The 136,571-nt window shown below is 39.5% G+C and overlaps 12 protein-coding genes and 1 pseudogene across 12 annotated transcripts in view; all 13 read right to left on the reverse strand.

The window, feature by feature from the left end:
- Positions 1 to 886, reverse strand: part of LOC145434180 (uncharacterized) — a 2,898-nt gene extending 2,012 nt beyond the window's left edge. The window contains exon 1 of the mRNA XM_080311499.1: positions 1 to 886. This exon is cut by the window's left edge and continues 2,012 nt beyond it. The gene's annotated coding sequence lies outside the window, so the exon portion shown is untranslated.
- Positions 887 to 5,160: 4,274 nt separating this feature from the next.
- LOC145437957 (uncharacterized) lies at positions 5,161 to 8,214 on the reverse strand. The gene has a single exon (XM_080315331.1). It carries the CDS (start codon positions 8,212 to 8,214, stop codon positions 7,009 to 7,011), a length of 1,206 nt encoding a protein of 401 aa, XP_080171457.1. The 3' UTR covers positions 5,161 to 7,008.
- A 6,703-nt stretch (positions 8,215 to 14,917) lies between these two features.
- LOC145434150 (uncharacterized) lies at positions 14,918 to 25,302 on the reverse strand. The gene has a single exon (XM_080311467.1). The coding sequence runs from the start codon at positions 19,197 to 19,199 to the stop codon at positions 17,805 to 17,807; it is 1,395 nt and encodes a 464-aa protein (XP_080167593.1). The 5' UTR covers positions 19,200 to 25,302; the 3' UTR covers positions 14,918 to 17,804.
- Positions 25,303 to 32,186: 6,884 nt separating this feature from the next.
- Positions 32,187 to 71,045, reverse strand: LOC145434049 (uncharacterized). Its single transcript, XM_080311335.1, has 2 exons — positions 65,729 to 71,045; positions 32,187 to 32,510 (listed from the first exon to the last, which is right to left on the reverse strand). Exon 1 carries the CDS (start codon positions 68,708 to 68,710, stop codon positions 67,262 to 67,264), a length of 1,449 nt encoding a protein of 482 aa, XP_080167461.1. The 5' UTR covers positions 68,711 to 71,045; the 3' UTR covers positions 32,187 to 32,510; positions 65,729 to 67,261.
- LOC145434184 (uncharacterized) lies at positions 32,549 to 46,711 on the reverse strand. Its single transcript, XM_080311514.1, has one exon. The coding sequence runs from the start codon at positions 44,455 to 44,457 to the stop codon at positions 43,285 to 43,287; it is 1,173 nt and encodes a 390-aa protein (XP_080167640.1). The 5' UTR covers positions 44,458 to 46,711; the 3' UTR covers positions 32,549 to 43,284.
- On the reverse strand, positions 46,850 to 57,096 carry LOC145434193 (uncharacterized). Its single transcript, XM_080311524.1, has one exon. The coding sequence runs from the start codon at positions 57,094 to 57,096 to the stop codon at positions 55,924 to 55,926; it is 1,173 nt and encodes a 390-aa protein (XP_080167650.1). The 3' UTR covers positions 46,850 to 55,923.
- Positions 59,489 to 64,678, reverse strand: LOC145437968 (uncharacterized). The gene is made up of 2 exons (XM_080315338.1): positions 64,548 to 64,678; positions 59,489 to 62,821 (listed from the first exon to the last, which is right to left on the reverse strand). Exons 1-2 carry the CDS (start codon positions 64,676 to 64,678, stop codon positions 61,681 to 61,683), a joined length of 1,272 nt encoding a protein of 423 aa, XP_080171464.1. The 3' UTR covers positions 59,489 to 61,680.
- A 667-nt stretch (positions 71,046 to 71,712) lies between the features above and the next one.
- LOC145437973 (uncharacterized) lies at positions 71,713 to 78,511 on the reverse strand (annotated as a pseudogene).
- A 205-nt stretch (positions 78,512 to 78,716) lies between these two features.
- On the reverse strand, positions 78,717 to 85,007 carry LOC145434005 (uncharacterized). The gene has a single exon (XM_080311283.1). The coding sequence runs from the start codon at positions 80,885 to 80,887 to the stop codon at positions 79,193 to 79,195; it is 1,695 nt and encodes a 564-aa protein (XP_080167409.1). The 5' UTR covers positions 80,888 to 85,007; the 3' UTR covers positions 78,717 to 79,192.
- Positions 85,008 to 90,529: 5,522 nt separating this feature from the next.
- On the reverse strand, positions 90,530 to 94,804 carry LOC145433996 (uncharacterized). Its single transcript, XM_080311276.1, has one exon. The coding sequence runs from the start codon at positions 94,505 to 94,507 to the stop codon at positions 92,744 to 92,746; it is 1,764 nt and encodes a 587-aa protein (XP_080167402.1). The 5' UTR covers positions 94,508 to 94,804; the 3' UTR covers positions 90,530 to 92,743.
- A 968-nt stretch (positions 94,805 to 95,772) lies between these two features.
- On the reverse strand, positions 95,773 to 99,450 carry LOC145434304 (uncharacterized). Its single transcript, XM_080311671.1, has one exon. It carries the CDS (start codon positions 99,304 to 99,306, stop codon positions 98,377 to 98,379), a length of 930 nt encoding a protein of 309 aa, XP_080167797.1. The 5' UTR covers positions 99,307 to 99,450; the 3' UTR covers positions 95,773 to 98,376.
- Positions 99,451 to 101,547: 2,097 nt separating this feature from the next.
- Positions 101,548 to 105,661, reverse strand: LOC145437992 (uncharacterized). The gene is made up of 2 exons (XM_080315361.1): positions 105,099 to 105,661; positions 101,548 to 104,530 (listed from the first exon to the last, which is right to left on the reverse strand). The coding sequence occupies exons 1-2, from the start codon at positions 105,453 to 105,455 to the stop codon at positions 103,880 to 103,882; spliced, it is 1,008 nt and encodes a 335-aa protein (XP_080171487.1). The 5' UTR covers positions 105,456 to 105,661; the 3' UTR covers positions 101,548 to 103,879.
- An 11,573-nt stretch (positions 105,662 to 117,234) lies between these two features.
- Positions 117,235 to 121,371, reverse strand: LOC145434040 (uncharacterized). The gene has a single exon (XM_080311324.1). It carries the CDS (start codon positions 121,228 to 121,230, stop codon positions 119,710 to 119,712), a length of 1,521 nt encoding a protein of 506 aa, XP_080167450.1. The 5' UTR covers positions 121,231 to 121,371; the 3' UTR covers positions 117,235 to 119,709.
- Positions 121,372 to 136,571: the final 15,200 nt, after the last annotated feature.

Here is a 136,571-nt window from a genome sequence, read left to right on the forward strand (position 1 = left end):
TACAATTACCATGAATCATTTCATTGCAACCTTGTGTATGATTTGCAATAGAAACACATTCATCGCAGAGTCTATGTTCTAAATTTTCCTAGCAATAATGAGTACGTTTAAATATCCCCGCTACGACAGCACAAGTAATGAAATTCGAACCGATGGGTATTTAGTGAATGGTAAATTTGTGAAAGTCGTGGCCGGCATACTTTTCAACATAAAAATATATCATCTAACATGAATTCCATGTGGTGTACTTCTTGATGTACTAATCACAAAGACCTGACTCAAAGGAAACGTGACACGAAGTTGATTGAAATCATATCGGGAATGATAGCTCTTTATTATTGATGTCGAAAGTGTTATATTTCTTCAACTCAAACATTTTTCAATGTATCACTCACAAGATATGAGCCTTGGGTGTGAGTATACTTTTTGGCATGATCTGATCAAGTAAATCGTTGCTGAGTAGAGAATCGTCACTCAAAAATAGAAGGAGTTGGTGTCCCCCCTTAATTATAAACTCCAGACTTCAAGCCAAACAAGGGTAATTTCTGTATATGAATATTAGTTTCTTGTTATGAATTGATTTTCAAAAAATATTTTTGTGGGATTTTCAAACGTCAATGAGATCCACAAGAAGGGTAGCTGCGAGCGGCAGTTGGGAACTACTGGTTTAAACGCTTTTCTGCAGACCTGACATACATAGTTTTTGAATTCAGTATGTGTATTTCCATGTCTTTTCAAGTGCCCAAGCAGGGTAAATGCTTTCGGTAGATCTGACATGCATACTTTCTGACTCCAGTATGTATATTTCCATGTGTTTTCCACACAAACGATTTACCACAGATCTGACAGTCATGGATTTTGACTCCAACGTGAGCAGCAATATGATCTGTTAAAGATGTCTTCCTAGTGAAAGACTTCCGACACATCTCACATTGATACTTTACTTCCGTTTGTGTATCCAGATGTCTTTTCGCGTGACCGATCGGATTATAATCTTTGACAATGACCTTGCATTCATGATTTTCCAAAACAGTGTGGGACAGTAAATGTTTTTCAATGTTGCGATTGTAGTAAAGGCTTTTACAGAGGAAAAATAGCAATAACGGTTCAGTTTGATAAAATACAAAATCCAATCAATACAGGAATAACAATCATATGATAGCTTAATAGGCTACCAGTTTGGTTGGATTTGCTAGGCATCGTAATGATGAATAAGCAGACAATTCGGACAGTTACCAATTTAGAACAGTTGTTCCAGATAGATTATTGATTCTCAAACTGGGATCCGTGGTCCGTTTCAAAAATTCAAATGATCGAGGAAATTTTTTAAAAAGCAATTTTTTAAAAGTGTGTCGAGCGATTCAAGATTCCAATACGTGCAAAATTGGGTACACAGTTTATGATATTGGATATGATATCAACGTCCGCTATCGTTTTTACCATTATGCAAACTCCTTATGGAATTAGACAGATTAGATTTGTCTGATCTAAACTCCTGAACAGTGACGTGCTGTCAAATGAGGCAGGTGAGGTATTGCCTTACCTGTCGTCAGGGTGAGCAAGAGAAAATTGTGAAAACCCTCAATGATAATTGATATTTTTCATCGATATTCATAAATAACTAAATTGTGAACATTGTTTTCACCCAACATCATCAATTTGCATAATTATTATTCAAAAATACATCGCGAAAGGAGAGGCGAGGCACGGGCGGGTCGTGACTCACCTGCGACAATGCAATTCATCATAAACAGCTCGGGATTCATAATAATTGGTCTCAGTCAAATGCTGTCGTCGTACTGATTCCGAAAACCCAAATATTAACAGTCTCATAGCATCAGAACCCCTCAAAATGATCAAGGAATGTGAAATTCGGCTTTATTACAGACGATGCCATACAGCACTTGGACAATCTAAGCACAGTGAAGCGCGCTATCGATTTCGAGAAAACAACAGTCTTGTAGGACTTGTTTAGTAGCGACGGCCAATACGTAATGTGGAGAAAATACATTTCCAACTGATGTATAGCTGATATGTTCTGGCAAAATTGCGAGAGTATGGAAAAAATTTTCATCTCATATTTGGAAATTTCCATACTATACCATACATGTAGTTTCCCCTATTCCATACTGAAATTTCGTTCCATACCATATCAAACCATGACCTAGCTTTATTGAATCTGATTTGTGCAGTGCGAGCCAAATATCACAGGTGCTAATCATACGATGTAATTTGAATGTTACAGCAACAGGAAAAATACTAACATTCTCATCTAGAAACAGATAAGTGAGAAAAAACGACGTATACCAAGAATTTCCGTGGCAGCTATAATGGACGTATGCAAGAGGCTTAGTGACACGAAGATACCAGCCCACCAGCATTTCTACAATCTTAGCCCAGTAATCATACAGCCGGAAAGCTTATCCATAGATATATGCGCTGTGTACTTGTTAAGATTTGATCCTAATATTAAATCATATTGATATGGTGGCAGTTTTGTTCTTATGACAGTGTCATGTTCAAGATAATCATCACCAAACGGAACCGACTCGTTTTTCGCTATTTTTCTGCTCATTCCCAAGTAGTATAAAATTGATGTATCAGCAGGAACAATCAACATTTAAATGCAATACCGTTTTGCAGCATGGCAACACAAAGGTTTCGAAACATTCCATATGTCTGAATGAAATATTTGTCAATCTGACAATTCATTAAATGTAAGGTGTTAACGATGCAAAAATTTCAAGATATGTGATGTATCCTGTGTTCAATAAAATGTGCTTTCAGCTAGAATGGCACTCCAGATATATCCCACAATTTATTGTCACCTCTGGCATGATATTCACACATCTCCTTAAAATACTGGTGAGTAAGTAAACGCTTTCCACGAGTCCAACACTCATATTTTCTGACACCGGTTATGTGCATTTTCATATGGCTTCTAGTGACCAAGCCGGATAAACGCTTTCCTGTAGACCTGACAGTCATAGTTTCTGATTCCAGTATGTATGTTGCCATGTGTTTTCAAGTGATCAAGCCGGCTGAACGCTTTTCCGCATATCTGACATGCATAGCATTTGACTCCGGCATGTGCAATTTCATGTCTTTTCACGTGACCGTGCCGTGTAAATGCTTTTCTGCACGTCTGAAATTCATAGTTTTTTACTCCTGTATGTGTATACTAATGTATTTTCAAGTTATTGAGTTGACTAAAACCTCTTCCACATATCTCACATTCATAGTTCTTGACTCCGGTATGTGTATGTCCATGTCTTTTGAAGTCAACAAGATGGGTAATCGCTTTTCCGCAAATCTGAAATGCATACTTTTTGACGCCAGTATGTGCATTTCCATGTGTTTTCAGGTGGCCGAGCCTCACAAACAAATTTCCACAGATATGACAATCGTGGTTTTTGACTCCAAGGGGAGAAGTATGTGTATATGCATGTATTTTCGAGTGACAATTCAGATTGTCCTCTTTGCCAATGGTCATACATTCATTATTTTTCAAACCAGTGTGAGATAGCGTATGTTTTTTCAGTGTAGCGATTGCAGCAAAGGCTTTTCAGCAGATCTCACATTCAGTATTTCCATCTATAAGGTGGAATCGCAAGTGGGTTTTCAAACCGTCATGACGATGGAAGCTCATTCCACAGAGCCAGCACATCTTCTTCGTCATCTTTCTGGAATTTCTGTATATCACTTTAATTCATCAAGCATCGCGCATGAACCGCTCTCTGTTTGAAAACGAGTACTCAACGATAGCTTGGAATGAGCTATTAAAGAGTACTATAATTCTTGTATTATAGCAACCTTGTCTGAAACACAGAGGATAAATCGCAATATTGAATAAGTTTGATAAATTACAAAATCCAACCAATACATGAATAAAAACATAATAAATATTATTATTTGTTAAGTTGAATTTTTGTAATTGTAATGATCGGTAATCAGATAATTCAGATGAGTAGTTCCATAAAGATGTTACGCCTGTATTTTGGAGATCACAATTAGATTTCAGATACCCTTTCGAAAATTTGCTACAGATAGAACATTTGGGACGTTCAGGTTTCAACTTGATCGTCTGATAGAATCCAGCTCCAAGACACTGAACCGTAAAGTTACTCTGCTTTCAGCGAGTCCATCGAAAGACTGACTATCACATTACAAACAGTTCCGGATCAACTGTGACATTTTCAGCACGGTTCGGCTAGGCGATTGGCGACGGATAACTGGTTCGGAGTAGGGACCTGGTCCCTTTAAACACCAGCACCGATAGCACTAGCCGACACAGGATTGTGTCTGTAGACCAGTAGTTCTTCAACGTTTTCAACCACGACGCAAATCCAAGTGATATTGTCATCTTGCGATCCAAGACTCGCTCATAGAAATGAATACATTTCAAACGCTACTATGCTACATTTTTCACGGGCAAGCTGTACGTAACGGCTTTCTATGAAACATGATTCATCACATTGATCACAATAACTATATTAGTCATTGAAGTCACATAATATTCATCATCCATGGTATTATTTGTGCACAATTTTCTTTATGCGCATATTTAGGGTTTCCAAAATTTTTCTACTCACAAGCTCTTTGCAGCAAATTTTCAAGATTAGGGTCACCTGAACCATTGGTCGCGATCGATTTTACAGAAGCAAGTAGGCCTAAGAGAAAACGACAAGCACCACTGGCAGGTAGAATTATATGATTTTTATCCGGACCTCCATGAATTTTATGTTCTGCCCCCCCATTTACCCATTACGACAGAATGCTAGAGTGGGAAAATGTTGACGCAATATTGATGATTTAACCTCAGCAAGTGACGCGACTCTTTTCCCTTCTCCCTCTTTCCGTCTCTTTCTCTTTCCCAGAACCGAAACACACATGATTAAGAATCTGCGCATTGGCCTCGATGCAAAATTCATATTAAGGTAATTGAACTTCTTTGCTGACAGGAAAAATATTGGTATCCATCCACCTAATGTGCATATGCATATGCATGAGGGTAACTTGGCATTGTTACCGTTTATTTCAACAATCAAACAGGGATCCCCTTCAGGTTGGCTTTGTAAGGATGCTGCATACTGCATACTGGCAGAACACCATATCAGACCATAAGGAGCTGCCAGTTGTAGCGCTAAGATACTCTAGCAATCTGAACGAAACAGAATGTTAAGGAGTGAAAATGTCAATAAGTTGTGTGAAATGGATGGCAGAAACAAGCACATATTTACAAGATAGTTACTACACTGAAACTTATAATGAAATCGAACCTAAAGTACACCGACTGCTAATTATGAGAGAATATGGGAATGGATATGTAGCCTACTTGCAGATTGAAATGTTTGTGCAACGAACATAAGCATTAGCTCATCACACTGTGATACAAAAATTTTAACATCCACATCAAACTGCTTTGTTCTGGTCTGCTCTGTTTTATTGAAGCAGATTGGTGCAGTGCAAACCAGATTTTTCAGTTAGTAAGCATACACTTTCATTTAAATGTGAAGGAGAGGCACTCATATTCACGTAGTGAAACAAGTGAGTATGTAGTGGTAAAAAGACCAAAGACACGTAACCATTAGTTCAATATCATCCCAGAAATTAGGCGTCCCAAAATGGTGCTCCATAGATATATGTGCTACATGATAGTACATATTTCATTGCAATATTAAATCAAATTTATGTGCAGGCAGAGTGAATGGACGATGCCACTGAGTAACGGCATATTTTACTATTGGCTATCCAATGTTACTGTATAACGGTATATTAAAAATTATCATCACGGATATCATCTATTCCTTGCTCCTTCATTTCAAAGTTGTTTTAAATTTGTGTGTCAACAGTAACATCCAGCAGCTAAATGCGGAAACGGTTCTTCAGCTCGAACACACAAACGATTCGAAGCATTTAGTATGAAAGTATGAAACATTTATCTGACAATTTATCAAATACAAAATGTTAACGATGGTTGCTGATTCAAAAAGTCTAGTACATTGGATGCATCTTGTGTTCACGAAAACTCGGTTCTCGCTGTAATGACTTTTCATAGATATCACAGAAACACCGTACTTGCTACCTCTAGCATGAATATACAGTGGACACGATCCATACATGTTCTAAAATTAACACTGGTGAATAGTAAGTAAGCGCATTTCAGCAGATCTGACATGCATAGTTTTTGAGCCCAATATGTATATTTTCATGTATTTCCAAGTTACCAAGCAGGGTAATAGCTTTTTCGTGGACCTGACACTCATAGTCTTTGCCTCCAGTATGTGTATTTCCATAGGTTTTGAAGTCACTAAGCTGGATAAACACTTTTCCGCAGATTTGATATTCATTAGTTTGTGAATCCGGTATGTGCATTATCATGTGCTTTCAAGTCATTGAGCAGGGTAAACGGCTTTCTGCAGATCTGCCATGCATAGTTTTCGACAACAGTATGTGCATTTCCATGTATTTCCAAGTTACCAAGCCATGTAAACGCTTTTCTGTAGATCTGAAATGCATTAGTTTCTGATTCCGGTTTAAGTTACTGAGCCACGTAAACGGTTTTCCGCAGATCTGCCATGCGCAGTTTTTGACTCCGATGTGCGCATTTCCATGTATTTTCAAGTGAAAAAGCCGTTTATACGGTTTTCCGCCGACCTGACACTCATTGTTTTTGACTCCAATATGTTTATTTCGATATGTTTTCAGATCAACAAGCCGGTTAAACGCTTTTCCGCAGCTTTATCCTGCAAATGCTTCGAATCCAGTATGTGTATGTCCGTGTAATTTCAAGTGATCAAGCTGGCTAAACGTTTTCCTGCTGATCTGCAACGCATAGCTATCGACTCCAGTAAGAGTATTTCCATTTCCTATCAAGTTGGCAAGTCTGGTAAACGCTTTTCCATAGACCTGACACTCAGTTTTTGACTCGAGCATGTGTATTTTCATGTGTTTTCAGGTGATGAAGCATGCTAAACGCTTTTCCGCAGATCTGACATGCATAGTTTTTTACTCCATATGTGTATTGCCATGTCTTCTCAAGTTCGAAAGGTGGCTAAATGTTTTTCCGCAGATCTGACATGCATAGTTTTTTACTCTAGTATGTGTATAAACATGTGTTATTAAGCACGAATGCTGGCCAAATTTTTTTCCGCAGATCTGACATGCATATTGTTTGACTCCAGTATGTGTATGGCAATGTGTTTTCAAGTCATGAAGCTGGCTAAACGCTTTTCCGCAGATCTGACATGCATAGTTTTTGACTCCAGTATGTGTATTTTCATGTCTTTTCAAGTCGTGAAGCTGGCTGAATGCTTTCGCGCAGATCTGACATTCATAGTTTTTGACTCTTGTGTGTGTATTTTCATGTTTTTTCAAATCAGAACGCCGGGTAAATGCTTTTCCGCAGATGTGACATTCATAGTTTGTGACTCCGGTATGTGTAATCCCATGTGTTTTCAAGTTACCGATCTGACTAAATGCTTTTCCGCATATCTCACACTCATAGTTTTTGACTCCAGTATGTGTATTTTCATGTCTTTTCAAGCCGTGAAGCATGCTAAACGCTTTTCCGCAGATCTGACATGCATAGTTTTTGACTCCAGTATGTGTATTGCCATGTCTTCTCAAGTTCGAATGCTGGCTAAATGTTTTTCCGCAGATCTGACATGCATAGTTTTTTACCCCAGTATGTGTATTAATATGTGTTTTTAAGCACCAATGCCGGCCAAATTTTTTTCCGCAGATCTGACATGCATATTGTTTGACTCCGGTATGTGTATGGCAATGTGTTTTCAAGTCATGAAGCTGGCTCAACGCTTTTCCGCAGATCCGACATGCATAGTTTTTGACTCCAGTATGTGTATTTTCATGTCTTTTCAAGTCGTGAAGCCGGCTAAATGCTTTTGCGCAGATCTGACATTCATAGTTTTTGACTCCTGTGTGTGTATTCTCATGTTTTTTCAAATCATAACGCCGGGTAAATGCTTTTCCGCAGATGAGACATTCATAGATTGTGACTCCGGTATGTGTAATCCCATGTGATTTCAAGTTACCGATCTGACTAAATGCTTTTCGGCATATCTCACACTCATGGTTTTTGACTCCAGCATGTGTATTTCCATGTTCTTTCAAGCTGCTATGCTGAGTAATTGCTTTTCCACATAATTCACATTCATACTTTTTGATTCCAGTATGTATATCTCCATCACCCATCACTGAAATTCACCATGGAAAAAGAGGTTAATAATTCATTAGCATTCCTTGATGTTGTAGTGGAAAAGACGGGTGCTAATTTTGTTACATCAGTTTACCGTAAGCCTACATTCAGTGGGCAATACATTTCGTGGGATTCTTTCTGTCCAGTAAAACGTAAAGTAAATTTGATAAGAACTCTGGTACACAGGGCTCTGATGATTTGTAGTAAAGTCAAACTTGATTCTGAATTGGAGAACATTCGGTCAATCTTTCAGTCAAATGGTTATCCCGATCATATCATTAAAATGACCATAGATCGTAAACTCAAAGATTTCAGAAAAGTTAAACCGTTTGGACCTAGAAAATGTCCTGTTTATTTGCATCTTCCTTGGATTGGGAAAGTGTCCAACAGGTTTGAAAAACAAATTAAATCGTCAGTGAGCCATTGTTTTTCACAAGTAGAACCTCAGATAATCTTCATGACGAAATCTCTGATGCCTGCAACGCAAAAGGATGTGCTACCTGCGACAAATCAAAGCAACATAATATATGAATACACGTGCCGATGTGAGAGTCGGTATGTAGGTCGCACGTCTCAGCGCTTGCAGCAAAGAATTCGCCAGCATGTCCCACGGCAAATTAGAATAAATAATGTTTCTCCAACTCCTTCATCGCAGTCTGTTGACACACTGCGTGATTATGATCAAGTTACTGCTTGTAATTCGGCTATTGGACAGCATCTCTTATCCCATCCAGAATGTGCTGATCATTACAATGACAGTCAATTTTCTATACTCGCTCGTGGCCGTTCTCTTTTTCATTTAAAGGTCCTGGAATCTACGATCATAAAGCTACGAAAGCCGATTCTCTGTCGCCAGAAGGAACGCCTCTACACTCTTGGAATATTTCATTAATGTTATGTGTTGTGTTTTCGGTTATTTGTAACCGAATATGTACTCGTTAACGTTTGTTTTGTACCGTTACTACCGTATCTAGCCCGTCTACTAGTTGTTTGTTTTTGTTATTATTACGTCATACAGACAAAATAGTTCTTACATTTCGAATTTGATTCACCCCATCACTAACGTTCGCTACTGATGAGAGTTAGTCGAAAAGCTTTTAGCGAATAAATTAACAATATGAAGTTATTGTTTCGCGTTATTCTGAAGTTCTGTACCACAAATCACTTGTTCAAATACTTTCGCAAAAGGTACAGTGACCAACAATTGGAGATCCTTAATAAGTTGGTCAGAACTCGGGGGAAAATTCGAAATCTACGGTATCATGTAGCCTTTCTTAAGGCTTGTATAAAGAAAAGAGTTGTACCAAAGTTTCTGAAGACGAGGATAGAGAAATCGCGTGCTCGCATCAACTCCAGGATTGAGAGTGCATTTTTACATGATGAGATCGAGAACAGCGTAAAAGAGATGAGTACCGTAACTCAACGTTGTGCCAAGCTTAAGCAGCAGGCAGTGCAGTTTTTATCTTATTTTGACCTGATACGGTTTTGTCGTTATATGGCCAAAATTGATGCACGTAAAGAGGATGAGAAGGTACGGCAGAATGAGCGTAACATCAACTTGCTTCTCAAGACACGATACGGTACCAAGGCAGTTGCTGGTAGTAAGGTTATTACCAACTTATCGGACTATGAGCTGAGTGACACAGAAGAGTTGGTACTATCCCTTGGTCTTGATTTTTCTGTGCCACCGACAGAAATCAAGCGTGAGGAAGTCTTTGCTGAATTTGAGGTATTACTTGGACAATTGTCACATCATCACCAGAAATTTGATGATGAAAGCAGAGCTAAGGAACACAGTGAGAAAATTGTGGCCCTTAAAGCCAAACTAAGTAGCTTAGCGCATGGTTTTTGTGGAACTCCAATCGACAGAAGTGATTTCACGATGACGTCCGATTGTTACAGGAGCATCAGATCCCTGAAATCCAATAAGTCAATTCACATAACCAAACCTGATAAAGGATCTGGTGTAGTCATTTTGAATAAGTGTGACTACATTTCTAAAATGGATTCAATTCTCGGCGACAAGTCTAAATTTGAAATCCTTGGCCCTGCGTGTGACAATGACAACACCTCCAAGATAGAAGCTCGTATTCAGCGTCTACTATTGACCCTCAAGAAGGCGGGAAAAATCTCTTCTGCTGAATACGACGACATCAGACCCACTGGCTCTATTCGACCACGTATGTATGGTCTTCCGAAGACCCATAAATCGAATGTACCCTTACGTCCGATACTATCGATGGTTGGATCAGCGTATCACAAAGTCGCGAAGTGGATTGCAAGATATCTTGAGCCGGTGAGTTTGTTCTATGGTGGTAACTGCATTCGTGACTCGTTCACATTTGCTGATACCATTCGTAATGTTGATCTCGATGAGTCCGAAATCTCTATGTGTTCGTTTGATATATCTAGTTTATTCACGAACGTGCCAGTTCAAGAGACTATAGAGATTTGTGCCAATGAGCTCTATGGTGGTGTCCTTCCATCTCCTCCATTCTCAAGGTCTTCTTTTGTTAAATTAATGCGATTGATCACTTGTGATGTCGAATTTAGTTTCAATAACACCATATATACACAGATCGATGGTGTTGCAATGGGATCGCCGCTTGGTCCCATTCTGGCTAACATTTTTGTGGGGTATTACGAAAAACGGTTATTCGAAGATATTGATCGACCATTAATGTATCAAAGATATGTTGATGACACCTTCGCCATATTTGAAAATGAATCCCAGTGTGATTTGTTTCTGAGCAAATTGAATGGTCTTCACCCATCACTGAAATTCACCATGGAAAAAGAGGTTAATAATTCATTAGCATTCCTTGATGTTGTAGTGGAAAAGACGGGTGCTAATTTTGTTACATCAGTTTACCGTAAGCCTACATTCAGTGGGCAATACATTTCGTGGGATTCTTTCTGTCCAGTAAAACGTAAAGTAAATTTGATAAGAACTCTGGTACACAGGGCTCTGATGATTTGTAGTAAAGTCAAACTTGATTCTGAATTGGAGAACATTCGGTCAATCTTTCAGTCAAATGGTTATCCCGATCATATCATTAAAATGACCATAGATCGTAAACTCAAAGATTTCAGAAAAGTTAAACCGTTTGGACCTAGAAAATGTCCTGTTTATTTGCATCTTCCTTGGATTGGGAAAGTGTCCAACAGGTTTGAAAAACAAATTAAATCGTCAGTGAGCCATTGTTTTTCACAAGTAGAACCTCAGATAATCTTCATGACGAAATCTCTGATGCCTGCAACGCAAAAGGATGTGCTACCTGCGACAAATCAAAGCAACATAATATATGAATACACGTGCCGATGTGAGAGTCGGTATGTAGGTCGCACGTCTCAGCGCTTGCAGCAAAGAATTCGCCAGCATGTCCCACGGCAAATTAGAATAAATAATGTTTCTCCAACTCCTTCATCGCAGTCTGTTGACACACTGCGTGATTATGATCAAGTTACTGCTTGTAATTCGGCTATTGGACAGCATCTCTTATCCCATCCAGAATGTGCTGATCATTACAATGACAGTCAATTTTCTATACTCGCTCGTGGCCGTTCTCTTTTTCATTTAAAGGTCCTGGAATCTACGATCATAAAGCTACGAAAGCCGATTCTCTGTCGCCAGAAGGAACGCCTCTACACTCTTGGAATATTTCATTAATGTTATGTGTTGTGTTTTCGGTTATTTGTAACCGAATATGTACTCGTTAACGTTTGTTTTGTACCGTTACTACCGTATCTAGCCCGTCTACTAGTTGTTTGTTTTTGTTATTATTACGTCATACAGACAAAATAGTTCTTACATTTCGAATTTGATTCACCCCATCACTAACGTTCGCTACTGATGAGAGTTAGTCGAAAAGCTTTTAGCGAATAAATTAACAATATGAAGTTATTGTTTCGCGTTATTCTGAAGTTCTGTACCACAAATCACTTGTTCAAATACTTTCGCAAAAGGTACAGTGACCAACAATTGGAGATCCTTAATAAGTTGGTCAGAACTCGGGGGAAAATTCGAAATCTACGGTATCATGTAGCCTTTCTTAAGGCTTGTATAAAGAAAAGAGTTGTACCAAAGTTTCTGAAGACGAGGATAGAGAAATCGCGTGCTCGCATCAACTCCAGGATTGAGAGTGCATTTTTACATGATGAGATCGAGAACAGCGTAAAAGAGATGAGTACCGTAACTCAACGTTGTGCCAAGCTTAAGCAGCAGGCAGTGCAGTTTTTATCTTATTTTGACCTGATACGGTTTTGTCGTTATATGGCCAAAATTGATGCACGTAAAGAGGATGAGAAGGTACGGCAGAATGAGCGTAACATCAACTTGCTTCTCAAGACACGATACGGTACCAAGGCAGTTGCTGGTAGTAAGGTTATTACCAACTTATCGGACTATGAGCTGAGTGACACAGAAGAGTTGGTACTATCCCTTGGTCTTGATTTTTCTGTGCCACCGACAGAAATCAAGCGTGAGGAAGTCTTTGCTGAATTTGAGGTATTACTTGGACAATTGTCACATCATCACCAGAAATTTGATGATGAAAGCAGAGCTAAGGAACACAGTGAGAAAATTGTGGCCCTTAAAGCCAAACTAAGTAGCTTAGCGCATGGTTTTTGTGGAACTCCAATCGACAGAAGTGATTTCACGATGACGTCCGATTGTTACAGGAGCATCAGATCCCTGAAATCCAATAAGTCAATTCACATAACCAAACCTGATAAAGGATCTGGTGTAGTCATTTTGAATAAGTGTGACTACATTTCTAAAATGGATTCAATTCTCGGCGACAAGTCTAAATTTGAAATCCTTGGCCCTGCGTGTGACAATGACAACACCTCCAAGATAGAAGCTCGTATTCAGCGTCTACTATTGACCCTCAAGAAGGCGGGAAAAATCTCTTCTGCTGAATACGACGACATCAGACCCACTGGCTCTATTCGACCACGTATGTATGGTCTTCCGAAGACCCATAAATCGAATGTACCCTTACGTCCGATACTATCGATGGTTGGATCAGCGTATCACAAAGTCGCGAAGTGGATTGCAAGATATCTTGAGCCGGTGAGTTTGTTCTATGGTGGTAACTGCATTCGTGACTCGTTCACATTTGCTGATACCATTCGTAATGTTGATCTCGATGAGTCCGAAATCTCTATGTGTTCGTTTGATATATCTAGTTTATTCACGAACGTGCCAGTTCAAGAGACTATAGAGATTTGTGCCAATGAGCTCTATGGTGGTGTCCTTCCATCTCCTCCATTCTCAAGGTCTTCTTTTGTTAAATTAATGCGATTGATCACTTGTGATGTCGAATTTAGTTTCAATAACACCATATATACACAGATCGATGGTGTTGCAATGGGATCGCCGCTTGGTCCCATTCTGGCTAACATTTTTGTGGGGTATTACGAAAAACGGTTATTCGAAGATATTGATCGACCATTAATGTATCAAAGATATGTTGATGACACCTTCGCCATATTTGAAAATGAATCCCAGTGTGATTTGTTTCTGAGCAAATTGAATGGTCTTCACCCATCACTGAAATTCACCATGGAAAAAGAGGTTAATAATTCATTAGCATTCCTTGATGTTGTAGTGGAAAAGACGGGTGCTAATTTTGTTACATCAGTTTACCGTAAGCCTACATTCAGTGGGCAATACATTTCGTGGGATTCTTTCTGTCCAGTAAAACGTAAAGTAAATTTGATAAGAACTCTGGTACACAGGGCTCTGATGATTTGTAGTAAAGTCAAACTTGATTCTGAATTGGAGAACATTCGGTCAATCTTTCAGTCAAATGGTTATCCCGATCATATCATTAAAATGACCATAGATCGTAAACTCAAAGATTTCAGAAAAGTTAAACCGTTTGGACCTAGAAAATGTCCTGTTTATTTGCATCTTCCTTGGATTGGGAAAGTGTCCAACAGGTTTGAAAAACAAATTAAATCGTCAGTGAGCCATTGTTTTTCACAAGTAGAACCTCAGATAATCTTCATGACGAAATCTCTGATGCCTGCAACGCAAAAGGATGTGCTACCTGCGACAAATCAAAGCAACATAATATATGAATACACGTGCCGATGTGAGAGTCGGTATGTAGGTCGCACGTCTCAGCGCTTGCAGCAAAGAATTCGCCAGCATGTCCCACGGCAAATTAGAATAAATAATGTTTCTCCAACTCCTTCATCGCAGTCTGTTGACACACTGCGTGATTATGATCAAGTTACTGCTTGTAATTCGGCTATTGGACAGCATCTCTTATCCCATCCAGAATGTGCTGATCATTACAATGACAGTCAATTTTCTATACTCGCTCGTGGCCGTTCTCTTTTTCATTTAAAGGTCCTGGAATCTACGATCATAAAGCTACGAAAGCCGATTCTCTGTCGCCAGAAGGAACGCCTCTACACTCTTGGAATATTTCATTAATGTTATGTGTTGTGTTTTCGGTTATTTGTAACCGAATATGTACTCGTTAACGTTTGTTTTGTACCGTTACTACCGTATCTAGCCCGTCTACTAGTTGTTTGTTTTTGTTATTATTACGTCATACAGACAAAATAGTTCTTACATTTCGAATTTGATTCACCCCATCACTAACGTTCGCTACTGATGAGAGTTAGTCGAAAAGCTTTTAGCGAATAAATTAACAATATGAAGTTATTGTTTCGCGTAAAAAACAAAGTACACTGAAATTTTTTTGATATGTGGAAGAGGCTTAATGACACGAAGACACAAGCACATCAATATTTCTACAATATGTCTCGGAATCAAGCAGCCTGTATGGTGATCCAAACATGTGTTCGCTATTTACTTATAAAGATTTGATCACAGTACTTGATCATAGTGATATGGTGCCACAGTGAATGGAGGACTCCATCGAGGAACAGCATATTTTAATATAGGGTGTTTCCGTCTATGGTACTGTATCATGAAAGTGCGCGACCTCTGCACTTATGAAATTGCCAAGACCATGTACCGATATCACCATGGTGAATTCCCTTCTGCTCTTAGCCGCATCTTTACGCCATCTGCCGGTGTCCACTCTCACGGAACCAGATCCGCCACTGCTGGAAATATCTTTATACAGAATTTAGCCGCTAGTGTGTGCCAGAGATCCTTGACTTTTGTTGGTCCAAGGATTTGGAACTCCTTATCAATAGAGCACAGAGGTTTGTCATTTGCATCATTCTGTCGGAATTTTAAGTCTCAACTCATTTCCACATATTGAGACCTGAGAGTATAATCTGGTATTTATTTTGAACTAGTGTTATAGTTTTTTTTGTTTCTACTACCACTGTTTTGCGATTGCGTTTTGTTGTTTATTCTTTTGTTGAAATGTTACTGACCGACAGTTGCATGATATAAATGTTCTAACGTTACGCCTTGACTACAGCTGACTTGAAGACTACACATCTTGATGTGGTCATATCGCTGTGTTTGTCTTTTTTACATATTTGTGTGAACAACCATCGTACGAATAAAGAATCTGTCTGTCTGTCTGTCCCAGATCATTATCACAAGACGAAATAGACTTGCGTTTTCATAGTCCTTTGCTCATTTTAGAGTTGTCCTAAATTTATGTATCAGCAGTAATGCAAACACTGTAATGCAAAAACTATTCTTTAGCTTGACAACAAAAACGATTGGAAGATTTCGAATATAAAAAGCTAACGATGCTATAAGACTAGAAAATTCCGGGATCCCCTTCTGGTTGTCTTTGTAAGGATGCTGCATACTGACAGAACACCATATCAGACCATAAGGAGCTGCCAGTGTTAGCGCTAAGATACTCTAGCAATCTGAACGAAACGGAATGTAATGAGGGAGTGAAAATGTCAATAAGTTGTGTGAAATGGATGGCAGAAACAAGCACATATTTACAAGATAGTTACTACACTGAAACTTATGAAATCGAACCTAATGTACACAGACTGCTGATTACGAGATAATATGGGAATTGATATGTAGCCTACTTGCAGCTTGAAATGTTTGTGCAATGAACATAGCATTAGCTCATCATACTGTGATACAAAAATTTTAACATCCACATCAAACTGCTTTGTTCTGGTCTGCTCTGTTTTATTGAAGCTAATTGGTGCAGTCCAAACCAGATCTTTCAGTTAGTAAGCATACGCTTTCATTTAAATGTGAAGGAGAGGCACTCATATTCTCGTAGTGAAACAAGTGAGTATGTAGTGGTATGAAGACCAAAGGCACGCAACCATTTATTCAATGCCATCCCAGAAATTAGGCATCCAAAAATGGTGCTCCATAGATATATGTGCTACATACTAGTACATATTTCATTGCAATATTAAATCAAATTGATGTGCTGGCAGAGTGAATGGACGATTCCACTGAGTAACGGCATATTTTACTATTGGCTTTCCAATGTTACTGTATTACGGTATATTGAAAATTATCATCACGGATATCATCTATTCCTTGCTCCTTCATTTCAAAGTTGTTATAAATTTGTGTGTCAACAGTAACATCCAGCAGCTAAATGCGGAAACGGTTCTTCAGCTCGAACACACAAACAATTCGAAGGATTTAGTACGAAAGTATGGAACATTTATCTGACAATTTATCAAATACATAATGTTAACGATGGTTGCTGATTCAAAAAGTCTAGTACATTGGGTGCATTTTGTGTTCACGAAAACTCGGTTCTCGCTGCAATGAATTTTCATAGATATCACAGAAACACCGTACTTGCTACCCCTAGCATGAATATATAGTGGATACGATCCATACAAAATCTAAAATTAACACTGGTTAATAGTAAGTAAACACATTTCAGCAGATCTGACATGCATAGTTTTTGAGCCCAAAATGTATATTTTCATGTATTTCCAAGTTACCAAGCAGGGTGATAGCTTTTTCGTGGACCTGACACTCATAGTCTTTGACTCCAGTATGTGTATTTCCATAGATTTTGAAGTCACTAAGCTGGATAAATACTTTTCCGCAGATTTGATATTAATTAGTTTGTGATTCCGGTATGCGCATTCTCATGTGCTTTCAAGTTATTGAGCAGGGTAAACGGCTTTCTGCAGATCTGCCATGCATAGTTTTCGACAACAGTATGTGCATTTCCATGTCTTTTCAAGTTACCAAGCCATGTAACCGCTTTTCTGTAGATCAGTAATTCATTAGTCTCTGATTCCGGTTCAAGTTATTGAACCACGTAAACGGTTTTCCGCAGATCTGCCATGCGTTGTTTTTGACTCCGATGTGCGCATTTCCATGTATTTTCAAGTGAAAAAACCGTTTATACCGTTTTCCGCGACCTGACACTCATTGTTTTTGACTCCAATATGTTTATTTCGATGTGTTTTCAGATGAACAAGCCGGTTAAACGCTTTTCCGCAGCTTTAACCCGCAAATGCTTGGAATCCAGTAGGTGTATGTCCGTGTAATTTCAAGTGATCAAGCTGGCTAAACGCTTTTCTGCGGATCTGCAACGCATGGCTATCAACTCCAGTAAGAGTATTTCCATTTCTTTTCAAGTTGGCAAGTCTGGTAAACGCTTTTCCATAGACCTGACCCTCAGTTTTTGACTCAAGCATGTGTATTTCCATGTGTTTTCAAGTCATGAAGCTGGCTAAACGCTTTTCTGCAGATCTGACATGCATAGTTTTTGACTCCAGTATGTGTATTTTCATGTCTTTTCAAGTCGTGAAGCCGGCTAAATGCTTTTGCGCAGATCTGACATTCATAATTTTTGACTCCAGTATGTGTATGACCATGTCTTTTCAAGTTATCGAGACGATTGAATGCTTTACCACAGATCTGACACTCGTAGTTTTTGACTCCAGTATGTGTATTTCCATGTCTGTTCAAGTCACCAAGATGAGTGAATAGTTTACCACAGATCTGACACGTATAGTCTTTAAATCCGGTATGTGCGTGACCATGTGTTTTCAAGGTGCCAAGCTGACTGAATGATTTTCCACAGATCTGACACTCGTGTTTTTTGACTCCTATATGTACATGATCATGTGTTTTCAAGGAACTTAAATGACTAAATGATTTTCCACAGATCTCACACTTATAGTCTTTGACTCCGGCATGTGCATTCTTGTGTGTTTTCAAGTTACTTGGATGATTGAACGCTTTCCCGCAAATCTGACATTCATAGTTTTTGACTCCAGTATGTGTATTTCCATGTCTGTTCAAGTCACCAAGCTGGGTGAACGATTTACCACAGATCTCACATTTGTAGTCTTTGACTCCGGCATGTGCATTCTTGTGTGTTTTCAAGTTACTTGGATGATTGAACGCTTTCCCGCAAATCTGACATTCATAGTTTTTGACTCCAGTATGTGTATTTCCATGTCTGTTCAAGTCACCAAGCTGGGTGAACGATTTACCACAGATCTGACACTCATAGTCTTTGACTCCGGTATGTGCATTCTCGTGTCTTTTCAAGTTACCTGAATGAATAAACGCTTTCCCGCAAATCTGGCATTCATAGTTTTTGACTCTTGTATGTGTATTTAGATGTATTCTCAAGTCAGCGACAAGAGTAAACGTCATTCCACAGATCTCACACTCATGGTTTCTGAGTCCAGTATGTATCCTTCCTCGTGTTTTCGAGTCATTGAATCGCACAAACGACCTTCCAAAGATCTGGTGCTCATGGTCTCTGATTCCGGCGTGAGTTATAATGTGTTTTGCTGAAAATGTCTTCCCAGCAAAAGACTTCCCACACATCTCACGTTCATAATTTTTTTCTTCAGTGCGTGTGTCTCTATGTCTATTCAAGTTGTCGCTCAGATATTTCAAACCAGTGTGCGATAATACATGTTTTTTCAGTGCATAGATTGCAGCAAAGGATTTTCCGCAGATCTCACATTCGGTATTCCTATCTTCAAGGTGAAATCGCAGGTGAGTTTTCAATCCATCATGACGATAGAAGCTCTTTCCACGTATCGAGCACATCTTCTTAGTCATTCTTCTGGATTATCCGTAAATTACTTCTTCAAGCATCACACCTCAAACATTCCCTGCTCGTAAACGAATATTCAACAATAGCTTGGAATGAGCTATTACATAGTATTTAAATTCTTGTATTGTAGCAACCCAGTCTGTAACACAAAAAATAAATTAGCAATATCGAATCAGTTTCAAAAAGTACAAAATCCAACCAATGCAAGAAAATCAAACATACAGTAAATGTCTACCAGTTTAGTAGAATTTTTAGGCCTTGTAGTGATCGATAAGCCGACAATTCGGACAGTGGCATATTTAAACGAGTCATTCCTGGCCGACAAGATAACATAATGGTGAAGCGTCCGGCTACTTGATCGGTAGGTCGAGGGTTCAATCGACGGCCGGGTTAGACCAAAGAGCTGATTAGTAACAAAGTAATCCATGAATTTCCCGCTTGGCGCACGTGCATTACTGGGATAGCGTGGAGGGGTGATGCAAGACTTAGACAGCCGTACAAGGCTATATATGCAGTTTCCCTGTCCAGCAGTATATGAGCATCAAGTACTCATGGTATGCATATGCACAGACATCACATTCATGGTTTTTCAAACCTGAGTGAGCTGTTCTATGTTCTATGTGCTTCCAATGCAGTCATTGTAGTGAAGGCTTTCCCACAGATATCACATACATCTTTTCTCTCTTCAATGTGGAATTGCAAGCGAGTTTCAATTACGTAATGACCATTGACGCATTTCCCACAGATCCAACAAGTCTTTTTAGGCATTCTTCCAGGTTACATGTAATACACTCCTTCATGCATTACACATCAACAGTTCTTTGCCTAATAACGAATATTGTTCTCTTGCATTACATAGGATATTGCATAGAATCGAACTTGTTATTTTAGTACATCAGTCTAAAATGCAATATCATAACAGAAAAACTGATCAATGATGAATCCGTTTGACGATGAAGAAAATACTATAAATATCAGAACAAAGAACATATGATATATTGATATGCGTCACTTTCAATGAATCCCTCACAAGTTATGAGCCTTTAACAGGTAGAGCGTCAACATGAAACAAGCATACTATGTGAACATGTTATCATCGATATTTGAAGCACAGCAAACTGTTTAACTTGCAAGTCTTAGCAGTGCGACTTCAGCATAAGAGGAGAGGAAAGAAACAAGAGAAGAAAAACCATAAAACACTTGCAAAACGCCCAGTGCAATCATTCTTCGCCCGTCTAATGAATTTAAAATGGCAAATACGGTCAAGCATACCATTGAAACACCGAACTACAGAGATGAAAGACAAATCGAAACACAAGAGGATACCATCACATATAAGAGCCACCGTGACATTAACCGATTGGCGCCGGCTGCAATTTTCGAAAAATTTTACTTCAATTTTCAAAGTCGAAAAACTGTACCTTAATGGGATTGGAACACGTCAAGCAAGGTGTCGTTCGATTCAGAACTTCAGCGCGCATCCGATTGCGCCACTCAAATCATTTCGAGCACTGTGTCTGGCCACTTATATCAAGAGCAAGCCGAGAATTCGTTGATGAGAAACGTATTACATTTACTGTACTCTTTATAAACCTTAACATGGATATCTGGTGACATAGGCTTCTTGTGAATCATATCGGCGAGGAAATCATGATCATGGAGATAGCTCAGTCGATCTAATACGCCCTAATATCGCCATTATCTAATAGATACAATACTGACGGTTTGCACAATAAACACGCGCCAGGCCGCAGAGTGAATGAGTCATCGGCGAGTGAGCGAGTGACGCGCGTGTATTTATTAGGTAGCGTTGCCTTCCAGGGCATTTACAAAGCTTATAGAGCACGTAAATGGGTCACTTTAGTATTGATAAACGGAGATTGTCAAGACCTAACCATAAGGACAAACCACAAACGCATATCTTACTACTACGTAAGGTTTATGACGTTAGTTGGTAGCACTTCATACAGACATGATACACACGTTTGCGGGGAATACACAGCGTGTAGAATTGGTCTTGTTGCGATATATACATCACTATTAGCTGTTAGTCTGATGTAGATATAATCTTATGGACATGTACTCTCCACAGAAACAATCTAAGAATGTCTACTACCGATAAAATTCAGGATATAACACACTATGTTACAGATATTCGTCCCTGCGTTTGACACTAGTGTGGTAGTCTGCAGGAATTCTCTTCACGATTTTTAGAAGCGGCCTTGGGGTGACATAGGAATAACTAATGTTGTTTATTTTGGCCTTGAAGGTGGAGATTGGCTAGATCTATTGAAAGAGACAATCCGTAAATGCCTTTCATTACTACAACGAAAGATATATATCGTCATACGACAGCTCTTTGTATATCCAGATGAACACTTTTGCGTAGGTATATGCGCTGAGTAATATTGTATTTATTCCGAATTATACTTGACTATTAGCCATTATTTAGAATCGTATAGGCAGCAACTATTCACAGACACAATCTATGAAGGTATATCACTATTAGAACTCGATACATATCCCGTTTTGTGACCAGTATTCATCCATCTGCTTGAAGCTGGTACGGTAGGCTGCGAGAATTCTCTTCCCGGTTTTCAAATGCAACCTTGAGCGATGCAGACATAACTAGTATAGTTGTTTTAGCAAGAAAATCAGAAGCTGACAAGCACTATTCATAGAAACAAACTACAACAACTGGCTATGAGGAATAAAACCAAATATACGACAGGGTATATGATGGGTATCGGGAACGCGCGTTTCCACGAAATGATGCGGTCGGCGGATATCTTTGTCACGTGGCCTATCACATAGATTTATAACACCTTATATGTAACTAATATCAGATACGAAGATATGTGTGAACTTGTATGGACACTAGCTTTTCACAGAAAGAAACAACTATGCTCTAAGACGGCTAGAACAAAACATACAGTACGTTATCTGAGAGTGGTCAATGACGCGCGTGTTGCCGAGACAGTGTATTTTGCAACAAATTTATCTACGGTATTTGATATCCGATTTCGACGTCTTAGATATAATATATATCAAATAATATGGTATCAATGAACTGGCACAAACAATATCTATCCGCAGACATGAACAGCAGCGACCTAGCACGATTAGAACGGGATATATAGTGGTTCTAATACAGTACGCTTCCCTCTAACGGCAATGGGTAAAAATACCCACGCCGGCGGGAGACGGTTAAATGTCAAATCACCTGCAATAACGCCAACAGCAAATGACCTGAAATAAACTTATGCACAAACAGTCGGATACCACATACTACCGTAATTTTCCAAATATAGTACGCCCCCATGCATAATACGCACCCCTAAAATAACATGTAAATTCTGGGAAAAAGCCTGTATCCATGTATAGTACGCACCCTGCATTTCAGTACATGTTCCGATTTGGTGTAAGATGTCATTCTGTTTTGCGATGTCACTCTTGAACAATCATTACACAACGATCGCTAATCATTATACAATTAGCGGGATTGTCTTTATACGATAGTAGATAGCATCCAAAGCCTGCGAGGCGGGCGGCGCAATAGTTCAGGCTAGCGACACGACATCTTGAGCACCAGGAGACCTTTTACAGATGCGATTGCTAATCCTTATACAATTAACGGTATTGTCTCTAAACGATAGTAGATAGCAGCCAAAGCCTGCGGGGCCGGCGAAGAGTTAGTTTAGGCCAACGAACCGACATCTTGTGCACGATGCCTATTACAGATGCGATTACGCCTAGGCTAACGGTTATGTCATGCGCAACAAGTCTGTTGGAGATGCGACTGATTACGCAAGCGATTATATCTTGCGCACATGGCCTCTTGTGTCTGTATATTGTATAAATTGCATATGCGATTGTTCGGGCCTGTCGTTGACGCGATGAATTGGCGAGAATTGCCGCGCGCTATTGTCTATCAGTGACCTAATTTCGCTCGCGTATAAACGGCAAACCAACTCAGCAGGAGATCGCGTGCTTTTGCACACGACTCTCGGTAATTGGCAACACGCTTCCCACTAACTACTACGCGAGATGGCTGAAAGTGATGCGCGATTGAAAAAAAGCATGAAGATAGGTGTGATTTCAAGTTTTTTATAGAGGGAAATTTTTTTCCAAGGCTTATTGTACCAATGTACAATATGCACCCCCCTATTTTAGGGCAAAAAATCGTGAAAATTTTGTGGATTATACATGGAAAATTATGGTACATACCATGCTTTAAACAGCAATCTAAATCGTCGACGCACTGGCCTGCAAACAAATCAGCAAGGCACTGTATCAGCAAGGCACTGTTATGCGTCGAATAGGCCAAAGTCAGAGGGTTTGAGGGCACAACGAATTGACAACACGATCCATTACACTGGTCAACACAATTTTTGTTGACTTTGATCAGACAATTGATCTTGACTAACTCTTGGACAGTGAATTAAAAAATAACTTCTGTTTTTCTCTATCACGGTCCAAAAGGAGTCCGCAAAGACAAATAGGTAAAGAACCACTGCCCTAGACGGCTTCGGCGGTCTGGGGTTGTGTCTGGGCTAATGAATTACACATTTTCTGAATTACAACAATACTGCTAGGCAAAATGATAATTGTTCATCGTACGTTTACATACGGGGTGAAATATCACCTTCTAATGAGCAATAAAAATAGCATCGGGAATTTGTGAAGTAGAAAGTTTATAAATTCAGAATTGATGTGCACATTAATAGTACGAAATATGGCAGAAAAACTCGTCGATTTTCAAGCAGCTTTTCTCAAATCACACACTGATAGTTACCTACCACAGATGCTCATTCCCAGGACTCACATTCATTGTTCTTGACTACAGTGCAGTATTGCAAGTGCGCTGCAAAATCTTCTTTAGGAACGAAGAAAATCTCGCATATATCTCACTGATGATTTCCGGATCTATTAGGCACTTTCCTGTGTCTATTCCAGATGTCGCCAACTCAAAAAAGGTCGCAGGCCCCTATTAAAATTTCGTAGTGTTCCCATGAATTCAATATCGATATATAATAGGCTACACAGCTTAGAAACCACGATTTAAAACTTTATGTTACTACAACGCAGTGTTATCTTACATAGGCATTGTGCATATAGTTACCACAATAGAAGTTATGATTTATCAAGGGAATACAAATACAGCAAAAATCATGATAATCAATTTCATTCGGGCCATTGGGCGTCAAGGCCCATTCAGATCAACTGATTTTCCCTCGATGATATGCTGTTGCCAATACTTGCCATCGCTAAAGCCGTTTCGGTTAGTGAGGAATAGTAATGTTGGGCACAGGAAAAAAGTTTATTTTGAAACAAAAACAACAATATGTTGAAACTGTAAACAATTTCAGCATTTCAAAATGCTTTTCATAGCATTCTTCCGAAATCACAAATCAAGTCGTAGGCCGTAGAATATAACCTCGCGGGCCACATTTTGGAGACCTGGTCTATTAAATGTACCCTTGCAATTTAACGTCTTACAGCAGATCTTGCATGCTAAGTCTTTCACAGTTTGACTGCAGTGTGAATATTGATGTGTGATGCGAACTATGCCATTCTGACAACGGACTTCCCACAGATCTCTCAAGCGTATTTTTTTAGGCTCCAATGGTCTTTCAATAGGCCGAGATGAGTAAACGCTTTGCCACAGATCACATGGCCATAATTTTTGAAACCACAGTGTGTTATTAGATGAGTTTTCATTAAAGAGTTCGCAGCGAAAGCTACACTATACATCTCACATTTACAGTTTTCAACTTTGTATTCGTACTCGTACTTGTGTATTCATATTACTTTTTAATTGGCCAATCTGTGTAAACACTTTGCAACAGATCCCACACTTGGAGTTTTTAACTCCGGTGTTTACTAGAATATGATGCTCCATGTTTGTCTTTGAAGCGAAAGACATTCCACATATTTCACATTCATGGTTCTTGAAACCAGTATGGATCATGAGATGTACCTTTGTAGCGAAGGACTTAACACACATCTCAGATTCTCAGTTTTTCACTCCAGTGTATATTCTCATGTCTTTTCAAGTCACTCTTCGCAGTGAACACTTTCTCACAGATCAAACTGTCATAGTTTCTTACTCAAGTATGTCTATTCATATGTCTCTTCAAGTGATGAAGACGACTAAACGCTTTCCCGCAGGCCTCACATCCATAGTTCTTCACTTCAATGTGAATATTATTGTGAGCAGCTAAAGATTGCTTCGTAAGACAGGACTTCCCGCAGATCTCACATGCGTAGTTTCTAGCTCCAAGATGTGCGTTCCAATGGTATTTCAGTATGTCGAGAGAAGTAAACGCTTTGCCACAGATCATACAGTCATAATTTTTTAAATCACTCTGGGTTAATAAATGTGTTTTCAATGAAGAGTTCACAGTAAATGCTTTACCACACACTTCACATTTATAGTTTCTGACTCCGTCATGTGTATTCGTGTGAGTTTTCAATTGGCCAATCAGTGTAAACACTTTGCCACAGATCCCGCACTCATAGTTTTTTACTCCAGTGTGAACTCGAATGTGATGCTCTAAATTCGTCTTTGAAGTTAACGACTTTCCACATATCTCACATTCATGATTTTTGAAACCAGTGTGGATCATCATATGTGTTTTCAATGAATGCTTCTCAGTCAAGGTTTTACCACAGATCTCACAATAATGACTTTTGCTTCCTGTATGTGTATTGTGATGTTTTTTCAAATCACTGATCCGCATACAAGTCTTACCACATATCCAACATTCATAGTTTTTTACCCCAGTATGTATATACATATGCTGTTTCAAGTTGCTGACTCGACTACAGGCACTACCACAGATCTCACATTCACAATTTCTGATTCCACTGTGAATAATCATGTGTTTTGTTAAATATTTCTTTGTAGCGAAAGACTTTCCACACATCTCACATTCATGGTTTCTCACTGCAGTGTGTGTATTCACATGTCTTTTCAAGTCACTGTTCGCACTGAACGCTCTCCCACAGATTTCAGTCATAGTTTCTGACTCCAGTATGTTTATTCACATGTCTCTGTAAGTGATGAAGGCGACTAAACGCTTTTCCACATGCCTCATATCCATAGTTCTTCACTGTACGGTGAATATCGATGTGCTTAGCTAACGATGCCTTTGTAAGACAGGACTTCCCGCATATCTCACATCTGTAGTTTTCGGATCCAATATGTGCGTACCAATGGCTTTTCAATGCGCCAAGAGAAGAAAACGCTTTGCCACAGATCATGCAGTCATAATTTTTGAAACCACCGTGGGTTATTACATGTGTTTTCAATGACGAGTTCGCAGAAAATGCTTTATCACACACCTCACATTTATAATTTTCACCTCCGTCATGTGTATTTGTGTGACGTTTCAAATGGCCAATCTGTGTAAACACTTTGCCACAGATCCCACACTCATAGTTTTTTACTCCGGTATGAACTTGAATATGATGCTCCAAGTTCGTCTTTAAAGCGAAAGATTTTCCACATATTTCACAATCATTGTTTTTGAAACCAGTGTGGATCATCATATGTCTCTTCAATGAACACTTCTCAGTTAAGGTTTTACAACAGATCTCACAACCATGACCTTTGTTTCTTGTATGTGTATTCTGATGATTTTCCAAGTCACCGATCCGTGTACAAGTCTTACCACAGACTCCGATATGCGTCTTCCAATGTCCATGCAATTTGCTGAACCAAGTGAACGCTTTGCCACAGATCTCGCATTCATGATTTTTTCACATCACTGTGGGTCATCAGATGTGCTTCAAACAAAGAAATTGTAGTGAAGGCTTTCTTACACGTCTCACATTCATAGTTTTTACCTTCAATATGTATATTCCCATGACTCTTCAAGTGGCTGATGCTAGTGAATGCTTTGTCACAGATCTCACATGCATATTTCTTGTCTCCAATATGTACACTAGTTACATGTCTTGTCAATGCTGCGTTGTCAGAGAATGATTTTGCACAGATATCACATTCGTGGTTTCTGACTCCAATGTGAATATGCATGTGTCTTGCTAAGTGTGACTTAGTAGATAATGACTTCCCACAGGTCTCACATTCGTGGAATTTGACACTGGTATGTCTGTAAACATGTCTTTTCAAGCCAACAATTGAAGTGAATGCTTTTCCACAGATTTCACATTCGGCTTTTTGTCATTAATGTCGAATCGCAGGTGACTTTTCATTCCACCATAACGATCAAAGATTTGTCCACAGATCGAACATTTGATTTTTCTCATTCTTCCAGCATATGTGGAAATTAATTCTTCAAGCCTCACACCTCAATGGTTCTTTTTTCATCGATTTCCAACACTTGTATGGACAATTGCCGTTCTACTGTGCAGTATTTGAATTGTTATCATAGAATAGCAATCTGCAAAGCAATGTGAGAACAAATAAAATGTTTACCGATCAGTTCGAAAAAAAATCATCATTCCAAAATAATAAAAATGATAATTAATATCATTGTCGTTGAACATATTTCAGCATCGTAATGATCAGTAACCAGATAATTAGGATATTGACCACTACGGATGTTCAACACATATTTTGAACATCGTGAATCCCATTTCTCATATTTGCCTAGGACAGGCGTTGGGAAAATGTATAGATGAATCACACGGCATATCTCGTAATTGTACATTTTGACTCAAGTCAGGTCAAGTCAAGTCACTCGATTTTCGGAGGTGACTCGAATTATTGAAGTAGCCGACAAGGCATTGTAATTTGCAAAATTATTGAAGTACTAATTGAGTCAGCATTCATTCATAACACCGGTCAACACAATTTTTGTTGGCCTTTATCAACACCTTTTTTAGTGACTTTTTGGCGCTGAATTAAAAAATGGCTTTCATTTTTCTCTATCACGTCAAGTTTTTGGGTTAGGCCCTTACCACATTGTCTCAAAAATCCAACATAATAGTACTACTTTTAATATTTTGTGTTTATTGTATAAAACGTTTCAAATCCACAAGCAGCCGAAAGTAAATCAATTGACTTCAAATAAACATTTTCACTGCTTTATTTGGTCTATTTAAACTGATATTGCTTCTGCAGGATAAATAAAGTGCGAGCTTCAGGGTCCAAATTTATGCCAATAATTCATAATTCTGTGGGTTGTCTCATATGATACTGGAGCAATAGTCTGCTAACATGTGAAAGCTCCAATCTACTCTTGTATCGTACCTCTAACCTCTTTAGATATTATAGGACAATTTCTTCTTGCTGACTATGCCAAGGTTTTCCAGTGACTGCGTGATCCACCCATGCCCTGACCTCCTTACAAGATTGATGAATCACTTGATAATACTATTATTAGTTGAATAATTCATATTAATAGATGTTATTACACTTTAAATTCATATTCATAGTTGTTAATACACCTTATTACAAAATTTTCCGATGGCCGAATTCACCAAGTGCCGAGTTCACCAAGTGCCGAGTTTGTCCGGCCGAATTCACCAAGTGCCGAGTTCACTGGCAACCAATTATTTCGATACTTTAGCTTTTTTTAATGTCTCCGGTACGACATAAACATATGGAAGTGGCACATCAGGGTTACATGTGCATCCTCATTATCTGGCCACTAAGAAACACAATATTTCAAAGGTGACAGATATGATCCGATCGTGCTTGTGATATTGCAACAATTTAACCTATCTCTATTATTCACGAAGACTAACTGAGTGTGAAATTTTTACTACACTTAAGAAGTTGCCAATTTGGAGAATGTTTCACATTAGGATCCTTTTTGAGCTACCAACATACATTTGCCATTTACTTGAGTTGTTAATCAGGATTCCTAACTCCTCCAGAAACCAATGGTAACAGTATCATGCCAAAGCCACTATCACAGCAATACACATAGCTACCGAAAGTAGCCCTATGATGAAAACGTCGTTTCTCATGATCGAAAGTGAGATATCTTCCCAATTACCAACCATGCTAGAAGTTCCGAATATTTTTATTTCCAGTCCCAAAGCCTACGTAGGATTATTTAATTTGTGTCGATGGACTACTCTACGTTCTGAATCATCTTCAATTTCAAAATCTTCATCATTCGGCCTGCTATCCCTAATATCATCATCTTGATTCAAATTATGTAGCGTATAGGAGTTTCAAGTTACACCAGATAACCTGAATGGGTACATTTGAATAATAGCTGTTAGTAAACGTAATATTTATTTATTTTTGCCATATCCTGCAGATTCATCAAACATGTGTCTGAAAGATCCTCGGATGATTACATCCTCCAACCAAAAATGGGTGAAAGCATCAGTATAGATCGATACTAGTACTTTAAACTGAGAGACGAGTACCTTCTTAATAATTCAATTAGGCCCTTAGCTATATAACTTACCATAAGATAAAATTGGGGATTTCTATACGGTATGGAAAAGTGATATGGCAAAATTCGCGAAAATTTGCATATTTTCGGCATATGCCATAGCGAAAAAACTTGACGTGATAGAAGGAAACCAGCGGAACTTTTGGAACCAGGAAGCCCAAAGTAGCCTAAATCAAGTCAAATATCAAAGTCAACAATTCTCTGTTCGGAAATGATGCTTTTGAAACCAAGTTGGTTACTGTATCTGTATGTATAGCAATTGCGCTGTTTAACTACTAATTTGCTTCTGAGACAAATACGGTCGAGCATGGCTCATTTTGGAAATCTGTTGGATTATGTCTAGTTAGTGAGATTTGGCGTTATGCCAAAATGTGCTGACCATGGACACACACCAGAGCAGGGGTGTGCAAACTGCGAATCGCGAGCCGCATGCGGCTCGTTCAGCCTTTGATTGCGGTTCTTTATTGATTTCACTTGTGTTTCGCCATTTTGCAAGATAGGTCCAACCTCATTATAAATTGATGCATTCTGTCGCGAATTAACAATGTGCATTTTGTTTTCGTATCGATTCTTTTCTTGTGATTTACCGCAATTTTCCGTCAGAATTTACACACCATTTTAAGGGTGCGTATTATATATACTATATTTGGAAAATTACTGTAAACAAAATTTAGGGGAAGGTGGCACTATGGCTAGAACTTTGCAATTGAACTCTCGAATCGAGTTCACATAAATATTTTACTGACAACAATGTTGCCTGGTCATCAATCAATGATAAATCTGAACTTGCTTATTGCATATTCCTACACTAGTTCATCCCAACGGTCTTTGTGCATGTTTTCCAGTAAAACTATTCGGACTAATCGTATCATGAATTCAAACCAAAGGTCGGCAGAGTCACATGATCAAGTCATATTTCAGCACGTCTCGCTCATTGGCTACAGTGCCCAACACAGTGACCTTGGATGTGTAACAACTATCGCAGGATTTTTGCAATCAATTCAACAAATATTACACATACATATCAACAGATAGCTCTAGGCACCAGGTCGACCCAAACTTATACCCTTCGAGTTCCATACTTTATTAACCCTTGAAGAGGTGAAAATTTGTGTTACAGTAACTGGCAAATGTCAGTGTGCAAGACAGACTCTACGAGGTTGTGCGTCAGCCATCAAGCCGTGGTGCCGCCATTGGACGCTGGTCTTTCAAATGAATACATACACAACAAATTCTACAGTAACCTTCTGGAGACAGATTGCACAAATATTACAACATAAAGACTTACGCCCTGCATTAGACTGGTAATAATAAACATGTTCACATTTATTGAGCCGACTCAATAGTTGACACAGACTGGCAAACGTCTCCGGACTGGCAGTCGAGAACCACTAGTTACAGCAATGCAGTTTCCAGACTGCAAATAAGCATAACGAGTTGGCGCAATGTTTGATGGAGCTATGCACACTTCTCCCGATAGGAAATTCTATATGGCCTGAAACTTTGATAAAATAGGGACATACATTGGTTTTTCTCTACAGCTGCTGAGTTGTTCGAAAAGCAGCCGTCACGAATCAAACAATAAATATCTGGCCTGCTGGGTGAATACACTGACCAAAAGTGATATTCTGTACAGCCTGCAGGTATATCCGAACCTTAGCCAGAAGTGGAAGCTCTTGGTGGTTCAATTATGCATCATGATTATTCAAATTACGATTTACCTCAGTTTGTCTCTTTAGTAAACAGTGTTCACGACTTTGACGTAGCAACTTCATCGGTTCATCAAACAAATAAGGTTATAGAGCACTGTGGTGCAGTGTTGTAGGACTATGAATCACAAGTAATCTGAAGGAAACAAAATCGAATGGAGGATTGAAATTGTTGACAAGATGCAGCAAGTGTATCACATAAATACACACAGAATTTATCAGATATTCAATCGATTTCTAAGCAAAATAGACTAAAAATAATGTGTGCTGAGATTGACTGTTTATCATCACATCATCACAATAGATAGCGATCAATGTTGTGCCTATCATTTGTATCACAAAGCATACGGGGAACCAATTAACATCGGTTTTTTGAAGGATGCTGCATACTGCTGGAAATAGGAGATGCTACTTGCAAAAAAAAGCTGGCAGAACAACATATCACGCTATATGGAGCTTTCTATTTTAGCTCCATGAATTACCATTAATTTGAAAAAATTGAAATCTCAATAAGGAAAGAAAATGTTGACAAAATGCAGGAAGATGATGGCAGAAAAACATATTCACAAAATGGTCACATTACAACTTGAAACAAAATTAAAAACCATATGTGCAGTCTGCTAATTACCAGATAATTTTACAAGGGATAATACATGCACAGCTTCAAATTTAAGTGAAATAAACCATAGTATTAACTCATCACATTGTGATACAACGATTTGAATATCTGCATTAAACTGCAGTGAACCCACCGCAAATTACCACAAACAACTGCTTATAGAAATTAATTCATTCTGTGAGAACCAAATTTCTCAGGTACTTATCATACGCTGTAATTGAAATGTGGAAATTCAGAAAAAAAAACATTTTCAAACAGAAACAATTAGGTGAGAATAACCACGTACAAGGAAAATTTCTGACACTGCGATAACATACATGAGCAACAGGCTTACTGACAAGACACAGCACACCACCATTTCTAAATTCTCAGCCCAGGAATCATGTAGCACATCATGCACAGATTTTACAATTATGGTTTTTCACTCCAGTATGTGTATTTCAATGTCTTTTCAAGTCGCAAAGCCAGGCAAACGCTTTCCCACAGATCTCACATTCGGTATTCCTATATTTAAGGTGGAATTGCAAATGAGTTTTCAATCCGTCATGACAATGGAAGCTCTTTCCACAGATCCAACACATATTGTTTGTCATTCTTCTGGATTATCTGTAAATTACTTCTTCAACTACACACATTAATCTATCTCTGATTGAAAATGAATATTTACCAATAGCTTGTAATAAGCTATTAAATTGTATTATAATTCTTATATTATAGCAACCCAGTCTGAACACACAGAGGATAGATTGCAATAATGAATTATATTTACAATTATAATTACAAAATCCAACAAATACAAGAATACAAGAATTTTTAGGCATTGTAATGATCGGTAATCAGATAATTCAGACGGTAGTTCCATATAGATATTTCGCCTAGATTTTGGAGATCACAATTACATTTCTATTTCCCTTTCGGAAATTTGCTTTGGACAGAACATTTGCTATGTTCAGGTTTCAACTAGACCGTCTGATAGAATTCAACTGCAAGACACTGAACCGTAAAGTTACTCTGCCTTCAGCAAGTCCATCGGATGACTTACTATTACATTCCAAACAGTTCTGGACCAACTGTGACATTATCATCACGGTTCGGCTGGGTGTTTAGGGACGAACATCTGGTTCGGAGTAAGCACCTGGCTCTGGTCACGTTAAACACCAGCACCAATAGCACCAGCCGACAGAGGATTGTGTTTGACAATATCTTGGAGACCAGTTGTTCTTCAACATTTTTCACCACGACCCAAATCTAAGTGGTTTTGCCATTTTGCTTTCCAAGACTTGCTAATAGAAATGAATACATGTCAAATGCTAGCATGCTACACTTTATACTAGCATGTATGAAATATCGAAGGTGCGCACAGCCAGCTGTATGCAACAGAATTCTATGAAACATGTTTCATTACAATACCAATAATAGTCGTTGAAGTCACATGATATCCATCATTCAGGAAACGCTGTCAAAGATCTCACATCCATTCCTGTCGTAAATGTTCTTTCCATCAATCAAGAAATTGCGATAAAGTTATCCCCACAGATCTGAAATTCTGCTTTCTCTCTTGTGAGTTGTTGAGATTTCATTCCGCCGTTACTATTGAAGCTTTTCCACAGATCGAATATATCTTAAACCAGTGTGAGCTGTTCGATGTGTTTTCATCACAAACATTGCAGTGAAGGCTCCCTCACGGATATCACATTCATCTTTTCTCTCATCAATGTGGTATTGCAGGTGAGTTTTGATTTCGCAATGACCATTGATACATTTCCCACAGATCCAACAAGTCTTATTTGACATTCTTCAAGGTTACATGTAACATGCTTCTTCAAGCATTACACATCAACAGTTCTTTTCCCCGTAATGATTATTGTATCTTTATTGCGCAGTGTTGTTATATTATATACATATGTCTGAAAAGCAATATCATCAGAGAAATCTAATCAATGACGCATCAGTTTGATGATGAAAAAAATATAATTAATTCCAGAATTATCAACATATGATATATTGATAGGCATTTTCCCGAATACATGTCAGCATTGTAATGATCTGTAACCGGACACGTAGGTAGTTATGAAGTAATCGACGCATTTTTCGTTGCGTTGCATTTGCAGAGAACGAGCAAATTCTCTTTGCGGGCCGCGACCTGATTTGCAATTTCGTAAGAACGATTGCTAAATCCTTTTGAAATGCTGAAATTGATTTCAGTTTAACCATATTGTTGTTGTTGATCAAAATAAGTTATTCTCCTGTGCAATATTACTATTCCTCACTAGCTGATACGGCTTCGGCGATGGTTGTACCATTCCATGGAGGAAGAATTTGCTGATATGAATGGGCAATGGTCATATTGCCTTGATATGCAATATCCCACCACTGGCAAGACCGACACGCTTAGAAAACAACTTCGGGCTCTCTGAAAGACCAAGCTTTACGAGGAGATCATTTTTCAGCAATTACCGTGTCTAGTTACCCCAATATCGATGTTTTTGTACAGGGGTGACCAATCTGCAACAGTAGAAGGAAAATTATGTGGCCGTCGACACTTACTTCGATAAGAATGTGTTGGCGGCCGTCAATATTCTAATTGAATTTATGAATTGACTCCCTAATTTACGAGGTTTGAATCATATTCATAATTTTCTTCGCGCCCTACGCGATTCAATTCGACTTGATTTTTCATTTAAATATGGTAGGCCTACTGTCCTTTGTAATCTGAGCCCCAGTACAGATACGACCAGCGGAGGAGAATGATGCTCCCATAAAGAACTACCAATTTTTAATAGTGTTCTCTTCCTCACAGGGGAAATAATTTTCTGGTGGGCCCACGGTTGGGCAAATCCTATATTTTTCCGCTATACCGACAATACTGATTGGTTGCCAAAAATAACGGCATGTAACAAAGGGGACTAATAACAATTGGTTCACTCAAATATGCAGCATAGCACTAATAGCTTCCCCAAATTTTCGAAGAACCCCTGCATTAACTTAACCGACGAATTTGATCACCTTGACTGAGAAAGGATAAATATTTGAAAGTAAATAAAAAAATTTTTTGCGCATTGCGTCACTAGAAAACGATTATCTGTGGCTATTCATAGCAAACATACTCACTATTTCGGTGCGCACAGTAAGCCGATATGAATAAATAGAATAGTCCGGAGTTCACAGGCAATGAACATGGATACTGGACAGTATAAAGTGGATAATTGGGCTACAGTTAGTTTATTCCGACTTTGCATTGGAATGCGGCCGTATAGGCTACATAAGTAATCGAAAGGCGGCTGTGACTAGCAAATAGGTTGGCAAAATCTGCTTTAGTTGTTGAAAAGCTTGTTAGGTATCGTGCACAGCTCATAGTTCAACATCGAGTGAAAGTGATGATCATGATTTTTTTGTTGTATTTGTATTTCTTCAATGAAATATCATTTCTTCTTTGATAGGCTAACTATGCCCGTCGCCCATGCTAGAGAGCACATAGAGTTATCAAAACAGGGCTATTAAACTATTTCAATCTCGATAATCAAGTCATGCGGCCCGCGACCCGTTTTGAGTTGGCGACTGGTGCATCAACAGGTAGAGCGTCCACATGAAACAACCAAACTATGTGAACATGTTTTCATGGATTTTTTGCCGGCCAGCAAACTGTTTAACTTGCAAGCTTTCATCAGTGCGATTTCAGCATAAGAGGAAAGAAACAATAGAACGACAACCATAAAATGCGTGCAAAACGCTCAGCACCCTCATTCTGTGGCCGTCTAATGAGATTTAAATGGCAAATACGGTTAAGCACATCAATGAAACACCGATCCAGGGGATGAAATACAAGACGACACTAGCACAAACTTACGCACAAACAGTCGAATACCACGGACATGCGAACTACATACCGCAATATAATCAGCAATCAGCAAACAAATCGGCTTTGCACTGTTATGGCTAGAATAGGACAACGTCAGTTGGTTTGAGGGCACTACGAATTGACAACTAGGTCTATTATCGATACATTTCTAGATGGGGTCCACTGATATTTAAGATTGCAATCACGAGACCATTTGTCAAGCAGACAAAAAGTGCAAAATGTAATGACATAAGGCTAAAATATTGCAGGACCTCGGAAGATTATTTGAAAACCCTAGACCAGACATTCTCTACTGCGGGTCCGCGTTACCTCCAAATTTGCAACATAATTGATAGCCTATATAATTTTTATTTTTTTAAACTAGAAGAAGCACTTCATAACTGCTAAAACTTCGGAACTCGCAAAAGCAGAATTGGTGTCTGAGCTGACATATTCTATGTTGCAAGCTCATTTTAATTGCCAAATCGCCAATAGCCAACTGATACAAACATATTTAACTGACAAGATAGCGTAATGGTTAAGCGTCCGGCTTCTTGATCGGTAGGTCGTGGGTTCGATTCCCGGCCGGGTCAGACCAAAGACCTGATTAGTAACACTGGTATCCATGGCTTCCCTGCTTGGCGCTCATGCATTACTGGGATAACGTGGAGGGGTGGTGCATGACTTAGAAAGTCGTAAAGGCTATATCTGCACTTCCTTGTCCAGCGGCATATGCACATCATGCACTCATGGTATGCATATGCGCAGATCGTGTGTATGTGTATCATGAGTCGGTGTATATTCCGCAAAAATATCAAGGACAAAAATAGACAACGTCCTTTCCTTGCTGTATCGAATGTTTTGTTTGGCTTTTGTAAATAATTCTTTGCAAAAAGACATTTTTTCCGGTGATATACATAACAGCTATTTCAAACATATTATTACATTCGTCACCACCTCTCTTTGTAGAATGGATTTTCGGCACTCGTTCATATCAAATCGAAAGCGCGAATTTCCAAAACACAGCCACGTATCATAAGAATTGCAGCTACATGAGTAACGTTGGAATAATAAAAGTTTTCCCTATTTCTACATAAATAATATGATGTCAGTTTCAAGAAAGGTCATTTTGTTGCTATTTAGCACTAGCCTACAGCTAATATTTTCTCTTGTAGTAGTAGTAGACAGCAGAGTTGGATCAATTACAATTATTTCAGTTCAATTACATTACAATTACAATTACTTTCATGAATGTTTCAATTACATTACAATTACAATTACTTCATGCTAAAAATATCAAATTACAATTACAATTACAATTACTCCTTGCATGCTTCAATTACATTACAATTACAATTACAATTGCTGCTGTTGAACATGTAATTGAATAATCATAAATTCAACCGTGCTCCTTGACAACCGTAGCGTCGTATTTAACAACAATTCAAGCCTAGTTCAGATTGTGTGGTAATAAATGCGTTTATGTGCGTACATAGTATGCTATGTGAGATGTCAGTGTGACGTAATATAAGCGTGTTTTGTATGCTTGGTAATTATGGCTCACGTAATTGGAAATGTAAAATGTTATTTACCTAATTTCCTATGGGTTAGGATTAAGGATAGGGTGCAGTATGTCGTTGAAAAAGTATTATAACATATGCACGTGTTGGATTTGCGTATATAGCAGTGGTCGGGAACCTTTTTTGTCCGAAGAGCCATATTGACCCTATTTTTTCCATCTCAACTCCCAAAGAGCCATACATTCCAATCAACTGTTACGTCACAATTGAAAAGTCGTGACGTCATGGTAGTACTAATGCGAGCTCACTACATGGGATTCCTCGTATGCGCAATAATTTCTCTGTAAAAACTGTTATTTTTTGTTCGAAAATAAAGCTCGAAACGAGAGGTAAGGCACAGACGGGCCAAGTATCACCATTGATAACACAATTCATCGTAAGTAGCATAGAAATTATTATAACTGATATTAATCGAATGTGACTGTCACACTGATTCCGAAAATCTAAATACGTACCGATTTCCCAATTCTCAAAGTATTCGGCGGTAACATAACGTTGCGCTACACGCCTACATTTTATCGCCGGTACTACACAGAGCTACTTACCAATCGAGAACGTGGATAGCTATGACGTTGTTTGTAATTCGAGTTTGTAATTGTCACATCCACAACCGTTCATTTCGCGCCATAGATCAATGAATCAATTAAGTCAATGCGTATTTGAAAACTGCGTATTGAAATGGGCGTCGCCATGTCTGCTATATGCTCTTTGATTAATCAACGTATCGCACAATTCAAGATTTCGAGTCGGGTACATAGAATTCGCGAGTGATATTGGCCGCCGGCGTCACAGTAACTAAAATTTGATGATTTTTAAAATAGGGGGTTTTAGCCCCTAAACCTGAAGAAAACATTGTCTTTGACTCCCAAAAACATGTTTATATTGCCACGAGAATAATTATTCTGGCCGAGATGAAGATTTTCCAACCAGTCGCTGCAATATTGATCAATTCGGTACAAAAATAAGTATTTGGCAAAGAGCCATATCTTATACCCAAAAGAGCCATGTATGGCTCGCCAGCCATAGGTTCCCGACCACTGGTATATAGTATATAATTAAAGAAATAATATTATTTTTATCGAGGGACGTAGGAATTAGGATGAGGAGTGAAAAAAAACCGTGCTTTGTCAGATAAGACGTTATAAAATATCCAGTGGTCTGGTTAGTTAGCCAAACGAAATAACGATGCAGCATCGTGATCTGAAATCGTATTGTAGATTGCCAACCCACGGATAGATGCCCAAGATGTGAGTCACGGATGAATGCACCGACAAACGTACTGCAGAGCCGGCTAAAAGCAGCAAACTTTGTGGTCCTAAAGCTGGCGATCCATGCGTCCAAATTTGATGCATTTGTTCTTTATCGTAAGTTATCGATATACTAATTCCGAAAATACAAAATAAAATCTCGTCAGGGCAATATAACTGCTCCAAAATAGCCGTTTAAGGCCGACTGTTCTGAAAAGTGAGAGCGCTGCAGCAGCATGACAACAAGAATTACCAATTACGCCTAGCGATTGTTCAGAACAATGCCGATTCCCAGACTTTCACGACTATTTTGGGATGGTACCATTGCCTGGAAATATACTTTTATTGCGGAATCAGTGCGACACTAGCTTTCGATTAGGACCATACATATCAAATTTCGACGCTTGGATCGCCAGCTATGGGAATATCAATTCTGCTGCTTTTAGCCGGCTCAACAGTTCGCTTCTCGGCGTATTCAATCGTGAGTCACGTGTTGCGAATACATCCGTTGGTTAGGTTAGTAATCTAAAAATTGTATACAATGGCAGCCTAGGCCAGCATAGCGGTAAAAATAGAAAAAAACTTCGCCCGCAAGGGCGCAGTCAAGGGCTTCCGCGAATGGATCCACCAAATTCCTTGTCGACATTTAAACAGAATGCATTATAAGTCAATTATTTTATATGTGCTTGTCAGGTCTCAATAGCAATTTAATGTAATTGAAATTGTAATTGAGCAAAATTTTTGTCAAATTACAATTACAATTACAATTACACAAAATAAAAAAGCTTCAATTACAATTACATTACAATTACATTGAAAAATGTAATTAATTACATTCAATTACAATTACAAATTACAATTGATCCAACTCTGGTAGACAGTTGTACGATAGAGCTGAATTTGTAATAAAACATGGCGAGGGGTCGGTGACAGTTCGAAGGGGGTATGCAAAGACAAATAGTTCGAGAACCACACTGTCCTAGACGGCTTAGACAGTCTGGGGCTTGTTTCTTGGCTAATGAATTACCGTTATTTTCCATGTACAATCCGCAAAATTTTCAAGATATTTTGTCCCCGATAGCTTTCAGCCATCGTGCCGAGTAATTCGTCATATCTGTGTAACGCGCTACAAATTAGTGAAAAGCGTGTTGTCAATTAACGAGAGTCGTCTGCACAGAACGCAACCTCCTGCTGAGTTGGTTTGACGTTTGCACGCGAGCGAAATTATCGCTAATTCATCGACAGGCCATGTGTGCAAAATATAGTCGCTTGCGTAATCAGTCGCACCTCCAGCAGGCGTGGTGTGCACGACATACCCGTTGTCCGTCGCAATCGCATCTGACCCCGTGCGCAAGATGTCGCGTCACCAGCCTCGCAGGCTTTGATTGCTATCTACTATCGTAGAGAGCAGTGGTTCTCAACCTTTTTCTAGACACGCTCCCTTTTTGATAGTGAAAAATTAGTAGTGAAGGTGAGCAGTATGTGTATCCGCATGTCTTTTCGAGTGACTGATCAGATTATCCTCTTTGGTAATGAGCTTGCATTCATGATTTTTAAAATCAGGGTCAGATAGTATATGTTTTTTCAGTGTAGCGATTGCAGCAATGGCTTTTCCGCAGATCTCACATTCGGTATTTCTATCTACAACGTGGAATCGCAAGTGAGCTTTCAATCCGTCAGGACGATGGAAGCCCTTTTCACACATCGAGCAGATCATCTTCGTCAGTTTTCAGGATTCAGGATGGAAGCTCTTTCCACGGATCCAGCACATCTTCTTTGTCATTCTTCTAGATTATCTGCACATTACTTTACTTCTTCAAGCATATCACAGCAACCGTTCTCAGCTTGAAAACGAGTATTCAACGATAGCTTGGAATGAGCTATAACATAGTATTATAGTTCTTATATTATAGCAACCCAGTCTGAAATACAGAAGAAATTAGCAATAACGAAGCAGATCATGAATAAAAAGATCCAAGAATAACAAACATATGACTTCAACTTGAAAAGAAATTGATACTGATATGCGCAAATTGCTAATGACCAGAGAATATGCTAAAATGGATATCACTGGTCATCACATATTTTGGTGTCAAGAAAGTTTCAATTGATTTAGCGTAATTGCATGTTGCTGAATCGAAAAAGGAATTCCGAATTGGCTCAATTTTTTGAGATATTCTATATTTTATTAAAAAAAAACTGCTAAATATACCGAATTTTGACGAAGGTGAATTTTTTTTTCAACAACTTTGACGAATCTATATCTGTCTTCAAGCATGTGTATACCGTATTCTTCTAGTTCTGAAGCGATATAGTTTAACACGCAATCGGTAACACAGATATCCTTGTAAATGGGAATCATGTTTCACGTGAAGATCAAGCAAAAACTAGGCGATATTAGCAGTAAACAAACACAGCTGACGTCAAAGCACAAGCACTACTTTTTGTAACCCTCGAAGTACATTTAGTAAGGTGTCAAAAAAAAGAACCTTACACAGTTATTGAACTACGATATAGCTTTAAAATGATATATTGATGTCATGTGATAACTGTAGGGAGTACTCGACATTGTAGATATGATTAACAATACAAAGAAACTGCATCTTATCAGAATATTGCTTATACTTTTATCCTACGATCGCCTGATTTACTGTATGATGCTGTACAGTTTGTAGAAAGCTGAGGAAATCACTCATAGCGGTAGAGATATAGAGAACAGAAAACAGAGAACAGAAAATATTGGGTATAGGCTGCAGCTCAATATCTTGTGCAGTCATTGCAGTGAAGGCTTTCCCACAGATATCACATTCATCTTTTCTCTCTTCGTTGTGGAATTGCAGGTGAGTTTCAATTTCGCCAGGACCATTGACGCATTTCCTACAGATCCAACAAGTCTTTTTAGGCATTCTTCCAGGTTACATGTAATACACTCCTTCAAGCATTATACATCAACAGTTCTTTGCCCAATAACGAATATTGTCTTCTTGCATGACATAGTATATTGCATAGTATCGTACTTGTTATTTTAGTACATCAGTCTAAAATGCAATATCATAACAGAAAAATTGATCAATGATGAATCCGTTTGACGATGAATAAAATACAATAAATTCCAGAACCATCAACATATGATATATTGATAGACGTCACTTTCAATGCACCCCTCACAAGTTATGAGCCTTAGTTGCCGAAAACAACTTGACTAAATATTTAAATGGAATGCATAAGATGACAGTATAATTGTACTATTGCCAGATATACCAAAGCTTTAACAGGTAGAGCGTCAACATGAAACAACGATACTATGTGAACATGTTATCATCGATTCTTGAAGCACAGCAAACTGTTTAATCTGCAAGTCTTAGCAGTGCGATCTCAGCATAAGAGGAGAGGAAAAAAACAAGAGAAGAAAAACCATAAAACGCTTGCAAAACGCCCAGTGGAATCATTCTGTGCCCGTCTAATGAAATTAAAATGGCAAATACGGTCAAGCATACCATTGAAACACCGAACTACAGGGATGAAATACAAATCGAAACACAAGACGATACCATCACATATAAGAGCCACCGTGACATTAAAGGTCAAATCCCCTGCAATAACACCAACAGCAAATGACCTAAAATAAACTTATGCACAAACAGTTGAATACCACATACTACATACCATGCTATAAACAGCAATCTAAATCGTCGACACACTGGCCTGCAAACAAATCAGCAAGGCACTGTTATGGGTAGAATAGGCCAAAGTCAGAGGGTTTGAGGGCACAACGAGGGCACAATACAAATACAGCAAAAATCATGATGATCAATTTCATTTGGGCCATTGGATTTTCCCTCGATGATAAGCTGTTGCCAATACTTGCCATCGCTAAAGCCGTTTCGGTTAGTGAGGAATAGTAATGTTGGGCACAGGAAAAAAGTTTATTTTGAAACAAAAACAACAATATGTTGAAACTGTAAACAATTTCAGCATTTCAAAATGCTTTTCTTAGCATTCTTCCGAAATCACAAATCAAGTCGTGGGCCGTAGAATATAACCTGGCGGGCCACATTTTGGAGACCTGGTCTATTAAATGTACCCTTGCAATTAAACGTTTTACCGCAGATCTTGCATGCAAAGTCTTTCACAGTTTGACTGCAGTGTGATTAATCATTATATGATGCTAACTTTGCCATTCTGACAACGGACTTCCCACAGATCTCTCAAGCGTATTTTTTTTTGGCTCCAATGGTCTTTCAGTAGGCCGAGAGGAGTAAACGCTTTGCCACAGTTCACACGGTCATGATTTTTGAAACCACTGTGTGTTATTAGATGAGTTTTCAATGAAGAGTTCGCAGTGAAAGCTACACTATATACCTCACATTTACAGTTTTCAACTCTGTATTCGTACTCGTACTTGTGTATTCGTATTACTTTTAATTGGCTAATCTGTGTAAACACTTTGCAACAGATCCCACACTCAGTTTTTGAGTCCGGTGTTTACTAGAATATGATGCTCTATGTTTGTCTTTGAAGCGAAAGACATTCCACATATTCCACATTCATGGTTCTTGAAACCGGTGTGGATCATGAGATGTACCTTTGTAGCGAAGGACTTAACACACATCTCAGATTCACAGTTTTTCACTCCAGTGTATATTCTCATGTTGTTTCAAGTCACTCTTCGCAGTGAACACTTTCTCACAGATCAAACATTCATAATTTCTTACTCAAGTATGTCTATTCATATGTCTCTTCAAGTGATGAAGCCGACTAAACGCTTTCCCGCAGGCCTCACATCCATAGTTCTTAACTTCAATGTGAATATCAAGGTGGGCAGCTAAAGATTGCTTCGTAAGACCGGACTTCCCGCAGATCTCACATGCGTAGTTTCTAGCTCTAAGATGTGTGTTCCAATGGTTTTTCAACATGTCGACAGAAGTAAACGCTTTGCCACAGATCATACAGTCATAATTTTTGAAATCACTGTGGGTTAAAAAATGTGTTTTCAATGAAGACTTCACAGTAAATGCTTTACCACACACTTCACATTTATAGTTACTGACTCCGTCATGTGTATTCGTGTGAGTTTTCAATTGGCCAATCTCTGTAAACACTTTGCCACAGATCCCGCACTCATAGTTTTTTACTCCAGTGTGAACTCGCATGTGACGCTCTAAATTCGTCCTTGAAGTTAACGACTTACCACATATTTCACATTCATGATTCTTGAAACCAGTGTGGATCATCATGTGTGTCTTTAATGAATGCTTCTCAGTTAAGGTTTTACCACAGATCTCACAATCATGACTTTTGCTTCCTGTATGTGTATTCTGATGTTTTTTCAAGTCACTCATCCTCATAAAAGTCTTACCACATATCCAACATTCATAGTTTTTTATTCCAGTATGTATATACATATGCTGTTTCAAGTTGGTGATCCGACTGAAGGCTGTACCACAGATCTCACATTCGCAACTTCTGATACTGTGAATATGAATGTGTTTTGCCAAATATTGCTTTGTAGCAAAAGACTTTCCACACATGCCACATTCATAGTTTTTCACTGCAGTGTGTGTATTCGCATGTCTCGTCAATGCTGCATTGTCAGAGAATGATTTTGCACAGATATCACATTTGTGGTTTCTGACTCCAATGTGAATATGAATGTGTCTTGCTAAGTGCGGCTTAGTAGCAAATGACTTCCCACAGGTCTCACATTCGTGGAATTCGACACTGGTATGTCTGTAAACATGTCTTTTCAAGCCAACAATTGAAGTGAATGCTTTTCCACAGATTTCACATTCGGCTTTTTTCTCATCAATGTGGAATCGCAGGTGGCTTTTCATTCCACCATAACGATCAAAGATTCGTCCACAGATCGAACATTGGATTTTTCTCATTCTTCCAGCATATGTGGAAATTAATTCTTCAAGCCTCACACCTCAATGGTTCTTTTTTCGTCGATTTCCAACACTTGTATGGACAATGCCGTGCTACTGTGCAGTATTTGAATTGTTATCATAGAATAGCAATCTGCAAAGCAATGTGAGAACAAATAAAATGTTGACCGATCAGTTCGAAAAAAAAAAATCATCATTCCAAAATAATAAAAAGGATAATCAATATCATTGTCGTTGAACATATTTCAGCATCGTAATGATCAGTAACCAGATAATTAGGATATTGACCGCTACGGATGTTCAACACATATTTTGAACATCGTGATTCCCATGTCTCATATTTGCCTAGGACAGGCGTTGGGAACATGCATATCATGGTATGTAATCACATGTCATATCTAGTAATTGTACATTTTGACTCAAGTCACTGGATTTTCTGAGGTGACTCGAATTATTGAAGTAGCCGACAAGGCATTGTAATTTGCAAAATTATTGAAGTACTAATTGAGTCAGCATTCATTCATAACACCGGTCAACACAATTTTTGTTGGCCTTTATCGACACCTTTTTTCCTGACTTTTCGGCGCTGAATTAAAAAATGACCAGTGACCACATTGTCTCAAAAATCCAATATAATAGTACTACTTTTAATATTTTGTGTTTATTGTATAAAACGTTTCAAATCCACAAGCAGCCGAAAGTAAATCAATTGACTTCAAATAAACATTTTCACTGCTTTATTTGGTCGATTTAAACTGATATTGCTTCTGCAGGTCAAATAAAGTGCGAGCTTCAGGGTCCAAATTTATGCCAAAAACTCATATTTCTGTCAATCTGTGGGTTGTCTCGTATGATACTGGAGCAATAGTCTGCTAACATGTGAAAGCTCCAATCTACTCTTGTATCGTACCTCTAACCTCTTTAGATATTATGTTACACTTTCTCCTTGCTGACTATGCCAAGGTTTTCCAGTAAATTATTTCGATACTTTAGCTTTTTTTAATGTCTCCAGTACGACATAAACATATGGAAGTGGACATCAGGGTTACATGTGCATCCTCATTACCTGGCCACTAAGATACACAATATTTCCAAGGTGACAAATATGATCCGATCGTGCTTGTGATATTGCAACAATTCAACCTTTCTTTATTATTCACAAAGACTGAGTGTGAAATTTTCACTACACTTAAGAAGTTGCTAATTTGGAGAATGTTTCACTTTAGGGTCCTTTTTGAGCGACCAACAGACATTTTCCATTTACTCGAGTTGTAAATCAGGATTCCTAACTCCTCCAGCAACCTACGGTAACAGTATCATGCCAAACCCACTATCACAGCTATTCACATAGCTATCGAAAGTAGCCCTACGATGAAAACGTCGTTTCTCATGATCGAAAGTGAGATATCCTCTCAATTATCAACCATGATAAAAGTTCCGAATATTTTGATTTCAAGTCCCAAAGCCTACGTAGGATCATTTAATTTGTGTCGATGGACTTACTTTACGATCTGAATCACCTTCGATTTCAAAATCTTCATCATTAGGCCTGCTATCCCTATGACCTTCATCTTGATTCAAATTATGTAGCGATAGGAGTTTAAAGTTACACCAGATAAGCTGAATGGGGCATTTGAATAATAGCTGTTAGTAAACGTAATATTTATTTATTTTTGCCATATCCTGCAGATTCATCAAACATGTGTCTGAAATATCCTCGGATGATTACGTCCTCCAACCAAAAATGGATGAAAGCATCAGCCTAGATCGATACGAGTACTTTAAACTGAGAGACGAGTACCTTCTTAATAATTCAATTAGGCCCTTAGCTATATAACTTATCATATGATAAAATTGTGGATTTCTATACGGTATGGAAAAGTGATATGGAAAAATTCATGAAAATTTACATATTTTCAGCATATGACATAGCAAAAAATCTTGACGTAATAGAAGGAAACCAGCGGAACATTTGGAACCAGAAGCCAAAATTAGCCTAAATCAAGTGAAAAATCAAAGTCAACAATTCTTTGTTCGGAAATGACGCTTGTGTAACTAAGTTGGTTACAGTATTTTTATTTGTAGCAATTGCACTGTTGAACTACTAATTTGCTTCTGAGACAAATACGGTCGAGCATGGCTCATTTTGGAAATCTGTTGGATTATCTCTAGTCAATGAGATGTGGCGTCATGCCAAAATGTGCTGACCACGGACACACACCATAGCAGGGGTGGGCAAACTGCGAATCGCGTGCCGCATTCGGCTCTTTCAGCCTTTGATTGCGGTTCTTTATTGATTTCACTCGTGTTTCGCCATTTTGCAAATAGGTCTAACCTCATTATAAATTGATGCATTCTGGCGCGAATTAACAATGTGCATTTTGTTTACGTATCGTTTCTTTTCTTGTGATTTACCGTAATTTTCCGTCAGAATTTACACGCCATTTTAAGGGTGCGTATTATACATGGGGGCGCACTATATCCGGAAAATTACGGTACACAAAATTTAGGGGAAGGTGGCACTGTGGCTAGAACTTTGCAATTGAACTCTCGAATCGAGTTCACATAAACATTTTACTCACAACAATGGTGCCTGGTCATCAATCAATGATAAATCTGAACTTGTTTATTGCAAATTCCTACACTAGTTCATCCCAACGGTCCTTGTGCATGTTTTCCAGTAAAACTATTCGGACTGATCTTAACATGAATTCAAACCAAAGGTCGGCAGAGTCACATGATCAAGTCATATTTCAGCACGTCTCGCTCATTGGCTACAGTACCCAACACAGTGACCTTGGATATGTAAGAACTATCGCAGGATTTTTGCAATCAATTCAACAAATATTACACATACATATCAACAGATAGCTCTAGGCACCAGGTCGACAGGATGAACGCTTTTCCCCAGATCTGACACTCATAGTCTTTGAATCCAGTATGTATATTTCCATATGTTTTCAGGTCACCAAGCAGCACAAACAATTTTCCCCAGATCTGACAGCCAAGGTTCTTGACTCCAATGTGAGCAGTATGTGTATCCACACGTCTTTTTGAGTGACCGATCAGATTATACTCTTTGTCAATGACCCAGCATTCATGATTTTTTAAGCCAGTGTGGGATAGCATATGTTTTTGAAACAAAGGCTTTTCCACAGTTCCCACATTCGGTATTTCTATCATCAATGTGGAATCGCAGGTGAGTTTTCAATTCGTCATGACGATGGAAGCTCTTTTCACACATCGAGCAGATCATCTTCGTCAGTTTTCAGGATTATCTATAAATCACGTTATTTCTTCGAGTATCACACATCAACCGCTCTCTGCTTGAAAACAAGTATTTAACGATAGCTTGAAATTCATGAGCTATTACGTAATGGTAGAATTTTTATATTATAGCAACCCTGTCTGAAATACAGAAGAAATTAACAAGAACGATTGTATGATCTATTATTATCAGTTCAGTAGAAGTTTTAGGCATTGTAATGATCGGCAACCAGACAATCCCGATGAGTAGTTCCTAATAGATATTTCGCACTTATTTTCGAGATCACAATTACATTTCAGATTCACTTTCGGTTATTTCTTGCGGATAGATCATTTAGGACGTTCATGTTTCAACAGGATCGTACCATAGATTTCAGCACCTAGACTTGTTAATTTACTAAGACAATTCATCAAATGCAAAATGTTCAACGATGCTTGATGATTCGAAAAGTTCCATGAATGGGCATGTACTAAAAATAAGCTGTAAGTAAAATGTAAAAACAACATGAAAACACTCACATTCTGCTACACAAACAGATAAGTTAATATGGTGGCAGAGTAAATGAACGACTTTTTCGAGAAACAACATATGTCAATGGGTATTTCAGTCATTTCAGGGCTAATTCTAATTTAACAATTTATCACATATAAAATGTTTTATGATGCTTGACAAAACAAACACCTCTTCGATTATACAATCGAATTCGAAGTAACCAAGTCTAAGTTATGGCGAATGTAAATGCCGCTTTTCCTCAATTCACTTGTTCGTAACCTTTAATAGCCAGGATTACCCTTACAATATTGTGAAAGCCATCGAGGGCGGGGGGAGTCATTACACACTCATAACACTCATCCTTTACAGTAAAGAGTGGTTTCGCCATCTTTTGGAAATTTGATGCAAATAGAACATTTGGGACGTTCAGATTTCAACTTGACAGTCTAATAGAATTCAGCTCCATGACATTGAACCGTAAAGTTACTCTTTGACATTCATTCGCTTGTGATTCCGATAAAGTTTGTTCTCATGCGCTTTCAAGTTACTGAGCCTCGTAAACGCTTTTCCGAATATCTGACATGTATAGTTTTCAACTCCGGTATGTGCATTCACATGTCTTTTTTCATGTCACTATGCCGGGTAAACGCTTTTCGACAGACCTGCTACTGGTAATTTTAGACTCCAGTATGAGTATTTCCATGTGTTTTCAAGTGACCAAGCCGGCTAAATACTTTTCCGCAGGTCTGACATGCATATTTTTTGACTCCGGTATGTATATGCCCATGTGTTTTCAAGTACCTGAGCTGACTTAACGCTTTCCCTCATATCTGACATGCATAGTTTTTGACGCCAGTATGTGTATTTCCATGTCTTCTCAAGTCACCAAGCTGGGTAAACGCTTTCCCACAGATCTGACACTCATAGTTTTCAACACCAGCATGCTTATGTCTGTGCCTTTCTAAGTCACTAATACCAGTGACTGCTTTTCCGCAGATCTGACATGTGTAGTGCAATAACGAAGCAGATCATGAATAAAAAGATCCAAGAATAACAAACATATGACTTCAACTTGAAAAGAAATTGATACTGATATGCGCAAATTGCTAATGACCAGAGAATATGCTAAAATGGATATCACTGGTCATCACATATTTTGGTGTCAAGAAAGTTTCAATTGATTTAGCGTAATTGCATGTTGCTGAATCGAAAAATGAATTCCGAATTGGCTCAATTTTTTGAGATATTCTATATTTTATTAAAAAAAAACTGCTAAATATACCGAATTTTGACGAAGGTGAATTTTTTTTTCAACAACTTTGACGAATCTATATCTGTCTTCAAGCATGTGTATACCGTATTCTTCTAGTTCTGAAGCGATATAGTTTAACACGCAATCGGTAACACAGATATCCTTGTAAATGGGAATCATGTTTCACGTGAAGATCAAGCAAAAACTAGGCGATATTAGCAGTAAACAAACACAGCTGACGTCAAAGCACAAGCACTACTTTTTGTAACCCTCGAAGTACATTTAGTAAGGTGTCAAAAAAAAGAACCTTACACAGTTATTGAACTACGATATAGCTTTAAAATGATATATTGATGTCATGTGATAACTGTAGGGAGTACTCGACATTGTAGATATGATTAACAATACAAAGAAACTGCATCTTATCAGAATATTGCTTATACTTTTATCCTACGATCGCCTGATTTACTGTATGATGCTGTACAGTTTGTAGAAAGCTGAGGAAATCACTCATAGCGGTAGAGATATAGAGAACAGAAAACAGAGAACAGAAAATATTGGGTATAGGCTGCAGCTCAATATCTTGTGCTCTCCAAAATGGAGTCTTTTCAATGTCTGCGTTCTGAAATAATGGGATGCTACAATAGCAAATAGACATAGTGGAGTAGCCTATCTGGTCCGCAACTTAAAATGTTTGTGTGATAAAGTATAGCATTAGATCATCGCTGCTCATCACACTGTGATACAAAAATTTAAACATTCACATCCAATTGCTCTGAACAACAGACCAAGCGCAAATTACCATATTATATGTGTTTCTTACCATATTTATAAGTTTCCATACCACGGCAACATTCTACCATACCATATTTGATACTTTTCCCATATTTCCCAAGTTGTCTAACACTTTTCAAATAAATGCTATTTTTGATGCGTGGAAATTTCCGACGTTTATATTCCGATTATTTTGAATGAAATTATCCATTTAAACTGCCCAATGCACCAATTCCGTCGTCAATTTCTTAGTGTCGTATTATGTCGGTGATGCCATAGACTAACCATCGAAGAAGAAACGTAAATTATATACCGGTTTACTTTGAAATCTCAAGGAAAGACCATGACATGAAATAGACTGGAAACCCGCTGCTAGCAGTAATATTGCGATATCATCTACAAAATTAGATTAAACAAAAGTATTGTCTCATTAGAATATATCTTGGAACACAATAACACATCGCTGCAATCATTAGCGGTTTTGCGTCAGCGGATCAAATGTCAGATTCCTTCGCCAATGTGTGGATTATATACTCAGTAGCTACATTAACCAACATTGGGCATCTTTTATCAGAGATAGGCATACTTATTGAAGTTACAATTCATGTTGGAGGCCTGCATAGCATAACGCTGCTGCAAGACAAAGCTACATATTTTGAATTACAATGGTGGTTTTGTAAAATTGTTGGTGTCTGATGATCATCCGGGCAAAGCGCAGGAAATGAGTTCTAAGCTCAACAAATTGATATTATATATTATTATAGATCGCTATCTACAATTGAATAGTATATTCATATTGAAATGAACCCGAATATTTCCGACTGACTATTCAATTGCATATTGAAGTTCTGTACCTCCAAGAAGCTCTTCAGATCGCTATCTCTAATTCATGTGACGCAGTATTTCACCTAGCAGTATACCTGACTATATACTTCAATTGGATATAGATAAAAAAAATACCTATGTATGCTGTTTTAGTCGTCATTGAGTTTCTTAGTCTCAAGATGGGGGTTAACGAGTTAATATTTCCTTTACACATAAGCCTTGAATAAATTTAGGTGAATGTGCAGATCATTTTTCTAGTGATCAGAGCACCAAATTGAGAAGTGGGATTGCGCAACATTTTGAAATCCACATTTAATACTTGCGACCATAAAGAGTCTGGGAACCCTTGCTATAACATGACAGCCGTCGACAAATGGAAAGGAGAATTATTGTCATGGTTCCGGCAAAATTGCGAAAGTATGGAAAAAAATTTCCATGCCATATTTTGAAATTTCCATACTACAACAGGAAAAATACTTGACATTCTCATCTAGAAACAGATAAGCGTAAAAACAATATGCACTGAAAATGGCTGCGGCGACGAAAAATTGACGTGTGAAAGAGTCTTAGTGACACAAAGATACAAGGCCAACTGCATTTCTACAATCCAAGCCCACGAATCGTGCATCATGAAAGGTTATTCATAGATATATGCGCTGTGTAGTTGTACAGATTTGATCGTAATATTATATCATGTTTATATGGTGGCAGAGTGAATGGACGGCTACTTCGAGTACCAGCATAATTTATTATATGGTATTTCTGCTCATATAACTGTATCATGTTCAAGATCATAATTCTAACAAATTGACTTGTGTTTCGCTATTTCTTTGCCTATTTCAAGTAGTCCTACATTTTTGTATCAGCAGTAACATTTACCACCTGAATGTAGGGTCTTTAGCTTTTCAACAGAGGTGTGCGCATTTCCATGTCTTTTAAAGGTGACCAAACCGGGTAAAGGCTTTTTGAAAGATCTGATATGCACGGTTTATTGACTCCCGCATGTCAGGTATGTGTATTTCTATGTCTTTTCCAGTCACCAACCGTTTGAGAACGCTTTTCCACAGATCTGGCCTTCATGTTTTTTGACTCCAATGTGTATATTTCGATGTGTTTTCAAGTCGCTGATTCGCACAAACTATTTTCCACAAATTTGACACTCATTGTTTCCCGTATAGTGGCAGAGTGAATGGAGGACTCCGTTGGGTAACAGCATACTTTGATACGGAGTATTTCTGTTCATATTACTGTATCATGTTCAAGATCATCACTGCGAGGCGAATTAGACTTGTGTTTTTCTATTTCTTTGTTCATTTTGAAGTAGTCCTACATTGTTGTATCAGCAGTAACATTCAAGAAACAAATACAAATCGGTTCTTTAGCTGGATGTGTATTATCGTGTTTTCCCAAGTAACTGAGCTGACAAAACGCTTTTCCACATATCTTACATTCATAGCTTTCAACTCCAGTATGCATATTTTCATGTTTTCAAATCGCTGAGGCGCGCGAACAATTTCCCAGAGGCCTGACACTCATGGTTTTTGACTTAAGTATGTTAATGTCCATGTCTTTTCAAGCCGTGCAAACGCTTTTCTGCAGATCGGACATTCATAGTTTTTGATTCCAGTATGTGTATGCCCGTGTTTTTCATGATACCGAGACGAATGAATGATTTTCCGCAGGCCTCACATTCACAATTTTAGACTCCAGTGTGTGCTGTTCGATGTGCTTCAAACGCCGCCGTTGTAGTGAAGGCTTTACCACAGATATGGAATTCATATCTTCTCTCTTCAATGTGGGATTGCAGGTGGGTGTTCATTCCGCCATGGCGATGGACGCATTTCCCACAGATCCAACACATCTTTCTTGTCATTCTTCTTCTAATCTACTCCTTCAAACATCAATCATTCTTTGTGCAATAGCAGATATCGTACCCTTGCATTGCATAGGCTATTACGCTAGTATGCTACTTGTTATATTATAACATCGGTCTGAAAATTAATGTGATCAAAAAATATAAATCCATATGTGACGAATACTTTGATTATGAACAAAATACAATAAATTCCAAAATCAGCAACATATGATATATTGATAGGCATTTCCTTGAATACATTTCTGTATCGTACTGCTCTGTAACCAGACACACTGATACGAAGTAACCGACACACATTCTCCAGAACAGGGTGACCTTGGTGGTATCTGGTGACTTTGAGAATATATCGTAGATGACCAAATTTTCAACCTTGTATTTGTTGGAAGTTGTCGATGCATAAGCTGATGAATACAATGGTCATTGTGGTTGTGATTGCGGTTGTGTCAGTTCTGATAGGTCAGTTTTCAGTCTCAGCTCGTTTAAATAACAAATGAAATAGAACTAATTCATAAAAAGTAGTGTGGTTACCATGAATCAAATTTCATTGTAGCCGTCTGTGTCACTTTTAAATCGAAACACGTACTTCGCAGGGTCACCGTAATAATCGGTATATTTAAATATACTCGATACGTCAGCACAAGAAATAAAATTCGGACTGTTGGGTATTTAGTTGATAGTGGAATGGTGATAGTTGCAGAAGGTCTACTTTTAAACAGAAACATGGCACACAAGATAAATCAAATGTGGTGCACTTGGTAGTTAGCTTGGTTATCACAATACGAAAAAAATACCTGTGTTAGTAGTTACAGAAAGACCATGTGAATCAAAGCAAACGTGCCAATGAATCATTCAAAACAATTATACTTTTTTCATGCAAGACTTAGACAGCCGTACAAGGCTATATATTCAGTTTCCCTGTCCAGCGGCTTATGAGCAATGAGCATCATGTGCCCATGGTATGCATATGCACAGATATCACACTCATGGTTTTTCAAACCTGAGTGAGCGGTTCTATGTTCTATGTGCTTCCAATGCAGTCATTGCAGTGAAGGCTTTCCCACAGATATCACATTCATCTTTTCTCTCTTCGTTGTGGAATTGCAGGTGAGTTTCAATTTCGCCAGGACCATTGACGCATTTCCTACAGATCCAACAAGTCTTTTTAGGCATTCTTCCAGGTTACATGTAATACACTCCTTCAAGCATTATACATCAACAGTTCTTTGCCCAATAACGAATATTGTCTTCTTGCATGACATAGTATATTGCATAGTATCGTACTTGTTATTTTAGTACATCAGTCTAAAATGCAATATCATAACAGAAAAATTGATCAATGATGAATCCGTTTGACGATGAATAAAATACAATAAATTCCAGAACCATCAACATATGATATATTGATAGACGTCACTTTCAATGCACCCCTCACAAGTTATGAGCCTTAGTTGCCGAAAACAACTTGACTAAATATTTAAATGGAATGCATAAGATGACAGTATAATTGTACTATTGCCAGATATACCAAAGCTTTAACAGGTAGAGCGTCAACATGAAACAACGATACTATGTGAACATGTTATCATCGATTCTTGAAGCACAGCAAACTGTTTAATCTGCAAGTCTTAGCAGTGCGATCTCAGCATAAGAGGAGAGGAAAAAAACAAGAGAAGAAAAACCATAAAACGCTTGCAAAACGCCCAGTGGAATCATTCTGTGCCCGTCTAATGAAATTAAAATGGCAAATACGGTCAAGCATACCATTGAAACACCGAACTACAGGGATGAAATACAAATCGAAACACAAGACGATACCATCACATATAAGAGCCACCGTGACATTAAAGGTCAAATCCCCTGCAATAACACCAACAGCAAATGACCTAAAATAAACTTATGCACAAACAGTTGAATACCACATACTACATACCATGCTATAAACAGCAATCTAAATCGTCGACACACTGGCCTGCAAACAAATCAGCAAGGCACTGTTATGGGTAGAATAGGCCAAAGTCAGAGGGTTTGAGGGCACAACGAGGGCACAATACAAATACAGCAAAAATCATGATGATCAATTTCATTTGGGCCATTGGATTTTCCCTCGATGATAAGCTGTTGCCAATACTTGCCATCGCTAAAGCCGTTTCGGTTAGTGAGGAATAGTAATGTTGGGCACAGGAAAAAAGTTTATTTTGAAACAAAAACAACAATATGTTGAAACTGTAAACAATTTCAGCATTTCAAAATGCTTTTCTTAGCATTCTTCCGAAATCACAAATCAAGTCGTGGGCCGTAGAATATAACCTGGCGGGCCACATTTTGGAGACCTGGTCTATTAAATGTACCCTTGCAATTAAACGTTTTACCGCAGATCTTGCATGCAAAGTCTTTCACAGTTTGACTGCAGTGTGATTAATCATTATATGATGCTAACTTTGCCATTCTGACAACGGACTTCCCACAGATCTCTCAAGCGTATTTTTTTTTGGCTCCAATGGTCTTTCAGTAGGCCGAGAGGAGTAAACGCTTTGCCACAGTTCACACGGTCATGATTTTTGAAACCACTGTGTGTTATTAGATGAGTTTTCAATGAAGAGTTCGCAGTGAAAGCTACACTATATACCTCACATTTACAGTTTTCAACTCTGTATTCGTACTCGTACTTGTGTATTCGTATTACTTTTAATTGGCTAATCTGTGTAAACACTTTGCAACAGATCCCACACTCAGTTTTTGAGTCCGGTGTTTACTAGAATATGATGCTCTATGTTTGTCTTTGAAGCGAAAGACATTCCACATATTCCACATTCATGGTTCTTGAAACCGGTGTGGATCATGAGATGTACCTTTGTAGCGAAGGACTTAACACACATCTCAGATTCACAGTTTTTCACTCCAGTGTATATTCTCATGTTGTTTCAAGTCACTCTTCGCAGTGAACACTTTCTCACAGATCAAACATTCATAATTTCTTACTCAAGTATGTCTATTCATATGTCTCTTCAAGTGATGAAGCCGACTAAACGCTTTCCCGCAGGCCTCACATCCATAGTTCTTAACTTCAATGTGAATATCAAGGTGGGCAGCTAAAGATTGCTTCGTAAGACCGGACTTCCCGCAGATCTCACATGCGTAGTTTCTAGCTCTAAGATGTGTGTTCCAATGGTTTTTCAACATGTCGACAGAAGTAAACGCTTTGCCACAGATCATACAGTCATAATTTTTGAAATCACTGTGGGTTAAAAAATGTGTTTTCAATGAAGACTTCACAGTAAATGCTTTACCACACACTTCACATTTATAGTTACTGACTCCGTCATGTGTATTCGTGTGAGTTTTCAATTGGCCAATCTCTGTAAACACTTTGCCACAGATCCCGCACTCATAGTTTTTTACTCCAGTGTGAACTCGCATGTGACGCTCTAAATTCGTCCTTGAAGTTAACGACTTACCACATATTTCACATTCATGATTCTTGAAACCAGTGTGGATCATCATGTGTGTCTTTAATGAATGCTTCTCAGTTAAGGTTTTACCACAGATCTCACAATCATGACTTTTGCTTCCTGTATGTGTATTCTGATGTTTTTTCAAGTCACTCATCCTCATAAAAGTCTTACCACATATCCAACATTCATAGTTTTTTATTCCAGTATGTATATACATATGCTGTTTCAAGTTGGTGATCCGACTGAAGGCTGTACCACAGATCTCACATTCGCAACTTCTGATACTGTGAATATGAATGTATTTTGCCAAATATTGCTTTGTAGCAAAAGACTTTCCACACATGCCACATTCATAGTTTTTCACTGCAGTGTGTGTATTCGCATGTCTCGTCAATGCTGCATTGTCAGAGAATGATTTTGCACAGATATCACATTTGTGGTTTCTGACTCCAATGTGAATATGAATGTGTCTTGCTAAGTGCGGCTTAGTAGCAAATGACTTCCCACAGGTCTCACATTCGTGGAATTCGACACTGGTATGTCTGTAAACATGTCTTTTCAAGCCAACAATTGAAGTGAATGCTTTTCCACAGATTTCACATTCGGCTTTTTTCTCATCAATGTGGAATCGCAGGTGGCTTTTCATTCCACCATAACGATCAAAGATTCGTCCACAGATCGAACATTGGATTTTTCTCATTCTTCCAGCATATGTGGAAATTAATTCTTCAAGCCTCACACCTCAATGGTTCTTTTTTCGTCGATTTCCAACACTTGTATGGACAATGCCGTGCTACTGTGCAGTATTTGAATTGTTATCATAGAATAGCAATCTGCAAAGCAATGTGAGAACAAATAAAATGTTGACCGATCAGTTCGAAAAAAAAAAATCATCATTCCAAAATAATAAAAAGGATAATCAATATCATTGTCGTTGAACATATTTCAGCATCGTAATGATCAGTAACCAGATAATTAGGATATTGACCGCTACGGATGTTCAACACATATTTTGAACATCGTGATTCCCATGTCTCATATTTGCCTAGGACAGGCGTTGGGAACATGCATATCATGGTATGTAATCACATGTCATATCTAGTAATTGTACATTTTGACTCAAGTCACTGGATTTTCTGAGGTGACTCGAATTATTGAAGTAGCCGACAAGGCATTGTAATTTGCAAAATTATTGAAGTACTAATTGAGTCAGCATTCATTCATAACACCGGTCAACACAATTTTTGTTGGCCTTTATCGACACCTTTTTTCCTGACTTTTCGGCGCTGAATTAAAAAATGACCAGTGACCACATTGTCTCAAAAATCCAATATAATAGTACTACTTTTAATATTTTGTGTTTATTGTATAAAACGTTTCAAATCCACAAGCAGCCGAAAGTAAATCAATTGACTTCAAATAAACATTTTCACTGCTTTATTTGGTCGATTTAAACTGATATTGCTTCTGCAGGTCAAATAAAGTGCGAGCTTCAGGGTCCAAATTTATGCCAAAAACTCATATTTCTGTCAATCTGTGGGTTGTCTCGTATGATACTGGAGCAATAGTCTGCTAACATGTGAAAGCTCCAATCTACTCTTGTATCGTACCTCTAACCTCTTTAGATATTATGTTACACTTTCTCCTTGCTGACTATGCCAAGGTTTTCCAGTAAATTATTTCGATACTTTAGCTTTTTTTAATGTCTCCAGTACGACATAAACATATGGAAGTGGACATCAGGGTTACATGTGCATCCTCATTACCTGGCCACTAAGATACACAATATTTCCAAGGTGACAAATATGATCCGATCGTGCTTGTGATATTGCAACAATTCAACCTTTCTTTATTATTCACAAAGACTGAGTGTGAAATTTTCACTACACTTAAGAAGTTGCTAATTTGGAGAATGTTTCACTTTAGGGTCCTTTTTGAGCGACCAACAGACATTTTCCATTTACTCGAGTTGTAAATCAGGATTCCTAACTCCTCCAGCAACCTACGGTAACAGTATCATGCCAAACCCACTATCACAGCTATTCACATAGCTATCGAAAGTAGCCCTACGATGAAAACGTCGTTTCTCATGATCGAAAGTGAGATATCCTCTCAATTATCAACCATGATAAAAGTTCCGAATATTTTGATTTCAAGTCCCAAAGCCTACGTAGGATCATTTAATTTGTGTCGATGGACTTACTTTACGATCTGAATCACCTTCGATTTCAAAATCTTCATCATTAGGCCTGCTATCCCTATGACCTTCATCTTGATTCAAATTATGTAGCGATAGGAGTTTAAAGTTACACCAGATAAGCTGAATGGGGCATTTGAATAATAGCTGTTAGTAAACGTAATATTTATTTATTTTTGCCATATCCTGCAGATTCATCAAACATGTGTCTGAAATATCCTCGGATGATTACGTCCTCCAACCAAAAATGGATGAAAGCATCAGCCTAGATCGATACGAGTACTTTAAACTGAGAGACGAGTACCTTCTTAATAATTCAATTAGGCCCTTAGCTATATAACTTATCATATGATAAAATTGTGGATTTCTATACGGTATGGAAAAGTGATATGGAAAAATTCATGAAAATTTACATATTTTCAGCATATGACATAGCAAAAAATCTTGACGTAATAGAAGGAAACCAGCGGAACATTTGGAACCAGAAGCCAAAATTAGCCTAAATCAAGTGAAAAATCAAAGTCAACAATTCTTTGTTCGGAAATGACGCTTGTGTAACTAAGTTGGTTACAGTATTTTTATTTGTAGCAATTGCACTGTTGAACTACTAATTTGCTTCTGAGACAAATACGGTCGAGCATGGCTCATTTTGGAAATCTGTTGGATTATCTCTAGTCAATGAGATGTGGCGTCATGCCAAAATGTGCTGACCACGGACACACACCATAGCAGGGGTGGGCAAACTGCGAATCGCGTGCCGCATTCGGCTCTTTCAGCCTTTGATTGCGGTTCTTTATTGATTTCACTCGTGTTTCGCCATTTTGCAAATAGGTCTAACCTCATTATAAATTGATGCATTCTGGCGCGAATTAACAATGTGCATTTTGTTTACGTATCGTTTCTTTTCTTGTGATTTACCGTAATTTTCCGTCAGAATTTACACGCCATTTTAAGGGTGCGTATTATACATGGGGGCGCACTATATCCGGAAAATTACGGTACACAAAATTTAGGGGAAGGTGGCACTGTGGCTAGAACTTAGCAATTGAACTCTCGAATCGAGTTCACATAAACATTTTACTCACAACAATGGTGCCTGGTCATCAATCAATGATAAATCTGAACTTGTTTATTGCAAATTCCTACACTAGTTCATCCCAACGGTCCTTGTGCATGTTTTCCAGTAAAACTATTCGGACTGATCTTAACATGAATTCAAACCAAAGGTCGGCAGAGTCACATGATCAAGTCATATTTCAGCACGTCTCGCTCATTGGCTACAGTACCCAACACAGTGACCTTGGATATGTAAGAACTATCGCAGGATTTTTGCAATCAATTCAACAAATATTACACATACATATCAACAGATAGCTCTAGGCACCAGGTCGACAGGATGAACGCTTTTCCCCAGATCTGACACTCATAGTCTTTGAATCCAGTATGTATATTTCCATATGTTTTCAGGTCACCAAGCAGCACAAACAATTTTCCCCAGATCTGACAGCCAAGGTTCTTGACTCCAATGTGAGCAGTATGTGTATCCACACGTCTTTTTGAGTGACCGATCAGATTATACTCTTTGTCAATGACCCAGCATTCATGATTTTTTAAGCCAGTGTGGGATAGCATATGTTTTTGAAACAAAGGCTTTTCCACAGTTCCCACATTCGGTATTTCTATCATCAATGTGGAATCGCAGGTGAGTTTTCAATTCGTCATGACGATGGAAGCTCTTTTCACACATCGAGCAGATCATCTTCGTCAGTTTTCAGGATTATCTATAAATCACGTTATTTCTTCGAGTATCACACATCAACCGCTCTCTGCTTGAAAACAAGTATTTAACGATAGCTTGAAATTCATGAGCTATTACGTAATGGTAGAATTTTTATATTATAGCAACCCTGTCTGAAATACAGAAGAAATTAACAAGAACGATTGTATGATCTATTATTATCAGTTCAGTAGAAGTTTTAGGCATTGTAATGATCGGCAACCAGACAATCCCGATGAGTAGTTCCTAATAGATATTTCGCACTTATTTTCGAGATCACAATTACATTTCAGATTCACTTTCGGTTATTTCTTGCGGATAGATCATTTAGGACGTTCATGTTTCAACAGGATCGTACCATAGATTTCAGCACCTAGACTTGTTAATTTACTAAGACAATTCATCAAATGCAAAATGTTCAACGATGCTTGATGATTCGAAAAGTTCCATGAATGGGCATGTACTAAAAATAAGCTGTAAGTAAAATGTAAAAACAACATGAAAACACTCACATTCTGCTACACAAACAGATAAGTTAATATGGTGGCAGAGTAAATGAACGACTTTTTCGAGAAACAACATATGTCAATGGGTATTTCAGTCATTTCAGGGCTAATTCTAATTTAACAATTTATCACATATAAAATGTTTTATGATGCTTGACAAAACAAACACCTCTTCGATTATACAATCGAATTCGAAGTAACCAAGTCTAAGTTATGGCGAATGTAAATGCCGCTTTTCCTCAATTCACTTGTTCGTAACCTTTAATAGCCAGGATTACCCTTACAATATTGTGAAAGCCATCGAGGGCGGGGGGAGTCATTACACACTCATAACACTCATCCTTTACAGTAAAGAGTGGTTTCGCCATCTTTTGGAAATTTGATGCAAATAGAACATTTGGGACGTTCAGATTTCAACTTGACAGTCTAATAGAATTCAGCTCCATGACATTGAACCGTAAAGTTACTCTTTGACATTCATTCGCTTGTGATTCCGATAAAGTTTGTTCTCATGCGCTTTCAAGTTACTGAGCCTCGTAAACGCTTTTCCGAATATCTGACATGTATAGTTTTCAACTCCGGTATGTGCATTCACATGTCTTTTTTCATGTCACTATGCCGGGTAAACGCTTTTCGACAGACCTGCTACTGGTAATTTTAGACTCCAGTATGAGTATTTCCATGTGTTTTCAAGTGACCAAGCCGGCTAAATACTTTTCCGCAGGTCTGACATGCATATTTTTTGACTCCGGTATGTATATGCCCATGTGTTTTCAAGTACCTGAGCTGACTTAAAGCTTTCCCTCATATCTGACATGCATAGTTTTTGACGCCAGTATGTGTATTTCCATGTCTTCTCAAGTCACCAAGCTGGGTAAACGCTTTCGCACAGATCTGACACTCATAGTTTTCAACACCAGCATGCTTATGTCTGTGCCTTTCTAAGTCACTAATACCAGTGACTGCTTTTCCGCAGATCTGACATGTGTAGTTTATGGCTCCAATATGTGTATTTATGTGTCTTTTCAAGTGACCAAGCTGGGTAAAAGCTTTTCCGCAGATCTCACATGCCATGTTTCTCACTCCAATATGTGTATTTCCACGTCTTTTCCAGCTACCAAGATGACTAAAAGCTTTTCCGCAGATCTGACAATCATAGTTTCTGACTCTGGTATGTGTATTACCATGTACTTTCAAGTTACTGAGCCATTTAAACTCTTTTCCGCAGATCTGACATACATAGTTTATGACTCCGGTATGCGTATTTCCATGTGTTTTCATGTCATCAAGCCGGGTAAACGCTCTCCCGCAAATCTGACATTCATAGTCTTTGACTCCGGTATGTGTATTCTCATGTGTTTTCAAGTTACCAGGCTGACTAAACGCTTTTCCGCATATCTCGCACTCATAGTTTTTGACTCCAGTATGTATATATCCGTGTGTTTTCAACTCCCCAAGCTGCACAAATGATTTAGCACAGATTTGACAATTATAGTTTTTCACTCCAGTATGTGCATTCCAATGTCTTTTCAAGTCACCAAGCTGGGCAAATGCTTTTCCACAGATCTGACATACATATTGTTTGACTCCAACATGTGTATGTCCATGTCTTTTCAAGTTGCCAGCATGGGTAAATGCTTTTCCGCAGATCTGACATTCATAGTTTTTGAGTCCAGTATGTGCATGACCACGTGTTTTCAAGTTACCGAGATGATTGAATGATTTTCCACAAATCTGACATACATAGTTTTGGACTCCAGCATGTGTGTGACCATGTCTTTTCAAGCTATCAGGATGATTGAATGATTTTCCACAGATCTGGCACTCATAGTTTTTGATTCCTGTATGTGTATGAAAATGTATTTTCAAGGTACTTAATGACTGAATGATTTTCCACAGATCTGACACTCGTGGATTTTGACTCCAGTATGTGCATGACCATGTGCTTTTAAATTACCGAGATGACTGAACCATTTTCCACATATCTGACACTCATAGTTTTTGACTCCCATATGTGTATTTCCATGTCTGTTCAAGTTACCAAGCTGGGTGAACGGTTTATCACATATCCGACACTTATATACTTGGATTCGTCTATGTGCATTCTCGTGTGTTTTCAAGTCACTTGGATGATTAAAAGTTTTCGCACAAATCTCACATTTATAGTTTTTGACTCCGGTATGTGTATTCATATGTGTTTTCAAGTCACCAACTAGACTAAACGTTTTTCCACAGATCTCACATTCATGGTTCCTCGGTGTAGTGTCTTTTTGTGTGTTTTTGAGTCATTGAATCGCATAAACGATATTCCACAGATCTGGCGCTCATGGTCTTTGAGTCCAGTGTGAGTTATAGTGTGTTTCGCTAAATATGTCATCCTAGCGAAGGACATCCCACACATCTCACATTTATAATATTTTCCTTCAGTGCATGTGTCCCTGTTTCTATTCAAGTTGCCGCTTTTCAATCCAGTTGATGATAGTTTATGTTCTTTCAGTGTATATAATGCAGCAAAAGCTTTCCCGCAGATATCACATTCGGTACTTTTATCTTTAGGGTGAAATCGCAGGTGAGTTTTCATTTCGTCATGATTGCGGAAGCTCTTTCCACTGATCGAGCACATCTTCTCTTCTGGATTATCTGAAACTATTTCTTCAAGAATCACACATCAACAGTTCTCTGCTTGAAATCGAACATTCAACGATAGCTTGGAATGAGCTATAGCATTTAAATTCTTGTATTGTAGCAACCCAGTCTGTAACACAGAAAATAACTTAGCAATATCGGATCAGTTTCAAAACGTACATAGTTTAGCAGATGCAAGAAAATCAAACACACAGCAAATGTCTAGCAATATAGTTAAATTTTTAGACCTCGTAGAGATCGATAAGCAGACAATTCCCGCAGTCGTACATTAGACAAGTCATTCCTGACCGACAAGATAGCGTATTGCTGAAGCGTCCGGCTGCTTGATCGGTAGATCGTGTGTTCAAACCCCACCCGGGTTAGACCAGAGAACTGATTAATACCACAGGCGTCCAGGACTTCCCTGCCTGGCGATCATGAATTAGGGGGATAGCATGGAGGGTGATGCAAGACTTAGCAAGTTCTACAAGGCTATATCTGTAACTCCTCTGCCTACTAGTGGCATATGCATATCATGCACTCATGGTATGCATAGGCACAGATCGTCTGTATGTATATAATGATTCAGCGTATATGCCGCAAAAACATTAACGACAAGAATAAACTATGTCCTTTTCCTTAACATGTCCTTTCATGAACTATTTTAGATAAAAGGGCCACTTTGTTCTTGACCATCATGCAAACTTCATATCGCATTTGACAGGTTAGACTTGTCCGATGTATAGTCCTACATATCTTGAAGCTACAGTATCTACTCTATAATAGAAAATCAATTATCTTGGACTGATAAGCAATTATCAGCATCAATAGTTGGCATAAATTCTAAGATGAGAATGGATGTTCAAGTCCCTAATTCTCTAGATGCAGGACTGTCTGGACTCTACCGCTACCGCGGTGGATATACACCTGTTTGGACACTTAAGGCCGTATCAGACGAGGCGATGTCGGCGATGCGTTAGTGTTTGTTTTATCATTTCTGCCATCGGCGTAATCGCCACCGATTTTATTTGGCAGTATCAATTAACTCGGCGCCATCGCCGGCGATGAGAGAAGTGGAAGATGCGCTTATGCATATCCATTTATAAACCAGTGCCGAGACTCGAATAGCGTCACTTTTGCTCAAGCCGTTTGGCGGACGGGTCTTCTGGCAAGGCATTGCGAAACGAATTACTGCGATGTAGTACTAAATTATTGAGCTGCTTAACTTACCCAGTATAGGCTATCGGATGCACCCACCACCTTCGAGTTGCACCAGCACGCGCACATTCTTCAGCAGCTATCATGGCAGTCAAAACTCGTGCTGCTTTCAATTTATTTCACCTAACATTACAAATACCATGCTACCATGGTTCCGAGATGGTTTCATTCGACAAGACATTGTAGCATGACCACATTGGACAGGCATTATAACCATCGGCATCGCCTCGTCTGATATGGCCTTAAGAGACATGTCTCAGCTACTGCAGGAATAATGATACCGGCCGGCATGAAAATTTTTGAAAAACCTGCGGCAATTTTGAGAAGTAAGATGAGAATAAGGATCCATATTTTATCAACAAAAGAGCCATATGTGCCTTGCGAGCCATAGGTTCCCGACCACTGCGACAAATTCTTTCCCACAGGTCCGAAATTCTGCTTTTCTCTGTTTTATGTGGAATCGAAGTCGAATTTTAATTCCGCCATTACTATTGAAGCTTTTCAACAAATTGAATACATCTTAACAAAACATCACTTTCCAATCATGCCCGAATGTATAGTGATGATTTTCCACGCGTTAACATCTTGAGAAAGGCCTGTGATAGAGTTTTGATTTACAGACGGCCGATAAGTATTACAACTTTGCCAAAATGTTCCATAGCGCCCAGCACACTTCTTCCGATAGGGAATTGTATGTAGCCCGCAACTTTGATCAAATTAAAGTAACAGTGCATGACGATTTTAATCATTATACACCTCCATACTGTCAGATTGTCACTGAAGATTAGTGATCAGTTCTCAGTACAATAATTCATCACGTTTTGCGCAAAATACCATGATTTGCCAAAACATGTTGGCTAGGGACAGACCTACCAAAAGTGAGTTTATGTATAGCCTGCAGCTATAATCGACCAACCCCCCCCCCCCAGCATTCCCAGAAACATCGGTAGCTCTGGGTAGTTCAATTGACATATTGATATGCCTAATGATTATTCATATCACGATTTACCTCAGTTTGTCTCTTAAGTAAACAGGTTCAGGAGTTTTTCGCTGCAGCTTCAAGGGTTCATCAAACCAAACAAGTTTAAAGAGCACTGTAGTGCAGTGTTGTAGCACTATGATTTACATGTGATCTGAATGAAACAAAATCTTATAAAGGAACGAAATTGTTGACAAGACGCACCGAGTGTATGACAGAAATACACACAGAATTCATCATAATCAATCGATTTCAAAGCGAAACAGAATAAAAATGATATGTGCTGATGCTAACTGTTTATCATCACATCAACACAGTGGATAGCGGTCAATGATGTGCTTATCTCCTGTATCACAAATCATATGGGGATCCATTTCACGTCGTGTTTGTAAGGATGCTGGATGCTGCATACTGCAGGAAATAGGAGATACTACTAGCGTGTAAAGCTGGCAAAACATCATATCAGATTATATATATCAGATCTTGCTATTGTAGCGCTTTGATCTACCATTAATTTGAACAAATTGAAATCTCATGAAGGGGCGAAAATGTAGAGGTAATGGATGGCATAAAAGACATATTTACCAAAGGGCTACAACAATATAACTTGAAACGAAATGGAAAATGATACGCGCAGACTGCTGATAACCAAAGAATATGATAGAGGATAATGCACGTGCAGCTTAAAATTCGAGTGAAATAAACTATATTTTAGCTCATCACACTGTGATATAAGGATATCCACATCAAACTGCTCTTATTAACAGACCCAACGTGATTATTGAAACTGGTTCATGCAGTGGAAACCAAATTTTTCAGGTACTAATCATAGGATATAATTGAAATATGGAAACAAGAAAACCATTTTCACAATTAGGAGAAAAAACAAAGTACACTGAAATTTTTTTTGATATGTGGAAGAGGCTTAATGACACAAAGACACAAGCACATCACTATTTCTACAATCTCAGTCTCGGAATTAAGCAGCCTGTATGGTGATTCAAACATATATTCGCTATTTACTTATAAAGATTTGATCACAGTACTTGATCATAGTGATATGGTGGCAGAGTGAATGGAGGACTCATTCGAGTAACAGCATATTTTAATATAGGGTGTTTCTGGCTATGGTACTGTGTCATGTCCCAGATCATTATCACAAGATGAAATAGATTTGCGTTTTGCTAGTGCTTTGCTCATTTTTGTCCTAAATTTATGTATCAGCAGTAATGCAAACACTGTTATGCAAAAACAGTTCTTTAGCTGGACAACACAAACGATTCAAAGATTTTGAATACAAAAAGCTAACGATGTTATAGGACTAAAAAATTCCGGGACACTGGATCATTCTGGTGTTCGCGAAAATGTGCTTTTAAACTGGAGTGACTTTCTAGAGATATCCCACGATAAATTGTCATCTCCGGCAATAATATTTACACATACTCCTAAAATACTAGTAGGTAAACGCTTGTCCAAGGGTCCAACTCGAAGAGTTTCTGACTCCAGTATGTATATTCTCGTGTCTTTTCAGGTGTTCCATCAAAGCAAATGCTCTTTCGCAGATCAGACATGCATAGTTTTTGAATCGGTATGTGTATTTCCATGTCTTCTTAAAGAACCAAGATGAATAAAAGTTTTCCCGCAGATCTGACATTCATAGTTTTTGTGTCCAGTATGTGTATGATCATGTGATTTTATGTGACCTAATTGACTGAATGATTTTCCACAGATCTGACACTCATAGTTTTTTATTCCAGTATGTGTATGACCATGCGTTTTCAAAGTACAGAGATGACTGAATGATTTTCCACATATCTGACAATCATAGTTTTTGATTGCAGTATGTGTATGACCATGTGTTTTCAAGTTACCGAGATGATTGAATGATTTTCCGCATATCTGACAATCATAGTTTTTGACTCCAGTATGTGTATTTCCATGTCTTTTCAAGTTACTAGGATGATTGAATGATTTTCCACAGATTGGACACTCATAGTTTTTGACTCCCGTATGCATATGACCATGTATTTTCAAGGTACTTGAATGACTGAATGATTTTCCACATATCTGACAATCATAGTTTTTGACTCCAGTATGTGTATGTACATGTATTTTCAAGTGGCCAAGCTTAATAAAAGCTTTTCCGCAGATCTGACATGCATAGTTTTTACGTCCAGTATGTACATTCTCATGTGTTTTCAAACTACCAAGACATCTAAACACCTTTCCGCAGATCTGACATTCATAGCTTTTGGCTCCAGTATGTGTATTCTCATGAATTTTCAACTGACCGAGCTGACTAAACGATTTTCCACAGATCAGGCATGCAAATTGTTTGACTCCGGTATGTATATGTACATGTCTTTTCAAGTAACCAGTATGGTTAAAAGCTTTTCTGCAGATCGGACATGCATAGAGTTTGACTTCAGCATGAGTCATCTCATGTGTTTTCAAGTTACTGCGTCGAATAAACGCTTTTCCACAGATCAGACACTCATGTTTTTTGACTTCAAGGTGAGAGCTAATGTGTTCCGATAAATATGTCTTCCTACGGAAACACTTTCCACAAATCTCACATTCATAGTTTTTCATTCCAGTGTGAATATGCAAGTGGTGTGTTAAATGTGCCGGTCTAGAGAAGGACTTTCCACAAGTCCCACAGTCATAGCTTTTAAATCTAGTATGTGTATTCCGATGTGTATTGTAGTTACTGAGCTCAGTAAACCATCTGCCACAGATATCACATTCATGGTTTTTCACTCCAGTGTGTGTGTTCCAATGTATTTTCAATTTACTGATTCCAGTAAACGTTATGCCACAGATATCGCATTCATGGTTTTTGGAACCAGTGCGAGCTGTTCGATGAGCTTCCAATGCAGCCATTACATTGAAGGCTTTCCCACAGCCATCAAATTCATCTTTTCTTTCTTCAATATAGGATTGGCGGTGAGTTTTCATTTCGCCATAACCATTGACCCATTTCCCACGGATCCAACAAGTCTTTCTAGACATTCTTCCAGGTTACTTCTTCAAGCATTACACATCAACAGTTCTTTGCCCAATCACGAATATTCTACCGTTGCATTATATAAGCTATTGCATAGTATGTCCAGTCTAAAAAACAATATCATCAGAGAAAACATTGATCAATGCCGAATAAGTTTGATGATGAATAAAATACAATAAATTCCAGAACCACCAACATATCAAATATTGATAGGCGTTTCCTCGAATAGACGAAGACATTTCGGTATTGTAATGATCTGTAAGTCTGGACATAATGATTCAAGTAGTCAAATCTGAATCGAGTATTAATTCAATTGATTCGAGTCGAGCAGTAAAAGACGATCTTTTCGAGTACACAAATTATACGCGTCTCACCACTGAAAGTTGATTTATCAATGAAAATTATAATTTTGATACTAATTTTCACTGTTGAAGCCTCGAAACATTGATTGGCGGTATCGTAGCATACAAACATATAGTACAAATCTACAAAGCTTACTACACGTACAACATTTCCGAAAAGTCATGGCTATCCCGCAACATTGTCACCAAGTGGAATGAAATCGTTATGGGCCGAAAAATTACCAAAGCTTTGACGTATTACATTCTGTTATGTTACGGGTGACACTCAATTACTTGACTCAACTCGTAGCAGATTATGTGATTCGAAATCGAATCACTCAGGTACTCGATTCTGCGCAGCCCAAATGATCAGTGACCGGACAACATTCTTATGAAGTAATCAATAGACTTTCCCCTGCGCTGCAGTTGTGGACAATCAAAAATACCGGAACAGTGAGACCTTGGAGGGATCTTGTGGCTTGGCAAAAATAAATAAAATTTTCAGAATAGATCTTCGATGACCAAATTTTCATTTCTGTACCTGTTGGAAGTTGCCGATGCATATGCTGATACGATGGTCATTAGGGTTGTACAAAATTTGGAAAATGATCCATTGTAATGTCTCATTCTATAGATTATGATTAAAAAAGAAGCCTGCAATAAGCTCACAGGAAACTTGTTAAGATTGAGGAATGCGTTTTAAAGTAGCTGAAAAGTGGGCATGTGACTGACCATAGAGCCGTGAGAAGACTAGTAATCACGAAACCTCAGTTCCTACAATGTCATTCTGTTTTGCGATGTCACTGTCGAACAATCATGACATAACCATTGCTAATCATTATAGAATTACCGGCATTGTCTCTAAACGATAGTAGATTGATAGCAGCCAAAGCCTGCGAGGCTGGCGACACGATAGTTCAGGCCAGCAACACGATATCTTGCGCACGAGGCCTGATACAGATGAAATTGATCAGGCAAATGGTTATGTTGTGCGCACCAGGCCTGATGGAGATGCGACTGTTTACACAAGCGATCAGATCTTGCGCATTTTTATGATCAGATCATATTTTCCTAACCGTTTTTCTGTGTGTCTCTCTTATTGGCTATTGGCTTGGCAAATCAGGCTGAGTAGCACACCAGGCAGGCGCGTAGCCAGCCGAAAAATACGGAAGGGGTTTTAAAATAGAAGGGCGGGGTTTCGATGTTTTGCGAATTTACTTAATATAGCGTCAATTCATTAGGGTTAAGTACATGCGTAAATGACGATTATACATTATACAATCTCCTCGTGTTCGCGATTATACGCGTTTGATAAGCTTGTCGACGAGTCCGGAAGTACTGTTAATTAGCGACTCCCTGATCTGCCGTCAACAATTAAATACCTGCGCTTATCAAAGCGTCGAACAATTAAATACGCGCGCTCATCAACGCAGCCTCGACGACTATTTGCGCAAGTCGAAATGTCCGAGTTTTTTGGGAATATGTGCCATAATGACGCCGATTTCAGGTGCTTCAAACCTGTCCTATTTTATAACTCAAGTCGATACACATATTCTGATGGTTATGTTTAAATACTAGCGGAGATATATTACGCACGCGTCGCACATGTTTACGGAAATTCGATGTTTTTCAGTTTCGCGATGTCACTCTTTAATCACAATCGCTAATCAGCATACAATCAACGGCATGGTCTCCAAGCCATCGAGAGATAGGAGCCAAACCATGCTAGGCCCGAGACGCGATAGTTAGGCTAGCGATGATCTATTGATATATCGTTCGTATTAGGCCTATTGTAGATGCGATTGTGTAGGCCAACCAATGATATCGTGCGCTTACCAATGCGTCGAACAACTAAATACACGCGCTTAGCAATGCGTCTTAAGTCTTACATAGCCTCTGCGACGATTTGCGCAATTCAAAATGTACGAGTTTTTATGGAATACGGGCTATAATGACGCCGATTTCAGGTGGTTCAAACCTTACCTCTTTGTAGCCTTGACACACAGCTGTTGATGGTTATGTTCAAGTATTAACGGAAATCAATTACGCATGTACGTTAGGGTTGTCCAAAATTTGAAAAATTTCGAAAATGCTGCGTTGTAATGTCTTATTCTATAGATTATTGATTAAAAACATCAACAAGCCTGAAAGAAGCTCTCAGGAACGTCGTTAAGATTTCTTACAAAGCGTTTGAAAGTAGCCGTCTGCATGTGGGCGGGGAATCGATGAAGTGGGCGGGCAATCACGAACCTAGAATTTTGATTGGTTGGAACCTGTAATAATAAGCTACTGATTGGCTGAAATACTGATTTTGTGATCATTGCTGGTCACGATTTCGTTCTACTCTGTTGTGTTGGTTTGCAGCCATTTCTGTTCGTGGCATTGGCGATATGGTAAATTGACGTTGTTAATGCTGCCATCGACAACAGCATAACGATCCAGTAATATATTTTCTACCTGAACACTGTGTATAACAGTTTTGTTACTTTTTGCACAGGAGCTTGGCCAATTAAGATAAGAATGAACTAGATGCATGCATCGTGCTACCTTCGAGCCTTCTAAAACATACCAGTTGACAACGACTGTAACTCATAAATTGCAAACCAGTAGTCAATTTCTCCTTATGGCTTGTTATGGTAAGTCGACGTCTCTCTCTAAAACGAACGCATATTACACTTTTTATTCAAGATTTAACAAAGGCAAAAATGCTATTTACAAAAGGCATCATTAAAAAGTATATCGCAGGGTCAGTGTTGCAGATCACTGGCCTTTGATAAGAGTAGACTTCCTGCTGTCTCCAAAAATCTTCCTATGCTGTTCCACAGCTTGAAGCAAACTGTCTCTTTGCTGTTCATTGTCAGTCAAGATTGCAGCATAGTCTGTGCTTAGCTTGACACCTCTTTCTGCGGCATCATTAACGACTTTGACAGAACTAACGTAGCAATTCATTTTATTGAATGAATCTGAAAAGTGCCAATCATCAACCGGTTGACGCAGCCAATCCCCAGAGCATTCAAAAACTTCAAATATGTACCACGACTGGGGCCCAATAAGGTCAGACAACGTACTGTCCTTGTTGATCTGTATAGTTGCATTCAATGAGGGTGGGCCCCTTCTGAAACTGGAAGTTCGCTCTACTTGCAGGAGCGCCTTTGCCATATTTTCCCGGGTTTCCTTGCTTTCCGTCGGTGAAAACAAGGCGTATACAGCGGTTTCCTCAACAATATACCAGTCGTGCTTCAAAAGCTTTCGTGAAGCAGCTGTGGAAACTTGCTCATCATATTCCTTATAACTCAACATGTGCTGAACGAATCTCAAGTCATTACCAGCTGCATCACGACCAATGCTTGAATCCACCCACGCAGGGATATAAAAGAGAACCAAAAATAAATTGAAGCGGCGCAGCAGTTCAACTTCTTCAGATTTGTAATCTAATTGGTCGGCCCACATGAACATCTTTTGAGCATACAGAATTGTACCCATCCATCTCGCATGGTGTGCTGCACCAGGTTTGTGATGACGTATATCTTCATCTGCACCGAGAAGAGCAAGAGCATTAGTCACACATTGCTTGTAGTCATCCCGTGTGAAAAAATCTTTTCTGTTCAACAGTAGCTTGAACTTATCAACTATCATTGCAGCTCGTTCAGCAAAACATAGAGGAATAGTCAGAGTCTTGAATTGCTGTTCCCTGTCAAGACTGCTCCAGTTCCTTTTAAGGTGGGCAAACCATGCATTCTCTGGTCCAGTTGTGGCCTTTCCAAATAAAGATTTCCAAACGTCTTTCACTACCAGCTCATACACATGGTGCCGACATGCATGGTAGAACACCTTCCTTCCTAGAAGGTCTTCAAGAATCTTTGCCGCACCCTTCTTCCAGCCGCTGTTGCTTGCTGTAGTGTCAAAAACCAAAGCTGGTACAGCATCTTTTATATTCCAACTTTCAATTATGTTGAAAGTGGTTTCTGCTTGCGTCTGACCTGCAGCATTTTGCATCTTTTGAATGCCAAGTAGTTTTCCTTCTGAGTATTGAGGATGACAAGATAGGACAATTGACAGAGCCTCATACCGATTTCCTAATCTATCCTCTGTGAGCTTTCCATCCCAATGAATAGCAACATGTTGAGGTTTATTTTCTGCAAATTTTTCTGAAATATCCTTGGAAATTTCAAGACGATTTGTTTCCCTGGCTCTCTTTGTCGAAGATCTTGACAGAGAGAACATTGCTATGTCACCGCCACAAGCCGTAATAAATGTGTTGCCTTGTTGTCTGTTATTTGCAATCGATCCAGAGCTTGGGACACATGGGTATTATTCATAATATTTTTAGGTGCCATCAGCTTAATGGCTGTCGAGGTGCCAAGACCAACATCAGCATCATAATCAGAACTTGAACTCAAACTATCACCCTCTTTTGAAGATGAAGAAGATGCTAAAACAACATAGTCATCACTTGAGTCATGTTGAATGTTTTTAACAGTTCTATCCGCCATGGTTGCTGTTTTCTTTTCGATGTCTTTAGCGAGAATCTTGTCTCTTCCCAACATTATGCATTTGCGAGATTGCTGTTGATCTTCATAGAATGCAATGTCTTCGAGCTTTCTATCGTGTGATAGATAAATGTCATTTTGTATTATTGCTATCGCATCTGTACTTCCAATATCCCACAACTTGTCCAAATCTTCCGTGAATTTTTTCCTCTTACCCTTGGGATCACTTTCCCGTTTCATGGTCGCCTTCAGAAAAATATATTTTTTGTTCAGTTTTTCAAGTAATTTCACCGCATTTCCTTTAAGTATTGTGGCAATTCTCGCCATTTGCCACACTGTCATGACATCATGAACCACCACATTACATAGCTCACGAGTAGGGGTTGACTGAGGGCAATGGTCTTTCAGATGCAGAAAGTAACTCATTACTTCTCGCAAGGTTGGTAATCTCGAGCCACAGATGTAATCGCAAGCATATCCGACCAAGTAATGCTCAGATCGAGATCTTGTTCTTCTCTGTGGCAAGTGCACAGTCTTCCGCCGTTTTGCCTCTGCCATGACAGTAATATTTTTGCCTTCTATCATAAATTACAGCTACGCCTAAAACATTTAAGTAACAAGTGTTACATTACGACTATTAACTCACCAACCCACAATGCCCTTGTACATAACCACAACCACTACTAACAAAATCGACCTCATCAGAACAGAAAATGCTGCTGCAACTAAAACATTGAGCAAGGAACAAGTGTTGCATTACAACTATTGATGCATCAACCCACAATGCGCTTTACAAATTCCCGTCTCTACTAACAGACTCGACCTCCGCAAAACAGAAACTACTGCTACAACTGATACATTCGAAGAACCACTGTTACATTACTACTATTGACTCATCAAACCACAACACGCTTTTACAGTATTACAGCCGTCACCAACAGACTCAGCAGCAGCAAAACCTACTCCTTCTGTCAAACACGGTGAAGCACCCAAATCAGAGCTGACAGCCGCCGTCATCATTGAAGCATAACCGATTACCCAATCAAGAATCGTGGTTTCGTCATTGCCCGCCTAGTTGCAATTTCGCCGTCGGTGGCCCGCCCACTCTTTGGCAGCTACTTTCAAACGCTTTGTAAGAAATCTTAACGACGTTCCTGAGAGCTTCTTTCAGGCTTGTTGATGTTTTTATTCAATAATCTATAGAATAAGACATTACAACGCAGCATTTTCGAAATTTTTCAAATTTTGGACAACCCTAATGTACGTACGCACGCGTCGCATATGTTCGCGCACATTAGATGTAATTCAGTTTCGAGAAGTCACTCTTTAATCACAATCGCTAATCAGCATATACTTAACGACCATTTTATCCGAGCCATCGGGAAATATGAGCTAAAGCATGGTAGGCTCGAGACGCGGTAGTTAGACTAGCGATATCTTTCGTATACTAGGCCGCTTGCAGATGCGGTTGTGTAGGTCAGCTATGATATCGTGCACACCGGGCCTATAGCAGATGAGATTATTCAAGCCAGCGGAACTAGGCTTGTTGGAGAAGCGACAAATCAGGCTAGCAACTATTGCCGAGCACGCGGCAATGAATGACCTAATTTCGCAATCATCTCAGCGGATGATCGTGTCGCGTTACATTGTGCAGTGCATCGCGGACGGACGGTAATTGGCTACACGCCTTTCGCTAAATGGCCGCACTCAACACTGATAATACGACTTACGACTTATTGAATTGCAACCGACCATTAGCGTCAGAACGATCATTTCAAAAGAAAGGGGTTTCGCGTTTAAGAAGGGGGTTTCACGCTTCTAAAGGAGGGGGTACCGACCCCCGAAACCCCCCCTCTGGCTACGCGCCTGACACCAGGCATAATCCTATTTTGATCTTGAGGGGTTTCTTATGAAATCCGTAAATGCCCCAGTCTGATCTTAAAAGTTTCGGGTTAAAATGCATTCAGAGTTAACTGAATTGCAGTGCTCTGCCGACAGGAAAGGCACTAGTATCCATACACAACATGTGTATATGCAGAAGAATAACTTGCTATTGATACCGCATATTTCACAAATCAAACTGGGATCTCTTTCAGGTCGTCTTTGTAAGGATGCTCCATACTTCTGCAATCGGGAGATATTACCAGCGAAAAGCAGGCAGAACACCATATAAGACCATGAGGAGCTTCCAATTGCAGCGCTATGATTTACTAGTGATCTGAACGAAACCGCATATCATGAAGGAGTGAAAATGTCAACAAGTTGCTTGAAATGGATGGCAGAAACAAACACATATTTACAAGATAGCCACAAGACTACAATTTGACACGGAATTGAAACTGATATGCACAGACTAATAATTACTAGAAAATATGGCACTGGATAAAGTACTCGCAGCTTAAAATGTTTCTGTGATAAATTATGATACGAGCTCATCATACTGCGATACAAAAATTTGAACAAACTGATCTCTTAACAACACCTCCAGCGCAATTTACCATATTATAACGTAATTTTATAAATATAGTACACTGTAATGTATAATACGCACCCTTAAAATGGCATGTAAATTCTGGGATCAAGCATGTAGGGCAGGGGTGTCAAACTCAACTTCGGACACGGGTCGGATTCAAAAGTTTTAATTCCAATACGTTACCTCCAAATCCATACATTTGTTCTTCACTGGAATGCTATATTATCTACCTACGATATAGAAAATAGTATTATATATTATATCACGGATTATGTGGGCCACAGTTCAAGTCATTTCCGTATTTCGAGAAAATGACAGGAGTCACGTCGAGACACTAGAAAATCGTGACTCGAATCAAGTCATGACAACCCCGATGCTGAGGCTGACTGATTGTAATCACATCATCACATTGCATAGCGATCAATGATGTGCGTATCACAAATCATGCGGGGATCCATTTCATGTCGCCTTTTGTAAGGATGCTAGATACTGTTGGAAATAGGAGATACTACTAGCGAAAAAAAGCTGGCGTAACAACATATCAGACAACAGAGAGCTTGATATTGTAGCGCTCTGATCCACCATTAATTTGAACAAATTGAACTCTCACGAGGAGTTGAAATGTCGACCGATTGCATGAAATGGATGGCAAAAAACACATATTCATAAAATGGCTACAGCAATACAACATGAAACGAAATTGAAAATGATGTGCGCAGACTGCTAATTACCAAACATTAGGACAAAGGATGATGCACGCCCAGCTTAAAATTAAAGTGAAATAAACTATAGTATCAGCCCATCACACTGTATTACAAAGATTCCAAAATCCATAACAAACTGCTCTGAACAACAGACCAAGCGCAATTATTGAAACTGATTCATGCAGTGAGAACCAAATTTTTCAGGTACTAATCATGTGCCATAATTGAAATGTGTAAACAGGAAAATCATTTTAATACAGAAACAATTAGGCGAGAAAAACAAAGAATACCGAAAATATTTTGTGGTAGCGATGAATGGATATGTGCGAGAAGCTTAGTGACACGAAGATACAAGCACATCACTATTTCTGCAATCTCAGTACAGTAATCATGCAGCCTGTAAGGTAATCCAAACATATGTTCACTATTTACTAGCAAAGATTTGATCACAATACTTAATCATGGTGATATGGTGGCAGAGTGAATGGAGGACTCATCAAGTAAAAGGATATTTTAATATAGCGTGTTTCTGTCGATGTTACTTTATCATGACCCAGATCATCATCGTGAAACAAACTAGACTTGTGTTTCGCTAGTCCTTTGATCATTTTTGAGTTGTCCTAAATTTATGTATCAGCAATAACATTCATCATCTTAATGCAACAACTGTTCTTTAGCTTGACAACACGAAAGATTCGAAACACTTCATACAGATGAACGAAAGATTTGAGAGTCCGACAATTCATTGAATATAAAATGCTAACGATGCATATACGATTCAAAAATTCCAGGACACTGGATCATTCAGGTGTTCACAAAAGTGTGCTTTTTGAGGGAATGGATTTCTTGAGATATTCCATGATTAATTGCCATCACCTGCATGAATATTCACACATACTTCTAAAATACCGGAAAGTAAACGCTTTTCTACGGGTCTAACTAGGACAGTTTGTGACTCCAGTATGTGCATTCTCATGTGTTTACAGGTGATCTATCAAAGCATATGCTTTTCCGCAGATCAGACATGCATAGTTTTTGACTCCGGTATGCGTATTTCCATGTCTTTTTAAAGCTTTCAAGGTACCTAAATGATTGAATGATTTTCCACATATCTGACACTTCTAGATTTTGATTCCGGTATGTGTATGACCATGCCTTTTCAAGTTACCGAGACGGCTGAAAGATTTTTCACAGATCTGACATTCGTAGTTTTGACTCCAGTATGGGTATTACCATGTGTTTTCAAGGACCTTAATTGACTGAATGATTTTCCACAGATCTGACACTCATAGTTTTTTATTCCAGTATGTGTATGACCATGTGTTTTCAAGTTACCGAGATGATTGAATGATTTTCCACATATCTGACAATCATAGTTTTTGACTCCAGTATGTGTATGACCATGTGTTGTCAAGTTACTTAAATGACTGAATGATTTTCCACATATCTGACAATCGTAGTTTTTGACTCCAGTATGTGTATGACCATGTCTTTTCAAGTTACCTAAATGATTGAATGACTTTCCACAGATCTGGCACTCATAGTTTTTGACACCAGTATGCGTATGACCATGTATTTTCAAGGTACCTAATTGACTGAATGATTTCCCACATATCTGACACTCGTGGTTTTTGACTCCAGTATGTGTATGAATATGTAGTTTCGAAGTCTTTGGAGAGACATATATTAGGGTTGGAGGTGGGTTAGGGCCAAAGTTGGGGTTACGGTATCCCAAGATTATTGTTGGGGGAGGGGGTATTAGGGAAGAGGAAGGAGGGATATTAGGGTTGGATGTGGGTTAGGGTCAAAGTTGGGGTTAGGGTATCCCAAGATGAGGGTTGGGGAAGGGGGATATTAGGGTTGGGGGAGGGGTGTAAGAGTTGGATGTGGGTTAGGGTCAAAGTTGAGGTTGGGGTATCCCAAGATTAGGTTTGGGGAAGCGGGATATTAGGGTTGGGGAGGGGGGTCTTAGAGTTGGATGTGGGTTAGGGTCAAAGTTGAGGTTAGGGTTTCCCAATATTGCGGTTGGGGGAGGGGGTTCGGATGTGGGTTAGGGATACCTTAACCTAAACTTTGACCCCAACCTTAACCCTAACCCACATCCAACCTTAATGCCCCCCTCCCCAACCCTAATATCCCCCTCTCCCCCAACTCTAATCTTGGGATACCCTAACCCCAACTTTGACCCTAACCCACATCCAACCCTAATATCCCTCCTTTCTCTTCCCTAATACACCCTTCCCCCAACCGTAATCTTGGCATACCCTGACTCCGACCTTGACCCTAACCCAAATCCAACACCATTATCTCCATTCCCCCAACCCTAATATCCGTCTGTTCAAATGCAAAAAAAAAAATATTTTGATGTTTATAAAATTTTATCGTGTTCATGGGAAAACATTTATGGGTGTCATGGGGGGCACTGCTTTGATCTCGGGCGTATATCGAAGAAGCGCCGCTCTACTGGTAGTCCTACAGATCACAACACATATGGTGTGCACACATTGGTAGACTTTTGTTTTATGACGAACTGGACATCTGGGCATTTATTGGCCGGCAGAGAGAATATCCCAGCGTGAATATCCATATGTCTTGTTAAATGTGCATTTCGAGCGAAGAACTTTCCACACATCTCGCATTCATAGTTTTTGAACCCAGTATGTGTATTTCCATGTCTTCCCAAGTTACCAAGGTGATCAAAAGTCTTTCCGCAAATCTGACATGCATACTTTTTTACTCCAAGATGTGTATTTAAATGCATTTTTAAGCTACGAAGCTGGGAAAACACTTTTCCGCAGATCTGACATGCATAGTTTTTTATTCCAATATGTGTATATACATGTGTTTTCAAGTGACCAAGCTGGCTAAACGCTTTTCCGCAGATGTGACATGCATATTGTTTGACTCCGGTATGTATATTCGCATGTCTTTTCAAGACACAAAGCCGGGTAAACGCTTGTCCACAGATCAGACACTCATAGTTTTTGATTCCAGTATGGGTTTTCCCGTGTTCCTTCAAGTTACTGAGATAACTAAACGCTTTTCCACATATCTCACATTCATAGCTTTTGACTGCAGCATGTATATTTCCGTGTGTTTTCAAATCGCTGAGCCGCGCAAACAATTTCTGACAAATCTGACACTCATAATTTTTTACTCTAGTATGTGTATATCCATGTGTTTTCAAGTGACCAAGCTGGCTAAACGCTTTTCCGCAGATGTGACAGGCATATTGTTTGACTCCAGTATGTGTATGCTCATGTCTTTTCAAGTCACCAAGTCGGGCAAACGCTTTTCCACAGATCTGACACTCATAGTTTTTGAATCCAGTATGTGTCTTTCTGTGTTTTACCATGACATCATGCCGGATAAATGCTTTTCCGCAGATCTGACATGCATAGTTTTTGACTCCAGTATGTGTATTTTCATGCTTTCTCAAGTCACCAAGCCAGGTAAACGCTCTTCCACAGATCTGACACTCATAGTTTTTTATTCCTGTATGTATATTTCCATGTGTTTTTAAACTGTCGAGGCGCGCAAACGATTTACCACAGATCTGACACTCATAGTTTTTGACTACAGTATGTGTATTTACATGTCTATTCAAGTGACCAAGCTGGCTATAGGTTTTTCCGCAGATCTGGCATACATATTGTTTGTCTCTGGTATGTGTATGTCCATGCGTTTTCAAGTCACCAAGACGGGAAAACGCTTTTCCACAGATCTGACACTCATAGTTTGTGACTCCTGTATGTGTATTTCCATGTTCTTTCAAGTGAGCAAGCTGGGTAAACGCTTTGGTGCAGTTCTGACACTCATAGTTTCTGACTCCAGTATGTATATTTCCATGTGTTTTCAGGTCGCCGAGCCGCACATACGATATTCCACAGATCTGACAGTCATTGTTTATCACTCCAATGTGAGCAGTATGTGTATCCGCACGTCTTACCAACTGACCGATCAGATTATCCTCTTTGCCAATGACTTTGCATTCATGATTTTTCAGACCAGTGTGGGATAGTATATGTTTTTTCAGTGTAGAGATAGCAGCAAAGGCTTTTCCGCAGATCTCACATTCTGTATTTCTATCCTCAAGGTGGAATCGAAGATGAGTTTTTAATCCGTCATGACGATGGAAGCTCTTTCCACAGATCGAGCACATCTTCTTTGACATTCTTTGGGATTATCTGTTATTTACTTCACTTTTTCAAGCATCACATATGAACCGCCCTCTTCTTGAAAATGAGTAATCAATGACAGATTGGAATGAGCTAGTATATAGTATTAGAATTCTTATATTACAGGAACCTGTCTGGAATACAGAAGCAATTAGAAATAAGGAAGCAGTTTGATAAATAACAAAATCTTAGAATAACAAATATATGATCTATGAATACCAGTTTAGTAGAATCATTAGGCCTTGTAGCAAAATCGGTAACCTGACAATCCAGACGAGTACTTCGTTATAGATGGTTCACAATACTTTGGAGATCACTTCCATTTATGATATTGGCAGCAGATAGGACATTTGGCAAGTTCAGGTTTCAACTTGATTGTGCCATATATTTCAGCTTCAAGACACCATACTGTTAATTTTCTCTGTTTTAAACAAGTCCCAGGATGAAGGAATATTCAAAACAATCCTGGAGCAAGTGCGACACCATCAGCCCGGTTCGGCTAGGCGATAAGGGGAGAATATCTGGTTCGGAGTAGGCCCTATGGCCCTGGTCATGTTGGACACATGCTCCCTCCGATAGCACGAGCCAACAGAGGAATGTGTTCGGCAGTATTTTGGAGATCAATGTTTTTTCAACATTTACGACAGTGGTTCTCGAACGTTTTGGCAGCGAGGTCCTCCTATGAACTGTCATGGACCACTGCGGACAGCCAAGTGTTAGTTGAAATTTAGCATTATTATCGCGCACCCGTCATCTGTACCATGAAAATATCAACTGTCTAGCAGTGTTGGGATGACTCGAGTCATGACTTGACTCGAGTCAGACTCGAGTCAACTTTTTCGAATGACTTGACTTGACTCGAGTCACTTTGCAAAAATGACTTGACTTGACTTGACTCGGCGCTTCAAAATGTGGATTGACTCGTGACTCGGAGCAAAATTTACGAGTCAATTTCAAGTCATCAAGTAAACGGTGTCGACTAAATCAATGTATTTTGTGCATGTTCGGATTATTCACGATATGCCGTTGTAACTTGTAAGAGCAACCAGTCATTCACTGATTTACGTTTCACTGATCCTACATTGTTACATCACAAATACACTGACCGCAAACGAAATGATCACAGCTTGCGTTGTCGTAGTAGCAGATTAATTTAATAGCAACGTATCGCTGTTTATTGGACGGCTCTTTCCTTACATTGCACGGCGCTCACATTTACCAACTTGTATGACTTAAATCGGAAAATATATTTTGTGCATTTATATCCTCACGGATGTGTATAGATGGCTAGTGTGTTGTACGATACAATCTCTTTCATGTTCTCGAGGCTTCGTATTCGATCCTCTAAGACAGTGGTCCTTAACCTTGCCCCCAGCGCCCCCCAGGGGGCGCTGGCGATTTTGAAGGGGGGCGGAAACGCTCAGGAGGCGATATGGGGGGCGCTGGGCTCAGGGGGGCGGTATGGGGGGCGCTGGAGAAAAATGGCTTCGCGTAGATAATGTGGTGATAGGACATATCCTTAATGAGTATTCAGAGCAAATTAACACCGAAAACTTCGTTACATATAGCCTTCAAAATACATATAAGTTTAATTGTCCATGGGCGCCTAAATGACTGACACCAAATGCTCCTGTCTTGGCAATCTGAACCCCAGAAGACGAATTCCATCTGGCAGGGAAAAATTATATGTCAGTGAAGAAATACCAATCTGAAATCGTGTGCGTCTTTTTTAGTACGATTGGGCGACAGGGATATTTCTGTTGGGCGATATCCCCGTTGAGCGATTCTTTTTTTTTGATATTGCAGACAGGGGTCACGAAATAACATCAAGCAACGAAGTCATACCAACGGGTTCGCCCGCCCGAATATGTTTAATTATTAGTAATGGGCCCTACAGTTTCCAAGAAACCTCACAATGTTCGCTTTAGGTTTTGATGGGTCTGCGCACACTCAACAACTCACTGCGCTGACCCTTGGACAACAGTGCGTAACGACTAAAAAAAGGTAATAACTACGGATTTGTTGTACGCAACGTAGATTTTCTGTGCGCAGAGACTTTGCTGACCATCAAAATCACGCCACGAACCCCTCAGAAGTTCGATTTATCACGCTATGGGTGCGCACGGCAATCGTTTTTAGGGGGGTTGACGAAGTGCTGTTACGGCCCTGTCTCTTACTCATCGTCTTTATTACATTCCTTACAATATGAAGTTGGGGGGGCGCTGGAGCACGATAATTTTTGAAAGGGGGCGCTGGAAGAAAAAAGGTTAAGAACCACTGCTCTAAGAGAATGTAGCATAGCTCAGAGTTGTCAAACTCAACTGACGTCGCGCGTCGAATTCAAATATTCAGATCAATCGCGGGCCGCACCAGTCAAATTATTCCAAAATTTTACTAACTCTTAACTCAATATATGCACTTTTTCGCATTCTCGGAATTGGGTGTCCATGTCAGCGATTTTCTCCTGACGATGACTACAATCACAACTCCGCTGTCAGGTGGTTGTAATGTGGCCTATGAACATACTCGAAATTTGCTATCTTGAAGGAATATTTATTAGTAGTATTTCTTACTACAAATTCGAGAAATGTGTTGGATAAAATCACGCAATTTTCAACATATACTCAGAATTTCTTCGCGGGCCGAATGAAATCATTTGGCAGGTCGTATGTTTGACACCCCTGATGTAGCTATTCAGTTACTGACGTATTTTATTAGCAGTTCTATGTGTGCGTGAGCGATACAATGCATTTTTGCATGTGTCTTTAACTTTATATTCGTTATTTGATTCAAGAGAAATGACCAATTGATCTCTTTAACCCAACTAGAACGGCCGGCCTCGAGTCCAAATTTCAATGCATTTAGAAAAATGTTCATAAAATCTGAACCACGAAGAAAAATGTTCATAAAATCTGAACCACGAGAGTTGAACCGACACGCAATATATCGCTGTAATCGTGAAACAGCCGCCTAACCAACTGAGCTACTCTCAAAGCGAGAGAGAAACAGGTGATGCCACTATACCAAGAAGTGTTCTTAATTTTTTGAAAATAAAAGAGAATTTGATTTTTGAATTTGCGACTACGTCATACATAGACGTGCTCGGGATAGAATCATCGCCTGACTGATTTCACAGCAATATCAGGATTCCAAAATGACCTGAGTGAGGTTCTTATAATACAATCGAGTGTAACGACCGTTGATATACCGATGGCTACAGTTGGCTGTAGCGCGATTGATGCCAGGCGTCTCGCATTCATCGCCGCACATACACGCGCCGCGTGTTATTGTAGTATCGACGGCGTTCAATGATTCATTTCACAGTGCCGATGTATCGCTTTGTACGAGTTACTAAGTACTAGATAGTGCTTTGTCGAAACACACCTTGCTCTTGTACAACAACTAGATCTGAATATATAGTGGTTGGATTGACAGGTAGTCATACCTGCAATATAAAATACACTGTTTCACTGATATTTTACTGGGCATTTACCGGACGTTCAAATGATTCATTTCATAACGCCATGTAATCGCCTATCCATCCTTTGTACGAGATAGTGGTATGTGCTGAATCGAACCTCGCTGCTGTACAACAACTAGAACTGAATATTTAGTGGTTGAAATGACAGATAACAACAAATAACAACAAACCACATCTAACACTAACAAACGGAACACGGACATTTATTGCCTCTCTCAGCCGAACAGCGCAATAGTGAGACTGTCGTCTAGTATATCAGGTAGGCTATGCATATCGGCATATGTAGCAATGACATGTCGAGTCGCGTCACACAATATATGAAATAATGCATCACACGTGTAATACAACAGCAAATCGAAATAATAACAAGCCGGCACATCTAGCACCAACACATGGAAAAACGTAAGAAACCATTATAGCATTGGCAACTGAAGGTATTGCAATTATATTCGTTGCCCACACTGCAATGATAATAGGTCAACTGCTTTGACAGAGTTACGCCGAATTTTCGTGCCTCTCTCGTGAATCATGGACGAATAAAATACTTTGAATCAAGAAAGTGCATTGATTAGATGGAACCGGGATTTGATGCCTGGCTTTGCTGGTCGTCAAATTTTCATAAATGACCTGCGCGTTGTAGAGCAGACATGAAAATACCTTTCAATACCAGAATCGCGACCGGAGCTTTGATGTGCCGGTGCATTTCTTTTTATTCGCTACTACGGGAAAGACGTGAAACATTTCCACCAGAAGTGAAACCATTTACGGACATAAATTTGCTGTCATATCAATAGCGGAGATCTTGTAGCTCGCTGAAGAACATCATGGCAGTATTGGTGTATTAGTATGAATAGCAAAAATATTCAATATGCGTAATCTTCAACAGCAACAGAAAATACATTGCTAAAACCCGCGCATGTTATTTCGTAACATATTTTTACTTCCAGTTCGAAGAATCTTCTGTGCGACTAATTTTTGATTATAAGTATTCCAATACATGGGAAATGGGCATAACCAACACATGTTAGGAGAAAAGATCTGCAAATGAATTTGATGTCTCGGAGATGCGCTGATTTAGGTCACGGGCGCTGGTTTATCTCACGCGCGCACATTCACGCGAACGCAAAACGTTTTTATGTATTCAATCTGCATTTTCAAGCTATCAGGATGATTGAATCATTTTCCACAGATCTGGCACTCATAGTTTTTTAATTTCCTGTATGTGTATGAAAATGTATTTTCAAGGTACTTGAATGACTGAATGATTTTCCACAGATCTGACACTCGTGGATTTTGACTCCAGTATGTGCATGACCATGTGCTTTTAAATTACCGAGATGACTGAACCATTTTCCACGGATCTGACACTCATAGTTTTCGACTCCCATATGTGTATTTCCATGTCTGTTCAAGTTACCAAGCTGGGTGAACGGTTTATCACAGATCTGACACTTATATACTTGGATTCGTCTATGTGCATTCTCGTGTGTTTTCAAGTTACTTGGATGATTAAAAGTTTTCGCACAAATCTGACATTTATAGTTTTTGACTCCGGTATGTGTATTCATATGTGTTTTCAAGTCACCAACTAGACTAAACGTTTTTCCACAGATCTCACATTCATGGTTCCTCCGTGTAGTATGTATCTTTTCATGTGTTTTCGAGTCATTGAATCGCATAAACGATATTCCACAGATCTGGCGCTCATGGTCTTTGAGTCCAGTGTGAGTTATAGTGTGTTTCGCTAAATATGTCATCCTAGCGAAGGACTTCCAACACATCTCACATTTATAATAATTTCCTTCAGTGCGTGTGTCCCTGTTCCTATTCAAGTTGCCGCTCAGATTTTTCAATCCAGTGTGTGATAGTTTATGTTCTTTCAGTGTATTTAATGCAGCAAAAGCTTTCCCGCAGATATCACATTCGGTACTTTTATCTTTAGGGTGAAATCGCAGGTGAGTTTTCATTTCGTCATGATTGCGGAAGCTCTTTCCACTGATCGAGCACATCTTCTCTGTCATTCTTCTGGATTATCTGAAATTATTTCTTCAAGAATCACACATCAACAGTTCTCTGCTTGAAATCGAACATTCAACGATAGCTTGGAATGAGCTATAGCATTTAAATTCTTGTATTGTAGCAACCCAGTCTGTAACACAGAAAATAAATTAGCAATATCGGATCAGTTTCAAAACGTACATAGTTTAGCAGATGCAAGAAAATCAAACACACAGCAAATGTCTACCAATATAGTTAAATTTTTAGACCTCGTAGAGATCGATAAGCAGACAATTCCGACAGTCGTACATTAGACGAGTCGTTCCTGACCGACAAGATAGAGTAGTGCTGAAACGTCCGGCTGCTTGATCGGTAGATCGTGTGTTCAAACCACACCCGGGTTAGACCAGAGAACTGATTATTAACACAGGCGTCCAGGACTTCCCTGCCTGGCGATCATGAATTACGGGGATAGCATGGAAGGTGATGCAAGACTTAGCAACTTGTACAAGGCTATATCTGTGACTCCTCTGTCTACTAGTGGCATATGCATATCATGCACTCATGGTATGCATACGCACAGATCGTATGTATGTATATCATGATCCAGTGTATATGCCGCAAAAACATTAACAACAAGAATAAACTATGTCCTTTTCCTTAACATGTCCTTTTATGAACTATTTTAGATAAAAGAACCACTTTGTTCTTGACATATCGCATTTGACAGGTTGGATTAGTCCGATGTATAGTCCTTCATATCTTGAAGCTACAACATCTACTCTATAATAGAAAATCGATTATCTTGGACTGGTAAGCAATTATCAGCATCAATAGTTGGCATAAATTCCAAGATGAGAATGGATGTTCAAGTCCCTAATTCTCTAGATCAGGGGTTCTCAAACCGCAGCCCGCAGACATTTATTTTGCGGCCCGTGAGATCTTTTATTACGGAAGCAATTACTATACTGGCACAGAATTGTTACATATTAATTTAGCTACTTAGCTTTCTTATCGCACTGTCTGTATCGTTTGATTACTCATTCTTTGATCTGTTCTGGTTTCTCGATATAGGCCTATGCTGAAGTTTAGATTGTTATTGTTTTGAATTGTATTCGGCTGCACTCCGCTTCAAGGGAATCCTGCTGCGTAGAACACTTTTAAAAAGTGTTTCACACACCGTGAATGGTTTGAGCAAAACAAGTACTAGAAAGGAGAACGTCGAAAGCTGGGTTTGTACCTCTGCGTCAAGCAATGAATTTGCTTTCCTAGATATAAATGGAAAATCGATGTGTCATATTTGTCAAAGAACAGTTGTCGTACCGAAGCTTCGAAGCTTGAAATGATACTAGCCTACGCATGTTCCTTCTGGCGTTTCACATATCGCCTGATTTTAGAAAAAAACGAAGCTAGCTTGGTGGCTAGCCCAGCAATCCATATGTCGGGCATTGTTAAAATTGGAAGCGACGTTACAGACGCGTCTTTCAAAATTGCTTAGAATATCGCTAAACCACAGAAATCTGCTAGAGACGGTGTGATTTCAATAAGACTTCAACATACTGTGCGAATATTCGCTGTTTACAGAACTTAGCAGCGAGTTAAACATGACCTCACAAATTTCGAAGCTACACTTGTGTGATTCAACGGTGACAAGAAGAGTAACAGCAATGCCAGGTGATCTTTCATCGCATTTTCTGAACCATGTTGCCGCGTACACTGCTTTAGCTTAGCATTGGACGAATCTACCGACTCCACAGACATGGCATAGCTAATTATCTGGGTGCATTTTATCAGAGTAGACATATTTGCAGAGGAAATCCGAAAAACAACAAATTTACAAAGTTGACTCATCATCAGCATTATTGGCGCAGGGCTCCATCAGCCAGGGAAAGAATGGAGAAGGGTTGAATAGTTTTCTCAGAAATGACCCCGAACAACAGACTTCTTCTCATATCACTGAGAGCTGAAATTCATGATAATGGCCTCTGTAACGAAGGGGTGACTGTTACTTCATACTTGCTCAATGCACACTCACGCATCGAAACAGGGAGTTCAGTTCTATGTTGGAAGGGTTTGGGGTGCATATAACTACTTAGATACGAATGCAATGCAGGCTCCGTATTGGGATTTACTTGCGCTGCTGGAAGATACATATTCTAACCAAAAAAAAACAGCCAATGTAAATTTACGAACGCTGTCCATTAATGCTTTAGAATGCATGAAAATGTACTAAATGCCAGTATACTGAGTAGAGTACAGTAGACTGGTATAATTGTAGTAGCCTAAATTTAATAGTAGCCCACAAATACATGATAATAATATTCAGCGGCCCGCAGCGTCTTTATTTGTAAAAATGCGGCCTTTAGTAAAAAGGAAGTTGAGAACCCCTGCTCTAGATGCACGACTGTCTGGACTCTACTGCTACCGCGGTGGATATACACCTGTTTGGACTCTTAAGGCCGTATCAGACGAGGCGATGCATTAGTGTTTTTTTTATCATCGCTGCCAACGGCAGAATGGCCGCCAAATTTATTTGGCAGTATCAATCAACTCGGCGCCATCGCCGGCGATGAGAGAAGTGGAAGATACGCTCATGCGTATCCATATATTATCCTGTGTCGAGACTTGAATAGCGTCACTTTTGGTCAAGCCGTTTGGCGGACGGATCTTCTGGCGAGGCATTACGAAACGAATTACTGTGATGTAGTACTAAATTATTGAGCTGCTTCACTTACCCAGCATAGGCCAGCGTTGCAAAATCGGATGTAACCACCACCTTCGAGTTGCACCAGCACGCGCATATTCTTCTGCAGCTATCATGGCAGTCAAAACTCGTGCTGCTTTCAATTTATTTGACTTACCATTACAAATACCATCCTACCATGATTCCGAGAAGGTTTTATTCGACAGGACATTGTAGCATGACCACATTGGACAGGCATTATAACCATCGGCATCGCCTACTCAGATATGGCCTTAAGAGACATGTCTCAGTTAACGCAGGAATAATGGTACAGGCTGGTATGAAAATTTTTGAAAAACCTGCGGCAATATTGAGAAGTAAGATGAGAATAAGGATCCATATTTTATCAACAAAAGAGCCATATGTGCCTTGCAAGCCATAGGTTCCCGACCACTGCGATAAATTCTTTCCCGAAGGTCCGAAATTCCGCTTTTCTCTGTTCTATGTGGAATCAAAGTCGAATTTTAATTCCGCCATTACTATTGAAGCTTTTTAACAAATTAAATACATCTTAACAAAACATCACTTTCCAATCATGCCCGAATGTAGAGTGATGATTTTTCACACGCGTTAACATCTTGAGAAAGGCCTGTGATAGAGTTTTGATAAAGGCATTGTAATTATTGAAAAATAATTTCCAAGGAAATTAGCTAGAAATTAGTCAACGTCTTGAAATAGCCACGTATTACTGTCTTAATAAACATGCTTCTGGCTAATTTCAAACCGATTGGTGCATCGATTGCAACGTTGCGTTGACTTGGTTCTAGTGACTAATAAACATTACTTCCACCTCTTATATTTTCCGATTACGAATATATTAAATATATATTTGTTGAGCCTGTTGGAAAGTTGATGCAGACTGACACACAACTGAGGACTGGCAGCTGAGAGCCACTGGTTAATGTGAGGCAATTAACAAGCGGCCGATAAGCATTACAACTTTGCCAAAATGTTCCATAGCGCCCGACAAACTTCTTCGGATAGGGAATTCTATGTAACCCGCAACTTTGATTAAATTAAAGCAACAGTGCATGACGATTTTAATCATTATACACCTCCATACTGTCAGATTGTCACTGAAGATTAGTGCTCAGTTCTCAGTACAATAATTCATCACGTTTTGGGCAAAATACCATGCCTTGCCAAAACATGTTGGCTAGCGACAGACCTACCAAAAGTGATTTTATGTATAGCCTGCAGCTATAATCGAACACCCGCCAGCAGTCTCAGAAACATAGGTAGCTCTGGATAGTTCAATTGACATATTGATATGCCTAATGATTATTCATATCACGATTTACCTCAGTTTGTCTCTTAAGTAAACAGGTTCAGGAGTTTTTCGCTGCAGCTTCAAGGGTTCATCAAACCAAACAAGGTTAAAGAGCACTGTGATGTAGCACTATGATTTACATGTGATCTGAATGAAACAAAATCTTATAAAGAACAAAATTGTTGACAAGACGCACCGAGTGTATGACAGAAATACACACAGAATTCATCATATTCAATGGATTTCAAAGCGAAACAGAATAAAAATAATATGTGCTGATGCTGACTGTTTATCATCACATCAACACAGTGGATCGCGGTCAATAATGTGCTTATCTCCTGTATCACAAATCATATGGGGATCCATTTCACGTCGTGTTTGCAAGGATGATGCATACTGCAGGAAATAGGAGATACTACTAGCGAAATAAAAAAAAGCTGGCAGAACACCATATCGGACTATGCGAAGCTTGCGATTGTAGGGCTCGGATCTAACATTAATTTGAAAATGCCGGGGAATTACATGAACTGGATGGCATAAACACACATATTCACAAAATGGCTACAACAACTTGAAACGAAATTGAAAATGATATGCGCAGACTCCTAATTACCAAAGAATATGACTGAGGATAATGTACTCGCAGCTTAAAATTTAGGTGAAATAAACTATAGTATTAGCTCATCACACTGTGATACAAAGATTTGAACATTCACATCAAACTGCTCCGAACAACAGACCCGGAGCAATTACTGAAACTGATTCCTGCAGTGCGAACCAACTTTTTCAGGTACTAATCATACGATACAATTGAAATGTTGAAACAGTTAAAACATTTTCATACAGAAACAATTAGGTGAAAAAAACAAATAATACGGATTTTATTTGATACGTGCAAGATGCTTAATGACACGAAGACACAAGCACATCACTATTTCTACAATCTCAGTCCAGGAATCATGCAGCCTGCAAGGCTCAGTCCAGGAATCATGCAGCCTGCAAGGCAGGAGCAGGCAACATACGGTCGGTGGCAGGATCCGGCCAGCGACAGGATTTTGAGCGGCCCGCGGAGAGTTTCTAACCTGAAAGTGACTTACTAATCTGATAATATTGACAAATTCATGCGTCACAGTATGAATTCAAGTTAGCCAACCCGAGAAAGATGGTCATGAAACTACTTGTACCGTTCCGGTCTACAATACATACATTTGCGAGCAAACCTTTTCGACCATGAACATTAACAAGACACGGCTACGTTCCAATATAACTGATGTTCACGTGCAGTCTTTACTAATGGTTTCGACATCTGACTTGCAGCCAGATTTCAAAGAACTTGCTCATAACTTTGATTGACCACAGATGTCTGATTGACCTATACAGCTATGAAGTAGCCTACACTAAGTTAATAAATTCAGTAAATACTGATTTGGGTCTCTGCTTCGAATTTAAAGTTTACATGAATTAGGGTTACCATATTTTGGAATCGGGAAAGAAGGACATTTTTTCAAAACATTGTAGTTAGTTTATCGAACTTGAAAACAGCTGATTTTGAAATACTTTCTGGGAATCTTGCTTTGTTAAAAAAAAAGGACATCATTTTGACTCTACTCCCGGATTACCCACTTTTTAACGATACATCTCTGGTGTTGACTACAAAAAATTCGTCATCACTCTGTCTCAAATGGCCTGCTCAGACTTCTGCATTACATATTTCGCGTCATGCATGGATACGCGATTATTGTATCAATTCTGTAATCCGGCCTCTCAACCTACTTCAGTTTCCCATATCCGGCCGCCGGTCAAAGAAGTTGCCCACCCCTGCTGTAAGGTGATCCAAACACATGTTCGCTACTTACTTACACAGATTAGATCCCAATACTTAATTATAGTGATATGGTGGCAGAGTGAATGGAGGACTCATTCAAGTAAAAGCACATTTTAATATAGGGCATTTCTGTCGATGTTACTGTATCATGACCCAGATCATCATCATGAAACAAAATAGACTTGCGTTTCGCTAGTTCTTTGCTCATTTTTGAGTTGTCCTAAATTTATGTATCAGCAGTAACATTCATCACCTTAATGCAAAAACTGTTCTATAGCTTGACAACACGAACGATTCGAAACACTTCATACAGATGAATAAAAGATTTCTGAGTCCGACAATTCATTGAATATAAAATGCTAACAATGCATATAAGATTTAAAAATTCCGGGACACTGGATCATTCTGGTGTTCACGAAAATGTGCTTATCGAGGGAGTGGATTTCTTGAGATATTCCACGATTAATTGCCATCACCTGCATGAATATTCACACATACTTCTAAAATACCGGAAAATAAACGCTTTTCTACGGGTCTAACTAGGACAGTTTCTGACTCCAGTATGTGTATTCTCATGTGTTTTCAGGTGATCCATCAAAGCATATGCTTTTCCGCAGATCAGATATGTATAGTTTTTGACTCCGGGGTTTTCGACTCCGGTATGTGTATTTCCATGCCTTTTTAAAGAACCAAGCTGATTAAAAGTTTTTCTGCAGATCTGACATGTATAGTTTCTGACTCCGGTATGTGTATGCCCATGTCGTTTCAAGTCACAGAGCTGAGTAAACGCTTTTCCACAGATCTTACATACATATTGTTTGACTCCAGTATGTGTATGTGTATGTCCATGTCTTTTGAAGTTACCAAGATGGTTAAATGCTTTTCCGCAGATCTGACATTCATAATTTTTGAGTCCATTATGTGTATGAACATGTGCTTTCAAGGTACTCAAATCATTGAATGATTTTCCACATATTTGACACTCATAGTTTTTGAGTCCAGTATGTGTATGACCATGTCTTTTCAAGTTACCGAGACGGCTGAATGATTTTCCACAGATCTGACATTCGTAATTTTTGACTCCAGTATGGGCATGACCATGTGTTTTCAAGGAACTTGATTGACTGAATGATTTTCCACAGATCTGACATTCGTAGTTTTTGACTCCAGTATGGGTATGATCATGTGTTTTCAAGGAACTTAAACGACTGAATGATTTTCCACAGATCTGACACTCATAGTTTTTGAATCCAGTATGTGTATGACCATGTATTTTCACGTTACCAGGACGATTGAATGATTTTCCACAGATCTGACACTCATAGTTTTTAACTCCAGTATGTGTATGACCATGTATTTTCAAGGTTCCTAATTGACTGAATGATTTTCCACATATCTGACACTCGTGGTTTTTGACTCCAGTATGTGTACGACCATGTATTTTCAAGGTACCTAATTGACTGAATGATTTTCCACATATCTGACACTCGTGGTTTTTGACTCCAGCATGTGTATGACCATGTATTTTCAAGGTACCTAATTGACTGAATGATTTTCCACATATCTGACACTCGTGGTTTTTGACTCCAGTATGTGCGTGACCATGTTTGTTCAAGTTACCGAGATGACTGAATGATTTTCCACAGATCTGACACTCATAGTTTTTGACTACCGTATGTGTATTTCCCTGTCTATTCAAGTCACCAAGCCGGGTGAACGGTTTACCACAGATTTGACACTTACAGTTTTCGACTCCGAAATGTGCACTCTCATGTGTTTTCAAGTCACCCGGATGATTAAAAGCTTTTCCGCAAATCTGACATTCATAGTTTTTTACTCTCGTATTTGCATTTATATGTGTTTTCAAGTCACTGACTAGAGTAAACGTCTTTCCGCAGATCTCACATTCATGGTTTCTGAGTCCAGTATGTATCTTTCCATGTGCTTTCCGGTCATTGAATTGCACAACCGATTTTCCACAGATCTGGCGCTTCTGGTCTTTGACACCAGTGTGAGTTATGTGTTTCGCTAAATATGTCTTCCTAGCGAAAGACTTCCCACACATCTTATATTTATAGTTTATTCCTTCATTGTGTATGTCCCTATTTCTATCCAAGTTGCCGCTCCGATTTTTCAATCCAGTGTGGGATAGTACATGTTTTTTCAGTGTACAGATGGCAGCAAAGGCTTTCCCGCAGATCTCACATTCAGTATTTATATCTTTAACGTGGAATCGCAGGTGAGTTTTCAATCCGTCATGACGATGAACGCTCTTTCCACTGATCGAGCACATCCTCATTTTCGTTCTTCTGGATTATCTGTAAATTATTTCATCAATCATCACACGTCAACACTTCTCAGAGAGAAAACGAATATTCAAGAATAGCTTGGAATGAGCTATTGCATAGTATTCAAATTCATGTATTGTAGCAACCCAGTCTGTAACACAAAAAATAAATTAGCAATTTCGGATCAGTTTCAAAAAGTACTGAATCCAACCGATGTTAGACAATCAAACATACAGAAAATATCAACCAGTTTCGTTTAATTTTTAGGCCTTGTATTGATCGATAAGCAGGCAATCCAGACAGTGACCTATTAACCCTTTTAAAATCGGATTCCGTATACGGAATCGGTCAAGCGGTCATCGGGCAATATCTTCATTCTTGTACAGAATGTACACGTCCTAGCGGCTTCATTTTGGTTTGTAGGGAAAGCTAGCAATCTTCTGATTCATATGATACCAGGTTTATATGTATAAGTCGAATATTTTTTTTAATACCAACGATTTTACACGAGATGGTCGGCCGAAAATGGTTGAGCCTATGACGCTACTGAATACGTCAGCCAACTTTATGTGTTAATTTCTCCATCGATATACGGCTATTTCACAGTCTGTGTACGTAGAGCATATGTCCCATGGTAATATATGCAAAGACGTTGATCCACTGATATATTTGAAACCAAAATTACAAATATACGTCGCAGACTGTATGAATACTATAGATTTTACCACAGGAGGACGTTGAAGCAAGTTGTTTGGCCGGCTGGCATGTTGTTGCACAGTAAACTTGGCATGTAAGTAGCTTGTATACAAAGAGTCACAATAGGTCATATTGCTTTGTTTCACAATTACTATACTGCTTGATAGCTTAGCCATCAGCAGTTGACAAATGCAAAAGACACAGCGTCTAGGCATTGTGTAATTACTATTACCAGCCGTGTTCACTCAGCCGTGATAAGCCGGCATCGCCGTCCGCCTACCGAAATTCTGAACAGTCAGGTCAGCATTTCCTACGTAAAAACGAGATGAATAATGCTAGAGCATCGAGTGATGTTTTGTTGAAAAGAGAATATCATTATCTCTGAAGTAGGTTATGTTCGAGAACGCAGAACGAGGCTACCAGAGTTCACACCCGCTCATAAAAACAAAACTGCTGATCAAAACAGACACTTTTCGCCCTTCAGCAGACCATGGCACTATGATACCTCTTGCGGATAGTTGTTTCATAGGCGTAAAACGCTAGAGGGCAATCTTCTCGTTACTATGATACCAAACACGCCTCGATTAAGCGTATATATTTGACTTTATCGCAATTATGGTGAACCGATTCAAATTCGGGGAAAAGTCCCGATTTTGAAAGGGTTAAGATGAGTCGTTCTTGGTTGACAAGATAGCGTAATGCTGAAGCGTCCATCCACTTGATCGGTAGGACGTGGGTTTGATCCTCGGCTGTGTCAGATCAAAGACCTGATTAGTAACGCTGGTATCCAATGTTCCCTCTGAATTTGCATGAGTCTGCACAAACACGCCAACTCACTGCGCAGGCCCTAGGGCAACAGTGCGCAACAAGGCCCCATATAAGTTGATAAATCAAACTTCTTGGAGGTCTCGCCCAACAGACCCATCTCTGGCAATGCAATTTTTGCCGCTGCTTATCATCTAAATTGGTGTCCTTTTAGTGGGTGTGTGCTCCGACAACCATTCCATGTTAAACGGATAGAACTTCTTTGTTAATTTGGCTTGGTCAAGGGATGAGCATGAGAAACTATCCATTCGTTTTGTCATCATTAAAAGCGATCAGTATAAACAGTGACAAGCAGAATTAGCGAGTAAAATACTCAACGTTGGTCACACAGGCAAGCAGATAGCCAAAAAACTCGTAGCAACACAAATGGACGCAAGTACTATAGACGGTCAATCGTGATTTTGTGCGACCATCTGTGACGCCACAATAAACCCGTGTACATAGTGACATATATAATACTAGTAGACATACACCCACGATGACGCACTTCAAATCAATACATACCATCGATGTAGGCCTACCACCGCATTAAAACACTGATGTGACGTCTTAATACCGGCAATGAACTCATTACTACCAAGATATACAGTCATAAATATTTATACAAATATTCAAGTCTGACTAAAGCAAGAACAGTATTAGCGTATGACCTTATCGACATAAGATTCCCGTTCAAACGAATCTAAACAAATTTAAAAACAAAATGTTTGCTGCTGATAAGCTGATGTAATTCAACGCTCTACAGTGCGCAGTTGAAGCATTTCCCGATCAACGTTTGCAAGGGGATGGATTTTTTTCAACAATATTCGTGCTTGTACTTGCATATCCTGCATATAATCCTATCTCACCATATGTGATCAGATTTGCCTAACGGAAGTGATGACTTCGAAAATTCATGGCATGTTATCGTAAAGTTAATCTTATGCAATGTTCATTCCACACAAAGAATACTATTCGTTAGTTTCTCGCAGATTACCTTCCACCTAGACCATTGTTATATATAACTTTGTTAAACCATGTTATTTCGCCATTCCCAGAAAAGATTGCGCTATGGAAATGATGTCAGTGTCACTTGATGAAAAATCTCTTTAGTGAGGCGCAAATTATCATTTCTTCACAGAGCGCAATATTTACCTTTCCGGGCCTCACGTACCTCGGTTTCAGACGAAAACACTATTTTGCCCTGGCACTAATTTTTCACGAATATGCGCGCCTGCGCGGTCTGTTGGAAAACAGTGCGCGACGACTAAGAAAGTCATCACTTCAGATTTTTTGTGCGCAGCTTAGATTTTCAGTGCGCAGAGACCGATTCAACACTGCGCAACATTACTGGTATCCACCACTTTTCCGCTTGGCGCTTAGCACTACCAGGATGGCATGGAGAGGTGTTGCAAGACTTGGAAGGTCGTACAAGGCTGTATATGTATCTTCCCTGTCCAGTGGCATATGCGCCTCATGCACTTATGGTATGCATATGCACAGATCGTGTGATGTATATCATGAGTTGGTTCATACGTCGCAAAAACAAACTATGACATTTCCCTTAACATGAATTTTGACAGATTAACAATTTTCGATAAAAAAGACATATTGTTTTTTACCATCATTCAACTTCATATCGCATTCGACATGTTAGATTTGTCCGATGAATACCCCTATATAACTTCAAGCAACCATATTTACCCTATAACAGAAAATCAATTATCTTGGACTGATAAGCAATTATCAGCAGCAATAGTTGGCATAAATTCTAAGTTGCCGAGAATGGATATTCAAGTCCCTAATTCCCTGGATACACAACTGTTTGGACTCTTAGAGACATGTTTCAGCTACCGCAGGAATAACGATACCGGTATGAGAATTTTTCAAAAACCTGCGGCAATATAGATGAATGAGGATGAGGATCCATATTTCATTAACAAAAGAGCCATATATGCCTCGTCAGTCATAGGTTTTCGGCGATCCCACTGGTCCAAAATTCTGCTTTTCTCTATTCTATGTGAAATCAAAGTTGAGTTTTAACCCCGCCATTACTATTGAAGCTTTTTAACAAATTGAATACTTCTTAATAGTTTTTCTTTTAGCTTCTATGTAACTTACTTCTTTAGGCATGACACACCGACAATTCCTAAGCCAATAACAAATATCATTTTCTTGTAAAGAACAGGCTATTGCGTGGCATGCAAATTGCAATATTATAGCAGTGTTGTCTGAATCACAAGCAGAAATGAAATATAACAATGAAGGATTCGTTTGAAATAGAACAGAAAGTAACTAATACCAGAAAAACCGGGATCACAAAGTAATAGTTTTCTAATTCACTGAGAATAAGTTTGTCTAATTGATCTGATGACCAATTTCATACTTCAATATGGACATAACCATGACTTTTCAGTGAACCAGGGAATGTGAAAGATTTCCCACAAATGTCACATTCATACTTTCTGATTCCTGTGTGAATATGAACGTGTTTGGCTAAATATCCCTTTCGAGCAAAGGCCTTTCCACAAACCTCGCATTCATAGTTTCTTACACCCAAATGAGTTTTCTTATGGGTATTCAAGTAACCCATCTTGAGAAACGCTTTTCCACAAATCTGGCAAGCATCGCTTTTGACTCCAGTGTGAGCATGCATGTGTCCAGCTAAACTATCTTTTCTAGTGAAAGACATCCCACACATCTCACAATCATAGTTTTTTACTTTGGTATGTGTATCAGCATGTCTTCGTAAGTTACCAATCTGGGTGAAGGCTTTGCCACAGATCTCACATGCATACTCTCTGACTCCAATATGGACGCTCACATGACTTTTCAATGTTTTGCTGTCGGCAAACGCTTTTGCACAGATCTCACATTCATAGTTTTTTATTCCAGCGTGAATATCCATATGTCTTGTTAAATGTTCATTTCGAGCGAAGAACTTTCCACACATCTCACATTCATAGCTTTTGAATCCAGAATGTGTTTTCCGATGAATATTCAAGTTACCGATTTGAGAAAATTTTTCGCCGCAGATATCACATTCATGGTTTTTCACTCCAGCATGTGTATCCTTGTGCATTTTCAAATCACTGATCCCAGTGAACATTTTTCCACAGATAACGCATTCATGGTTTTTCAAACCAGTGTGAGCTTTTCTATGTGCTTTCATTGCAGACATTGCAGTGAAGACTTTCCCACAGATATCACATTCATCTTTTCGCTCTTCAATGTGGGATTGCAAGTGACTTTTCATTGGACCATGACCAATGACGCATTTCCCACAGATCCAACAATTCATTCTAGACATTCTTCCAGGCTACACTTCTTCAAGCATTACACATCAACAGTTCTTTGCCCAACAACGAATCTTGTACCCTTGCATTATATAGGCTATTGCATAGTATGGTACTCGTTATATTAGTTCAACAGTCTAAAAAGCAATATCATCAAAGACAAAATTAATCAATGACGAATCAGTTTGATGATGAACAAAATACAGAACCTCCAAACTATTATATATTGATAGGCGTTTCCTCGAATAGATGAATGCATTTCCATATTGCAATGATCTGTAACCGGATACATTGTTAATAAGTATGACTAATCAATACACATTTTTGCATTTGTGGGCGATGAAAAAATTTTCGGAACAGGATGACCTTGGAAGCAATGTTCCCTCTAGGCTGCGCACGTGCGCAAATGTGCAGTGCTTTTATGGTCTCTGCGCACAGAAAATCTAAGTTGCGCACAAATAATCCGAAGTGGTTACCTTTTTTTTGGTAATTTACGCACTGTTTTCCCAGGGCCTGCGCAGTGAGTTGGTGAGCGTGCGCAGACTCGTCAAAATTAGAGGGAACATTGCTTGGAAGGATCCGGTATCTTGGCTAGGATAAAAATAAATTTTCGGACTATATCGTCTATGAAAAAATTTTAAATTCTTAATTTGCTGGAAGTTTTTGATGGACATGCTCATACGATGGTCATTAGGATTGTCCAAAATCTTAAAAATGCATTGTTGTAATGTCTTATTCTAGATTATTGATAAAAAAATATGAGCTTGCAATAAGCTCACAAAAAAGTTATTAGGATTTCGGGCAGAGCGTTTAAAGTAGCTGAAGAGTGGGCGTTCTACTGACCATGGAATGGCGAGAAGACTACCGTAATTTTCCAAGTATAGTACGCCCACATGTATAATACGTACCCCTAAAATAGCATGCAAATTCTGGGAAAAAGCCTGTACCCATACATAGTACACACCTGCATTTCAGTACATGAATAGTTATAATTTCGTATACGATGTCATTCTGTTTTGCGACGTCTCTCTTGAACAAATGAACAGTCATGACACAACGATCGCTAACCATTATACAATTGTCTTTAAACGATAGTAGGTAGCAGCCAAAGCCTGCGAGGCGGGTGGCACGATAGTTCATGCTACCGACACGGCATCTTGAGCACGAGGAGACCTTTCACAGATGCGATTGCTAATCATAATACAATTACCAGTATTGTCGCTAAACGATAGTAGATAGTAGTCAAAGCCTGCGAGGCCGGCGGCGAGTTAGTTTAGGCCAACGAACCGACAATCCGACATCTTGCGCACGATGCCTATTAAAGATGCGATTGCGCCTTGGGTAATGGTTATTTCATGCGCAACAGGTCTGTTGGAGATGCAACTGATTACGCAAGCGATTATATTTTGCGCACATGGCATGTCGTTGAAGCGATGAATTATCAGGATTGCACCTTGACAATGTCAAAAATGTTACCTGCTCTGTAATAAAAGTTTGCTCGACATATTCAGCTTTCTGTTTGTGGGTGCTGTGCGCTTGATCCGCAATCATGCAACATCAAGATTGAAATACATGCTGGTATCAGCGAATGATGCTTATTCAACCAATCAATTAAACTGATATCGTTGTCTGATGTTGAAAATCTCACAAGCGTACGGGATCCATCTCGATTTCATATGCTTATTGTATCATAAAAAACAAATCCGTGCGATTCGGGTGTTGGCTACTGTTGTATAACATCAGAGATGACGCGCGAACTTGCGTAGCATATGTCGTCACTCACATGGGGCATGGTGCGGTGAATTACATCAATGCAGCTGTGAGCGCCGACTTTTATTTTTGCGTGGGGTGGCGGCAGGTGCATCGCCAGGAGATGTCAGAAACCCCTCCTTTTAAGGGGGCGCACCTCTTTAAAAATGATTTTTTTAGGTGTTCACGTTTGTAGTCATAAATTCGTAAAGGTAGATGCGAGCCCCATGATTAATGCATTGCTGGAAAGGGCAGGAAATTTCCTTTCCAAATATGGTCTTTATGTTGTACCATGAGCATGTACCCCACCGGTACACTTACTCACAAAAACATGAAAATATTGAACACGCGTATTAAAAATCCTAAAAACTCAAAAGTCTTTCAAGATTTTCCTTCAAATATTGCTGTAGTATTAGTACATATATATATCTACAAAACAATTGAGGGATTTTCAAAAATAGGTTTTCTAACAAAATTTATGATATTTTTTGTCAGCGAACCCTAAATTTTCATTTTTTCAAAATTCTTTCCTCTGTAAAAATTTTTCTGGACAAAATTTTTAGAAAACGCTCAATTATTTTATTATACATACCCTAACCATCATTTGTGCAAAATTTCAGATGAATCGAACAAGCAGGTGCCAAGCAGATACAATTTTTGTGCAGAAAAAGTGTATTTTGAGAAAATCGCGTTTGAAAAAATAAAACCACTATAACTTCGAAAAACAAGGATATGAACACTGATCATGACATCAATGGCCACATTAGTTGATTTGCATCACACATTGAACCATATATAACACAACCTGAGCATTAATAGCCGCCAGGCACATAGTCTGATGTGTCTTAGGACTCTTGAACTCTTTCAATTTTTCACAGCGAAAGAGCGTCGAGATGCAGTCTTTCTTTTTTGTCCTTCAAACCAGCTTGATTTTTTTGAAGGTGTTCACTGGCAAGTTTAGGCTTTCAAGAACACTCAAGTATCCACTACATCCAATATTCCAGTTCAGTACGGACGTAGCTACAGCACGTTTTACTGCCATAGTTCATAAGTACCTTTTCTTCAGGTACCTTGTCCCTATGGTCACGACGAATGACTCATTTTGGGTTTTGGTGAATCCATCAATGCATCTTTCCATTTCAAAGATTCTTCTAAAACTCTAAATTTCCTTGATCGACTCATTCTAGGCAAATTGATAGCTAGAAATGAAAACCAATCCAAGACAGTTATCCAGATACAATAAATATTACCCAATATTGTCAGTCAGCAGTCAATGAATAAAAACAGATGAAATAGGAAAACACACAACCTCCATCTCGACCATTTCCTTGGTACTGAATCAATGAAGCAGCCAAGTATATGAAAGCAGACATGCTAGAACACTTATTTATAAACATACAATAAATACTAGCCAATATGGTCAGTTATCAGTCAACAAATCAAAAAATGAATGAAATAAAAACAGCCTCACCTCGCCTGTTTACTGAATCTGTGAAGCAGCCAAGTTTATGAAGGCAGACTGGCTAGAACACTCATTTCAAGCTCTACAGCAGAGATTTCGCCAGGTGGCGCTATTTCCACCAGCAGAGGCGAATGTTGGATTAGAATGAACACGACTGCAGCAAAAATTGGGCTGTAATTCTTTTTTTCTATAAGATGGTCCCCAAAAGAAACTAGTTTTGGATAAGAAGGAGTTGTAATATCATAAAAATAAGGACATATTTGAAAAGAGCGTGAAATTTCCGTTCTAGATCGATGAAGAAAAAGAAAACACAAAAAAATTATTTCTAAAGAGGTGTGCCCCCTTAAAACGCTAAACCCGTCCTTTTGAAACAACCAATATGACGCTAATATTCAGTTGCAATACAAGAAGTCGTATCAACAATGTTACGTGGGGCCGCGACCAATAAGCGAAATTCGTCACGCATATCGCATAGCACAATTAACGCGGGACGATCTCCTGCTGAGATGATTGCGGGATTAGGTCATTGATTGCCGCAGGCTCGGCATTCGTCACTGGACTGTAACACGACAATTCTGGGACAGGAAAGACAGACAAGAATGAAATATTATATTCATATTGAAATAAACCCGAATATTTTCGGGTGACACTCATCTGGGGCAATCCTCAGCAACTAGTACAGAATTGGAAAGAACATTGTATATCAACAAGAATTATGATTACAAAGGTGCGCGGCCAATCAGTACCCATAAGGCCAACACAATCAGTACCCATAAGGCCAACACAATCGGTTTTACTTAGTATTGAGTAGCAAGCCTCGCGACAATTCGTTGCTGATTAAAAAATCGATTTTGAATGCATTGCTTTATTTCCCGATTTACGTTCACTAAGCATAATTGGATTAATATTATGGGCACTGGAATCGATTCCAACTAACAGGCACACCCAGCCACCTCGTAATTCGGCACCTATTATTGCAATACAAAATTCTGCGGCATAAACTAAGGCTTTTGAAACACAACCGTCACGAATCAAACCATAGGCTTAAATCCCTGGTTTGCTCAATAGATTTCAACGCGAAACAGAATGAAAATGGTATGTGCAGTAGGGCTGTTCAAAAAAAACTTTTTTTTCCAAATCTCACTCGCCTTGTGACTAAATCGTCAGGTTGTCCAAGAAAACGATGTACACCAAATTTGATTCAATTCCAACCAGTCAAGGCCGTGCAATCTTGAATAAAAATTTTTAATTTATTATTAAAAATGAAAAAATAAAAATTCTCAAATTTTACTGTCAACCCCATGAAATTGTTGAGCTGTCTTCAAAGACGATGCAAAACAAATTTGAGTCAATTCCGACTTGTAGAAGCGGAGTTATTAGCGTTTTTCGTTGTCGTTGATAATTGTCGGATTATCTTTGATCCGGGGATTATCAACGAAAAACTCAAATAGTTCCGCTTCTACTAGTCGGAATTGACGCATCCCGCATTCATAGTTTTTGAACCCAGTATGTGTATTTCCATGTCTTTTCAAGTTACCAAGGTGATCAAAACTCTTTCCGCAAATCTGACATGCATAGTTTTTTACTCCAAGATGTGTATTCGAATGCATTTTTAGGCTATGAAGCTGGGAAAACACTTTTCCGCAGATCTGACATGCATAGTTTTTGATTCCAATATGTGTATATCCATGTGATTTCAAGTGACCAAGCTGGCTAAACGCTTTTCCGCAGATGTGACATGCATATTGTTTGACTCCGGTATGTATATGTCCATGTGTTTTCAAGGCACAAAGCTGGGTAAACGCTTTACCACAGATCAGACATTCATAGTTTCTGACTCCAGTATGGGTTTTCCCGTGTTCTTTCAAGTTACTGAGAAAACTAAACGCTTTTCCACATATATCACATTCATAGTTTTTGACTGCAGCATGTATATTTCCGTGTGTTTTCAAATCGCCGAGCCGCGCAAACAATTTCTGACAGATCTGACACTCATAATTTTTTACTCCAGTATGTGTATTTCCATGTGTTTACAAGTGACCAAGCTGGCTAAACGCTTTTCCGCAGATCTGACATATATATTGTTTGACTCCGGTATGTATATGTCCATGTGTCTTCAAGTGACCAAGCATGGCAAAGGCTTTTCCACAGATCTGACACTCATAGTTTTTGAATCCAGTGTGTGTCTTTCCGTGTTTTTGCATGACATCATGCCGGTTAAATGCTTTTCCGCAGATCTGACATGCATAGTTTTTGACTCCAGTATGTGTTTGTGTATGTATATTTCCGTGTGTTTTTAAACTGTCGAGGCGAGCAAACAATTTACCACAGATCCGACACTCATAGTTTTTGACTCCGGTATGTGTAGTTCCATGTCTTTTCAAGTAACCAAGCTGGCTATAGGTTTCTCCGCAGATCTGACATACATATTGTTCGTCTCTGGTATGTGTATGTCCATGCGTTTTCAAGTCACCAAGACGGATTAACGCTTTTCCACAGATCTGACACTCATAGTTTGTGACTCCTGTATGTGTATTTCCATCTTCTTTCAAGTGAGCAAGCAGGGTAAACGCTCTGGTGCAGTTCTGACACTCATAGTTTCTGACTCCAGTATGTATATTTCCATGTGTGTTTCAGGTCGTCGAGCCGCACGTACGATGTTCCACAGATCTGACAGTCATTGTTTTTTACTCCAATGTGAGCAGTATGTGTATCCGCACGTCTTTTGGAGTGAACGACAAGATTATCCCCTTTGCTAATGACTTTGCATTCATTATTTTTCAAACCAGTGTGTGATAATATATGTTTTTTTAGTGTAGAGATTGCAGCAAAGGCTTTTCCACATATCTCACATTCGGTATTTTTATTTTTGAGGTGGAATCGCAGATGAGTTTTCAATCCGTCATGACGATGGAAGCTCTTTTCACAGATCGAGCACATCTTCTTTGACATTCTTATGGATTATCTGTTATTTACTTTACTTCTTCAAGCGTCACATTTCAACTGCTCTCTGCTTGAAAATGAGTAATCAATGATCGCTTGAAATGAGCTAGTATATAGTATTCGAATTCTTATATTAGTGCAACTTAGTCTGAAATACAGAAGGAATTAGCAACAATGAGGCAGTTTGATAAATAAAAATATAAACAAATCCTATGATAACTAGATGTGCAACACGTGATTCACGGTTGAATACGCCGAGATGCATACTGCTTAGCCGTCTAACAGCAGCGCAATTGGTAGTCCTATAGTCAGGGCCGTAACTGCCGCACCCCAAACCCCCCAATTGAGGGAGGCCGAGATCGAAGGGGGCCCAAAATTATTTCGTGAATTAGAATAAATTATAGAGTATTTTTTGAAAATTTATGCAACTTTTTAAAAAAAATTTCGGTTCGCCACATATCTTGATTATTGGGTACTCTTCCCCAAGAAAAAATACCCAAGATTTATAGAAATGGGCATATCAGCGTTGGCCATGATCGCACCACAACGCACCAAGACATATAAAGTTTTAGGCCATGTAACACGTGACTCCAAGAAGTATGTCAGAACGATTAGCAGCGAGAAAGGCCTGGCCGTAAAGGACTGCTTTTATGCTGACCAAAAACCTTGAAATACCAAAACTTCGTTATATATACAAAATACATATAGGCGCCTAAATGTTCTTGTCTTGGCAATCTGAACCTCACAAGACAAATACCATCCCGCAGGAAAGAAAATTATACCTTATTTACCGATTTTATCATGAATTATCGAAATATTCGCGCCCCGCGCTGTCTCACTAAAAATACAACTTTAATTTCGTCGCAAAAGCGAACAACGTGATGCGGGGTCAGGTTATCATACTATGGGAGCCCGGGGTCTTGACGAAGTGCTGTTACGTTCCTGCCAACGGGTATACCCCCAGAGATGCTTAATTACTATTGAGGGGGCCCATACCTTTTCAAACACACCTCACTCAGCTCTACCGGTAAATCAGAATACGTGAACAGAGAAAGGATGAAAATTGATAGTAATACATGCAATTCTCGACCATATTGACCGATTCAGTCATGAAACTAAAGAAATTTCTCTTGCTTCACGCGTTACGGCGAGTAAACCTTATTCACTCAACGAACACCCAATGTAGCAGATAAGTAGCGGTAAAACAGTATACAATTTTGAAATCTCGCCAGGGCAATAAAACTACTCCGAAATAGCCATTATGATTGTTTGGGTCCGTTTCATAGCCGCAGTATTAGTGCGGCCCCGACCGTACTCTGAAATCCTAAACTTGGCCCTCACAACGAAAAAGTTTGGGAACCACTGGTATAGAGGCAATATCGTTACTTGTATTATGATTAGCATTCGCATCTGTAATAGGCCTCGTGCGCAAGACGTCGCGTCGCCGGCCTCGCAGGCTTTGACTGCTCTGTCCTATCATTTAGAGACAATGCCGTTGATTGCATCATGATTAGCGATGGTTATGTCATGATTGTTCGACAGTGACATCGCAAAACAGAACAACATCGCGTACTAAAACACAGCTATTCATGTATTGTGAATGCAGGGTGGGTACTATACATGGGTACAGGCTTTTTCCCAGAATTTGCATGCCATTTTAAGGGTGCGTATGATACATGGGGGCGTACTATAGTTGTAAAATTCGGTTGTTATTTCTATATTGCAGCTCATATTTAAGTTATTCTGGAATGGCAGTTATGTATATCATAGGAGAAAATGGATTTTTTGCAAGGGAATTTATTCCGAAACCCTAACAAAACATCTCTAAACAGCAGTATAATTGTATCAGTAGACTATTGGCAATTAAAATGAGTTTACACAGTAGACATTTCATCTTTGTCTGCCATTGTTTATTGAAGTCCTCAAGTTTAAGCAATAATGAAGCTAAACTGCTTCGCGATTTCTTTAATTAAAAAATAGAGGGAAGGTTATCAAACATTTTTCAAATTTGCAGGTTTCGCGGATCTCTTGAAATTGCTTCGAGGATCTCCGGTTGAAAACCATTGGTTTACGACCACGACACGAATCTGAGTGGCATTGCCATCTCGCGATGGAAAGAAAAGGCACAGGCATCAATCCATCAAAGATGCATATGCATGACGATAACTTGATATTGTTACCGCCTACTTCACAAATCAAACATGGATCCTCTTCAGGTCGTCTTTGTATAGATGCTGAATTGAGAGATACTACCAGCCAAAGGCTGGCAGACCACAATATCAGATTATAAGGAGCTTCCAACTGTAATTCTATTGTATGCATATTTTATTTTTCTTCAAAATATTCTCCGCACTTCCCCCGTATAGTCCGTAGTCTGCCCTACGTTAATCTACAAGCATTCGGGGAGCCCTTGATTTTCAGTGAGTCACAAAACAAAAGTCTACCACATGTATTGTAATCTGTAGGACTACCAGTAAAGCTACTCAGGCATAAGGCTATACTTGTACATTGTACAAACTACCCATTTAGTTTGTTGATGGTCAACTAACTATAATTCTATGATTTAGCAGTAATCTGAACGAGACGGGATCTCATGAAGGAGAGGAAATGTTGACCAGCTGCATGAAATGGATGGTAGAAACAAACACATATTCACAAAGACTACAACTTGAAACGAAATTGAAACTGATATGTGCACAGGGGCGTATCCAACCGAAAAACAGGGGGGCATCTTTAGAAAAGAGGGTGTTTTAAAAGGAGAGGATGTTCCTAGTTCTAACCGATTGATCAGGTTAGATGTACGCACAAATGCAGATATTACAACGCTCAGATAATCTTACTCGTGTTTGTGACTTCTTCATTCGCATATACAAAACTACGTACAATTAAATACAACAAACCATTAACCCTTTCGCCGCGGGTGGATCCTAGAGGATCCATGCACAGTTTTTCACAAACACGCTTCGATCAATTAACGACATCTTGCGTTGTAGGGGTCATAAACGGTCACAATGATCGTCTATAAATAGCGATTGTCGATACGCATACGACCAGCTATATATAACCCATTGCCTTATGGCATAACCTGTTCAAATTGCAGATTGAATGCAGAAAAACGTTTACCGCAAAATGCAATGTGTAGCTCAGTTCGCCTGAATGAACGCTAATCTTATAATCCCTTATATCTTCCGTTCTACACGTCGTAAGCAGACACAGTTGTCGTTTTAGAGTAGTTGTTGATCGCAAGAGTTCATTGCAACCATAATATCGGGAATTAGTTGGATAGAACACGCTTCAAATTGATGTGGAATAAAGCAATATTCTGTTACGTGAATAATGCCGCGCACGTATGACCATTGCCGCATAAGGCCATATACATTCACTTACGATTGTCTTATAGAGATGAATGTCACACACATAGTTAGATGCAGTCCATAACACTTCAACAAGATCAGTATCACGAAGGTTGGTCTTATATAAGTTACACGACGCCAGTGCTAAACACTGCAGACATGGGTGTGTAATTGGCACGAATGTGCGGTACTCGCGCCTGTAGTAACAACATCATACAGACCGTTGAATCATCCGTCTTATATGTTATATGAAATTACTGTAGACTTCAATGAATAGATGGTGATCATATGCCCATATACTGACGAACCTGTATCGGACATTCGATGTGTAGAACACGTTTCAAATTGATATGAAATGAAGCAAAAAGAGAAATCGCGCGCCTATGAGAAGTGTCAAACAAGGCAATATATATACTTCCGATGGCCTTGTGCAGTTGCAAATTGAACATTTTGTTAGTTATGTACAATCAATAGTATCTATAAGATCAGTAACATGGATTTGGACTTATATAACTGGACCACGCAAAGCCAAATAAACACGAATTACAACGCGCGTTGCCTCCGTCGCGATGACGTAATCAGCGGCGGCCGTGAGTAACGCTTATAACGAAAACTTCCATGTCGCGGTGCGCACGGTTGCGTAAAGATTTAAAACTCAGTAATGTCTTGTTTGAATGCCGAAATTGATATGTAAGACAACCACGTGGTCATTCACTATGGGAAGGATTATGTATCACGTCACGTGAAAATGAAAAACAAATTTCTCTTTCACTTTTGAGAAATCGCGTAGACTGGTTTCAATATCATCGTCACCTCTCTCGCCCGAGCCTTCCGAGTAGCACAGTTGGTTAGGCTGCTATATCCTGATCACGGCGATATATTGGGCGTCGGTTCAAGTCCCGCTGTTCGCGTTTTATGAACTTTTTGGTTGATGCATTATAATTTGGCCTGGAGGCCGGCCGCGGGAGTAGGGTTAAGCTAAGATAACAGCAGAAAGAGAGACACGGAGGTATCTAGAGCTTAATCACCAAAGCGAGGATGTTATTAAGAAAGTGCGTGCAGATCATATTACAGCAAAGAGGGAGATCTCTCCATTTTGCGCCAAAATACTAACACTCAAACAGTGAAGATACGCAAATGAATTATAGTCTGTTGCTGTTTGATACAGACAATTGTTCAGCCTGTTTTTGCACATGATCTGGATCAATTTTGTTTTAAATCAATATCTACTGTCTGCCAAGATGGTGTAGTATTTTTGGTGTGTGCAGATGGTAAAGACTAATTTACGCTCGAGCTTGTGCGATTGCATTACGTGAATAACAGCGGCCCGGTGCAGACTTAGGCTTGCAATCAAAATGCATTCCTAAATGCGTTTGCGCTGCAAAAGTGACAATTGCGAATTGTCCAGCCAATACTATAACTTCTCGTCGTTACAACATTACTGTTCGATTTTATGTAGCACTATTACGTGCCACAAGTTCCAGAGCGGCCTAATTTTCCTAGCCTCCGATGTTTTTACTACTGGCCAAACGCGTTAAAACAGGACAATCAGCAGATGCGCCAGAGACCTGAGACACAAAAAAGACAGGAAATCTGAAAACCTACAAAACAATCGAACTAGATCATTGCAAATTTGATCAATACATGATAGATTCCATATCGGATTTGATTAGTATAATCTGTTTTGGTACAGTAGGGATCTGCTATCTCTAATGATACAAGCTTAGCACGCATGTTCTAAACATTTGTTGATAATAAATTGTCAAACCGAAAACCAACTCGCGTGGTATCGAAATTTCACGGCGTCTCATGCGAGTGTTATTGTAACTGGATAATAGCGTTCAGATAAGACGAGAGAGCCATTTGACGATGCACTTTTTGGCCTTCCGTAGACGAGAGAACAATACAAGAAAAGAGCATCACTGCACTGCATGGTTTGCTCAATCGATGGCGTGATGATGCCGTTACGGCAATACAGGGATTATCGATTTAGAATAAGAAATATTAAATCAATGGAAATAGATGTAGGAAGGCGGATGCTCGAGCTTGGAAACGGGAGGGTAGCAGTCTGCTAATGAGAATACGGCAATGGATGATGTACCCCCAGCTTAAAATGTCCGTGTGATAAATTATAGCATTAGCTCATCACACTGTGCTACAAAAATTTGAGCATCCACATCAAACTGATCTGAACAACAGACCAAGCACTATTAGCATAATATATGTGTTTTATTTAGGGCATGGTATGGTATGGCATGAATGAGAAATATCCCTACTTCATACCTGACTGAATCATTCCATACCATAGCAACATTCTTCCATACTATATTTGATACTTTTTCCATACTTTCCAAGTTGCTCAATACCTTTCAGATAACATTCTAGTATTGATGTGAGGAAATTTTGGCGCTTATATTCCGAAATACATATCATAAAGGATTGAAATTCGATCCGCGGTATGGTTGCGTTCGATAGAGTTCGTCCAGCAATGAAGTTTATTGGAACATATAAGGTTCCCGTTCGAACTAGTCGAATAAATTCAGAATTTCTGCCACTGAGAATCAAGTGTTACATCAATATTTGACAACGTAATTCAACACTGTGCACTGCACAAAGCGTAGTATTGATAACAAATATGACACTGACAAGTGACACCGAGGGAATACAATACGAGTGTGTAAAGATGAAAAGAATTAGTAGCCTACAGCTGACAGCAAACGAGAAAGCGCGCATCCAACATAATTTTCGCAGTATAGTACGTATCCATGTATAATACGCACCCATACAGTACCTGCAAATTCTGGGTAAAAGCCTGAACCCATGTATAGTACGTACTGTGAATTCGCAGTACACAAATAGCTGTGTTATAGCATACGGTGTTGTTCTGTTTTGCGACATCACTGTTCATGTGTTCAACAATCATTACATAATGATCGTTAATCATTATGCAATTAACGGCATTGTCTTCAACAAAACGATAGTAGATAGCAGGTAAAGCCTGCGAGGCTGGCGACGCGATAGTTCAGGCCATCGACACGACATCTTGAGCACGAGGCCTATTACAGATGCTATTGCTCAGGCCAACGGTTATGTCGTGCGCACCAGGTCTATTGGAGATGCGACTGATTACGCAAGCGATTATATCTTTCGCACATGGCATGTTGTATATGCGACAGAGTTGGATCAATTACAATAATTCAGTTCAATTACAAATACAATTACAATTACTCAATGCTGAAAATTTCAAATTACAATTAGAATTACTGTTAAACATGTAATTAATCACAATTACAATTAAAATTACTGTTAAACATGTAATTATTCACAATTACAATTAAAATTACTGCTGAACATGTAATTGACTCGGTAGAGAGGTGTTCTTTGACAACCGTGGCGAAGTAATTAGCAACAATCTCAAGCTATTGATGTTTCATTCATGATACGTAGAATACCCTTTAATTACAAAAACTCAAACGTATTCGAACTATTCCTAATCATGAGTACTGAAAACTACAACACAGAAAAATGTTTCAAGCGACTGTTAACAACCAAAAGTTTGAGAGACTAACAGCGAATAGGCTGCAGAACAGTTAATGAAATGCAATCAAACGATCAGGCTACTCAGACCTGAGTGAGGATAATAAAATGTAATTGGTAAGGCGTCATCGATCACGATGATACCGATAAGGTGTGTAAAATTGAAATAAATGCAAAAGGAAAGAAACTCCTGATAACTACGAGTTACAACATTTTGGTTCGCATATACATTTTCACTTGCTCGGAAACTGGTAGATTGCTTTTGATGAAGATTAGGGTGCGAAAAGTTCAATAACAATTACAATTACATGAAAAAATGTAATTCATTACATTCAGCTCAATTACAAATTACAATTGATCCAACTCTGATATGCGATTGATAAGGCCTGTCGTTGATGTGATGAATTAGCGAGGATTGCCGCCCGCATGTGCAGCTATCAACGATCCAATTTTGCTCACGTACAAACGGCAAACCAACTCAGCAGGAGATCGTGTGCTGTGCTGACGACTCTGGTTAATTGGCAACACGCTTCTCGCTAATTGGTAGCGCGTTATACTGAGAATACGGATTACTGGGCGTTATGGATGAAAGTGATGCGCAATTGAAACAAACATGAAAAAAGGTGTGATTCTAAGTTTTTACCGAGCGAGATTTTTTCAAGGCATGTTGTTCCCATGTATAATATGCAACCCCCATTTTAGATCAAAAAATCGCATTATACATGGAAAATTACGGTAATCAGTAATCTCTCAACTTGTGTACAGCGCAATGGAGTTCCAAGTCTGACATCGCAACAATTGTTTGCTCATTATAACGACGTTTGAGATGCATTGTCACATTTCCCGATAATAAACGAATATTAGCGCAAGTAAAATTCAATTAAAAGAAAGAGAACGTGAATTTGCTTGTGTGGTCGAGAGAGATGATGGCTCTCAGCACAAGCGTGTCGAAATTGACGTCGTAAACGAGGTTGCTTCGATTATCTGATTACTAACCAAGGATTACAATTTATTGGGGCGTTTTAAGCATTAGTTCGCCGCCTGTGAAGCTGTGTATCAATTATTCGAGCGCGTATCAGTTAATGGTGAATAGACGGCATTTACGCGATATCACAGACTCGCTAATTGGCAGCGCTGATAATTTGAGATCGAAGACGTCGGGCGTTTAAACTAATTGGGTGGGGTAACCGCAGGCGCGTATCCAGAGCGCGAAAAAAAAGGGGGGGTTTGCGTTACGAAATTGGCTATTATGACGTCATCATTACGATCACTCGTCTCCACGCCATGGCGAATATTTAATATATTATAGTTTAATGATAGACAGAGATTTGCGGTGAGTGGGAGATGTACGAATACGATACGGACATTGCCTGAAAATCATGTTTCTTTTACGGTATGATTGAAAGAAATTCGTAAAGGCTCACATTTAGTCATGAGCCGGCAAACGCCGCCCGTCTTCAAGCGCCTAGTTCCGGTCAGAGATGCGCGATTTTGTTGGGTTTTGACGATATTATGCGCACGGTCGGTAGTGTCGCAGCGGACGAACAAGCGCGCAATAGGGCGGTAGCATAAACGAGGGCGATCACGATCGCCACAGAGAGGTGTGGTGTGAACAGTGTACGTCGTACACGAATGTGTGCTTTTCGATGGCTTTACTAGCCATACGGCTGAGCGTGTAGTACGCGCGAAGATAATTAGACCTTAATTGCAAGCACGCAGGTCAGTCAACTAATACAGAGTACACACTGGGATAATAACTTGATCGACAGAGAAACTTGTCAGCCGATATAATTAGGTAAACTTTACTACTAGGCCTACTCAATTCTCCCGTTCAGCGACAACATTGGCCTGTATTTGGACGACAGCAAGCCACCTAACAATCGGGAACGTGGATTGCTAGGCTTGTATTTTGAAATGTGAATGTCAATCCTAGGCCATTTCTCGTCAATAATCGCGAATACAATGTGGATTTGAGAATAGCATTGTCGTACTGGTGCCGTCGTGTCTGCGTCTCGCTGATCAATCAACACGCCGCGTGCAATCCTTAATTAGGATTTCAGGGCGAGCAGGTGCAGCGAATTCGCGAGCGATTGTTGATTGCCGACAACTTCGTCTTTGCAATTACGTATCGCGTCGGCCAATTAGATTAGATTTTCCTAAAATGCGTCTCTCGTTTTAGCAAGGCGAGAGAGAAATCGAGGGAAGAAAGTTGAGAACGTCAGCAATTGCCACAGCTGAAATGTAGCTGAACAAGCGCAGAATTCGTACGGAATTAGCGAATTATAATGACCTATTTTATCCTTTTGACTAATACGGCGCATAATTCCAATCTTTTGTAGGGGTGTTAGTCCCCTTAAATAACATTAAGACGCCACATTCGCCTTCTCATACGTAAAAACGAATAAGTTAAACTAATAATTAGACAATATTAGAGGCTATATTTGACATCAATTTTTAGTATTTTGAAAAGGGGGGGGTTCCGACCCCCTAAAAACCCCCCCTGGATACGCCACTGGGTAGCCGCCAGCCCATAAATGTGTCATGGGGTGGCGGTGGCTGCGCCACTATAGGACTCGGCACCTATTATTGCAACACAGAATTCTGGGGCATAAACTCTGCTTTTGAACTGGAACATTCCATATTACAATAAATTGATCACCGTCATATGGACGAGTAACGCTTTTGAATCATCGTACCGTTTTAAGATTCCATTCAATGACTTGGCTGTATGGTCTGACGTTATTGAGTGCAGGGGCGATATTAAAACATCACCCGGGTGGTCATGCTGTACCTACACCAGCAGCATCATACGTCCTAATACGACTACGACGTCACCAATAAGGCACAGTGACAACCATTGCAAAATCTATGTGCCCCGCAACTTTGTAAGCGCATGATGATTTCAAAAACAATGAATTGTATTTCTGACTCAACCATTGATAGACATAGAAGTATCCATTATGCTCCATCCTAATGTCAGATTGCCACAGCAAATCAGTGGCCATCCGCCCAATTTTCAGCACAATTATTCATCACAAGTTGCATGCAGGATACCATTTCCAAACTAATCATGGTGGCTAGAGACCGACACTGGTTTTGCTCTACAGCTGCTGAGATTTTAGAAAAACAACCGTCACGAATCAAACCATTGGCCTAAATCTCTGGTTTGCGAAGTCTGAGATGGAAGCACTGACCAAAAGTGGTTGTTTATGCAGCCTGCAGCTATAATCCAATTCTTGCAAATGGTGTATAGCTTCTGTAGCTCTGGTTGGTTCATTTGACATAACGATACACATATAGATCATTATTCATATCACGATTTACCTCAGTTTGCCTTGTTAGTAAACAGGATGCATGATTTCGTCACAACAACTCCAAGGGTTCACCAAACCGAATAAGGATGAAGACCACTGTGTGGAGCAGTTTTGTAGCACTACGATTTACAAGTAATCTGAACGAAACAACATCTTATTAAGGAACGAAATTGTTGACAAAATGCAGCGAGTGTGTGACAGAAATGCACACATTCTTATTAGTAGATTACATAATAGATTTCAACGCGAAACAGAATGAAAATGGTATGTGCAGTCTGCTTGTCATACCAGTGGATGAAGATCAACAATGTGACCAGCTTCCAAGGGCCTTTCCAAAATTTTTGGCGATCGTTCATCACTCGTCATCGACTCAGTACTCTGATACAGAAATTTTTACATCTGCCCGTAACTGACCTCGTTGCAGAGTACCAGCTATCAATGACAGAAGCTCACGCTAACAACTAACACAACGAATGTTACCGTTACCACAAAAACACCAACACAAATAAACAAGCGCAAATTCTTCAGGAGGAATTCATGGAAACGTACAAGAGGGATACTGACGTGGGGGACACAGAAAATCACCCTTCCACCCCACAGCATGAGTTACACAGCCACAAACATGATGTCACAAAAAATTGTTCTAATACATTTACACTGTGGTGTACAGTGTACAGGTTTGGTTTCAATACTAAAGCAAAGGGGTATGGGACCAGGGTGATCTTAATTGCCGATCCAAACCAATAACAGCATATATCTATATGGTATAAATGTGTCTGACATGTATGTTTCAGCAATAAACGATCCACGCATAAGGACACACACAGTTCACTAGCTGACCACACGAAGTATTTAAACACATCCATGGAGACATAGGAAATATTTGCCATGCACACACTTTGCCGGAAAACGGGTATTTTCGCCAGCATGTTCTTTGGAGGGTAAATGATTCCGTTCAGTTTTAGGATACTTCTGATGTGAATTCTCGTGTCTCTTCAATGTATCCATGCGAGTATATTCTTTTCCACAAGTCGTACATGCATACTTTTTGCTGCCACTGTGAATATGCATGTGTCTTGCTAAGTGTGCCTTTAAACTAAATGACTTTGAACACATCTCGCATTCATAATTTTTGTCTCCACTATGTGTAGTCATATGGATTTTCAATTGGCTTGGCTGTGCAAACGCTTTGCCACAGGTGTAACACTCGTTGTTTTTCACTCCAGCATGTGTGTCACTATGAATGCTCAATGCGCGCTTTCGGTGGAATGCTTTTCCACAGATCTTGCATTTGAATTCTTTGACTCGATCATGAATATCCATATGCTCTTTTAAATGTTCATTTCGAGCGAAGGTCTTCCCACACGAATCGCATCGAAATGTTCTCACCCCGTCATGTGTTTTCGTATGCCTTTCCAAGTTGTACTTACGAGTAAAAGACTTGTCACAGAGCTGACACGCATACATGATTCTTCAACGACTTCACGTAAAACCGTCTTCTGTTTCTACTTCAATAGTTCTCGGCTTGAAAGTCTAGACAGTGTACTGCCCCAATCTATGTAAAATCTTCCGTATAAGCATCAACTAAAAAAAGCAAGTAAGAGTGCATGTTATGCCTGGAAGCTTTTATCAGGATCTCAAATTCATAATCGAAACCGAAACAAGGTTTATAATATCATACGTATGCACAAGAAAGAAATACAAGGAGCAAAATGTTACAATCCTCACTGTTCTGTGATGGCAAACCTAGTTGACATTCTGAATCTGTTTCTGAATTCAATAAGCCGCCAGCTACAGCAACACAGTACATAATATGCGGAGGAAACTGATTGTTCCCATTCCTGATGGACAAAAATTTGTCTCCATGCTGTAACAGATTCCAAATGTGAGAGCGTTTTGAGTGGACCGCGAGCATAGGCGTTGAACTCAGGTATGCCGCGAATACCTAGAAATATTTTTACGTTTGCGGCATACCCAGAATTCGGTTAGGTGGGTGGTGAAGTGATCAATTTAGGAATGAGCAATGTATTTCATGGTGATGCTGAACACGTAAGCAAATCAGCTGTTGGATAATCCCGCTTGTGCGCAAAATTATCGAGACGACAGATTTTGCATACTCGGAAAGGGTCGCTCACACTTTCATTTGTAAGCCTTGGAGTCGACTTTTATCAAAATACACCAACCAAGGCTGTGTCAACAAAAATAGTTCCTGTATCATCTAAAAATAGTACATTGAACGCTCTCGTATTCGACATTTCGTGCTGGTGACGTCATATTTTGTGTTACGATTGTTGTTATATTGCAATAGCGGATAAGTGTAACATTTTACAAAGTCTAAGCAATACAAGAATAACAAAGATATGAAAAGAGGAATAAGATGAGCTGCATAAGCTGCAATAGAACAAAAAACATAAAACGCTTGCAAAACGCCCCGCACCATCGTTCCGGCCCGTCTAATGAGATTGAAATGGCAAATACGGTTAAGCACATCAATGAAGCACCGATACAGGAGATTAAATACGAATCAAAACACAAGAATAAAGAGCATAAAGAGCAGCCACCTTGGCATTAAAGGTCACATCACCTGCAATAACACCAACAGCAAATGACATAAAATAAACTCATGCCTAAACAATCAAACGCCACTAACATGAAATAGTACATATAGTAACAGGGCTGTGGAGTCGTAGTCGGAGTCTGGGTAATTTTTGCTTGATGGAGTCGGAGTCGTGAAAACTATAATAGCTGTAGCTGGAGTCGGAGTCGGAGTTGGTGGGAAAATACTGACTGGAGTCGGAGTTTGTGAGAATGACCTGACTTCGACTCCGACTCCAACTTCTCTATCATGAAAACATTTGCTTTCAAATGATTTTCAATAGAATTTTTATGTACCACCAATCAGTGTTATTAATAACCATACAGATCAGGTGCGGCCAGCCCGTGGCACGCAGGCCAAATTTGGCACACGAGAAGGTTAGGTGTCGGTATAGTGAAAATGTGTGGAGTCGGAGTCGGAGCTGGAGTCGGTGGTAAAATTTACCGACTCCACAGCCCTGAATAGTACTACAAACAGCAATCTAAATCATCGACATCACTCGCCTGCAAACATATCGGCAAGTCACTGTTATGAATAGAATAGAACTCCATCCGTTGTCGATACATTTCTAGACAGAGTACATCTGCTGATATTTCAGATTGCGATCATGAGACGTGGCAGAGTTCATCAGGGACGGAGGTTGATGATTCATACTTGAAGGCAGATTTGGTTAGTTAGCTGACCACACAAAGCTTATAACCGTTACTCACAAGTAATTCAAACCAGCCTCTACAAATCGAGGAGCAATATGTCAAGCAGACAAAAAGTGCAAGTCTGTGGCTTGTTTCTTAGGTAATGAATTACAACAATACTGCTACAATACTACAAAGTTTACAGACACGGTGAAATATCAACATCCAATGAGAAATGGGAATAACATTAGGATTTTTCTTTAACAAGAACGTTTATAATTCAGAATTGATTGGCACATTATTAGTGCGAAATATAGCATATTAGGCAAGTGCATCAATGTAAGGTTTGCTCAAATCACACCTTATTAGTTTCATACTACGGTGTGCGTACCTATGAGTCCAGCTAGATGAGTATTTTCCATTGATGAACTTTTCACATGTATCACGTCTCACCACAAGTTGTTCAGATGTACCTATGTGACTGGATGCTCATGTCCGCGAGTTGCATTTATTGTTTTTGATTACACTGTGCATATTCATGTGCAGTTCATTGCAACATCTTCGTTGAAGGGGTTCTGATAGAATTCTCACCGCTGATTTCCGATTCTATCGTGCACTTTCGCATATCTGTTAAACGTACCGTTCCAAGTAAACTTCCATCCGCCGAGCTCACATTCATAGTTTTTTTCACTGAAGTCTGAATATGGATGTGTGAAGCTGAATTGGCAAACGAATTCCCCCAGATCTCAAATGCGTAGTTTTGAAACCAACATGTCCATCCCAATGACTATTCAATATGCAAGAGTAAATGCTTTCCCGCAGATCGTACCCTCATGATTTTTTGAAACCACTGTGCGTTATTAGATGTCTTTTCAATGATGAGATCAAAGTATAGGATTTTTTACATATCTCACATTTGTGACTTTTGACTCCAGTATGTGTATACATATGTAGTTTCAAGTAGCCGATCTGATTGAAGGCTCTACCACAGATCTCACATTCCCAATTTCTGATACCACTGTGAATATGAATGTGTCTTGCTAAATGACCCTTTGTAGCGAAGGACTTTCCACACATATCACATTCATGTTTTTTCACTCCGGTGTGCCAATTCTCATGTATTTTCAAGTCACTGTTCGCAGTGAACGCTTTCCCACAGATCTCACAGTCATATTTTCTGATTTCAGTATGTCTATGCCGATGTCCATTCAAGTAAGTAAGGCGACTAAACGCTTTTCCACAGGTCTCGCATCCATATTTCTTAACTGCACTGTGAATATGAATGTGAGTAGCTAACGATGCTTTTGTACTTAAGGACTTACCGCAAATCTCACATGCATAGTTTCTGGATCCAATATGTATGTTCCAATGGCATTTCAATGAGCTGAGACAAGTAAACGCCTTGCCACAGATTATACATTCATGATTTTTTAAACCACTGTGGGTTATTAGATGTGCTTTCAATGAAGAGTTTGCACTAAAGGCTTTACCACACACCTCACATTTATAGTTTTTGACTCTGTCATGTGTACTCATATGACTTTGTAATTGGCCAATCTGTGTAAACCCTTTACCACAGATCCCACACTCATAGTTTTTGACTCCAGTGTGAACTCGAATATGATCCTTCAACTTCGTCTTTGAAGCGAAAGACTTTCCACATATTTGACATTCATGGTTCCTGGAACCAGTGTGGCTGATCAAATGTGCCTTCAATGAATACTTCTCAGTTAAAGTTTTACCACAGATCTCACATTCATAGTTTTCGACTCCAATATGTGTCTTCCCGTGTCTATGCAAGTTACTAATAGAAGTGAACGCTTTGCCACAGATCTCGCATTCATGATTTTTTAAATCACTGCGGGTCATTCGATGTGCTTTCAAATTATAGATTGTAGTGAAGGCTTTCCCACACTTCTCACATTCATGGTTCTTACTTCCAATATGTGTATTTCCATGTCTCTTCAAGTGGCTGATGTAAGTAAACGCTTTGTCACAGATCTCACATGCATACTTCTTGACTCCAATATGTATAGTACTTACATGTCTTTTCAATGTACCATTGTAGTTGAATGATTTTCCACAGATCTCACATTCGTGGTATTTTGCTCCAGTGTGAATATGCATGTGTGTTGCTAAATATGCCCTAGCAGCAAATGACTTTCCACACATCTCACATTCATGGCTTTTGACTCTGGTATGTCTAAAAACATGTTGATTTACGCCAACAATGGAAGTGAATGGAATGCCACAGATCTCGCATTCGGCTTTTCTCTCGTTAATGTGGAATTGCAGGTGAGTTTTCATTCCGCCATGACAATCAAAGCTTTTTCCACAGATCCAACACTTCATTTTCGTCTATCTTCCAAGTTATGTGAAAATTACTTCTTCAAGCATCACACTTCTTCAACATTATTTCCACATTTGCATTGACAAGTCATTATGCAGTCTTTGAATTGTTATTATAGGTAAGCAATCTGCAAAGCAATGGGAGGATAATTAAATTTAGAAATGACGGATCAGTTCCGATGATAAACAAAATATATCAATTCTAAAATCCAAATGTGCTATAAATTAATATTATTGACGTCGAATTGTCAGCACTGTAATGATCAGTAATCAGATACCATAATTTACCATGTATAATATGCACCCCTAAAGTGGCAAGTAAATTCTGGGACAAAGCCTGTACTCATGTATAGTACGCACCCTGCATTCGCAGTAAATGAATAGTACATGCGTAAGTGCCATACTACAATTTTCGAACGGCGTATCTTTGATTCTAGTTAACCGATTTTGATAAAATTTGTATTCTGAAATCAGGAAAGTTTTGTAAGCATGCCAATTTTCAAGAAAATTTGAGACGTTGTGTTACATTTTCCTTACCACATGACATGGAATGACTCTGATTGTGTTCACCAGAACAGCAATATCTGTTCATCAAACAATTGAAATTGAAGAGCACTGCACTATAATACAGCCAGGGTTTTAATGGCTCGAGTCATGACTCGACTTGACTCCGACTCGAGTCACAATTTTCTGATGAGTCGACTTGACTCGAGTCATTTTGTCAAAATGCGTAAATTACTCGACTCGAGTCAATATGTGTATTGACTGGGCTTGGACCCGAGTCAATTCGAATGATAGTAGATAGCAGCCAAAGTCTGCGAGGCTGGCGACGCGATAGTTCACGCTGGCGACACGATAGTTCAGGCTAGCGACATGACATCTTGCCCACGAGGCCTATTACAGATGCGATTGCTCAGGACAACGGTTATGTTGTGCGCACCAGGCCTGTTGGAGATGCGTCTGATTCCGCAAGCGATTAAATCTTGCGCACAAGGCCTCTTGTGTTATGTATGCGATTGTTAAGGCCTGTCAATGACGCGATGAATTGGCAAGGATTGCCGCACGCGCTTGCAGCAATGAAGGACCTAATTTCTCTTGCGTACAAAAGGCAAACTAACTCGGCAGTACATCGCGTGCTGTGCACACGACTCTCTTTAATTGGCAACACGCTTCTCGCTAATTGGCAGCGCATTGTACTCCATAATACCAATTACTGGGCACGATGGTTGGAAGCAGACTTGGGGTGATTACTTTATTAATGTAATAAATTGCGATTACTTATTAATCACACGATTACGATTACAGCAAAATCTGGAAGCAGTCGATTACGATTATGATCACATTTCAAAAGTAATCACGACTACTCACGATTACATTTATTTTTGCTTCTTAGAACTTATTTTGAAGACATATTGGAACACAATATAACTTGCTATGAAAGGGCCTCGCGAGAACAATTTTGTTCTTAAATGTGACATCATTCGCTTTTTACTTCAATGTATACCATATACTTGAATATTTTCTTCCCGCTTCGCGATTTCATGTCGCTAGATATCTTGATTTTAATATGCATATCCCTCCACATCATTAAAATAATACGCATAATTTATAGAAATCGACATTTCGATGCCGACCACTACCTCTCCACGACACACCAAGACATATGCAGACATATGGCCAAATATGTGCTACCAAAGAAATATCTTGGCCGAAACGTCGATGTATATGTGTCCAGTGTCCACTGTCCATTGTCCATAGCTGCTCTTAATGGGCGCGACGAATATACCTATCCTAATACATCAGCACCAAAGGACAATGCAATCCGGTGTACTCATAGAGGAAAATGATACATCCCGTGAACAAAAGACAATCTGTGTATGCGTCTCACGAAATATGTTTGTCATTTAGGTTAGTCTGCTACATTTGAGCGACTGCATTCAATTTTGACTATATAGCAGGCGGGAGATTGCCAATTAAACAACATGCAACAAAGTAATACCGTAATATCAATGGGCCCGTCCGAAGATGTTATAATGATTGATTACACACCGAATCCATATTGTCTCAAACGTGTATTTTAGTTGTTGTGGCAAGGTCAATCATATAAGGGTTGTGTGAGGGAAATCGTCCCCATACGTTTGATTGATCACCCTACGAGGGCAGCTGTTTCGGTCCAGATTCAGCTACAACGCACGCTAACATGGTGTATATAAGCGAATGGCTATGGCGGCAGATTCAAATGTTGAGTAAAGAATTCCGAAATACCGATTGGTGGGTGTTTCAAGTAGGGGCATATGAGAATAAGATGAAGTGAACATAAAATTCTGCAATATTGCATTATATTTCTCGCAGTTGAACAATGAACAAACGCATTTACGAATGCATATTGTCTACAATCCATTTAACACAGTGGTTCTCAACCTTGCCTCCAGCGCCCCCCAAGGGACGCTGACGATTTTGAAGGGGGCGGAAACGCTCAGTGGGCGATATGGGGGGCGCTGGGCTCAGGGGGGGCGATATGGGGGGCGCTGGAGATAAATGCCTTCACAGTAGATGATGTGGTAGTAGGACATATCCTTAATGAGTATTCAGAGCGAATTAACACCGAAAACTTCGTTATATATAGCCTGCAAAAGACATAGGTTTAATTGTCCATAGGCGCCTAAATGACTGGCACCGAATGTTCCTGTCTTGGCAATCTGAACCTCAGAAGACGAATTCCATCTGGCTGGGAAAAATTATATGCCAGTAAAAAACTAAAAAGAGGTCATAACTTCGGATATGTTGTGCGCAACGTAAATTTTCTGTGCGCAAAGACCGTGTCAGCACTACACACGTGCGCAGCTTACAGGGAACATTGCACCTCACTCAGCTCTACCGGTAAATCTGGTAACGTGAGCAGAGAGGAAAAGAAATTGATAGCAATATATATGCAATTCCCGATCTTATTGACCGATTTTATCATGAATTATCGAATATTTTCGCGCTTCGCACTGGCTCGCTAAACAGTACAGCTGATTTCGTGACAAAAGCGAACAACGTGAAGGGGGCGGTCGGTTTATCAACCTATGGGAGGCCAAGACCCAATTTTTTTCGGGGGGCCTGACGAAGTGTCGTTTCGTTCCTGCCAACGGGTATACGCCCGAAGAAGCATAATCATTATTGAGGGGTCCTACCTTTTCAATCACACATCACTCAGCTCTACCGGTAAATCTGTTTACGCGAGCACAGAGACGATAAAAATTTATATCAATATATATGCAATTCCCGATCATATTGACCAATTCAATCAATATTTAGTGAAATTTTTCGCTCAGTAAATGGACACGCAATATAGATGACCTGTATCAGCAAATAGCGGATAGCCGATGGAGGGTTTTGTGGCGAAGCCACCCGAAGTGTGGTTTATCACACTATGGGGAGCCAAGAACAACGTTTTTTTGAGGGGTGACGAAGTGCTGTTACGGCCCTAGTAACGAATTAATTGTACCTACGGGCACGCCCGAATATGTTTAATTATCAATTACGTGCCCTTCATTTTCCAATACAACAGCTCACTCAGAGCTACTGTTAAATCTGATTACGTGGGCTGAGAGGATAAAAAGTTTATAGCGACATCATAGGCGCTGAACTCTGATTTTCCCTAGGTATGCGAGATCGATGATGTCACAAAGGGATGACGTCATAGTGCGCCAGAATTGGCAAATTAGCCGACTCGCAAGCGTTCAATATCACCTGGCACTTGTATATGGTGACAAAATTACGATATGATTAGGCAGGCCGCGTAGCCAGCCGGCCGCTTGCTGAATTGATTGAATCCATTTCAAATTTACCAAGGTGGCATCAGTTTACTATGGTTAAGAACATGCACCAATGCCGATAATACATCGATCGGATCAGCATCCTTGTGAAATATACTCGACACATCACGCTACCATAAGATTACCTACGCGTGCGACTGTGTAGTCAATTAGCGAGCTCGCAATCTCCGCAACATATTCGCCAACACACGCGTCGACAATCGGGAGATTTCAATCACTCCGCCTCGAGAACAAATGAATACGCATCTTCGGCGACGGCTAATAAGGTTGCAGGAATTATTTTCCCAAATAGAAAGTCTGGTCTGGACTCTATTCATTAGTGACTTTGATTTCATAGGAGTTAGAAGTTTCAATATCAAGAGCCTGCAAGACATTTTCTGATCGTTCTGTTTTAGTATTAGCGTTAGTCAAAATCAATTACGCCGCTGTCTGTTCACGGTCAGTATGTATTTCAATCAATTCCGTCCATGTTCATTGTTCAATGTCTGAGCCAGTCTGACATCACAATCACAGAAGAAGCGATAGTTCCGGCCGGCGCATAAGATATCATGTTCCTTCACAGCACGAGATGACAATCGCAACATTTCGCGCATATAGAAATTAATATCTTTAGTATCAAGTTCTCGGTCTTGTTGCCTCGCGTTGCGTCTTCTGACCACTCGCGTTTGATCAAATATTCAGGCGCATAGCCGAGTTGTTATGGAGCGCGTTCTATAATGGAATCCGCATCGATTTCAGGTGGTTCAAACCTTTCTCAACTTTTATAACTCAAGCCTTGACTCGCATCTTCTGATGGTTATTGGTTATGTTCAAGTATTAGCGGAAATCAAGTACGCATGTACGCACAAGTCACACATTTTTGCGGGCATTCGACGTCAGTAAGTTTCGTGATATCAATCTTTAATCACAACCGATAGATATGAGCCAAAGCATGCTAGACCGGAGACGCGATAGTTAGGCCGGCAATGATATATTTCGAACCACGCCGACGCAATTGTGCAGGCCAACGATGTTATCGTGCGCAGGCCAGTGATGGTATAGTGCGCACCGAGCCTATTGCCGATGCGATTCATCAAACCAGCGCAACTAGACCTGACGGAGACGGGATAAATCAGGCCTGCGACGATTGCGCGCGGTAATCAATGACCTAATTTCGCAATCATCTCAGCGTCGAGATCGCGTTGCGTTACATTGTGCACAAACGATTCTCGCAAATTGGAAACGCGCTTCCGGCTATTTGGCCGTTGCCCTGCGCAACACTGATAAAATACGGACAACTGAATTGTAACTGAAGGACGGAGTTTCGTTAAGCGCCTGAACGTATTGCTGTCGGTTTACTTACGTGTTCAGCAGCACTACGAAACGCTTATTTCTAAATCGATCAATTCACCACCCAGTCAGTAACAGACCAAACCGAATTCTGGGTATGCCGCATACCCAAAAAATTCCTAGGTATGCGCGGCATACCTAGCATACCTGAGTTCAGCGCCTATGAGCGACATATATATGTAATTACCACCTATTCATTCATGCATTATAGAAAATTTTGGGACCTAGGGCGACCAGGTCACACAAACGTTGCTGACCATCGAAATCACGCTACGGGGTTCTTGGGTGCGAAGCCCTCAGAAGTTTGGTTTATCACGCTATGGGTGCGCAAGGCAATCGTTTTTAGGGGGGTTGACGAAGTGCTGTTACGGCCCTCCCTCTTGCTCATTGTCTTTATTACATTCCTTACAATATGAGGTTGGGGGGCGCTGGAGCACGATAATCATTGAAATGGGGCGCTGGAGGAAAAAAGGTTAAGAACCACTGATTTAACACATGTATTGCGAGCAGTTCGGTTATGAATTATATTAGCAGTCAGTGATTTGTAACGATATCATGTGGAAATCGTAATATTTGAGAGTACAAAATTTCAAATCTTTGTCCAGTGAACACAGTCATAGGCAATTTTCTATCTTATTTTTGACGAGTCTGCACACACTCACCCACTGACTGCGCAGACCCTTGGACAATAGTGCGTAAGACTAACAAGAAGGTCATCACTTCGCATTTTTTTGTGCGCAACCTACATTTTCTGTGCGCAGAGACCATGTCGGCACTGTGCATTTGCGTACGTGCGCAGCTTAGAGGGAACATTAGTCATAGGCCTACTCCTCGCCAAAAAGCAACGGTAAAACTGCATAATCAATAGAAACGTTACTATATTTGAAACTATAGGCTGAGTGGTGGTTATTATTATGCTGTTAGGTAGTGATGTCTGAAGTATATTCAGCACGCCAACGATTCTCACAATCACACGACCACATATACATCGAATATCTATTTACTATGTGTGGATAATTTGTCACGTAGAGGTCGACGAGCAAAGCTGCTGCTTGTGAAGTGATAATGAGCAACGGCGCTTGAAAAGCCGACCTGCCACTAAGAAAATGGTATAATATCGCACTCTTCCTTGTCCACTGTTCAGTTTCAGTCAATAGTCATTTTACAAATAAAAAGTAATCGTTCTTTAACCAAGAAATCGATTGGATATGTGAAATAATCGATTACGATTTCGATTACCGTAATTTTTCAAGAATAATACGGCCCCTTGTATAATACGCACCCTTAAAATGGCATGCAAATTCTGGGGAAAAGCCTGTACCCATGTACAGTACGTACCCTGCATTCGCAGTACATGAATAGCTGTGTTTTAGGACGCGATGTTGTTCTGTTTAGCGATGTCACTGTCGAACAATCATGACATAGCTATCGCTAATCATTATGCAATCAGCGGCATTGTCTCTAAACGATAGCACAGAGCAGCCAAAGCCTGCGAGGCTGGCGACGCGATAGTTCGGGCCAGCGACACGACGTCTTGAGCACGAGGCCCATTACAGATGCGATTGCTAATCATTATACAATTAACGGCATTGTCTCTAAACCAAAGTAGATAGCAGCAAAGCCTGCGAGACCGGTGACGCGATAGTTTAGGCCAGCGACACGGCATCTTGCGCACGAGGCCTATTATAGATGCAATTGCCCAGGCCAACGGTTATGTCGTGAGCACCAGGTCTTTTAGAGATGCGACTGATTACGAAAGCGATTATATCTTGCGCGCATGGCCTGTTGTATATGAGATTGTTCAGGCCTGTCTTTGATTGACGCAATGAATTAGCGAGGGTTGCCGCTTGCACGTGCTCGATGACCTAATTTCGCTCGCGCACACGGCAAACCAACTCAGCAGAAGACCGCGTGCTGTGCTGCTCGTTAATTGGTAACACGCTTCTTGCAGATTAGCAGCGCGTAAAACTGATAAAACGAATTACTGGGCACGATGGCTGGGAGTGATGCGTGATTGGAAACAAACATGAAGAAAGGTGTGATTTCAAGTTTTCTTATCGAGGGAGTTTTTTTCAAGCGTGTTGTTCTCATGTATACTACGCTCCCCCGATATTAGGGCAAAAAACCGTGAGAATTTTGCGCATTATACATAGAAAATTATGGTATATAACATATATGCAAGGTTGTGGGCGACAACACTAACGGAATCAGTTGTTATGGAAAATATATTGACGGTTTAATTTGAAACTCTCGAGTACAATGATGGTACAAGTTTATCAATTTGGCTAAAAAGTTTTAAAGGTATCTCACTCTTAAAAGAGAGTCTCGGACTTCTACACGTTGAGTCATGATACAATGCCTAGCTCGAAATATTTTGTCGTAATAAACCCTATTTAGCATGACGGAAGTGTCTTCAAGGACTATCTGTGACCTGAAAGAAGGCGCATGGTGTACGTAAACTTCATTTTACACAAATTATATCAACAGCTACTGCAACGGGAATTCAGGGATATATAATATAATCATTCAAATCATTGTTCTAAAATTGAATCATATGTACCAGGAAAACTACTACATCATCTACTGCGACACTATTTTTCTTCAGCGTCACCCATACCCACTTCATAATCGAAATCAGACATTGGGGGACGCTGGAGCCAAGGCTACGAACTACTGACCTAGGCTATAACTACTTCAATTGCGGTCAATTTATTTGTGACGTACCATCAGACCGAGTAATCGTTCCTGGTTGCTTATACACAGGGTTGCCATACCGTCCTTATTTCTAAGATTTGTCCTTATTTTGAAGGGCCACGTCTTAGAAAACTCGACTGTCCTTATTTCTAAGAAATGTCCTTATTTTCGACTTGCGTCCTAGTTTTGTCTTATTTTCAACCGCTACAAAATTTCGATCGTTTTCCTCTGGTATCTATGTTGCATGTTGCATAATATTCTAAAATTAAGCTTATTCGTCGAGATTTTATGACATCATAAATGAAAGGAACTCTCGTGACGCACACACCACAAGATTTGACTTCTAAGAGATAGCTAGGGCAGTGAGTGGGGGTACAGCAGTTTCGCCTGTACCAAACTACCGCAGCGGACGTCATTTTAGCAGTAAACAGCAATGCCAGGTTACTACTGTTTGGTCCACAGCAGAATAAGCTCAAGCTGTGGGTAAAGCCGCATTTGTTGCGTAGTGAAAAAAGGCGCAGTGCAGTCGACACATTGGTTAAAAAGTAGTAAAGCTATAAATCATTGATAAATTTCTCTAAATTATATTGCACTTGCGCATATAGTTTTAGCTACAAAGAAGACTAAATCTGATTAGTGAAATAAACACGCGTAAAAACGTTTTTCGTGTCGATTATGAGTAAGAATTCAACGGTATCTAACGAAGATTGAAGGGCAAGTGTTTCGCACATAGCAATATCTGCAATTGTGACATTAACCTGGAGGCCATAGGAGAGACCGCTACTTCAACTTACATTGATACCCCAAAACACAAGAAGTGTGTCATGATGATTAATTTGAGCCAGTCAATGAATAATTTTTCCACAAGTCGATCAGCAATAACGACCTCAGACTACAAGGCAGCAGCTGCAGAGGGTACCTAGGCATTCTATACTGTCAAACACCAGCAATCATTCCTCACCAACGATTACACATCGCAATTGTTCAAAGCAATATTCTCCGATTCCAACATTGCAAATAAGTTTACTTCGGCCAGGACCAAGACGACAAGCATTGTTACTGAAGTTGTTGCTCCATATGCTCAAAAATGATTTGTCTAAACTTGGTGTGCGGTTTTTTTCCATCTTGGTTGACGCCTCGTCTTAACGAGGTGACGAAATTTGGTTTATCACCCCCCAGGGGCAACACCAACGTTATTTTTGGGGGGGGGGCTGACGAAGTGCTGTTTCGGCCCTAAATAAAGGTAAACCTAGAACTAAGCTGTCGAGAGATCCATGAAGCACTTTCTAATAACAGGGAGTTACTGGAGCAGATTGTTTCTGGTGAAAAGTATGGAATGTGATATGCCACGGCTCGTATAAATACAGTATATGTACAAAAACGCTTTTTCATGCTAATTCAATTTTTCGACTGTCCTTATTTTTTGGTCCATGTCGATGGCAACCCTGCTTATACAGCTCATATCAGCGTGTCGAAAACATGTTAGTAGAGCCACAGGCGTTGACTTAAATTTTTTTACGAGGTGGCGAAGTCTTGCGATGTCACAATTGTTCGATATCGACGACATCATCGGCACACAAAAACGCACTTTACTGCATGTCGCTGGTGTACGTGCAGCATTACCATAGCCTACGTGTGACGTTTTATTACCTGCCCTCCACTCATTAATATCAAACCATGCAGTCGAGTTATTACCGTAATTTTCCATGTATATTGCGCAAAATTTTACCGATTTTTTGCCCTAAAATAGGGGGTGCGTATTATACATGGGTACAGAAAGCCTTGAAAAAAAAATCCCTCGATCAAAAACTTGAAATCAACCTTTCTTCATGTTTGTATAAATCGCGCATCACCTCTAGCCATTGGGCCCCGTAATTCGTGTTATAGAGTGTAACGCGCTGCCAAATATAAAAGCTGTTGCCAATGAATGAAAAGCGTGTTTCTAATTAACGAGAGTCGTCTGCAAAGCACGCGATCTATATCAAGCTGTGTTGGTTTGCCGTTTGTACGCGAGCGAAATTAGGTCGCTGATTGCTACAAGCGTGCGCGGCAATCCTTGTTGATTCATCGTGTCAACGACAGGCCTTAACAGTCGCATACACAAGTGGCCATGTGCGTAAGCTATAATCGCTTGCATAATCAGTCGCATCTCCAACAGGACTGGTGCGCCGACATAACCGTTGGCCTGAGCAATCGCTTCTGTAATTGTAATAGGCCACGTGCGCAAGATGTCGTGTGTCACTAGCCTGGGCTATCGCGTCGCCGACCTCAACAGACTTTGGCTACTATCTGCTCTCGTTTAGAGACAATGCCGTTAATTGTATTATGATTAGCAATCATCATGTCATGATTGTTCGACAGTGACATCGCAAAACAGAACAACATCGAATACTAAACCGCAACTATTCATGTACTCATGTACTGCGAATGCAGGGTGCGTACTATCCATGGGCACAGGCTTTTTCCCAGAATATACACATCATTTTAAGGGTGCGTATTATACATGGGGGCGCACTATATTCGGAAAATTACGGTAAATGGAGTCTTGAAACGGTACGATCATTCGAAAGTGTAACTGCGGCCTGCGCTACCAGTCCGTCCGACGGAATGCGTCGAACAAAAATCAGAATTTACTTCACTGAGGATCGGCAGTTACATCAATGTTATTCACGCGCAATGCGTCGTGAGTGACCGGTGTGAGTAACGAAATACACGCTGGCCTTGTAAGTAACACACAACTCTCGAATACTTCAAGCAGACAATAATGATGATTACAAACGTGAAATCGCGCAGCCAATCAGTAATTATCTCTTGCGGTATCTTGCTTCGCGTTGACCAACTCGCATCGCGGCAATTGTTTGCTGATTAAAACAGCGATTTTGGCGACATTGGTGCATTTCCCGATTCACGTTCGCGAAGCATTTCGGGAGTACATAGGTCAATTCATAAATTCAATGTACATGTCAACAGCCGCCGACATAGTGTGAACTGGGCCTATTGCAGATGCGATAGTTCAAGCCTGCGGAACCAGGCTTGTTGTTCAAGACGCGATAAATCAGGCTAGCGACGATTGCCCCGAGCACGGGAATGAATGACCTAATTTCGCGACCATCTGAGCGGGAGATCATCGCAGACTTCTCGCTAAATGACAACATGTTTCACGCAAATCAGCCGTGCGGAACACTGATAACACAATTATTGAATGGCGACTGAATATTAGAATTAGAATGATCATTTCAAAATGACGGGGTTTCGCATTTCAAATAGGGAAGTTCGACCCCCGAAACCCCCGTGGCTACGCGCCTGGCACACGCAGGTATCAAAATCGAAGACGTCTCTGACGAGGTTGCATCGATTCGCCTAATTACTAATTACTGGTCACAAATCACTCCGGCGTTTGAGCATTTTGTACGAGGTTGTGCGCCACCTCGTAACTAGGGCTGGGCACAATGATTCGAGTACTCGAATCTGAATCGAGTAGTAATTTTAATGATTCGAGTCGAGTAGTGAAAGACGATTTTTCGAGTACTGAAATTATACGCTTCTCGCCACTGAAAGTTAATTTATCAACAAGAATTATAGTTTCGATGCTAATATTCGCTGTTGAAGCCTTGAAACCCTGATTAGCCGTATCGTAGCATGCGAAATATATAGTGCAAAGCTATGAACGTTGATGGAAATAGCACATTTCCGAAGTCATGATCATCCCACAACATTGTCACCAAGTGCAATGAAATCGGTATGGTCGAAAAAATACCAAAGTATCTTTAATGTGATGGATAACAGGCACTATATTCTTTGTGATCGCATGAAAGGTACATATTTGAACTTTGACATATAATATTATGGTATGCTTCATAATGAGTGATACTCGATTACTCGACTCGACTCGAAGCATATTACGTGATTCAGAATCGAATCACTCAGGTACTCGATTTTGCCCAGCCCTACTCGTAACCTTGTAAGTCGGCGCCTATGCGTAGAGCTACACTGACTTAGTCGACAACAATTACTTGATGACTTCAATTTGACTCAAAAATTTGGCTTGAAGTCACGAGTCCAGTCAAGTCACATAAAAAAGGTAATGTGATGTGAATAAGAGAAAGACTTCTGCATTTGCTGATGTAAACCTGTGTGTGTGTCATATCAGTCAAGCTTTGCGTAATCGTTCTGAATGTAAACGCAAAAACTTTCCAACCAATTACTCGCCTAAGTCAGAGTTACCAAGGAATAGGTTTAATGAATTCTGACAACAAGAACGACAGCTTCAATATCTCATAAATAAGCATGTGTGACAAATATTCGACATCGTGGAAAACCCAAGTTCTCGAAGACAGTTTAAATAACGAGCATCGTGATAGATGCAAAACCTGTACCAGATGGGTTGGAGAATCGGATACTACTAGCCATTTCTGTTTGCTTTCTAAAGAGATATGGCATAAATTTATTAAAATTGGTCTGGCGCAAAGCTACTATAGCACTGATTTCGAAATGATAAATTATAATCTGACAGGGCACTGAAACTACCCCAAAATGGCCCTTGAAGTCGGAAACCGCCGAGATAATTGCAGATACAGCGCTTACACTGCTCTTGCAGCAATATTGGTTGCTGATCGACCTTTCTTGGGCCTTGTGAACAAAAGTCACTCATGATGAAAAAAATTTGCTCTGGTATAAACACACCTCACCGCTCACTTCACTAGAGCTAATATGATATGGTTATTGTCACCGCCGCTATCTAGTAAGCTCTTATTCAATACCATTATTCCAATACATTAAAAAAAAGGTTATATCACTTATCATTACTGGAAAAATGTTTAATGCTGTGAATAGATTCTGCGTGAAATTAGAGTGATTTTTTCCGTGCCGATGTTGCCATAACAGTAAATTGTTCGCTCATGACATGAAAACATGTAGATGTACTTGACAAAGATGTAGATGTACTTGACAAAGATGTTGGAGAGCAATTTCGCTGTAGTTAAATGGAAGCTCGTTGAATGCTGCGAGTTTGCTACACAATGTGCATTCAACCAAGATGATTTTGCATGCTACAGTTGCCAGAAAAGTAAAATGATCAACACATATATGCATACCAGTACCTTTTCCATAATAATTCAATTGACCCCTCGATAAAAGATTGGATTTTTATATGGTATGGAAAAGTAACATGGCTAAATTCCTGAAAATTTGCATATTTAGGGTACATGTCATAGAGCAAAAACTTGACATGATAGAAGAAAACCGCCAGCATTTTTGGAATCAGCACGTCAAAATTAGCCTGAATCAAGTGCAAAAGCAAGTCAAAAAATTTTTCGTTCAAAGTTGTTGCCTAGTGTTATGAACGAAATATCCGAACGACAGCAAAACGCTCAAATATTGCTAAGAATCACACTGAATCATGTCAGCGGCAATGGAAAATGCCCATACATCCTGCTAAATCACGGACTAGGCCTGTATATCGATACATTAGGGCAGGTGTGGCCAACCTTTTTGCCATTCACGGCCACATTTCGACTACTGATATAGCCTACGGCCGCATTCCAGGGCAAGGTCGTAACGAACTAGCTGGACGCCAAATACCCATGTTAAAGTGTCTGTGGCCATTTCCGGTGAACTCCGGACTAAGCTATCTAATTCATATAGGCTTACTATACACACTCAAGTCGCGCGTGGTGACTGCGTGGCTATGTTACGAGACTATGCATAGTCGCTCGAGGCGCGAAAATATTTTCAGCTTCACTACTGAATTTCGTCATTAATATTAGTAGTTTTATTAATTACTATCAAGCATTTATCATTTCTTTACACATGTGATCATAGTCACTGGTGAAGTTGGGTGAGGGGGTGTTTTCTAGAATTTATGGCAAGTTATAAATGGAGATGCGTCTTCAGGTCTACGGGTGGGCCAATTGTTATTAGCCACTTTGTTGCATGCCGTTATTTCGTGACCTTCCATCCAAATTGTTGATATAGTGAGGAGCACACGATTGCGAGTTTATAGGCTATTTCAATATGGGGCGCATCATTTTCCTCTGCTGTTCGAACCTTACTGTGGGCGCTGATTGGAAAGAGCGCTACAATATATTACCAATATCGAGGTTAAATTGAATCATGCGCAGCGCAAACAAAATTTCAAGATCAGTTAGAATCTCTCAAGAAATCGGGAGTCAATCCGTAAATTAAAATTGCATGTCGACGGCCGCCAACACATACTAATTGAATTTCGCGTCCACGGCCGCACAAATTCCTTCTACGGCCGCAGGTTGGCCACCCCTGCATTAGGGAATCTGCTGATTCCCATCGAAAACTTTGGTGCAGGGATGATCTATCGCCTAATCGTTGGATTAAAATTTAATGTCAGTGTATTTCCAAGGTCTGTAACACATTTTCGTTTATTTATCAATCACACAAATCAACAGCAACTAGAACTACAACTAACAACCTTTCAATATCCACGACCATAGGCGACAACTTATGAGGTTCCAAAACTTCATGAAATATATCGATATATCCAGTCTAGCAGTCGCAAGATTATAGTTCTGACTCACTAGTAGGCTACTATATGCTGTGACGTCACATTATTTAACGATCTGGATTTTGACGTGTTCATTGGGAGCACTGATCGGCGATGGCCATTAGGGTTGTCGAAAAATTTGGAAAATCTTTAAAAATCTCCGTGATTGTGTCTTATTCTATAGATTATTGATTAAAAACAACAATTGGCCTGAATGAAGCTTACAGAAATGCCGTTAAGATTTCGGTCAAAGCGTTTGAAAGTAGCTGCTCAAGAATGGGCGTGACACCGACCATAGAACGGCGAAAAGACTAGTAATCAAACAACCACGGCTATTGATTGGCTAATCGACTATGCTTCAATGATCACGGCAGCAGCAGCTTGCTGATTAGGTGTTCAAGAAGTCTGCTACCGGCGGGGATTCTGAGTGCGCATTGTTAGTATTTTGGCAGGTGATGATTTCAATTTAATTCAGGACATGTCGAGTTACGAAATACATGATGAACAAACAACACCTGCTTCACAAAACCTTTTACAGCATGACTGCTTTATTGTGAAGGAAGCGGCTAAAGCCTACATGCCGTGTTTTCTACGAGGAAAAGCAAAGGTGCTTATGCAAGTGGTCAACGAATTCCCCGTTTAGGAAGGGATCCATCATCAGTGAATACAAATATACAGCTTGACTAATTTGTGTGATCTTATTGGACCCAAGCTGTAGTATATAGTCTAAGTTTTGAAGGTTCTGGGGGTCGACTGAATCGGCCAGTTATGCTTGGCAGTTATACTTACAGCAAATTGAATTCACTAATAAGAGTTGTCAAAGTCCTTACTGATGCTGCAGAAAAGAGGTGTAAGGTAAGCACAGGCTATGCAGGATATGATATCCAAATTATGCTGGATACTATATGCAGCATAGTCCGTGCTTTTCTTCTCACCTCTTTTCAGCCGGATCAATAAGTACTTTGAGATACCATATCCAGCATAGC

The sequence above is a fragment of the Botryllus schlosseri genome, chromosome 1 (genome assembly GCF_051294905.1).
Source record: "Botryllus schlosseri isolate E-star chromosome 1, Bs_hap1, whole genome shotgun sequence".
NCBI classification, from domain to species: domain Eukaryota; kingdom Metazoa; phylum Chordata; class Ascidiacea; order Stolidobranchia; family Styelidae; genus Botryllus; species Botryllus schlosseri.

What these genes read in the sequence shown, in the direction of transcription:
- LOC145434193 (XM_080311524.1), bottom strand. Translation starts at nt 57,096, where the DNA reads ATGAGAAAAATCCAATGTTCGATCTGTGGACGAATCTTTGATCGTTAT.
- LOC145434005 (XM_080311283.1), bottom strand. Translation starts at nt 80,887, where the DNA reads ATGTCAAAGAAGATGTGCTCGATCTGTGGAAAGAGCTTCCATCGTCAT.
- LOC145434049 (XM_080311335.1), bottom strand. Translation starts at nt 68,710, where the DNA reads ATGTCTAGAAAGACTTGTTGGATCCGTGGGAAATGGGTCAATGGTTAT.
- LOC145434150 (XM_080311467.1), bottom strand. Translation starts at nt 19,199, where the DNA reads ATGACTAAGAAGATGTGCTCGATACGTGGAAAGAGCTTCTATCGTCAT.
- LOC145434184 (XM_080311514.1), bottom strand. Translation starts at nt 44,457, where the DNA reads ATGAGAAAAATCCAATGTTCGATCTGTGGACGAATCTTTGATCGTTAT.
- LOC145434040 (XM_080311324.1), bottom strand. Translation starts at nt 121,230, where the DNA reads ATGAAGTGTTGGATCTGTGGAAAAAGCTTTGATTGTCATGGCGGAATG.
- LOC145434304 (XM_080311671.1), bottom strand. Translation starts at nt 99,306, where the DNA reads ATGTCTAGAATGAATTGTTGGATCTGTGGGAAATGCGTCATTGGTCAT.
- LOC145437992 (XM_080315361.1), bottom strand. Translation starts at nt 105,455, where the DNA reads ATGTCAAAGAAGATGTGCTCGATCTGTGAAAAGAGCTTCCATCGTCAT. An exon ending in CATACTGGAGTCAGAAACTA is followed by an intron (nt 104,531 to 105,098) that starts TGAGTGTCAGAA and finishes CACTTGTAAACA; the next exon opens with CATGGAAATACACATACTGG.
- LOC145433996 (XM_080311276.1), bottom strand. Translation starts at nt 94,507, where the DNA reads ATGAGGATGTGCTCGATCAGTGGAAAGAGCGTTCATCGTCATGACGGA.
- LOC145437957 (XM_080315331.1), bottom strand. Translation starts at nt 8,214, where the DNA reads ATGGGTGATGGAGATATACATACTGGAATCAAAAAGTATGAATGTGAA.
- LOC145437968 (XM_080315338.1), bottom strand. Translation starts at nt 64,678, where the DNA reads ATGCCTTGCCAGAAGACCCGTCCGCCAAACGGCTTGAGCAAAAGTGAC. An exon ending in ATCGCCGGCGATGGCGCCGA is followed by an intron (nt 62,822 to 64,547) that starts GTTAATTGATAC and finishes GTAATTTAAAAG; the next exon opens with CACATGGTCATGCACATACT.